General features: G+C 38.7%; 1 protein-coding gene across 2 annotated transcripts; it reads right to left on the bottom strand.

The window, feature by feature from the left end:
- Positions 1 to 40,128: 40,128 nt before the first annotated feature.
- KU70 (ATP-dependent DNA helicase 2 subunit Ku70-like protein) lies at positions 40,129 to 140,238 on the bottom strand. 2 transcript variants are annotated; one of them, XM_010275109.2, is made up of 20 exons: positions 140,080 to 140,238; positions 139,894 to 139,973; positions 139,737 to 139,814; positions 136,011 to 136,127; positions 133,513 to 133,627; positions 122,870 to 122,975; positions 122,679 to 122,796; positions 122,509 to 122,592; positions 122,355 to 122,413; positions 105,750 to 105,883; positions 105,558 to 105,601; positions 97,161 to 97,237; positions 96,879 to 97,026; positions 71,396 to 71,457; positions 53,561 to 53,621; positions 52,005 to 52,097; positions 51,806 to 51,926; positions 41,242 to 41,344; positions 40,710 to 40,887; positions 40,129 to 40,593 (listed from the first exon to the last, which is right to left on the bottom strand). In XM_010275109.2, the coding sequence occupies exons 2-20, from the start codon at positions 139,957 to 139,959 to the stop codon at positions 40,480 to 40,482; spliced, it is 1,878 nt and encodes a 625-aa protein (XP_010273411.1). In that variant the 5' UTR covers positions 139,960 to 139,973; positions 140,080 to 140,238; the 3' UTR covers positions 40,129 to 40,479. The 2 variants fall into 2 exon arrangements, with proteins under 2 accessions (XP_010273411.1, XP_010273409.1); XM_010275107.2 differs by having other exon boundaries at positions 51,806 to 52,097.
- Positions 140,239 to 144,179: the final 3,941 nt, after the last annotated feature.

The raw sequence follows: 144,179 nt of genomic DNA, 5'->3' as shown, positions 1-144,179 counted from the left end.
TCGAGCTCGGGGTACATGTGCCTTATCAGCCACCTGTTGAGCTTGAACCCCTTCCGGTAGGCCTCCCCCAGAACGGCATCAAATTTATCGGATTGAATGTTCCCCGCTACTGCCTTGACCTTCGTCTCCTCTATCGCTTGAGTGAAGATCTCGGTCTTCTCTTGTCCGCCTTGAGGAACTCCACCTCGTGCAGGAGGGCCTCCTTATTCTCCTTAAGGTCATCCGCCTCTGCCCTGAGGGCATCCAGCTTGCCCCTCAACACACCCTTCTCGCACATTAGCTCCGCTTTGAGGGCCTCCATCTCGCCCCTTAGCACGTCATTCTCGCGCGCCAGCTCGTCCTGCTCCACCGTTAGCGCCGTAATGATGCCCCTCTGGGCCATGGCGCCACTCTCCAACCGGTGGATCTGCTCGTGAGCTATTCTCAGATCGGTATGAGTGGCGCGGGAAGACTCCTCGACGGTCAGAGCTCGCTTCAAGTTCATCTCGGACTGAAGAGCGAGGGCGTGCACGGCAGAGTTCGCCTGACAAAGGAAGTAAATGGCCCAGAGGTTGAGCATTTTGGCCCAAACTGAAATTTCCTCGAAGTAAATGGCCCCCTTACTCTTCCGAAGACCGCACTGGGGTACCAAGATATTTCAGCCCTCAACTGGGCTCTCTGAACTGGAGACCGTCATCTCGGCTATACGGATGGGCTCAGCGGAGACCTCGACCGCTACGTCAATAGCCCCGGTGGCCGCCTCGGCCTCAGTTGCTGCCCTCGTAGCGAGCCCAGCCGAGGTCTCGAACTCCCTTGGTGGTATGGACTCCTCCAAGTCAATGATCGGAGCCCTAGGGAGCTCGGGCTCGGAAGTTGGAGCCGGTGGAAGCTTGGGCTCGGGAGTGGGGGCTGGCGGTGACTCGATACAGGCTCTCTTAGCAGCCCGCTTCTTCCTCCCCTTCATATGCTTGAAGAGCTGATCTCCCTTGAGCTTGTCTGCCTCCATGGGACCTGCAATAGAGCTCGGCATTAGTACTCGAGTAAAAGAAAGGAGCGGGCCAAACAACTAAGGTACTAGCTACCTACCCGGGCTCAAGCCAGCCTGGAAGAGCATACCCTCGGTGATATACTCTTTGAAATCACAACCGATCTCAGCCCACGACTGGAATGCTTCCCTGGTCTTCTTGTCGAGTAAGACGCCAAGGTCTTGGATAGCCGCCCTCCAGTGAGTAGGGAAGGGCCACCCCGCAGGGTTCCGGACTACGAAGTAGTCTTGCTTCCAGGTCAGGATCTTGCTAGGAAGCTTGTGCATTAACTTAAAGCTCGGGCGAGGGGACAAGTAGTAAGCCCTTCGATGCTCGGGGAGAACACATGAAACGCTCTTCTTAATGGTGAGGATAGAACAAAGTATGTCCAGGTTAAGGTGGAGGACATACTCGTAGCAAAGGGAGATGGTCCCAACCACGTTACAGACCGAGTTCGGGTGAAGCTAGTCTATCGTAACATTGAAGTGGTTCAAGATCTCCACTATGAGTGGATGGAAGGGAAGACGCAGCCCAGCTAAGAGCTGCTCATGAAAGATTACGATCAAGTCAGGGCCGTGCTCCCATGAGAAGTTACTCGCAGGGATACTGTAGGTGTACTCCCTAGGCAGGTTGTACTACTGAATGAGTTTACGGAGCCTCTCCAGGGTCATAGTGGAAGGCCCGAATCTGTCCGGCATCCGACCCCGGTGAGAGGTTGACGCCAAGTTACCCGAGGCCACCTGCGCCTCGGCAGACTGGACTCCATGAGCCGAGGTACCCACCTCGGGCACCTCAGGCTCATCTAACTAGCTATCAAAGGAAGACATAACAAAACCGAAGAGGAGCCAGGGTGACTCACTGAAAAGAGATGGATCAGACTGGGAAGAACTAACCCGAGCTGGAGGTTTTGGACGCGAGCTCAAAACAACAACTGAAGATTTGTGACGAAGGAAAATGACCAAGACCCCCGCTATTTATAGCCACTATACGCGGGCATCAACGGTTGAGATCGAAACGATCTGACGATCCTTATGAAAACCGGCTGCATGACCTTCGAGGCAAAATCGGTTTAGCGCGTTTTTTGACGTCCATAGAGTATATAACTTGCATGACGTTCGCACATAGACTGTACGCGACCCGAGCTGCGCCTGGCAGAACCGAGCAAAAAACCGGTCCAACCTATGGGCTGGCAGGCAAGAAAGTTTGACTCCGACCCAAATCCACCCGGCAGACTGCGGACTCCCCGCGCTAGGTCAACACCCCTAGCATAGGGAGTGGGGGGCAATTGATGTAGGGTGATTTGGCCCGACCTCATAGCACGGGGACATGTGGACATGACCTGGCATAGGCGACAACTCAGCATGACAGCCTGGCCACAACCCGTCGTAACAAGCTCGCCGAGGTCTAGTTCGCCCCAAGCCTAAAGGCGGAGCTCCCCGAGCTCCTCCTAAGGGGCCCCGAGCTCTCCCTTCCCAAGAAGGGAGCATCTCGGCTTTTGGATAAGTGTCCCTTAGGGAGAAACACCTCGAGGCAGCACCGTCGAGACTCTTGCTCGAACTCGCTTAAGGCTCGCCTCCAGTAAGGGCATCTCGGTGTACCTCGGCACCTCGGTGCAAGGAAAACCTGCCCCAGGTGGTTCGGTGTACAGTAGCTCGGCAGACTACAGGGAGATCTGTCTGACATCCATGCCTGCCTGACATCCGTACCTACCGGATCCGGTGACAGGGCTCGGATCCCTTGCCAGGCGGCGTTCTGCTTGTCGTCTCGAAAAAGCATGGCACTCCTGTCGAGTCCGTACCTTGTAGTAGCAGCCTGTGGCAGTAGCTCGCACATGCCACACCTGCCCTGGCAGTAACGGCTAGGGCAGTGGTGGTTATGCTTGATGTGGCCGAGCTCCGGTATAAAAGGACCCCGACCCTCACGAAGCAAAAGTATTGAATCTAGCACTTTCAACACTCTTAACTCTGTGTCTTCTTTGAGTTTTTCCCTGAGTTCTAACTTAGCCATCGAAGTGTTACCTCTGGGAGAGCTCCCCGGGAACCCTTCACCTTCTTCTTCCTCTCAGGTGCCGTCCATCACAGTTAGGAGCCAACTCTCAGCCAACTAGGAGTGCCCAGATTGTGCTGCATCACAACTGGTTCAATTCATTGTTTTTATGGTTTTTTATATTTATATTATATATTATAAAAAATATATAAATATATAATAAAATTAGAAATATATATAAAATATTATATTATAAATATTAAATAATATAATATATATATATATATAACATACATAAATATACATATAATATATATAAATATATGTATACTGGTTGGTTCCGTTAATAATCAGTTTTTTATATTGGTTAACCAAAATCGAACCAATCAGTTCAATTAATCGAAATTTTCAGTTTGATCTCATCAATTTGGTTCAATTTTTTGGCTTTTCAGTTTTTAATAATGACTCCTATTATCGACACGACAGTTCCATGTCAATAACCTTCTAAATCGATAACACATGATCAGCAACCCAAACACCCCTTTTTTCATTCTAACCATGCTATTTGAGTGAAGGGTAGTTTTGGGTTTTTAATTATTATTATTATTATTATTTGAAGTAATGGGAAATTAGTAATACCTCTGAGCATTGCCATAAACAAACTCTCAGTGTCTCTATTTGCATAGATCTGGTTCACAGTAACACCAGAAGGAAAGAAAGTGGAAAGCCCGAAGTCGGAGGACTCCGTGCCCCTCTGGTCTAAGCTAACTGGTAGGATTGTCGGCCATTTTTGTAGGTGGCTTGGATCCACACAGTCACACAGCGGTCATGGGCCATGGTTGGATATCAAGGCCCAGCGTTGGATTCACATTCACTAGACTTTCTTTTTCTTTTATGATTCCTCTGTTTTAACTTCATGCCCTGCAACTGCATTGCATGAAAATGATTGAAGTTGACGGTTTTCAGCCACGGCTTCGGTGTGTATTCGTATATATATCACAGTTAATAATTGATTGTAACCTATTAAAAACCTTGTGGGTAAATTAGTGAAACTAGGGCTGTCAATTCAAGGATTTGTATCCAGTCCAATGTGAGTCCATTAATAAGCCAATCCAATCCAATGAATATTTTGGGCTGATTCAATTTAATATTTGGACTGTTTAATATGTTCAAATTTATTTTAATTTACATTGATTCTAACTCAAACCTGGTCCATTGACACCTAAATTCTTATCTTCTATCAATGGATCAGATATTGGCTCAATCCTATCCAATCCAATATAAATTCATTACGGATGGACTATGTCCAATCCAATCCAATAAATACTTCAGACCATTAAGTCCAGACTGGTCCAATTCAATATGTCTTATTGGCCCATTCTATCCATCCAAACTGATTTTGGATTGGATGGGGTTTAATGTAAAACCGGTCTATTGACACCCCTAGTTGAAACCTCCCCTAAAGTTTTTGGTTGTTGCTGAAACCTCTCCTGAATTTTGGTAATTGCAATCAACTTTCCTGAACTTTATAACATAGTTGCAAGTAGATCCCCTTTGATAGAATCCTATACAAAGAGCATGGAAATGTCCAAAATACCTATGTAGTTAACTAATTACTGATGATGGCAAAAAACAATGCACCGTCCACTTGACGCCACGTGTTGCCTTGGAAGCCTCGAAACCAGTAGGAACGATAGGTCAGGAATTATTTGCCATCAAGGCAAGTTCATATCTTGTGAAGGAACCTTGGGAGGTTGTTGACACCCGTCCAAGTAGATCGATGAAAGTCCCGGTTCCACCTCGAACACTTCAAGACATCAGATGGCCTAGGCACCAGATTGGTATTCCAGCCGCATAAGTCCAACCTGCCATGTCAATATGAAGGATGCTTTCTAGGTACTCAATGCCTCTGAGAACATCAGAAGCTTGTTAAACACCTGGCGGTAACGGCAGGAGTCTCCCCGCCTCTTAGGGAAATGACGCAACTCATCCGGAGAACGATCCCAAGGGCCCCTAAGAATCCGATCATCAAGCTCCATTATTCTCGAGAATCTCAAAAGTGCCTTGATCACCCCATGTCTCTAGAAAAGGGGGAGACATTCGCCCTCACAAGATACACTCTCAAACAAAAAGCAACAAGCTTACTTTGGTCTCTCTGCTCAAGGTTCTCTCTTAGTTCGTCTAGCCCGACACTAACTTGACTGTCGAAGTCTAGCTCTCTCACATCCTCTCTTTTGCAGGGTTTGTGCCACTCCTCGCTCTTACACCAGGACCTGAGTAGATCGAGCCCCATTAATTACTTTTGACCAAAATGTTTATTTTCCAATTTTTCTATTTACATGAATCACTAGCCCAAACCTTTCACTAAACCATGTTGATAACCCTACTCTTGGATACTCAAGGCCCACATGGGAGGGCTTTAGCTTTGATTGAATTGCTTTCACTAAGCCATGTTGAAGAAGTTATTAAAATCAACTTCATCAGAAATCTCGGTACTCCTCGCTCTCACTAAGCCATGGGAGGGCTTCAGCTTTGTCTAGCATCCTCTCTTTTGCAGGGTTTGTGCCACTCCTCACTCTCACACCAAGACCCAAGTAGATCAAGCCCCATTAATTGGCATTGTCTGTGGGAATGACTGAAAGGCCACCTCTCTCTCTCTCTCTCTCACTACTTTCAGTATCAGTTCTCTTATTGCAATCAGCATGGCTTCACATAACGGGAAGGACTCTTAAGCCAATGCCACTGGAGCAACACCTATAGAACCCTCAATAGTTCTAGCAGGGGTCAACACCCAGCAGTTTCAGGAGTTGATGACCTACATACGGGGTATCAACCTCCGAATGCAAACAAGGGAACAACACATGGCTTCCATGGGACAATTCACTATGTAAACACCAATACAGGACCCTCCTGTTCCTAGAGGTCTTTAAGGAAATGAAATTAAAATCAAAGGACCTAACCCTAACTGGCGAGCCTCAAGTTGGTTTTAGTGGGGATGTTGTGCGTCCTATGGACAAAATAAACTTGTCGGTTTAAATGGGGACTGCGTCAAATTGGCAGAGGCTCAAACATGACTTTTTGATAGTTGACTCACCGTTGCCCTATAATGCCATTGTAGGCCGCTCTTTACTCCATGCTCTCCGAGTTGTGGTATCAACGTACCACCTTGCAATGAAATTCCCGACCAAGCATGGAGTTGGGATAGTCAGAGGTGACAAGATCCAGTCCCATAAATGTTATGTGGTGGCCCCGAAAGGCAAGGGAAAACAATCTTTGGTTGTTGATGTCGATCTCGACCTAGTGGAACAGCACAAGGAAGAGTGTGGTAAACCCACTGAGGAGATAGTCTCGGTTCCTCTCTTTGAGACTAAGCTAGAAAAGAAAGTGCGGGTTGAATCACTCCTTGAGAAACCCCAACACGCCAAACTAGTAAGATTCCCAGCCTTAAACTCTTATGTGTTTTTCTTGGTTGGCCACCGACATGCCCAGGATAGACCCCTCTGTGATAACCCATAAAGTAAATGTGAACCCTTTGGTCAGGCCCGCGAATTAGAGGAAAAGGAACTTCGCCATTGATCGGTGGAGAACCATTGATGAGGAGGTCAAGAAGCTCTTAGACGTTGGCTTCATTGAAGAAGTTGAGTACCCATACTAGATTGCCAATGTGGTACTCGTAAAAAAGGAAAATGAAAAATGGTGTGTGTGCATAGATTATACTGACCTCAATAGAGTATGCCCAAACATTGCTTCCCGCTTCCCCGGATAGACCAGTTTGTAGATACCACATCAGGGTTCGATCTACTAAAATTCATGGATGCCTATTCAAGCTATAACCAGATCCTGATGGACCCCGCCGACCAAGAAAATACCACTTTTGTAATCGAGACCGGCCTGTACTACTATATGGTCATGCTCTTCGGCCTTAAAAATGTTGGGGTGACCTATCAAAGACTTGTTAATAAAATTTTTTTCCGAATTAATAGGAGATAAAGTTGAAGTGTTTGTCGATGACATGGTTGTAAAAAGTCATTTTTCTAACTCTCATTTCCGACCTCACCGACATCTTTAATGTTTTAAGAAAATACCAATTAAAACATAATCCTATCAAGTGTGTTTTCAGTGTCACCTCGGATAAATTCTTAGGCTACATAGTAACCCGTCGTGGCATCAAATCTAACCTAGAAAAAATCCAACAAATTTTAGATATGTCACCACCTTGGTCCATTAAGAAAGTCTAAAGACTTACCGGTCAGATGATCACCCTCAGCCACTTTATGTTAAGGTCAATAGGACATTGCCTTTCCTTTCTTTTAAGTAATCAAACAATCTCAGGACTTCCAATGGATGGAGGTGTGACAATCCACATTCGAAGAACTCAAGCTCTACCTGAGCTCACCACCATTATTGACAAGGCTAGAGCCAAGTGACAAGCTTATCTTGTACTTATCAACCGGCGATGAAGTCGCTAGCTCGGTATTGGTTCGAGTAGTTGACAAGGCACAACAACATGTTTACTATGTAAGAAGAGTACTACATGTGGTCAAGACCCGATACCCTAACATCGAGAAGCTCACTTTTGCACTTCCAGGATCATACCATTATTGTGCTCACTAACCAAACACTTCATCATGTCTTATAGATGCCCAAGGTGTTAGGATGACTAACAAAATGGGTGATTGAATTGAGTGAATACGATATACACTTTGAATCGCGTCCAGTGATCAAAGATCAAGTTTCAACCAACTTCAACTTAGATTGCACGTTCAGTACACTAGTGACCGACAACCTGCCCTTAAAACAAGAAGCATCCACCAGTGTGGCACCGCACAACAAACTCGGAGTAGAACCCTGGATCCTCCACTTAGACGAGTCATCAAATCAGAGGGACAGTGGGGCCAGACTCATTTTTCTTGGGCTGAATGAAGTAAGCCTTGAGTACGCCCTAAGATTCGGATTTTAAGCATGCAACAATAAAGTAGAATATGAAGCCATAATAGTTGGCCTATCCTTGGCCAAAGAAATCGGTGTATGAGATCCATAGGTGTGCAGCGACTCGCAACTTGTCGTCAACCAAGTGAATGGGCACTACGAATCTCAAGAGCCAACAATGATCAAATATTTGACCAAGGTTCATGAGCTCATTAGGAAATTTGATTTGCTTTCCATCCATCACATACCAAGGTCGGAGAATGCACAAGCTGGTGCACTTTCAAAGCTAACCAATGCCGTAGATGATAAAAGGAGAACGATGCGTATTGAAGATTCACCTCAACCTAGTATAGAGACAACAACGGAAGAAGTCATCCTGTACAGGTCGTTGAACCAAGCTGGATAGATCCAATCTTCAAATACCTACAACACAAAGCAGAACCATCGAACAAGAATGTAGCTTGAAAGCTTAGACGAAACTCAGCTTGCTATGTAATAATTGGCAAGTAGCTGTATAGGAAGTCTTTCACCCTCCCGTACTTGCGTTGCCTCCGACCTATAGAAGTAGAATGCATCCTTCATGAGATTCATGGAAGATTGTATGGCGAACACTTGGGGGGCAAGGCCCTAGCCTAGAAAGCCCTCAGACAATGTTACTACTGGCCGACAATGAAAAATGATGCCATCAAGCTCATCTAGAAATGTGATAGATGCCAGTGCCATGCTAACACACCTCGGCAGCCTACCGCTAACCTACAACACCTCACCAATTTATGGTTGTTTGCCCAATAAGGGATAAACATTCTTGGTCCTTTCCCTCTAGCAACTAGGTGCAAGAAGTTACTAGTCGTGGCCGTGGATTACTTCGCCAAATGGATTGAAGCATAGCCACTAACAACTATTACAACTTGGAATGTGCAAGATTTTTTACTAGAGAAACATTGCCTACTGATATGGACTATCTCGCACGTTGATCTCAGATAATGGTAATAGTTCAAAGACATCGGGTTCCAAAACTAGTGTGACGATCTAGGGATCAAACAACAATTCACATCTGTGGTCCATCCCTTGGCAAACGAACTGACCGAGGTGATGATCTAAGCTATCCTGAGAGTTTTGAAAGCTCGACTAGCCCAAAAGAAGGGGTTATGGGTATAGGAGCTCCCTAGCATCCTCTAGACATACCAAACAACCTACAGAACATCCACCAACGAAACCCCTTTTAACCTTACCTATGGAAATGAGGTGGTGATACCAACTGAAATTGAGGTACCAACCCTTAGAATAGAAGCGTATGATGAGGATGGCAATGATGATGAACTATGCACCAACCTCGACCTCGTCGAAAAAATAAGGGGCCAAGCTCAAGTCAAGGCTGCGGTGTACCAACAAAGGGTAACCCGCTATCTTAATGCTCAGGTCAAAAGGTGAGATTTCCAGGTTGGCAACCTTGTACTTCAAAAAGTCATGGTACCTGAAACGAGCTCAGGAAACCTCAGGCCGAACTGGGAAGGTCCATATAGAATAACAAAGGTCATTGACCCCAACACCTATAAGCTCGAAACATTGGAAGGAAGATCGATACCCCATACATGGAATGCCAAGAACTTAAGGAAATACTTCATTTAGAAGTTTTGAGCTCATTGTGTAACAGATGTATGACTCACTTTTAAGAGTTCATCAGTACAAACACTTCGATTTAATTTGTAACTTGAACTCTGATTCAATTCATCTTTGCTCTCTTTGATTCACGTCATCTTGACAATATTTCACTAAGAAAATAGCTTGGTATAACGACTTCGCTAAAATAAGGAAATTGAACACCTCGGTCAAGAGTCTTCACCTTGGGTAATAATTGTTTAAACACTAAACCAATGTTGTTTCAATACCCTAGGTTACCCCATAGCTTGTATATAAACACCTCAGAAAATGTTTTAACACCGCTCCAACACTTAGACGAATTTTTGAATGGAAACATGCATAGGGAAGGAAATACTTGATCACATTAACTAGGAAAGAGTTCAATAGAAAAAAAAAGTGTACTTCGGAATGAAATAAAAGTCGAGCTCGGAGGCTTAGGCTACAACTTGTGAACAAGAAATCCAAGAAAAGAGGCAAAAGAAATCGTTGCTGACTAGGGGCAGATCATCATCATTAGCCCTTGTGCTTCCTCCACCCTCACCGCCTTCACCATCCTCACCACCTTCCACTTCCTCACTACCCTCATCCTCGTCTTCACTACCACTCTCCTCGGTGTCGTCCTCTAGGATAACCTCATCTCCCCCCGAGTCCTGCTCATTATGGATTTCTGTGGCCATTCTAGGGCTGTCAACATTGATCACCAAGGAACTTATGTTGTAATCAGGGGTAAGCAAACTGACGAGCTTACAACATAACTTGAAGCCCTCTCTCATGGCACCGATGGCATATTTGTCCTTCTCTTTTGTAAAGCAGCATGAGGCTAGAAAAGCAGTGACAATGTTTACCACAGTAGCTCGGATGTCCTTAGTATATTTGGTATGATGCTCCTTCAATTGGGTTGACTGCTTAGTTAGATTGATCATTAGTGAGTCCACATTCTTCTCAGACTCGGTCAGTCGCCTAGTGAACTCTGTCTTCTCCGACTCCATAATGGTGACCCGCTCTGACAATTGTGCCATGCTGCATCGGCACCCCTCCAACTGAGCTCGAAGATCCTTCACTTCCCCTCCTAGTAGCTCACATTGATGTTCAGAGTTCACACATTGGTTTATAAGGACCTAAGACAAAGTGTTCGACTGCAAGACAAGTTCGGATAAGGATAAGGGGAAGAAAAGGAGCATAAAGAAGTCTGCCCGAGTTCTTACCAGCCAAACAACTCGATAGAATTTCCTCCGAACACCTGAATGGGCTAGCCAGTGAAGTCCTTGACATCCTCGAGGAGGAGAATGCCCCTACTCATCTTGAATGCCACCCAAGAGTCCATGATCCGGTTTGACATTGTTATTGACCACACCAGGGCAAACAAAGGTGGTGTCGCATCAACAATGGGCAGAACTTCCTCAACCACGTCTACTTGCTCAAGCCTATAGCTCGGACCAACCTGCTCGAAGCTCACTGTGGCCTCTCCGGCACTAGTGTGATCAAATTACATCATCTCAATTTGCTCCTCCTCCTCAAGGACAACTACAGGAGTGGATTTTTGGCCCTCCTACTCGCTGGAAGCTGTTTGAGACAAATCTCCAACATTCCTTTTTCTCGTCTTCTTCTTAGCTTGGTGGAGAACCTCCAATGTGTTCACACCACCCATTTCACCTACACACACATGAATAGATCTTGAAATAAAAAGATGAGCATAACCAAAGAAAGTACCGAAGCATTGGTAGATAACCTACCTTGAGGTCTCAGCCTAGCTCGGATCAATGCCTCCTCAGTCAGGTAGTCATTGACCCATGCTCTCTTCTTAGCCAGAGGGCTCGGATCCTCAACAGCTTTGTTCAACTTCATCTTACAGTCCAGATCGACACATTGTTTTGAATTCTGAGAAACCAAATCAGGTTAAATGATCCACTGGCATCTACGGTAACCTAATGAGGCATTGCATCCATGCATGTATGCACGTGACCCTTCGGAAGTTCCTTGATCACCCCTCATCTCTAGAAAAGGGGGAGACTTTCGCCCTCACAAGGTACACTCTCAAACAAAAAGCAACTAGCTTACTTTGTTCTCTACTCAGGGTTCTCTCTTAGTTCGTCTAGCTCGGCACTAACTTGACTGTCGAAGTTTCCTTGCCTTGGCTCACAACCTAGGCTCTCTGACGTCCTCTCTTTTGCAGGGTTTGTGCCACTCCTCGCTCTTACACCAAGACCCAAATAGATCAAGCCCCATCAATTAATTTTGACAAAAATATTTATTTTCCAATTTTTCTATTTACATGAATCACTAGCCCAAACCTTTCACTAAGCCATGTTGATAACCCTACTCTTCGATACTCAAGGCCCGCATGGGAGGGCTTCAGCTTTGATTGAACTGCTTTCACTAAGCCATGTTGAAGATGTTATTAAAAGCAGCTTCATCAGAAATCTTGGCTGAATGAAAGTATAATTCAGTTTTTTAGGTTTTTACCAAACATAGCTTATATGCTTTCTATGCAAGGCCTACTTTGTATAGTAAAAAGCCAAAATCCTTGCATGAAAACCCTCCTAACTGGCACTCAATGAAAGTGTGCTTTTGCACTTAGGACTCTGGCTGGCCTTTGGGCATGCTTATTTGAAAAATAAGTGCTTATTCTAACAAGTGCTCATGATCATTTTGTGAAAAAGTACTTATTTCAAATAGGGGTGGTATAGGTATTTTCAAAGTGATGTGATGGACCAAGACAAGCAAAGAAGGAAATAAACGCTTATTGAACAAGTATTTAAAATAAGCCTGAATTTTGGGATTCTTGAATAATCACTTATTTTTGAAACACCAATAAGTGCTTATTGGTTAGTCCCAGCCCAAAATAAGTGTTTATTCAAATAAATACTTATTTTTAAGCACTTTCAAACTTGATAACTTTGGTAACTTTTGGCTCTTGGTGCAGTGGGATTCGGTCCAAGTTTCCACTACAACTGGCCAGTTGGCACTTTATGACCTTGGATTACTTTATTTAGGCCATGTTTGGGAATGCTTAAGTTAAAAATAAGTGCTTATTCAAAAAAGTACTTATTTGCATTTGACACCCAACTTTTCAAGTGCTTATTTTAATGCTTATTTTTTAAAATAAACACTTCTTTTATATTGGGTGTTTGGTAATATTTTTATCTAATATGCACTTAAATAAGCTTTTGTGACTATTTTGTCCTTCATTTTCTTTCAAATTTTCAAAATATACCCTTTGAAAGAACTTTTAAAAAAGTACTTTTATGAAAGCACTTTTAAGAAAGTACCCTAACGAAAGCACTTTTATGAAAGGACTTTATAAAAGTACTTTTACAAAAGTACTTTTAAAAAAGTACTTTTGTAAAGTGCTTTCATGAAAGTACTTTTGTATAAGTGCTTTCATAAAAGTGCTTTTATAAATGTACTTTCATAAAATTACTTTCTAAAAAGTGATTTCATAAAGTACTTTTATAAAAGTGCTTTTGTAAAAGTGTTTTCATAAAAGTACTTTTATAAAACTGTTTTCATATAAGTGCTTTCATAAAAGTACTTTTATAAAGTTCAACTAGGGATAATTTTATAAGGTATTTTAAAATTCAACTATGGATAATTTTGGAAGAAAAAAATTAAATAAGTGCTTATTCTATAAGCACTTAAAAAAAGCTGGAAATTTGGGCTTAAAAAATAAGCCCTTATTTTTAAAATAAGCACTTGTTTCGGGCATATTTTCCAAATACCAGTAAGTGCTTAATGACCCAAATAAGCACTTATTTTTAAGCACTCACAAACATGGCCTTAGTAAGCCCTTCTCAATAGAGTAAACAGAACCTGGCTGGCATACTCTGTTTGAATAAGACAGGTTCGATCTTGCCCCTACATTTTTAGAAAGATGCTTAACTTTTGTCAAAATTTGAATTAACTCAACCTGAAACCCAATCCCAAAGAAGTATGAAATGTTCATGAGCCGAGACCCAAGCCTAACCCGTAGATAGGTCTAACGCTGAGTGACCATCTTAATTATTGGGTCATCTTATCTGTAGAGAACTTCCTAATTATAAAACATGATTTATGGAATCTACAACTAAGGCTCAGTTTAGAAAAAGCACAAATACAACTATGTACATTACAAATATATACAAAACAATACAAAATACAAGGTTTTGCACTCTACATTTTTGTATTTGCACTCCTTCCAAACTGAGCCTAAAATCCAAATCAAATGCCTTGTATTCTAGCTCCAGACAACATTTGGATTTTACCATGCCATCCAAATAACTCACTTAGGACTCGATCATTTTTTGGTAAGTTATTTATTTGGGTAAATGCACTTACTCGAGTAAGTGTTTCCTAGGAAAGACTTACCCAGATAAGTGCATTTATCCATGTTCTTTAATTTTCCATGTAAATAATGTAATGACCATTTTATCCATAAAAATCCATTATTAAAAGGGGCATTTTTGTCCCATTCAAGTATTGGAAACTTCCCCTTCGGTGGGAAAGTTATTTATCCACCTAGGAGATGGGTATCACTTACCAGGAAAACAAGGCTCAGTTTGGATGGAGTACAAATACAAATATGTAGAGTGCAAAACCTTGTATTTTGTATTATTTTGTATATATTTGTACTATACATATTTGTATTTGTACTCTTTCCAAACTGAGCCTAAATTTTCCCTAGTCCCCACATAAATCTGAAAAATGAACATAGGTTTCTTATGGGAACCAAAATCCCATTGACCAACTTTCCCCCATCTCAAAATCCAAAAAAAAAACACCCCTTAGAGTTGCTTGATAATTGTAAGGCTGATGAATCTGATAATAGGGTATTTCTATGCCTTAACGATGTAAGATTTGCTTGATACCGAATGGATCACAATATATTAATACATAATTTGCATTCTTTTGTCTGCTTTCATTGATAATACAATTTTTTGCATCTCAAACAATTAATACAAAATGTGTATCACCTTCCTCTCCCCTTATTTCTGTCATATATGGTGAAGGAAGCATCATTTTGTTTTCTGTTTTATTCCTCCAAACAAATAAACAACACCAACAATAATAAGAATAATAGTGATACAAATTCTTCATCCAAATTTCATTTTCTTTTATATAAAGTGGGAGAGTAAGGGGGGTAAACAACATGGTTGATTTTGTTTTTGAAAATAAAAACAACTTCCATGTCAACAAAAGTCATGGTGGTTATTTTTGTTTTCAAAAATAAAACCAACCATGTCGTCCAAAAACCTCTAAATCATTCTTCTTTCCATTTCATTTCTTGGAAACAATAGCAAATTTGCACTCTCATACACCAAACTTTGCTTTGATAAGCCTATTTGCACTCCCATACATTTTCACAAGAGCAAATTTTATTTCCACTACAAACATGTCGTCCAAAACCCCCTAAATCATTCTTCTTTCCATTCCATTTCTTGGAAACAAGAGCAAATTTGCGCTCCCATACATTTGCACTCCCATACACTGAACTTTGCTCTGATCAGCCCATTTGCACTCCCATACATTTTCACAAGAGCAAATTTTATTTCCACTGCAAACAAAAGGGAATCAAGCCTAGTTTTAAACTATACAGTGGAATGAATAGATAATAGTACCTAATAATTGTTCTACTTTAGTCTTTTAGATCATGGATTTTCTACCAAGATTAGTTCAGAAATTACCCATCAGTCTTAATTAGTAAAAATTCTGCAAATGGAGTTCCAAAAATGAAGAATTCAAATAAAAAGGAACATTACTAATATGATTACTCGGGTATAAATCAGTTCAAAACAATGTTTTAAAAACCGACCTAGGACCAGAATCACTTTGGCCACTGGTTTCCAGGTCAGTGGTTTGATTGGACCAATGGATAGCCCATTCCAAATTAAAAAATAATTAAAATAAAATGGCCAAAACCGTTGTTCGGGTTGAACGAGTCGATAGTTCAATCATTTGAATCAACGGATCGCTGACCAAGTCAAAGAATGAGTTAGGGGTGAAATAGAACTGGTTGCTTGAATGGTTTTTGGGCCAAATGGTCTGATTGTCCGGATCAATAACAATTTAAATACACTGGTTCAAAACGTAAAAACCAGTCTCAATACAATTATTAATCTGGATGAAATCATAGAACCAAAACCAGAAGCGATATAATTGATTTGGTCATTTCAGTTTTGTCAAGTAGATCTACCCCATTGAAAGGCTTACTGAAGTGGCTTTTCAGACATTCAATATATATTGATTGCTATTGTTGCTTAGGAAAATTTATCAAGAAAAATTAAATAGTGTCTTATTTTAATACTCTTTCTTCATTTTGTTCTCTTTGTGTAAATTTTTTATTTTATTTAATTAATTATTTTTTGTTTATAATTATAACTAATAGTAAACGCAAATAACATTTGTACCTGCTTAGGACCTAGTGAGTACAACTTTAGAAAAAGAAAAATTAGTCTGAAGGAGTTTTCAACACTTTAGGCCATGTTTGGTTCAATTCTCATTCTTACCCAAGATGAAATTCTAAAATGGACAAGAATGAATAAAAATAGGCAGAATGAGAAAATATTGCTATGAACCAAACACATTTTTCCTAAAAATGATTTCTTTTCAGACTGACAAGTGTCCTATGTTTCTCATTTTCATTCTTCAAAAAAAGAATTGTATCCGTATTCACAAACTGCCACCCTAGGTCTCCAATAGTCAATGTTAACCAATTGGCATAGATGTTTTGTAAAAGTACTTCCGTAAAAGTGCTTTAATAAAAGTACTTGCTAAGAATGTTTTTATAAAAGTACTTTCTTAAAAGTGCTCTTGTAAAGTACTTCCGTAAAAGTGCTTCCATAAAAGAGCTTTTGTAAAATTACTTTCATAGAAGTCCTTTTATAAAAGTGCTTTCCTAAAACTACTTTTCTAAAAGTGCTTCATAAAAGTGTTTTCATAAAAGTACTTTCGTAAAAGTGCTTTTAGAAAAGTACTTCCATAAAAGTGCTTTTATAAAAGTGCTTTTGTAAAAGTACTTCCGTAAAAGTGTTTTTATAAAAGTACTTTTGTAGAAGTGTTTTTATAAAAGTACTTTGTAAAAGTGCTTTAGTAAAGTGCATTTAAAAGTACTTTCACAAAAGTGCTTCCATAAAAGTGCTTTCGTAAAAGTGATTTTGCAAAAGTTCTTTTATAAAAGTACGTTCATAAAAGTTCTTTTATAAAAGTGCTTTAATAATGTACTTTTATAAAAGTGCTTTCATAAAAGTGCTTTTATAAGAGCACTTCTGTAAAAGTGCTTTTTGTGAAAGTACTTCCATAAAAGTGCTTTTTATGAAAAAAGTGCTTCCATAAAAGTACATTCGTAAAATGTGCTTTCATGTAAAAATACATTTATAAAAGTGTTCGTAAAAGTACTTTTGTAAAAGTGCTTTCGCAAAAGTAAACATTTATGGCAACAGTTTTGTAGCCAGAGAATGAAATGAGCAAGATGGGGCATGATTATTTTTCATGATGTAGGCTACTCAATTTTTGTGCTATGGAGCTAATTTTTCATTCTAAAAAGAATGTGGTCCTTGGCAAGAATTTTGTAACCAAACACTCTAATGTTATTCATATTTGCCCAATCTTGCCTAAAATGAGCAAGAATTAAGAGAATGAGGCCTAGAGCAGTGAACCAAACATGGTCATAGCTTTTTGATAGTTTTACAAAATTTTTTTTTACACTTGATGGAGTTTCTATAAGATTTGAGCTGATTAACTCATACAGGGTTTGCAATTTTGTCTAATTAGGAATTCTTAGGGTATGTTTGGTTTATAATCTGAATTGGATTTGGAATCGAAATCTTTTGGAACCGGAACCAGAATTATCCATTCCCATAACCTATTTGGTTTGAAGAGGAATAGGAATGGAAATAGGAATCAGCAAGAATGAGATTTTATTCCCAAAAGAGGGGTAGGTAATGGCCATTCCCTCAAATAAGAGAGTTCCATTCCAACAGATAAAAATTAGATTCTAATTATGCCCAACAAAACAGTTAGAATCGGGATAACCCATTCCGGTTCCAATTCTAGACCCCTATTTCCATGAACCAAATGGGACCTTAGTTTATTTATCGAATGTCAAGATTGCCATGGCCCAGGGATTACAACAAAAAAATATCACATCTCATGAGTTTGTTGCTAATAATGCTCTCAACATATTCCTACACTTTTTAAGATGTTTTGTGTTTGGACAGCATGTGTGGGCCCCACCATGTATGTAATGTGCCAGGCCAGATCTGTTCATAATTAATAAAATCCTGTTTCAACATAATTTGTGTTTCTTATATGGCAAACACGGTGGGTCCAAATCATATGGTAGGCCCCAGTCTTCTTTTGAAGGGCTTGACAACGGGGTAGTTCATCCCCAAATTCCAATCCATAATCCTCTCAATCCAATTCAGGTGCAGGTGGGTTTCGATCCCAAGTCTCAGCTATGACCAGCATATCAACCAGTTGGTTATGACCAGCATATCAACCAGTTGGTTGGTATCTTGTAGACTTAAGAGGTTAATGTGGATGGTGTTTGAATTAATGTCGGTTTTTGAGTGGCATTTTTTGAAAACTGTGCTATATAGGCATGCCAATTTCTCAGAAAATGTTTTTTTGTCAGGTTTTTTATTTGGTACCATTATTGTTGTCATATAGACATTTTTCAAGGCCATGTTAGAATATTATTGTTAGAAACAGTAGAAAAACGAGAAAACACCAAAAATTGCATTTTCTTAAATCATACCTTTCCCGATTTCTAAGGCATAGTTTGTGAAAGCGTTTTTCAAAAAAAAAATGACTAATCAAACATCAAGAGTTTTCTAAAAAAACGGATTTCACATGTGGTGCTGATGTGATGTCGTTTTTTGAAGAAACAACATTGATACCAAACACCTACGTTGTTAATACATAAAGACATGTGGTTGATATGTGTAAAATAAGAGTAAACAGAGGAAGAAGAAGAATTTGTTGTATTATTCATCAATCTCATATGTATATATACAAGTTACAAATTCTATATTAGGAAAGAATATATTAGGAAAGAAGATTAATCAAATTCTTACAAATCTGTCCTACAATCAAGGTAAATCATATCTCCCTAGTATTTACTTCCTATTTTAATTATACAGTCTGTAACATCATCTCCCTAGTATTTACTTCCTATTTTAATTATACAGTCTGTAACACTCCCCCTCAAGCTGGAGCATAGATATTAATCATGCCCAGCTTGTTACAAAGATAATCAACCCTAACCCCATTAAGAACCTTCGTGAAGATATCTCCCAGTTGTTCTCCTGTTTTCACATAACCTGTGGAAATTAAACCTTGCTGAATCTTTTCACGAACGAAATGGCAATCAATCTCGATATGCTTAGTTCGTTCATGAAAAACAGGATTAGATGCAATGTGAAAAGCAGCTTGGTTATCACACCACAACTTGGCTGGTACTGAAGTTTTAAGACCTACTTCAGTCTGAAGCTGATATATCCACATTATTTCACACACAGACTTGGCCATAGCTCTATATTCCGATTCTACACTCAAACGTGAGACAACATTCTGCTTCTTGCTTTTCTATGAAACTAGATTCCCTCCAACAAATACACAATAGCCTGAAGTAGACCTTCGATCTTTCTTGGATCCTACCCAGTCAGCATCTGAAAAACATTCAATTCTAGTATGACCATGATTGCCATACAAAATTCCTTGCCCAGGTGCTCCTTCTAAGTAGGACAAAATTTGTTCTACAGCTGTCCAGTGATTAACTGTTGGAAAGGACATGTACTGACTCACCACACTAACTGAATATGCAATATCTGGATGAGTTACAGTAAGATAATTCAACTTTCCAACCAATCTTCTATATCTCTCAAGATCTTCAAATAATTCACCATCTTTTGTGAGCTGCAAGTTAGGAATCATTGGAGTGCTACATGGCTTAGCTCCCAACTTTCCCGTCTCAGACAACAAGTCAAGTACATATTTCCTTTGAGATAAGAATATTCCCTTCTTGCTTCTTGTTACCTCAACACCCAATAAGTATTTCAACATTCCCAAATCTTTGGTATGAAACTGAGTGTGGAGAAAGGATTTAAGGGATGAAATCCCTGTAGTATCACTCCCTGTAATGACAATATCATCCACATACACAACTAACAAAATGATGCTAGCAGCAAAGTGCTTGAAAAAAACAGAATGATCAGACTTACTTTTCTTCATACCAAAATTCTCAACTGCTTGACTAAACTTTCCAAACCAGGCACGAGGACTCTGCTTCAACCCGTACAGAGACTTATGAAGATAGCAAACTTTCTCACTCCCCCTGAGCAACAAAGCCAAGCGGTTGCTCCATATAAACTTCTTCTTGAAGATCCCCATGAAGAAAAGAATTCTGGATGTCTAACTGATGAAGGGGCCAATTATAAGTAGTTGCCATAGAAATAAACAACCTGACAGAAGTAAGTTTAGCAACAGGAGAAATCAAAATAATCCACTCTATAAGTCTGAGCATATCATTTAGCAACAAGACGGGCTTTCAATCGGGCAATGGAGCTATCAGGATTGACTTTAACTGTAAACACCTATTTACACCCAATAACATTCTTATTTGTAGGTAAATTTACCAAGGTCCAAGTACCATTGTCCTCTAAAGCATTCATCTCCTCAATCATAGCATTACGCCATCTAGGGTGAGAAAGGGCTTCTTTAACAGTCTTAGGAACAGACATAGAATCAAGAGATGCAATAAAAGAACAAGAAGAGGACGACAAATGATTATAAGACACAAATGAAGATACTGGATAAGTACACTTACGCTTACCTTTACGAAGAGCAATAGGAAGATCATCATTAGAGACTAGTTCTGATGACGAAGGAACAAGATCAGTTGAGACTGGATCTACCGACGAAGGAGCTGGTGCAAGACATGGATCCGGAGGGGTTGGTCATCGAGAATAAACCTATATTGTAGGTGGCTTAGGCCTGGCAGGAGCAGATTCAATAGGATGTGATAGTATAGATTAACAAATCATCATCCCCCCCTGACTTGAATGAGGAGTAGATGGAAAGAAAGGTGTATCTTCTAGGAAATTAACATCACCTGACACAAGATATCTGTGAAGAGTAGGACAATAACATCTATACCCTTTTTGAACACGAGAATATCCAAGAAAAACACACTTCAAAGATTTTGGATCTAGTTTGGTAACCTGAGGACGAACATCCCGAACAAAGCATGTACACCCAAATACCCTAGGCTCAATAGGAAACAATGTTTTATTTGGAAACAGAACATGATAAGGAGTCTTACCCTGAAGGACAGAAGAAGGCATACAGTTAATCAAAAAACATGCTGTGGAAACTGCATCAGCCCAGAAAGGTTTAGGAACCTTCATTTGAAATAACAAAGCTCTTCCAGTTTCAAGAAGGTGTCTATTTTTCTGTTTAGCAACCCCATTTTGAGATGGTGTATCTACACAAGAAGTTTGATGAAGAATGCTATGCTGAAGCATGTAAGTTTGAAAGGATTCTAACAAGTACTCCTTAGCATTATCACTTCTCAATATTTGTACAGAAACATTAAATTGAGTTTTAACTTCAGCACAGAAAGCAGAAAAATGAGAAAATACCTCAGAACGATGTTTCATTAAATATAACCATGTCATACGAGAGTAATCATCAACAAAAGTAACAAAATACTTAAACCCAGTTTTGGACTCAACTGGACACGGACCCCAAACATCTGAATGGACTAATTCAAAAGGAGCATTAGCTCATTTATTGACTCTAGGACTCGAACTAAGACAATGGTGTTTAGCAAACTGACAAGATTCACAATTTAATGACGACAAATTCTGAAATTGAGGACAAATTTGCTTTAACACATGGAGAGAGGGGTGGCCCAACCGACAATGTGATTCAAAAGGGGTTACAACTCCAGAACAGGCTATGGATCTTGGAACTTGTGTATCAAGGATGTAGAAACCTCCAGACTCATGTCCCTTACCAATAATCTTCTTCGTCGTAAGATCCTGAAATAAACAATAATCAGGAAAAAATGAGACACAGCAATTAAGGGTACGAGTGAGTTTGCTAATAGAAATTAAATTAAATGATAACTGAGGTAAACTAATAACATATGACAAAGGAAGTGATGGTGTTGGACTAATTGTGCCAGACCCAATAACACAAGATGTTGACCCATCTACTAAAGTAACAGGAGAGGTAGATTTATGTGACTGAAAGGTAGAAAACAAACTTGAATTACCTGTCATATGATCTGTAGCTCCAAAATCAATGACCCATTTTGAAGAGGAGGAAACAAGACATGTATTGGGTTTACCTGACTCGACGATGGCAGTAACAGGAGTAGATTGAGGTTTCAATGATTCTTGGTACTGAGCAAATTTGGCATATTCATCTGCAGATATCATAACAGACTTCTCAGAAGTATCCGTGGTGGATGCAATATGGGCTGACTGAGTTTTCTTATTCTGCAACTTCCTGCAATCCTGCTTCATATGTCCTGGCTTATGACAGTAATGACACACTATCTCTCCTAACTCCTATCCACGAGTATTAGTATTCCTGTCATAGTTACTTGACCTACCACTACCGCTCCTGTATTGTTGTCTCCCTGATTCAGATGTATTATTGCGGCTGACAAGGGCACTACTAGGCTGAACAGGTGGAGAACATTCTGTACGAAGGACCCTACTGAAAGCATCTTGTAGAGAAGAGATCTCTGAACTGGAAAGAATCTGAGATTTAGCAGTCTCAAATTCAGAAGGTAGGCCAACTAAAAAACTCATAACAGCCATCTTTTCTCGCTGAGCTTGTTGAATAGTCACATCAATACTAAACGGAAGCAACATATTAAGTTCTTCATATGTTTTCTTGAAATCCATAAAATAGCTTGTAAGAGATCTATTGCCTTTGTCTGCCCTGTAAAAGGCTTTGCACACATCATAAATGCGGGAAATATTCCCCTTTCCAGAGTACTAGAACTCTAGATAGTTCATTAATTCCTTAACAAATCCAGAGTGAGTGACTAAACCAACCACCTCACATTCAATGGAGTTGCGTATCTGCAAGAACAAACGGGCATCCTCCCTCAACCAAGACTTTCTTGAGTCATCATTAGGAGGATCATCAGTCAAATGGTTATCCATTGCAATACTCAACAAATATAGTTGAACAGTTTTACTCCAAAGCTTATGCTCAGTTATTTTTGACATCACTGGAATAACATCCGACATAACTACTGATTTCTTGTCTGTCATAATCTCAAAATTCAAATAAACAGAATATTTTGAACACCAAAAATCAACAAAGCACACCTGTTGAAAATAGTGGAATGGATATGCACGTAACAAAGCACAAATATGTGCTATATAGGACGAGGCGAGCCAAAAGACAATGACCAAAAAAAAATTTTCCGACGACAGATGTGCCTCCACGTGCCGGCGCGCGTGACTGTGGCAGAATCTTCAAGCGGTGCGTGAGACACACACACACAGGGCTACTGACTGCCGGACTTTACAGAGACTAGATGCTTTGACTGCTCCAAGGAGGTGACCCGAAACACCTAGAAATTTTCCTCTACCTACTGTTTACTTAAAACAAAAGGGCAGGCAGAAACTAGATGCTCTGATACCATGTAAAATAAGAGTAAACAGTGGAAGAAGAAGAATTTGTTGTATTATTCATCAATCTCGTATGTATATATACAAGTTACAAATTCTATGTTAGGAAAGAAGACTAATCAAATTCCTACAATCAAGGTAAATCATATCTCCCTAGTATTTACTTCCTATTTTAGTTATACAGTCTGTAACATCATATCTCCCTAGTATTTACTTCCTATTTCAATTATACAGTCTATAACATCTTCCTATTTTAATTATACAGTCTGTAACAATATGGATTATGGTGGGGGCCTAGATGGGATGGCAATTTTCCCCAATTTCCTGATCTTCATAGAGATTAGGAATGACAATGGAGCAAGCTAAGTTCAAAGTGGGGATTATACTCTCCATCACAATCCACTGGAGGTTGGATTCCCTGTTGGAGACCCAAATCCCCAAATTGAGATGTATTTTCCATAATGAAAACAATCTTATAATAAATAAAGGGAACTAAGTGACTTGTAAAACTCATTTGTTATTTAATTTAGGTCCTAAGGGGTCTTGAATCAGAATCGAAATGGCAATTCTGATTCCAACTGTATGGTTGGGCAGAATCAGAATCTCATGCATTCTCATTCCTGGAGGAATGGTATTCCCCCAAATGTCCCTCCCCCTCCCTTAGGAATGAAATCTCATTCCAGCTGATTCTAATTTCCATTTTGATTCTTGTTTGGATTCCCTGTTTGAGACCCAAATCCCCAAATTGAGATGTATTTTCCATAATGAAAACAAGCTAATAAAAAATAAGGGGGAACAGAATGACTTGTAAAACTCATTTGTTATTTAATTTAGGTCCCAAGGGGTCTGGAATCGGAATTAAAATGGAAATTCTAATTCCAACTGTTTGGTTGGGCAGAATCAGAATCTCATTCTCATTTCTAGTGTTCTAGTGGAATGGCATTCCCCCATATGTCCCTCCCCCTCCCTTAGGAATGAAATCTCATTCCATCTTATTCGACTTTCCATTTTGATTCTTGTCTGAACCAAACAGACTACAGAAATAGATCATTCTGATTCTGAATGTAATTCCAATTCTAACTGTGAACCAAACGGACCCTTGATTGTAAACAAATAAATAGAATAGTAGGGCGCTACATTTTTCTTTTAAGATTTTATGAGATAAATGGTAAATTTGTATAGAAGAAAAATAAATATAAATATATAATAGTAAATTTTGTTTTTGAGATTTCAAGAGAATGACATTTAACAAGACTAAGAATGTATTTTTTTCTAAGAATCACAAAAAAGAATCATAATCCAAATAAATTTTAGCAGAAGTAGTAACAAGTCCAATCTAATTCATTCATTGGGAAGGAAGGTTTTCAAATATACTAGGGTTTAATATTTTAGGCGTTTTAGAAAATATAAGAAAAATTATAATAAACAGAGTAGAAGAAGAAGAAGAAGAAGATGATGATGATGAAAAAGCCTACCCATAACATGAGCAGGCATGGATAAAGTTCCATTTACATATCTAGAGGCTAACATTGTCATGCAATTAAACCTTACACCTTAACTAAGGAACCAAATTAAGCAAACATTTAAACAAATATTTCCACACCTTACAACAACCAGATTTAAGTTTAATGGGAAAAAATGATGAGAAGATAAGTATTTAGCCCTCAAAGTCTAACCCATAACCTATGATCAAGATTCAAAGAAACCGAGGCCAACTTTAGTTAAAAGGCTAGATTAACCTCAAAAACTTTTCAAAGACCCAGACCACCTTGGGACTTAGGAGAGCAAATATGATCCCAATTCAACTCAAATAAACCCCTTTTTATCCTTTCCAAAATTCCACTAAATTTGATAAATTCTATCATTCATTTATTTTTTCAATAGTTGAGTAATGGGCATAATATGATTAACCACTTTCCAACCATGGACTTTTGATTATAATTTATCCAACAAAAAAGATAGAAAAACCTGCATATTCTTTATCCAAAATAAAGGAACACCCAAACATTTTGCATTAACATCAATATTACCAATTTTCAAATGCTTACTCAGAAGTTTTTTACCTTTATGATGAACATTCGGACTAAAATAAAGCCTACAATTACTATAGTTAATTACTTGGCTATACATATTCAAACAACTTAACCACTTCCAAAATATTAGCCACTTCTTCCATGAAGGCCTTAAGAAAAATAAAAACATCATCTGCAAACAGTAAATGAGAAAATAGAAAGAGCATCTCTAAAAATTTTAACACCATGAGTACTTCCCGAAGACTTCTCTTTTTCTAATAATCGAGACAAAACCTTCATACCCAAAATAAAGAGATAAGGAGATAAAGGATCTCCCTAAAACCATAGGAAGGAATGATATGCCCCTCAGCTTAACCATTTACCAACTTTGAATAAGACATAGTAGAAATTCAAAATTAAACAAACTCATACCACTCATTCGAAAAACCCAAGGCTTTGAGGAGAACAATAATAAAATCCCATTCAATACAATCATAAGCTTTCATCATCATATCTATTCACAACTAAACAACCCGAGCCAAATTTACACATTTTCATATAATGCAGAACCCAAGGCTTTGAGTAATAATTACATTATTCATCCATTGTTGCCCTCTGACAAATGCATTTTGATAAGGAGAAACACATCTATCCAAAATCCTTGCTACCAGAATTTTAGACATAATTATATAAACAACATTGTACAAACTAATAGGTTTAAAATCTTTAGTAGAAGCAACATCCTCTTCATTTGGGATAAGAGTAACGAATGTATGATTAAACCTTTTGACAAACTTCTTGTTAACAAAACTATCGAACATAATCTACAAAACCTTGCTTCATATGATCCTAAAATTTTTATAAACAACAAGGATATCATCAGGTCCTAAAGCCTTTAGATTAGCAATACTAAACAAGGCTTGCTTAATTTCCTACTCATTTGGGATACAAATCAGCTCAGCATTTTCCGCCTCAGTTATTAATAAAGTAAAAAGTTTCAGACAACTGATGCAAATTCTGAGTCCCCTCCAACTGATACACTTGATTAAAATAATTAAGAATTTGATTATTAGCAATTACTTCCTAGTCATTTATCCAATGAACCATCATCCGGTTTTAACCAATCAATATGGGTTCTCTTTTCCTTGATTGAGGCAGATCTATGAAAAAAAATTAGTGTTTCTATCACCTTCCTCCAACCAAAGCTGCCTACAATTTTTCCTCCAATACGATTATTGATACTGGCACAATACGAAAACGAAACATGTTGAGAAAAGCTTCAAAGAAAAGAACAAAAGTCGAATTATTAGGAAGAAGAATTATTCACTAAATAATTAAGAGAAAATTCAATATCAAAAACTGTCTTAGCCTTCCCCTAGCTAATCTTTATATAGACATACACCCTTATGGCTCCTATTTCTAATTTGAAAACACTCTATAATAAAATCCTAGTAAAACTCCACAAAAAGAAAGTCTTAATTGAGCAATCATAGTCTAAGAAAATACTCCATAATAGAATCCTACTAAAACCCTTCAAAAGGAAAGTCCTAATTGAATAAAAATTCAAAATTTCGTTATAATGCTAACTTGGTAAAAATGAACTAAGATAGAAACTTTGTGATGGTGCCAACTTGGTAAAAACAAACTAAGATAGAAATTATGTGACGATCCTATATCAGTAAATAATTACTTAGCTGGGTCAATGGTGTCATCTCTACTTCTTATGTGTCTTGGAATGGTCCCAACTTGCATAGAACTTATTGGCCTTCTCTTGTACTACGTCCTCCTCCCGGGTTGGGGAAAATCTGTCATCAAATTCAAATCATCATCTGACTGATCGCCAACATATGGTACCCAGTGTTTGACATTGAAAACATCATGGCTACGTATATGGCTGGGTAGTTTTAGTCTATAAGCATTCTCATTAATGACTTTGACTAGCTCACATGGTCCAACCTTCCTTGGCACCAGCTTTTCACGTTGCCCAACCGGTTGGCATTCCTCTGATAAAATGGCCCAAACATAGTCTCCCGCATCAAATACTACTTTCCTCCTATATATATTAAGATGGGTCTTTGAAAACCAACTATGTAAATGTTTACTCGGTTGGTCTGAATCCCATATTGCATCATCCTCCCTAGGTTAGAGAGAATCCAACCTCGGATTGATATTACCATTTAAGAGGCTACCAACATATGCGGTTGCACTTCCACCGTGCTTCTTTGTTTCTAACCCTTTGATAGATAATTAGTGTTGTAAGCCTCCGATACAAATTGAGAATTCTTCATTGTATATCTTAAGTTTTGAAGTATACTTCTTGCACTTCACGAAACCTGAATATTCTTTTATTGACCCTTTTGAACACTGCAAGAGTGCTTGCCAATAAGGATCTTCATAGACATGCATGTAGACAATGTGATCATAATTCCCAAGATGATAAGTATTATCTCCATCATATTGAAATCCATAATGAATGATGGCATATCCCTCCCTATTAATTGGTTCTTCATCATTGATTGGAAGTTTGTTCCAATCAACAAGTTTCTCTTCAAGAGATATTGTTAAGGAGAATGGCCACACCTTCTTTGGAACCTCCACACCTTTCAGCTCAAACCCCTTGTCAATTAAAGCATATGCAACACTCATTTCCTTTAAGGCACCTGTGAATTCAGTCATGGCAACCTTCCCACACTTAGTACATGTAGTGTGGAAAATATTATTTCTTAACTACTACGGGGATTCATCCCTAGGACTTAGGAATGATAGCTACATCACCAAGGCCTCTCCCACATCCCCATACACCATTTCGTCCTCTAAGGTTTCTTCATCATAAGGGTCAAATACAAGTGTGGTTGAATAATCAATTGCTTCCAATTGGGTTTCACTCTCATCTTCTACAAATATTGCCCCTTTTCTTTTATAACCCCTTGCACATTCAACAGATTTATGGCCTGGTTCATCACACTTAAAACACTTCAATCCAGATTTTGATTAGGCCCACGTCCTTGGTTTTGGTTTAGCTCACGGGACTACAGTTGAGTAGTTGAATTTAGAAGCAGATTGGGATTACTATGTGGGGGTGGTTTGACCACATCAGTTTGGGTTCAGCCTAATTGGTTAGGTCGACTGCTTTGTTTTTCTATGGTTAGAGCATGCTGATGTGCCATAGAAACATCATAGCAGTCAAATAGGTCTAATATGTCCTGAATATTTGGTCTCAACCCAACTATATACCTAGCCACCAATTGGTCTTCAGTTTCAGCTAACTTATTCCGGGCCACTAACAGATGAAACTTCTTTATGTACTCATTTACTGTATCAACTCTTTGCTTTAGATTTTGCAATTCTTAATAAAGTAAACAAATATAATTGTGGAGTAGAAATTTTGACCTCATCTTTAATTAATAAAGTAAACAAATTTTTCCCATGTCTTAATCTTTTTCTTGCCTATTCTCTGTCGCATAACATTCAATTGATGCCACCATACTACTGCTCATCCTCTAAACTGAGTGGTTATTAAGGACACGATCTTGTTTTCCGCAACATCCTTGAATTCAAGGATTTCTTTTACAATGAAGAGTCAATCCATGAATTCTTCTAGAGTCATGCCTCCTTGGAATTTTAGGATCTCAACGTTGATATATTATTTCCATCGTCTCTGGTCACCACCCGCAACTACAACCGATCTAGTTGCTTGCCTTGATGATGAAAGGGAACATGTGGGGATACTTGCGTTGGAGTTGCTGTCCCATCACAGCGATTTCAACTCCTGTGCAAATGCCTCAACTTGTCTTCTTATCTCCGCTATCTCTCCTTGCAATGTGAGCTACTTGTTTCTTCTTAGGAAGCATAATCTGAAGAATGATCAAACATGAGCTCTGATACCAAATGGTGTAGTATGGAAACGAAACGCGTTGAGAAAAGCTTCAAAGAAAAGAGCAGAAGTCGAACTACTAGGAAGAAAAACTCTTCATTGAATAATTAAGAGAAAATTCAATATCAAAAACTCTCTTAGCCTTCCCCTAGATACTCTTTATATAGGCATACACCCTTATGGCTCCTAATCCTAATCTGAAAACACTTCATAATAGAATCGTAGTAAAACTCCTCAAAAAGAAAGTCTTAATTGAGCAATCCTAATCTAAGAAAACACTCCACAATAGAATCCTACTAAAACCCTTCAAAAGGAAAGTCCTAATTGAATATAATTTTGAAATCTCGCTATAATGCTAACTTGGTAAAAACGCTCTAAGATAGAAACTCTGTGATGGCGCCAAATTAGTAAAAATGAACTAAGATAAAAATTTTGTAATGATGCTATATCAGTAAATATTTACAAAGCTAGGTCGATGGCGTCATCTCTACTTCTTATGTGTCTTGGAATGATCCCCAACTTGCATAGAACTTATTGGCCTTTTCCTGTACTGCATCAGATACATCAAAAGAGAGTTCCGTTTAGCTTTTAACATAGACAAAGTCTATCAAGCTAATGCTTCAATCTCCTAAATTTCTTTCTTCGTAGCAGCCAAATGTATATTAATATCTCCAAAAACAATTCCATTTCCATTTAATGTCCTTTTTAAACCTATTGAGTTTAACAATTCAAAAAGAAGCAAGACCAACAGTATTAAAATTCCAAGCATTACTAATTACATCTACCCAAGTGTCCAACACTCAAACTTTAACCACATATTGAAAAAATGGAAAGGTTTAGGTTTATTCTTGGGACAAGGATTTAAATCCACTAAAACCATATGATGATTTGAAACCGAGGCCTGTTAGCGGTGTTCGAAAATATGAATTTGAATCCGAGATTCAGCATAATCGAAACGAATTCGGATATGCAATGATCCAATCGAATTCGGTTAATAGTCAACAACCAAATGACCTTACTAGTTGAACCACTAACCTATTTAACCAGGAAAATGGAATATGATTAATTCATTTTTTTTCTTTGTATTTTAGCCATTTCTATCTTTACTAACAATAATTCTTATTTTTCAAACATTTTTTTGTTTAATACGAAGAATTACATTAATGCGTGTTCAAAATTTTATATTTTTATTTTTTATTATTTAATTTATGAGATAATAAAAATTACTTATTTAACAAGAGGAAATGGAATTCTAATATATTGTTTGAATATTGGTTTTTAATATTGCAGTTAAATCAATTATATATATATATATCATTTATATATAATATATATGTTATTTATATTATATTTTTGTAAACTTCTTATACGATGAAAATAGTTGAAAAAATCATTATATTTTTTGTTTTTCTTTGCTTCAATTATTATATTTTCTTTTCCTTTTAATAATTTATTATTTTTTTAAATCAAATTGGGTCTTATCAGAATTGGATATCCAACATATTGATCGGATTCATATTTGAATCAATATTTATGAGATCCAATCAGATATTTGGATTAAATTGAATTCAAATATACCCTAATTCAAATCCGATCTGATCTATTTGCATCCCTACCAAACCAATTGCCTACAATGACCTAGCTAATCAAATCATTGAACCATTTGACATGGTTAGTGGGGTCATGTGTTGTTAGTGGGTTAGTTGAACCACTAACCCACCACTTGGATGGAAAAACTTTTTTTCTTTTTCAATTGATTTTACATCATGTATTACATTTTCATCATAAATAAAAGTGATTCTTATTTCCGCATTTATTTTTTACATGTGACAATACCAAATGATGATGATAATAATAACAACCAATAACCAAAGGACCTTATTGGTTGAACCATTAACCTATTTAACCAAGAAAATGGACTTTGATTAAGACATTAATTCATTTTTTCTTTGTATTTTAGCCATTTCTATCTTTACTAACGATAATTATCATTTTCTGAAACATATTTTTGTTTAATATGAAGATTATATAACATGAATGTATGTTCAATTTTTTTTTATAAAATTTATAAAAAATTCTATATTTTTATTTTTTATTATTTAACTTATGAGATAATAAAAGTTACTTATTTACCAAGAGGAAATGCAATTCAATATATTGTTTGAACATTGGTTTTTAATATTGTGGTCAAATCAAATATTTATATATATAGCAGATATATTATTTATATATAATATATATGTTATTTATTATTTATTTATAAATATGTTATTTATATTGCATTTTTGTAAACTTTTTATATGATGGAAATAGTCGAAAAAATGCTTATATTTTTTATTTTAACTATTATATTTTTCTTTTCCTTTTAACAATTTATTACTGTTTTAAAAAAACTAAATTGGATTGTATCAGATTCGAATATCTAACATCTTGATCGGATTCAGATTTGAATCAATATTTATGAGATCTAGTTGAACCTTTGGATCAGATCTGATTTGAATATACCCTAATTCAAATCTGATCTGATATGTTTGCATCCCTACCAAACCACTTGCCTACGATGGCCTAGTTAATTAAATTATTGAACCATTTGGCATGGTTAGTCGGGTCATGTGTACATTAATGCTCTTTATTTTTACCTTAATTTTTATCCCATTTTTATCATTAATGAAAATAATTCTCATTAATCACACTTTTTTATATGATGAATATATAATATTATAGAATGTACCCAAAGTTATCGACAAATTTTTATATTTTCTAGAATTTTATGTATTTTATTATTTAATAACAACATCCATTTGGCATGGATAGTTTAACCACTAACCCATCACTTGGATGGAAAAACTATTTTGTTTTTTCGGTTGATTTTAAATCACGTATTCCATTTTCATCATCGATAAAAGTAATTCTTATTTTCACATTTATTTTTGCTTCATATGGTGAATATATAACAATAGAAATGTATCAAAATGCTTTATACAAAGCTTATATTTTTCTTTGAGTTTGTATATATATATATGTATGTATGTATGGTTTCATTTTCAAATTGATTTTAAATTGTACATTTCATTTATATCATTGATAAAATATTATTATTTATCATACTTATTTTTGTTTATATTATTAGTATATAATATTATAGATGTGCCCAAAATTGTTTTATATTTTTTTTATACTATTCTATTTAAAAAATATATTTTTAATTATACATCATGGGTTAACCTATTTGACCTCAAAGGTTGAACCACTAACCCACCCCCTAGATAGGAAGATGATTTAATTTTCCATTGGTTTTAAGTTGTATATTTGATGTCCATCATTAATAAAATTATGTCTATTTTATCATAGTTATTTTTTAATATGACAAATATACAATAATAGAAATGTCTCCATTTTTTTCAATTTTTTTTCTATATTTTTTGTATTTCTTATATTTCTATGTTTGTATTATTTATTTATGACATAATGATATTATCCATTTGATCCAAATGGTTGAAGTACTTACCCACGACCTAGATGGAAAATATGATTTCATTTCTAGGTTTATTTTAAAAATATAAAATTTCATTCTATTAATAATTATTGTGTATGGATTTATAGTGGAATTTAATGATGATAAACAAAAGTATTTTTTATATTTCTTTGTATTATTTATTTATGACATCATGAAATTATCCACTTGACCCAAATGGTTGAACTACTTACCCACCACCTAGATGAAAAATATTATTTTATTTCTATGTTTATTTTAAAAATATAAAATTTTATTCTATTAATAATTATTTTGTATAGATTTATTAGTAGAATTTAATGATGATAAATAAAAAGTATTTTTTATATTTCTAAATTTGTTTTATTAATTTATGACATCATGAAATTATCCATTTGACCCCAATGGTTGAACTACTTACCCACCACATAGATGAAAAATATGATTTCATTTCTATGTTTATTTTAAAAATATAAATTCTATTCTATTAATAATTATTGTGTATGGATTTATTAGTGGAATTTAATGATGATAAACAAAAGTATAAATGTTAGATTCAATGAGAGAGAATGTAATTTATTTAATGACGTAAATGTGAGACTTAATGAGAGGTAATTGAATGTACTTAATGGTATTCTTTTAATTGCATTTTCTACCCTTTCAAAGATGAACTAAATTCAAGAGGGGTATTTTAGTAAAAAAAATCCATAAGCCAATATCTCCTCATTCACACTTTTATAAGTAGTGTGTGTATATATATATAACTGAAAAGAAGGTTAAAAGAATAAAAAAAACAATTTCAGAAATTAAAATTGAGAAATGATTCATTTCTCAATGAGAACAATCGAACGGTTGAACCTTACCTCTCTCCAGTCTCCATCTCCTTTCAACTTTCAAGTTTCAAACCCTAACCTTAACCCTTCGTCGTTGCCAAACACCACCCGAGCGAGCAACCACCATCACTGGCCACCGCCCCTCATCCTCCGTGGCTCTGCCTCTCCTCAGTCCTCTCTCGTCAGTCATCTCTCATCTTCTCCTCTATCTCTCACTCGCTCAGTCCACTCACTGACTCAGCATCGCCGCCACCCAAGCAACCTCCATCATTGGCCACCGCCCCTCATCCTTTGCAGCTCTGCCTCTCCTCAGTCCTCTCTCACCAGTTGTCTCTCATATTCTCCTCTATCTCTCACTCTCTCAGTCCACTCGTAGACTCAGCATCGCCGCTGCCCGAGTAACCACCATCACCGACCACTGCCCCTCATCCTTCGCATCTCCGCCTCTCCTCAGTCATCTCTCATCTTCTCCTCTATCTCTCACTCTCTCAGACCACTCACTAACTCAGCATAGCTGGTCGCCGCCGCCCAAGCAACCACCATCACCAACGGCAGCATCAGTGATAGCGATGGTTGAATTCAAATCGAATCAAATATTCGATTTAATAATCGAAACCGAATTTGAATTGAACTATTTGATATCCATCAGATATCGAATTGAATTCGGATATTATTGTTTATAATCGGTTTCAATTTCAAATATAGCCTGATTCGATTCGAATCCGATCCATTTACAGGCCTATTGAAACCCATCTAAGACCAAAAGCTACGGTCGCAGAGGAAAACATCGGCAACCATTGAGGCAAATTAAGCAAAAACTTTATCCAAACTCCTAGACAGGTTACCAATACCACGAATAAATTTAAACAAGAAATTCCACTACCCCTAGGAAAAATCTATTGTATTATGATGCCTTGCATAATAGAAATAGTAGAATGCATGCTAATTAAAATCTCCTAGAATAATCATCGGATCAAAAATTGATTTAACCAATCATACAACTTGTCCTAAAACTCATTTCTACTATGTATTTGTTCACCATAAATAAAAACAACTATCCAACCAGAAATAATAAATATGTAAAGCTATAACATTTTTATTAGCACAAACAAAAACAACTTGAAAGCCCATGATCCCCACTTACCTGGTCAGATTTACCAAACCAGCTCGTCAAGATTCCTGTTGCTGTTGGAAAGAAGATACCCTTCTATACAGGTCATCATTGGTTTTTTGCCTTGAAGGCTGCAAAGGCGTTCACAACCAACACCAAAGCCAAACCAGTCTCCTTAATCCTTACAGCTTCAAGCCCCCCCTCCTCTCCTTCTCCATTTCCTCTACCTTAGCTTCTTCTCTCCCTCCACCACTCTACTACTACAAATCCCTGCCTCAGCGATCACTATCACCACCACCACCACCCCCTTCGCCACCTCAATTAGACTTCCACCGCTTTCCAACTTACCCTTAACCATCACTGCCACTCCCATGTCTATCTCCTCTCTCATCTCTATCGCTGCCTCTTTCCTACTACAAACCCGACACCATCTCCATCACTCCAGGCCTCCACCACGAAAGCTTCTCGTTCATGCTACTACGACCCACTTGAAGTACAAGTGAATCCTCAACTCCAATCCCAGAAATCAACCAACAACTTCTACTAATCACATCAAAAACAAAGAAACCACCATAGCTCGGCGGGGGACTAAGCTTTGATCCTACATCTTCCGAAACCAGAGTTTTCGAAAACTAATTACCCGAGGCTCTGACTCGAATGCAACAACATTTAACGATGTTGCGGCTGGGTATTGTTGGATCTAGCAGTGGCTCTTGCAAGTAATGGTACCAGCGGAGACCACAAGAGCCCGTTAGTGTCCATGTGGGTGCTTCTATCTGGTGTCTAGTGTTGTAATCATGGTGGTTGTATCTAGGGTGTCCACCTGCTGTTATAGAGATGGAGATGAGGAGACCTGGAGATGGAAACAGAGGTTTTAGGAACAAAGGTAAAAGGGTATTTTAGGAATAGAGGTAAAATGGGTATTTTAGGATTTTTTGAAAAATATATGTCACGTGATGTCATATGTGTCCAAAAGTTAATGGCAAGGGACGTTTTAGACAATTGTCAGAAAACTTGGGGGATACTTTAAGACAATATATAAATGGTAAGGGTATAGTTACTCAATTAACTAAACCATAATGGTAGTTTAAGAAATTTGCCCTTATTAATAATATAAATAATAATGTTAATATTAATATGAATATTTATAACTAAAATATAAATACATGTATTTATTTTGGTTAATTCAGTTTTCAGTTTGGTTCGGTTGATTTCTTTTTTCACAAATCGAACCGAAAATAAAAAACTGAAATTTCTAAAATTGTAAAACCGAGTTCAGTTTGATAACTGAATTTGATCACCCCTAATCATTTTCAGAATTGGAAAAATCCCTCCAACGACTAGAAAATGATCTCTTGCTCTTAAATTCTCTATAAATAAAGGAGTTTAGCTTGATTCAAAAATAATAAGCAAGATATTGAATTAAGGCTGAGAAAAGCAACTTTTGCATTCCTTGTACATAGTGTATTTAGTTTTTTAGAGAGAACAAGTTATCTAGAGTTGTTTAATTGAAAAGATTCTTAAGCTTCAATAGTGTTGGAGGTGAGCAAAGCTGAAAAGCTTTTAAGCTTGTATAGTCTCACCCATCTGTTAGGAACAAGGATTAAAGTATTAGTATTGGGTATCGTATCGGACAACTCGGATACAGATACAGATACAAATACGCTTTAGAAATGCATAGATACAAATGAAAAATATGAAAATGCATGGATACGCTAGGAAAATACATACAAATTCCATAAATACAATAATATCATTAAATTTAAGATCAAAATAATCACAAATAGTATATAAATACATAGGAAATGTATATTTTAATGATATATATGAATAAATATATTATAATGAATATATCAGGATGCATAGATATCATATAATTTTATTTATAATGCCTCAATCAAGAGTCCAAGGCACTAAACATATGCACTTATTATATTTTAATTATTATATAAATTTTTTTTATCTTAATTTTTTAATTCTTTAACATTAACAAAAAGTCTACTAAATATTAAATTCTCAAATACAAATTAAAATATTAATTAATAATTTATAAAAATCTAATTTTAACTTAAAGTATATCAAATATGTTAAAATTTATAATATACATATCATATAAAAAATCATAATTTTTAATTACTAAAATAATTATTCCTTTATTAATATTTTATTTATATAATTTTTCTAACATGAAAAGTAATTTTTTTGAAATAAATGTAGATTAATGGATTTGATAAATTCACTTTAATGTTATATTCTTAAATATTTTATAAACAATATTTTTATTTTTTATAAATAATAAATATGTTGTTATTAATTATTAATATAAAATAAAATATTAATTAATAATTTGTAAAAATATATAATAATTTTAATATGCATATCATTTGTAAATTTATAAATTTTAAGTATTAAAATAATTATTCTATTCTTAATATTTTATTTTTATAATTTTCTTAATATTAAAACTCATCTTTTTATATAAACATGGATTTGATAGATTATTTATTGTATTAGTTTATAAAATACTGTTTTTGAATATTATTCTTTTGAAATTTTAGTTTTTTTGTATTCATTTTGAAATTTTAATTAGAGTTTTTTTTTTTGGTAATAGAGATTGAAAAAAATTGCATATAGAGACAGAAGTTAATAAATTTTATTTATAATCACAAGTATAAACGTGGATTAGTAGTTTAGAATTGCACTCAAGGCTCTGGGCATGCTCTGGTGATCCGAGTTTGAATTGCCATGCTTGTACTTTTTTATATGCTATACAGGCCAATACGGATTTGTATCGCTATGATACATAAGATTCACGGGATACGCTTCTATTCGTAACGTATCCCATACCGCCATAGGCCGATATACTGATACGATACGCCCCATATTGGGCGTGTCGTGTCGATATTTAAATCCTTGGTTAGGAGTCTCTTGGTTGAGCTAAGCATCTTTTGAAAAAACTCTAACAACTGAATTGCTTAAGCTTTGTAATGTTATGTTGCCTGTTTAGAGGCTTCTCTTACTGTAAACCTGATACTGTGCTAGAAAAGAAATATTTATAAGTAGGTAGGTGTTCAAAGTCATTGAACACCATTAAAGTCTTGTTGGCACCTCTGTTAAACCCAACTACAAGGTCTTGCAGGAACCCAAAAGTCTTATTCATTTGGTCTTATTAGCACTCATGTAGTACAATTGGTTCAATGCTTGCAACAAACAATGAAGTCTTGTTCGTTGTAAAGGCTTTGTCGGCTTCCAAGAGGTCAAGTCCTTCAATGTTGAACCTTCATATCTGTATCATGGGAAGAATAAGGCCTATGAAGTCTCAAGCTCAAGGTCGAACTCTCCTCAACACAGGGAGGAAGAAGAGCCAACAAGGTCTCAGACCACGATACCTAGGAGAACAAGTCTTAGCTCAGCAAGACAAAAGGAAGACGAGGCAGGGACATTGAGGTCCCAACACCTTAAGGCCACAATGTTGCCGTTACGTGAGGCCACAAGGTCTCAACTTCAAGATACAACATTTTGGGCCATGAAACCATGTTGTGTCGTTAAGCCATGAGGTTCCTTCGTCTGCCTCATGAGTTGTAAACCCACAGCCAATCAGTGCCCAATAGCCCATTGACCCTTTGTCATTGCAAATTCCTATTTTCATCTTTAATTTTCTGTATAGAGTTTTATCTTTGTTGTTTAGCCCATTTTGTGTTATGGCCTTTGGTGCCAAAGATAAATCTATTTTAGTTGCTACACCTATATAAACTGCTCTAACCACTGTAATTGAGAAGTTTGATTAAATGAAAATTTTTCTTTGGACAAGTCTTGATTTCTTGTTGAGCTTGTTTCGAGCCATAAAGACGCAAAACCATTCTACCTTTCTACTAGAGCAGAGGTTCAAAGTCACCACCTTTAGAGGGTTACAAAACCAAAAGGTTGGCACTGCCACGGTTCCACTGTTCAGTGCTTTTGTTGCTATCAATTGCCTTGTATGATTACTCAATTTGAGGTACCAATTGCACAACCTCTGAATCAAGGTTTTAAATTTTGCAACCTATCCACCCTTATCAGCCGATACGTATCGTTTTGGAAGAGTTCTATACATGAAACATGTATAATTAGATGATTTCGTATTTTTTCATCCATATTGGACCGATACACATCCGTATCAGTCGAATTTAATTTCCCTCTCCTTTATAAATTTAAATTTATTTCATCTCTTCTCTTTCTCTCTCATTAATATCAAATTTAGTTAAGCCTTTAAGTTTGAGACATCATTAAATGTTAATATTAGTTAATTAAATGCTCATTTGAGTTACCTTTAATTACCACATTTGATATGTCATTAAATGTTATTTAAGTCAAATAACTTGTTACAAATCACAAACCGAAGGTAACAAGTTTCAAACCGAAGTCATATGCTTACAATAATAATTAATTAGCCATTATGCCAACCTTAATTTCTTATTAAAACATGTTTTTTTTTATAGTTAAAGTAATCTTTCTTGCATTGGTGGATGTTTCCCAACAAATGCTAAAATTTGATTATTAATATTTATATAATAATAAGATGAATACAAATTATATTTATTTATTAAAAATTAAGGTATATGTTAACTTGTATACATAATAGAAATTATCTAAATCTATATAATAAATATTAATTCATAAATGACTTCAAAAATATTAGCTAATAAATATTAGTATATATACACACACATACATTTTAGTTGTTCAATTAGTTTTCAACGGTTAGTAATTATATCCCAATATTTTACATAAATCATTAAAAAATGGCTTTTATGTTTAAATAAATTAGTTATAATCACATAAAATTCATTTTTGTTGTTGTTCATGTTTTTTTAAAGATTTTTTAGATTTTCTAATGTATCCATGTGTATCTTGATTTTTCATCTGTATCTATGCATTTCCAAAGCGTATCTTAATATATCTCTTAAGATTACCTTTCCAGGACACCTTGCATTTCCAATACTTTGAACCTTGCTCTACATTGCCAAATCTCAACCCTCTATAGATCTATCTCAACATAGAGCCATAGACATTCCTACCCACATTCATATTTTGGACATATTGTATATCTTCCCCAACACACTAATCATATAGCATCGTTGGCCTTACAACTATTTTATGTATTCCTTTTTAACCTAAGTCTAAGCGGCACTCACATATAAGATAGTTAAATAATTAAAATATACTAGCTGCTTTTCATTTGTCTTGAACTCTTTGATTTACAGATCTTCGCAGTTTCATTTCATCAAAATTATCTTAGGTTAGTTATGTGATATATTGGTTGATGTATTATTAGCAAGTTATTGTATGATGTTTAGATGTTCTAACTCATTGTATGATCGTAATGTATTTCTTCATATTAAATTATTAATCATTAATGTATACATTTTTTATTTTTATATTATATTCATTGGTGGGAATTCTAAGGTATCCAAACACATCCATATTCTTTTACTATGTCCATGGTCATCAATACGATACATGATACTAATATTTTGAACCCTAATTTGTATTTGACTCATGCCATGCATTGATGAATTACAACATCGAAATATTATGCCCTATCAGAATTAGGACATTGAAATGACGAGCCATGTATCCAGTAAAGAATTCTATTAACATGAAAAATGGAACTCAAAGATTTCATACTAGATCAGCTTACTGGTCATCAAAGGGTGGTACAACAGTTATAGAGAATCAGAACTCCTTGTCTCTCTCTCTCTCTCTCTCTCTCTCTCTCTCTCTCTCGACCCCTTATCCCTTAACTATGATTACCTTTCATGTTTAACAACATCCTCTGTTGATGGTTCTAAGGGCCTGAAGGCCTAAACCCATTTACAAAGTAAAATATATCGTCTCTTCCTTCTTGGAAACAAGGTTTCTATTGAGTTCACAGGCTTAAATTTTTCGTTCCGCAATGACAAGATGTCAAGATCAAGTAGAAGACTTATTTCCCCAGGTGAGTTAATATTCTGTTGATCAAAGCTTCCTTCTTCCCAGTAACGGGGAGGTTGTGTGCTGTGAGATAGTACTTAAGTTCCACAACTGTCAAATCCTTCAACTGCATACAGAAAATTAAGAATGTAAAAAAAAAAAGGAAAAAGAATAAGCATTATCTTGGATTCGTTATTTTCCAACCAAATTAGAATGGAAAGAACACTAGTTCCTTCATTTTACCTTTCCGTTGTCTGCAAGGTCAGCCCAGTTGTAATTTGCACATTCCTTCACTGCATTTTCAACAATATCTTTTCTCTTTTTAGAGGCCTCACTTACCGATATCTCCATATAGTCTTCATCATAATTCTCACCATAGACAGAAACCTTGAATTCTTCCAGTGCATTGACAATTTTAGGTCTGCATTAGACATGCATGCATCACTACAACATTAGCATAAATATAAGCATTTAGGGGTGGGAATGAAGAGTTCAGATCTGCACCCTACAAGGGGGTGCCCCACAACATCCCACAGAACATCCCCGCCATGTATTGGCAACATCTCCCAATGATGGTACCAGAAATGATGATGTCATCATCGGGAGATGTTCCCAATACACGGCAGAGATGTGCTGTGGGATGTTGTGAGGCACCCCTTGTGGGGTGGGGCACAGATGTGAACTCGGAAATGAAGGAAAAGAACATAAAAAATGTTACAGTAGATTCCTAGTGCAAAATAAGGAGGGCAAAACCCTGCATGCCCATTGAGATTACCTAGCCATGCCTTCTTCATCTGGAAGAGTTTCATCTTTAATATCTGGCATCTCATCCTCATCAAGGGCTAAGGCCTCTAAAACTGCATAGTGTCTCTGCAAAGCTGCAGCAAGATTACATTGTGAACACAAACTCATGTCGTAGAAAACCATAAAGTTATCTGGAGAAACTTAAAAGGCCTGATATGTAGCTGACCCTATATAGTTGGGATGAATATTTTAAAATATGGAGGCACAACACGAGGCATTCCACTACTTTTAAAAGCGCAAAGCGCAAAAAAGGCACAAGGGCCAATTTGCGCCTGAGGCGAGAGGCACAAGGCGAGGCGCGTGCCTTTTTAAAGCAAGGCACAAAAATACAAAAAATGTCAGAAAATTCAAAAAAATGCAAAAATATTAATTAGAAATATATACTTATTTTTTAAAATTAATGGTTTTAAGAAAATTATTATCTAAAATTAAAATACATAAACATAACATGAAAAGCACATTCAAATGAAAATTTAAAAATAAAATCAAGCATATAAAACAGTTTCAAGCATGTAAAGCCCGCAATCTCTTTTTTTTTCTTCAATTGCATTACTTCAAGTAGCTAATGTGATGTAAAACATATTACATTCCTAATTCTACGAATTGTCATTGTGCCACGCCCCTCGAGGCAAGCCCAAACAAGTCCATGTTAGGGTCTTAAATTCTTAATTCTTCCACAAAAATAAAGATTTATAATTTTATTTGCCTTTTAAGAAGATATTTTATTAAGATGAATGAATGTACAATATTAGCAAATAAGGGGTTCTCAGACTTGTTTGGGCTTGCCTCGGGGAGTTTGGTCAGGGATCCGGGGGCAAAGCCCCTAGCCCAACCGCTAGGTTAAAAAAAGCAAAAAAGCATACAATTTTCAAAAGGTGGATGCTTGGGCCAAGGGACATCAGGCGCACACCTAGGCGCACTAGGTGTATGCCTTTTGAAAGTGTTGCGCCTAGGACCTGGGCGAGGTGCCTACCCTAAAATGCGCCTCGCTTGTGCCCCTAGGCACGCCTTTTAAATCACTATGCATACTTGTGCAAGAGGCAAAAGACTCTTTAGCACAAGGAGGCTTAAGTTTTGTGTGGATGTTTTTGTTATGGTCTTATGTAGTTGGGTTCATATATAGTGCTTTATGATTAATTTTTTGGGGTCCAAGGGGCATGTGCCCCTCAATGGGAGTGTGGGGGAAGAGCCCCCACTTAGGGGGGCTGCAGGGGTGAAGCTTTTGACCCCACAAGCCACCAAATCTGTACAATGGCTTTTGACAATACTATAATAAACAAATTTGGAGGGTTTTCAACCTCTAGATTATGTTAATATATAATGGGCAACATAATAAATTGGTTACACCACTTTTTTCTATAGCATTTTATAATAAAATAATAGCTTAAATACTAAAGCATGTCTAAGCCTTCTGTATAAAGTGTTAGACAGTATATGCCCTCAGCTCCAAAAGACCATTGAATACTGACATTTATTAATGACTAAACTCAATTTCTTTATTATTTCATTTGTATCTCAGTGTGTTTCTGTGAATACTCCTAAGGTGTAAATTTTTTAGACTTATGTAAGCTCGAATGTTCTCACCTGATTGATAAACTTAGGGAGTTAATCATGTCAAGGATGAGACTCTTGTACTACCGAACTGGAGGAGCAGTCTGTTTCAATTTCTCGGATTGGACCTAAGGTACGAGTGGGTGTTTGGGAAACACTAAACAGGATCATTCCCAATTTAATCCTAGACCTTGGAGATTGATAGATTAACCTAGAAAGTTGCATTTGATCTCCTGACTTGATCATGATACTGTACTAAGTATCAGATCAGCTTGCTTTTGATATGCCAACCAGTGAGATCCTTCTGGGGTCAAATACCTAGGTGTGTTGGAACAGATTGGGAAGGTACTTGAGTGAATGATCATTGTAATAGGATCAACTACTTCATTAGACAAAGAGAATATCCCGGTTTACACTCTTTGATGAAAACCTAAAACTACCGTAGTGGATTTCAACTGTTCTTGAAATCATTTTGCAAAATTTATTATACTAAACAATATTTTATTTTGATAGTGTTTGAAAACAGTTTTAATATTGGGATCCATTTTGAGCAGAGTGTGACATTACATTTTGAAGCTAAGGAGGAGGTGAGACCCAAGTGAATTGAGACATTAAATGGGCTCGGTTCATAGGCCCATTGTGCTAGGGTGAATTCACTTATTAGACAAGCTGAATTTGGCTTAGGTGTGGGTCCTACTCTTAGTTGGAGTGTGGGCCGAAATATTTAATTAATTTGGGCTAGGATCTTGTGGGTCCTATGCCATATTAACTTCCCTCTCTTACTTGTTTCAATCCTTGTTTAAATAGATTGCCAAAACTGGTCACACTCTTAATTAAAATGGTTTCTAATTGAATTAGGAATTGACTAGTTTGACCAGTCAAGGTCCAAGTTGAATGGGAAAGCCCAATTGTATTGGATGTTTCCTAATTCTCTTGGGAAACAAATTAGGGAAGGATTGTTCGACTCTAAGAGGTTTAAAACCTCTTGGGTCATCTAACCCTGAGAGTCAAAGAGAAACCACTATGTAGAGTTTTGAGAAAGAATTCAGAAAAAGAGAAAGATGCTCTAGTTTGATCTAGCCTTTTACTCCCTCCAACTTAAGTGTGTGTTCAAGTTGTTAACATTGTGGAATTTACAATATCATTAGACCATTATCTGAGGCTTGTAACAGAGGCAATAGTTGCTGCAAATTGCAAAGGTTGGAGATCAATTTTATCTGGCGCGCCATCTTTATCAACTAGATCAAACCGATGAGAGATTACAAGAGAGGTTAGGCGTGAACTATCACTTGGACAAGCTGCACTTGTAGCCTGTCAACAATCAGGTACGATAATTTATTTCTCTTAGTTTTGGGTCTGAGAAAACTTGGTAGAAATTACAGAGGTTGGTCCTAACTTTTTGAGGTTATTCCCGCTTTAGAATAATGAATTGTTAAGATGAATTTCAATATCAGCATGTTCAAACTTTTAAACTGGGAATTTCTGACCTTTCCACCATTCGATGGTGGCATTTCTTCAGTGGTATCAGAGCATTATGGTTTGAATATCTGAGATTTAAACCAGCTTTATCAGACCTGAAAATTAATTAGATAAGTTACAAGTTCTAGAAATCAGTTTAGTTTGTTTCTTGCATTTTTGGGCAAACCAGTTTGTGATGTGAACCAATCACACATTTTTGGCCACCTCACTTTCAGCCATTGTGTTTCATATTTGATGTGAGTTGTGTGCTTACTTACTGCTGTAGATTTCAGACCATAACAGTTTTGATTGTTTGGAGTTTTAACACAACAAACCCTAGGTTATGGCACCTAGAACTAGTCTAATTGTTTGGCCGTTTCTAGGGTTCTTGGGCTGAAATGTCAACAGCCCAGCATCACTATTTTTGGTGATGTTTCTCACTTGAGGGTTTGATGTGGTAAAGCATTGGCCAATTCAGCCATGCATGGAAACCCAATTATTTGATGTTAGTTGAGCCCATGTTTAAGAAAGGTTTTAAATGCTAAAACATACATGTTAATGGATTGGTAGTGTGTTAGCTTTAATGGGTTGGACTTCCAAAGCCATTTTCTCGTCTTTCGTGGTTTAATGTGAATGTCATTCCAACTTGTGTGGTTTGTGAAATTGCCATATGGGCCATAAGTGCTTGGCCCATATTATACTTGAATGTCTCTCTAAGCGGTTCATAGGTGGATGCAAATCATCCTCGTGCATAGTTTTAGATCATTGCATGATCTCCCTTTGTGGGGTCCATTTAGATTCCTCTCCCAAGAGGGATCCCCTAGCCCACATGAACCCACTTGCAAATTTGACTATATGAAAGTCAGTGGGAGCCACTGTTGGTTGATCGAACCTGGCTTTAGGGGCTTATACTGTTAGGACCAGCCCAGAATCAGGCCCAGGACACTTCGGGCCCAAATCAGCACACCCCATGACTCAGGTGCGCAGCACCTCCTTTGAGGTTTGTTTACACGCGCTGTCCACGTCCAGAGATTTGAGCAGAGTTTGTTAGGTTGTTACAGGTCATGATTGGGTCATTACAAGCCACGATCTGCAGTTATAAATATCTGTAGCAATCAATTGAGTGGGCATGAATGAAATAATCCTTAGTCTCTCGTCTCTCTTCTTCTTCTCCTCCTCTCTCTCTCTCGTCCATTTCAGGAGGGTGAGCTCCCTCGAACCAACTCTTCTGCTGTAACACGATCAGCAACTCTATCAGTTGGTATCAGAGCCTAGCTCCCATGCTGACGACCAGATCACCTGCGGCTAAGGAAAGGATTGACCGGATCGAAGGGTAAGTGCGGCAGACCACCAACGAGTTGAGAGACATCAAGGAAACACTCTCAGGATTGGTTGGTCAGTTCGAACGGCTGTCAGCAGCACCCAGAGCTTCAGAGGTCGAGGGATCCAGTAGTAGCAGTGGGAGCCGGCGAGGTGGAGTCTTCCCTGTCAAGGCCGCCAAGATCGACTTCCCACTGTATTCAGGTGATGACCCTGTTCCTTGGATAAACCGGGCTGTGAGGTATTTTCAATTTCATGAGACCCCTGCCGAGCAAAGAGTTCCCATTGCAGCCATTCACATGGATGGCAAAGCAATTATGTGGTACCAATGGTACTGGAAGACCCATCCTCAAACCACCTGGTTGGACCTCACTGAGGCTCTACGTGTGAGGTTCGGACCCTCTGGCTATGAGAACTTCAATAAGTCCCTTCTAGAGTGAGACAAATGGGTATGGTAAGAGAATACCAAAACGAGTTCGAGCGGTTGACCACGAGAGTTCATGGCTGGCCGGAGGCTGCTCTGGTGGGTTGTTTCATAGGGGGATTGAGGGATGATATCAGAATTGAAGTAAATACCATGCAACCCGCTACGCTGGTTGCGGCTGTTGGTTTAACCAAATTACAAGAAGAAAGGCTGGATCGGCTCAAGAAACTGGGAAGGTTTACAGGTCCTCAAGCAGGCCCAATACAAAGGAACCCCTACCTGAAGACTGAGCGCAACCCGGGCCCATTACTTCCAACCCCTACTAATCCGGTGATCACTGTTGCCAAGCCCATTCTGCCTGCCCAGAAAACCGGTTCATTGACCTTACCTTACCGGAAGCTATCGTGGACAGAGATGCAGGCCCGAAGAGAAAAAGGGTTGTGCTATAATTGTGACAAAAACTTCGTTGCAGGGCACAAATGTAAGGCCCAACATGTCTAACTTCTGCAAGAAGTTGATGAAGAAGATGACCCTGACCCCCCCCCCCCCCCGAAGACACCAAGACACCAAGGTTCAGCAGATGGAGGTCCCCCGAACAATGTGGATTCACGACCAGATCTTAGGGAGGAAGGTAGCCATCTTGATTGATAGTGGGAGTTCTTTAAATTTTATAACCTCCGGGTTAGCCTGACAACTGGGACTGATGATTGAGGCAGTTCCGATGTTTGCAATCAATGTGGCCAATGGCCAGCGAATGTCCTGTGACAGGAAATGCAAGTCAGTCGAACTCAAGGTTCAAGGGTATACCTTCAGGGTAGACTTGCACCCCTTAGAATTTTCCGGAGCGGACGTGGTCCTAGGAATACAATGGTTGCAGCTTTTGGGCCTTGTGGTTTCTAACTGGGCTGAGCTGACCATGCAATTTTCGCAAGAGGGTCGCACTTATACCTTGAAAGAGGTTAAAAATCAGCCCATAACAGCAGAAGATTTGGATGCTATATTCAAACAATGCCAGTATGGTGCCACTCCACTACTAACGAGTATGGGATCAATGCCACTTGGGCCAACGGCTGTTTCTTCTGAAACTAAGAGCCTCAGTCCTAAACAAACACAGCAGCTTCAACTATTGCTCCAAACCTATGTTGACATCTTCCAGGAGCCCACTACCCTTCCCGCCCTAAGAGCCCATGATCATAAGATTCCCATACAACCAAGGGCCCCACCCGCTAACATCAAACCCTACCGTTATCCCCATTACCAGCGGGCGGAGGTGGAAAGGATGGTTAAGGAGTTACTGGACAAGGGCTTTATCCGACCCAGTAGCAGCCCATTTTCATCCCCCATCATTTTGGTAAAAAAGAAGGACGGAAGCTGGAGGTTGTGTTGATTACAGAGCTTTGAACAATATCACTGTCAAAGATCGGTATCCAATCCCTCATATTGAAAAGCTATTTGATGAGTTGGGTAAGGCCAAATATTTCTCTAAGCTGGATCTGCGATCGGGTTACCACCAGATCCAAGTACATCCGGATGACATACATAAGACCGCATTCCGGACCCCGGATGGGCATTTAGAATTCCTAGTGATGCCCTTTGGTTTAACTAATGCACCATCGACATTTCAAAGACTCGTGAATGAGATTTTTAAGCCTTATCTACGGGTATTTGTGCTTGTATTCTTTGATGATATACTTGTTTGCAGCCCAAATTGGGCTGCTCACTTGGACCATTTGCAGTGCACATTAAGCTTACTACGCCGCCACCAGCTATTTGCGAAGCCTTCTATCCTTTGGGCAGACCCAGATTAACTACTTGGGGCACATCATCTCCGATGGCCAGGTGCATACAGATCCAGAGAAAATAGCTTGCATGGTCGCATGGGCTAGGCCCAACTCCCCACGGGCCCTTCGGGGGTTCCTTGGGCTTACTGGGTACTACCGCCGATTCATTAGAAATTATGGAGTCCTGGCGGCACCACTTACTAGCCTACTAAAGAAGCATGCATTTGAGTAGAATCAGAAAGCTGATGAAGCCTTCCGGTTACTCAAGAAGGCTGTGACCACACCTCCAACATTGGCTCTCCCCGATTTCAAATTAGAATTTGTGGTTGAAGTGGATGCCTCGGGCAAAGGGATAGGCGCAATCTTGATGCAACAGGGCCGACCATTGGCCTTCTACTGCAAGGCCCTCTCTCCTCAGGCCCAAGCCAAGTCCATGTATGAGAAAGAACTCATGGCTATCGCGCTATCAGTTCAGAAGTGGAGAGCATACCTCCTAGGCCGAAGATTCATTGTGCACACGGACCACCGCAGAATCAAACACCTGCTGGAACAGAGAATTCTGGGCCCCGACCAGCAAAAGTGGGCCTACAAGTTATTGGGGTACGACTTTAGCATTGAGTACAAACCGAGACCTTCTAATGCTGTCGCTAATGCACTCTCACGAGTGGAAGACCTTCACATCACTGGGGTGTCACGGCCAACTTATACCTTGAGGGACCAGTTAAAGCAGGAAGCCCACGATGACACTCACCTAGCCCAGATTCGGGCCCAAGTTCTTAAGGAACCAGCTCTCACTGATGGGTACACTGTGAAGGGCAATGTTTTCCTTTACAGAGGGAGAATGGTGATTTCTAACAGATCCAACCATCACCAGGAGCTACTGCGACTCTTTCATGACTCAGCCCAGGGGGGACATTCAGGGGCTCTTCGTACCTATAAATGTTTGGGCTCGCACTATTATTGGAAGGGCATGAAGCGCATGGTGCAGGAGTATGTAGCAAGATGTGCTACTTGCCAACAGCAAAAGTATAACACGCAGGCACCGGCAGGATTGTTGCAGCCCCAACCCATACCAGAAAGAGTTTGGGAAGAAGTCGCTATGGACTTCATAACCGGACTTCTCACCTCTCAAGGGAAGTCAGTGGTGCTGGTGGTTGTAGACAAGTTGAGTAAATACACACACTTCATTTCCCTCTCCAAACCTTATTCAGCATCCACTGTAGCTCAAGCTTACATTCGGGAGGTGGCCAGACTCCACGGGACTCCCCTCTCCATCTTGATAGACCAGGATCCCATCTTTATGAGTTCCTTTTGGCAAGTTTACTTCACCGCTCAAGGGGTGCACTTACTTCACTCGACCAGTTATCATCCACAGACGGACGGGCAGTCGGAGGTAGTCAACCAATATTTGGAAACCTATTTGTGGTGTTTTGTGGGAGATGAGACCAAGCAGTGGGCTCAATGGCCGAGTTCTGGTATAACACCACATTCCAAGTATTGGCAGGAACCACTCCTTTCAAAGTACTCTATGGGTGTGACCCTCCATCTATCCTACCATATGAAAAGGGGACATCATCAGTTGCTGAAGTTGAGAACCAGCTTTCAGCAAGGGACCAGATACTCAAGACCCTCAAGTTCCATCTTCAGCAGGCCCAGCAATGTATGAAGATAGCTTATGAGAGGAAGCACCGGGAATTGGAGTTTTCAGTCGGGGATTGGGTATATTTGAAACTCCAACCATACAGGCAGGTGTCCCTGGCGAGAAGGTCGGCTCAGAAATTATCCCCCTGGTACTTTGGGCCATTTCAGGTGGTTGAATGCATTGGGGCTGTTGCCTACCGTCTCAACCTTCCTACAGAGTGCCAGCTGCACCCCACATTCCATGTTAGCCTCCTGAAGCCTTGCCTATCTTCCTCTGATGTTACCAGTCCCACACTTCTGCCGTTCACGGAGGCTGGAGAAGTAGTGTTTCAACCACAGCATATTAAGGACATCCACTGGGTGAAGAAGGGCAGCAAGGTTCACAAACAAGTCTTGGTTGTTTGGAAAGGACTGCCACAGGAGGATGCTACTTCGGAAGATTTTGACCAGCTACAGAAGCAATTTCCCACCACCCACCTTGAGGACAAGGTCATTCTTGATGGGGAAGGGGATGTTAGGACCGGCCCAGAAGCAGGCCCAGTTATGGGGAGCAAGGCCCAGGACACTTTGGGCCCAAATCAGCACACCCCACGGCTCAGGCGCGCAGCACCTCCTCTGAGGTTTGTTTACACGCGCCGTCCACATCCAGAGATTTGAGCAGAGTTTGTTGGGTTGTTATAGGTCATGATTGGGTTGTCACAAGCCACGATCTGCAGTTATAAATATCTGTAGCAATCAATTGAGTGGGCATGAATGAAATAATCCTTAGTCTCTCTCGTCTCTCTCGTCTCTCTTCCTCTTCTCCTTCTCTCTCTCTCTCGTCCATTTCAGGAGGGTGAGCTCCCTCGAACCAGCTCTTCTGCTGTAACACAACCAGCAACTCTATCAGATACATTGTTCCTTCTTGCAACCATATACAATTTCATTTATTGTTCATCATTGTCAACAATTCCTGCAGAGGGACATCACCTTTGCCAGTCTCATTGACAGTCTCCTCTACCCCTTATGAGGTCTCTATTTGTGCTTTAACCAGGCAAGTCAGAAACTCACTCAACATTCTAGCAATTTCCTGTCATACTTAACCCTTTCTCCCTCCAGGAAAACACACTATCTGCTTCCTGCCCTCTGCCACATACCTTCTTTCTGCTTCTATTCTACTCTTCTTCCAATTTTCTTGCTTACCATTAGAACCTGCTGCAATCACAAAGTCCCTACTCCCTAGGCCATTCAACCACTTCTATCCCTACCATCAACATCATAGCCACCTTACTTCCCTAATCTTCAAGCTCAACTGCCCTTTGATTGTCAGTTCATTGAACAAAAATCTTTGGCTTCAACCTTCAATACTCTCTTCCACCGTGCTACCTTCACAAACCTGCTCTCCATCTTCTTGGTTTCAACCTTATTATTATATTGTAACTTAGTATTTTAGTTTAATATTCATTCACTCATTTGAACTGTGACCTGGGAACAGTTTGAATGGTTCACTGGTTTAATTGTTTGGGTCAATGGGTTTTGACCAAATTCAACAGTTTTTTTTTTTTTTAAATTACTGAGTTTGGGGTAAAAAAGATCTAGAATCCTAGCCAGGTGAGAGGTTGACAAGTCCTAGCTGAGTCAGTAATGGGTTGAAAACATTGGGGAAAACTGCTCTGATACCAATTGATGTAGGATAAATTTGCTATAATAACGAAGGCACCATTAAGGCATTAAGTTAACCCATAAATGACTAGGAGGGTAAGAATTGACTAAGAAGGGTTTAGAGATGATTTTAAGATTAAAGAAAATAATCAATAAGGGTCAAAGGATTTGAGCTAAATTACTGGGAACTGAAAATTCTCTATGGGACAATAAAAAGAAAATAGAAATTCAAAAACTACGTACAAAATAGAATTTATTAATGGAGCTTCAGTGGGGTTTTAGAATGAACTTTGGTAGGACCAAAGGTCATAGGAATTATGGAAGCAACCCAAGGGCATTTGTGAATGGTTTGGCATCAAAAGATGAAAACTATTGTTGAACGTATTTTGTATCTCAATGTAAACTAGAGGGAAAAATCATGGGGCAACCCAATATTAGAATAGACTATCTATATCCATGTGCTTTAAGATGGACATCGATCAAAAAGTCATTTTACAGATGATTTAAACTTATGATCACAATAATTAAGTATGACCTACCACTAATTTTGTCATCCGCAAGTTATTAAAAATGAAAGCAATATCAGAATGATGACCAATGGTACTTAGATGTAGGAATTCCATCTAACACAAGAATAAGATTCAATTTTCATACAAATTATTTTGATGTTATTACGCTTAAGTATTGCAAGAGTTATGAAACAGAGTTTGTTAACTTACAAGGATTTGCAAACTGATAAACAGAAAAATCTTTCAAATCCAAACGCTTCAATAGAGCAGTAGCTTTTTGTATTTGATCATCTGTTGCTCGAGGTGCCACAGAATCCACATTCATATGAACCTGCGTATAATTGTGAATTTCATAAGCAAAGCTCAACATCAGTAAGAAATTAACACTACCCAAAATAATTTCTCTTACCTCTTCAATCTTCCTGATGTCATCAGAATACGGAAGATATATCATGTGCATTCCAGGTGGCTCAACTTGACCACTTGAATTAGATATCTCATCCTATGCAATTAATTAAGATCAGCAAATTTCAACAGAAAGTTAACATGAACTTTAAAAGGGAACACTTAAATGTTTGACATTAACTATCAATTAGAATCTACGATCTGTGGACATGGATACAAAAGACATTTCAACAGTCATGAGGTGTTGGACATGGCAAGCCCCCAAAACTAGAAATTTGTACATGGTTATTACATAAATATATACACACGAATAGACAAAAACCAAGAAACAATCACTCTCGATTTGAGTCTTGTATGTGACAAGAAAGAAAGAGAAATAGAAGTAATAGAGGAAGAGAGAAGAGAGAAATCTGTTTGTGAGAATGAATGAGTTAGCCTTGATCAGCCCATGTACTTGTTAATTGTTATTTAAACTTTATCTTAAATAAAGAGAAAACTACTACTCCTGATTAAAAATAGAAAAAGACAAATATAAGACTCTCAACTCTCTACACATCTCTACAGTCTACACTCCTCAAGTGCAGCATAGACATCTATCATGCTCAAGTTATTGAAAACATGATCCATCCTCTTCATGATCACACATTCACACACTTTGAAAATCAGCTAGCTGGTCCTCAGTCTTAACATATGGAAGAAAGATTTCGTTCAAGTCCATCTCCCTAATTAAGTGTCAATCTACCTTCACATGTATAGTATGATCATGTTGGACAGGATTGTAAGCAATGATAATGGCAACCTTGCTATATCACAGTATAGTCTCATTGGTTCATTTATGATAATGTCCAGGTCTTTTATCAACAATTCAGCCATATCAATTCTGAAATACTATTATCCATAGATCTAAATTCAGTTTTGACACAATCTAGCCACCACATTCTATTTTTTGCTCTAAATACATCTATTTATAAAAAAGAATGAATATATGTACAATGCCAAATGTATCCCTGGCTGCCCAAATATAAGAAATTACTATATCAGCAACAAAAGAAAAGGACTAAGCAGTATCTATAACATCATTAAATAAATAAAAAACACTACTGTAAACTGATATCCCAACAGAAACGAAATAATTGAATGATCAGTTAACAGACAGCGAGATATAAAACTTTAACAAGATAATGTGAGAAGCACAAAGAAATAACAAGCAATCTGCATTAAAAACCCTGATATGAATCTAATTCTTTTGACACCAAGGGACAAATATACAAGATTCATGGGATCTGTAAACTATTGTCCCACTCTACTTTAATTGAGGCAAGAAGCCACGATATGTCAGTTCTACGCATTAACTTCAAATTTAAACCAACAATGCTAGTACATTGGTGGTTACCATATTGCTATACCAATATAACATGACAGTATATCAAATGACATCTTCAGATGCCAGCACACTGAAAACAAACTTTCACTTATCAAAATGTTTATCCAGAGAAGATGCATATCATCATAACAAGTCACTAAGCGTACAACTTAATGGCATTCAAAACAAAACATTACCTGTGCAATAAGGGCAACCATTTGAGGATGACTTGAACTGCCATAAAATGCAACTGCAAACCTGAAAAAGTTTCTTAAATAAACTAACAGAGCATATGGCAGTCCTATTATACATGTGGAATAATGAAAATGAAAACTAAGAAATACATATTTGTTGAGAATGGAGTAAGAATGAACTCATGAAGAGGTATTTTGGTCATTTCATGTATATATGAATCTCTGATATTTAAGTTATGAAGTGGGACACACATCCCAAGATAACATTACTACACAAACTCAGTTTTTCTTCTTCTCTTCTTCATTTTTCATCTACTGTTTAATGTTTTTCCATTTTCTTTATCTTTCCAATATCAGCAACTTCGTATCAGAGAACTGATATCAATCAAGGAAGTCAGACACAGTAATCAAAAGAAAGGGGTTTGATCAAGGCCACCTCAATTTAGAGGCATTCACAAATGCAGGCAACCTCGTCTGCATAGTTGTCAAGGCAACGCCTAGGCAACAAGGCGCCCTTTGAGGCTCGCCTCACCTAATCGCCTAACAGTTTTCTACTTCCTACTATAAAATACTTTTTTATTCACTCTTTTTTGAGATTATAATTATAAAATAAACATTATTAAACTAAAATAATCATTGTGTGTTTATATACTAATTTCTTTTTATTATTTTCTTATTAATTAGGGTTTAATCAACACAAACATTGCTAAATGCTGTATTGAATCCTCAAAGACTTAAAAACCTGAACCAATAAGGAAGAACAAAAAATTTTATCTAATCAGCACATTTTCCTCTTCCATATATTCTTCTTCTACTACGACTACTACTACTACCAATACTTTTTATTTTCTTCTTTTCCTATAACAAAAATAAGGGTTCAGCCCCTATATTTTTTTAATTCTATTTTCCTTCTTCCTTTTCTTCTCATGAATATGTTGATTTTCTATACTTTAATATAAAATTTATACTTTTCTTATGAAAATCATGAATAATTATTAAAGAAATATGGTTATGGTACCTAGGGAACTACCCTAGGATCTATGTTTTTAACATAAAAAATCCATCGTCTAGGCGACGCCTAGGCACCCGTCTAGGCAACTAGGCGACCCCCAGTCGCCTAGCCTCGCCTTGGCACCTTGAAAACTATGCTCGTCTCATGGAGATCTAAGAGGAGGGTGTCACCAAATTTGCAACACCCTCCTCTTCTAATTTAGGTTTTGACTGCAATTTGGGCTTTTGGAAAGGCAAAAAGGACATTGAGCTTCCTTATGTTCTTAGTTTTCTCCATCTTCTTGAATAAGTGTTCCTCAATCCTACTAGACAGGATGGTCGGATTTGGACTCCTTCATCCTCTACTCTAGTTCTTTTTCTTGTACTTCCTTCTCCCAAACCATATTTCAGCTTCCCTCACCTTCTCTCTCATTAAAGAAGTTTGGTGTAATCCTATTCTCCCATTAAAGACGTTTGGTGTAATCCCTACCATTTTTCTTCAAAAAAGAAGACCCAATTGATGTTTATCCCCATCTTGGTGTGTCTTATGCAAAACCAACAGTGGAAATTGATAATAACTTGCCATTTTGTTGCACAAATATGGGATGGATGCAGGCAGGATCTTCTGATAAACACTACAAGCCTTTTTGCTCTTACAACATTTGGGTGACCAAAGGAAAGAAGCAAACAGATGATGCAACAGAGGAGGAGAAAAACAGTCCTCCTCTTACAACATGAGGAGGAGAAAAACAGTCCCTGAGAAGTTGTGTCTCTAGCATAACAGATGATGCGACAAACAACAATCATATGAGGTTGACGAGGGGCAAAAACAAACTGACTAACAACCTGAACAACATGTGAAATATCAGGCCGAGTCATAGTGAGATAGATCAAAGATCCAACAAGCTAACGATACAAAGTAGCATCAGGAAGAACTAGGTCTTCAGATTTAGACAACTTGACGTTCAGCTCCAGAGGGGTACCAACGTGTTTCTCATCAGTAATTCCAGCTAGTTTGACGAGATCAAAGGCATATTTCTGCTAACAAATGAAATACCCCCGACTATTACATGGACTTCTAAACCCAAGAAATAAGTAAGAGGGCCCAAGTCCTTCATGTGAAAGGAGTTATGAAGTAAGGACTTCAACTCACAAATGCCATCATAATCATCCTAGTTAAAAGCATGTCATCAACATACAGCAATAGAAAAGTAATACCCTAGGCCTTCTCCTAACAAAGAGAGAGTAATCAGAGGAACTCTAGCTATACCCAACTGCAACAATAACATCTCGAAAACTCTCAAACCAAGCCCGAGGTGCTGCTTCAGACCATATAGGGATTTCTTTAGGCGACGGACACATGAAGAATCACTGCAATATCCAGGTGGAGGCTTCATGTAGACTGTCTCCTTTAATTGACCATGAAGAAAAGCATTCTTCACATTTAATTGGTAGATAGTCTAGGAATGAAGAGAGAGTAATCAGAGGAAATCTATCTATACCCAACTGCAACAATAACATCTCGAAAACTCTCAAACCAAGCCCGAGGTGCTGCTTCAAACCATATAGGGATTTCTTTAGGCGACAGACACGTGAAGAGTCACTGCAATATCCAGGTGGAGGCTTCATGTAGACTGTCTCCTTCAATTGACCATGAAGAAAAGCATTCTTCATGTTTAATTGGTAGATAGTCTAGGAATGAACAACAGATAAGGCTAGAAGAACACGAAGTGTGGTGATCTTAGCAACAGGGGAAAAGTTTCTTCATAATCAATCCCATATTCCTGATTGTATCCTTGGGCAACTAGTCGAGCCTTATATCTATCAAGGGAACCATCTGATTTTAGTTTGATCGTGTAGACCCAACGACTCCCAATAATAGAAGCATTTGGAGGAACAGGCACAAGATCCCAAGTATCATTCTCATGGAGGGCTTGAATCTTAGCATCCATGGATTCTTTCCAATGAGGACTTCTAATGGTTTGCTAATAAGAACTAGGAATATTTGCAAAAGAAAGTACAGTAGAAAATGAGATATGGCTTTAAGGAAAACCATAGCGATCAGGAGGTTGAGAAATACGAGTAGAACAATGAAGAGGAATAGGAGAACTACCATCTAAAACAGAAGGATCTTAGAGGGAAATGTCACTTACAAGAGGTCCAAGAGGAGGATGCTCTAGACTGGGTGGAAAGGGGGTTGTAGGCACAGGATCTGGGACACATGGTCGCTTGCGAGTGAAGATGAGAAGATCTTTCTCAGTAGAGGAAGTATGAGTATTATATGAATCAAAGTCCTACAAAACAGAGATAGGAGTAGACAATCTAACAATTCCAACAAAGAAGGAAATATGTTCAAGAAACACAACATTCCGTGAAATCCGAATACAACGAATAGCAGGATCACAACACAAGAATCCTTTGTGGTCAGGACTATATCCTGCAAAGGCACACATAGCAAACTGAGTAGTTAATTTAGAACGTTTACAAATAGGAAGATGTACAAAACAAAGACAACCAAAAACATGAAGAGTGGAGAAGTCTGGGGGACGACAAACAAGTTTTTGGAAGGGATAAGTGTTGCCAAGAACAAAAGAAGGAAGATAGTTGATCAAATACACATCTGTACTAGCTGCTCCTACACAAAACGAAGTCGGAGCGTGAGATTCCTATAGTAATGTCTGCACAACACTAAGGATGTGTCCATTCTTTCGTTTAGCTACACCATTCTATTGAGGAATGTCTGGACAGCTGCGCAGAGATTGAATTCCATAACTCCTCAAGTAGACCTAAAAGTCTATGCCTCTATATTCTCCCCCTGAATCTGAACGGAGGATACTCACATTACACTTAAAGCGAGTTGGCACCATAGTATGAATAATTTAAATGTCGCAAAGACCTCTGATTTGTGTCGTAGAAAATAAATCCAAGTGTATCTAGTACAATCATCTATAAACAATACAAAGTATTTGTGTCCCAATCGTGAAGTAATAGAAGCAGACCAAACATCATTATGTATTATCTCAAAAGGTGCAGTGGCATTCTTAGAAGTGTGAAGAAAAGGTAAAACATAACTTTTACTCAAGCAACAAGCAGTGCAAGAAAGATCAAAAGTATGAATAGGAGGAATTTTATTCTTAATTAAACCAAAACCAAACAAAAACTTCAATTTTTGAGAATATGGATGACCTAATCGTTTGTGCCATAAATCCCAAACATTATTTCTATGACTCAACAGAGAATCAGATATAGGTAAACTAAGATAAGTCGAGGATGCTCCTAATTGAGACTTCTCGAACTCCAATGCTAACAAATAGCCCAACCTACACCCCTTCCCTTTCACCTTCCCAGTGTACCGGTCCTATATCAAGCAACCATCATGAGAAAAGGTAAGAACATTTCCTTCATCAACAAGTTGGCCAACAAAAATCAGATTAGTAGTAAGGTTGGGCACTAAGAGGGTTTTTGAAAGAAGGAAGGACATAGTGGATTACAATTTAAGTGATAAGTCATTACTAGCAATAATGTCTAACTTTTCACCATTGGCAGTAACAATGAGTTTATGGTGAGTTTTAGTAGATGGATTTGGTTGATTGAGATAAGCTCTTGTCATATGATTGGTGGCACTTGAATCTATAATTCAAGCATGTGAAGGAGAAGAATAATATCCAGAGAACTTACTAAACAAGCCAATAGGCCCTTAGTGGACGCAATGTTAGTTGCATGCCCATCTGTTACTTGATAGGCCCAAGGTTGAGTCTTTTTCTAAGAATCCTTAGTTGGTCGAACTGGACAATCTAGAATAATGTGACCATGTTGCTTGCAATAGGTGCACACATTCTTCTTATAGTGAGAGGCAATATGTCCAAAACCCTTACACTCATAACACTGGGTTTTGGAGAAGTCCTTGGAGGTTGACTTCTTACCTCCACGAGCAACAAAATCTGTTTCAGCCCTAATTTCAATCATCTTTCCATCAAATCTAGCTGCAGTGAGAAGCCTAGTATCTTCCCTTAATAACTCCCCCAAAACAGAATCCAGATCTGGAAGTGTTCCTCTGCTCAGAATATTGAACCTTATTATCTCATATTCAGGTCTAAGCCTCATCAAGAACTGATTTACTTTCCTCTTCTCAAAATGTTTCTGAAGGTATTTCACACATTCTACTGAGTCTGAGGTATCAATATGGACAAGTTCATATTCAGCCCACAAATCAAGAAAACCTGAATAGTATTCTTGTATCCTTCTATCTCCTTGACAGTAGGCAAATATCTCTGATTCTATTTGAAACTGTTTAGACATATTGGACTGTTTATAAACTTTCTCCAAATATGAATACATTTCATAGACTGCTTTCATTCTCCTCATAGGTACAACAATATGAGAATCAATTGAGCTGAGAATCCAGGAAACAATCTTGTCGTTACCTAGTTTCCATTGTTGTAAGGCTTTGGCCTCGGTCACAATTGGTTTAGTGACAATCCCATTTAGGTGTCCTTCCAAACCTTTCCCTTCAACATAAAAATCAAAGTGGAATTTCCACATCCCATAATTTTGTCCATTCAGTTTCACAGGAATAATATCCACTCTATCTAAAGCTATTACAGCATAAAACAGCAAAAAAAAAAAAAAAAAAAGGTTTGGCAATAGTCCAAATACTAGTCCGAACAGCAATCCACTTCTACCCAAGAGAAAAAAAAGGAGGAACCAGTACTACAGCAATCCAGAGAAGGGTCCAAACAGCTTGAGCAAACAAAAAAGGTGTTGACAGTCCAAAAAAGGTAAGTTTCAGGACTGTCGAACCAAAGAAGGGACCAAAAACCCTTCAAAAAGGAGATGGAAAAGAGATCCAAGTGACTGGAGGGAAAGAGGGGCCTAGGGCGACACCAGATCTAGAGTTATAGGCTGATTGGATCAGCCGAAAGAGAGAAAAGTGTGAAAAAAACAACCAGTCAGGCGTCTTTTTTAGAAAAAAGGAGGGTTTTTGTGCTGATCGAAACAGCCCTCAAGAAGATCCAGATCAGAATCCGAACAATACTGATGGAAGCATTGAAAAACACTCTTCAATCTTGTGTAGAAACCAAAATTCCCAGGCTGATACAGATGACCTACTCTGATACCATGTGAGCAGAACTGAGAACAAAAGAGTAGATTCAGGGGTGTCAAGAATAGTCGACCATGTGAGCAGAACTGAGAACAAAAGAGAGTAGATTCAGGGGTGTCAAGAATAGTCGACCTCCACCTCAAAGAGCCCCTTTTATATTAAAAGATATGTACAATAACAAGAATGCCCTTATACGGCTGAAAGATAAAAAGAACAAATAAAACAATAAGAGTACTATACAACAAGGACTATACTAATAATATACATTAAGGTATATCTCCACATGATCTAAGTATGAGAAACCTATGAAGTTATATTTTAATAACAAAGCTGCCATCGACATAACTAATAATCCCATGGAGCATGATTTCATCAGCCATACAGAGGTTGACAAATATTTCATTTGGACTCTCTCTTCTTCTTCCTTTTCTTCCATCACTTCTCTCTCTTCAATCTCCTTTTCTCCTGTTTCTTTTCTTTTAATTCAGATTACTGCAGGTGTGATTTACAACTGTTATCTTGACCTGCTAGTCATGAGAAGCTTAGTATTATGTTACCACCATGATCTCTCACACCTCCCATCCCAAATGGCCCCAGATTTCCAAGGCAATAGCCATCAAAGTTGAATTTAACCATCCCTGTTTCTGAAGGAGGAGGATTCTCAGCTTCATGCAGAGCATCACAAGGAGGAGAGGAAGCCGTTGGAGATGGGAGAGTTTGTGGAGGTAGGCCTTTGGAGAAAAGCTTTGAAGATTGAAACTAAGGAGCTGCTATTTGAGGAGCTGAGATTAAATGGTCAGCTGAGCTTGAAAATCAGGGAAGCAAAGAGAGGGATGGTGCTGTTAGAAGGTTTGGGGGTAATTGAAGGGTTCAAGGAGTTTGTAGAAGGTGCAAGTAACAAAGGCAAACAAAATTGTTGGAAAGAGTTTCTCTCAGAAACTGGAAGAAGGTTTGTTGTAGAATGTAAGAGAAACCTTAAAGGTTATTTTATTTCTTTGACAGAATTTTTTGGCAAGGGAAGAAAGCAGATGGTCTGCCTACCAGAAGGAAGGAAGAGTCGGGACTGGAAGGCAGTTCATGGGGTCTTATGTGAACTGCTGCAACGCTTGGGTTCTAAAAGAGAAGTAACAGTAAAAAGGAAGATAAGCACTTCTACTAGTCTGGTGAGCAATAATAAGCAAGAGACTCTTTTAGTGACAGCTGGGGCAGGCAAATACAGAATGGGAGTAAACATACAGAGAGGAGATTGGGAAAGTAAGCTGATAGTTAAAGCTTCAGCTCATATACTAGACAGGAGGAAAGTTGCAGATCTGTTAACAACAAGTTTAAAGCTGAAGAGTACGTTTATTTTAACACCCTTTGAGAAGGACAAGGCTGTGCTGGATCTGCTTGAGAATAGAGTAGAAGTTGAGGCATTAAATATCCAAGCTGATCTTGGAAATATCACAGTATCAAGATGGTGTCCGGGATCAAACTCCAAAGATTTCTTTGTTGAAGATGGAGTGCTGGTGCGTCTCTTAGGCCTTCCCTTTAACTTGTGGAAGCAGGAAGTTGCTGAAGCCATTGCTTTGATGTGTGGAGGATCTTTAGGAGGTGCCTTTTGGGGAGACCTTTGTTCAGCTTCCATTTTATTGAATGGTGTAAAACCTGAGGAGATTCCTCGGAAGATAGAGGTGCTAGTTGAAGGGCTTTGTTACTCAGTGTGGCTAGCTTCATCCATTGAATCGGTGCTCTGGAAAGAGGCTCGTAGGGAGGGAGATGAGAAGGTTGAAGAAGAACTGCGTGGCAAGAAGGGAATGGTTGATTCTGTAAAGAGACTGGGCCGAATGGGCCCTAACATCCTCTCTTGTAATATCTTTTATTTTATTGTTGATGGGCCACACTTAATGGGCCTGTTATTTATTCTTGTTTTATTCTCTTATGTAACTGCCAAGCTGGCCACCCACTTAAGAGCATTCTTGTCATCATCTAATTTTTAGATCTTAATAAAATAGGGTTAGAGGAGAATGGAGATTAATTTCGACTCCTTCTCTTTTCGCCATCTTCTTCTCTTGTATAGCTGTTCAGACCAGTTCTTTACTTCTTCTAATCCCTAAATTTGTTCTTGATATTTGAGGACTGATTTACATCTTGGTATCAGAGCGGGTTTAGTTCTTCTTTCTTTTTCTTCGTTCCCATACACTCTAAAATCAAGGGAGTGTATGGAGAGAGAGGTTCTCTATAGTATAGAGGATCACTTGCCTAGTTGGTAGAGGGTTTGGAGAGTTTAGATCTGGCTGGATTTTGCCGAGAAGCGGTGCTGTTCTGCTGCTGCCCGAAACCCTAGCCGACTAGAGATTTTCGAGGTTACCAGAAAAGGTGAAGCTTGGGTGTGGTGCTCTGTGCTTGGAAGGTGTCTCGTGACTGTAAAAGGAGGGCGGTTCAGGTTTGGAAGAATTTGGGTTGGTCTGGTAGGTGTGGCTGCATCTTCTCTCTTCCTCCCAATAGCTGGACGAAGCAAAACCCTAGTTTTTCAAGCACCCGATTTCTGTTTTGACTTCAAGTAAGTTTATATAGACAAAATTTCTGGTTCTTTGATTTTCGTTTGATTAATGGAGACATACGGAAGTGAGTTCAAGCAGGTGCCGGTTTCTGGCTTTGGCTCAGTAGATTCCGTTTTGACTGGTGTAACCACAATCAAGCCAGATGGGACAAATTATCTTGCTTGGGCACAGTCTATAAGAATCTATGTCTGTAGTAGAGGAAAACTCGGGTATCTCACAGGCAGTAAGGTGAAACCCGAAGAGACAGACCCTGAATTTGAAAAATGGATGCAAGAGAACTATACTGTCATAGGATGGTTGGTCAACTCTATGCAACCTCATATAAGCCAGCACTATCTCTAGATGTCGGCTAAGGAGATACGGGACAGTGTTACTGAGACCTTTTCACAGAAATTGAATGTAGCCAGAGCTTAAAAGTTGAAAAGTGATGTGAAGAACCTGAGACAGGGGGAGAAGAGTGTAGCAATCTACTACTCTATACTGAAATCCCTATGGCAGGAAATTGATGTTATGGAGACAGTGGTATGGGAGAGTAAGAAGGATGCTGAAATGTATAGAAAGCTGGTGGAGAGAAATAGGGTGTTTGAATTTCTCACTGGACTCAACCTTGAGTTTGACATCATTAGACAAAATATCTTGGCTAGAGATGAGGTTACTCTTTCACAGGCATATGTTATTCTTTCACAGGCATATGCAGGAATGAAGCCAAAGGGACCTACTGAGAAAAGAGAACAGATGTGAATATTGCAAGAAACCGAGGCATACAAAGGACACCTGCTAGAAGCTTCATCCTGAGCTTCTCCCTGATAGGTTTAAGAATAACAACAACTCTAAGAAGGGCAGTCAGGCAGGAAAACCAAAGACTGCTACAATACCTAAAGGGGGAAGGAGAGTGAAGAGAAATCAACCATTGAGCAGTTGGCTGCAATGAAGCTGGATTTTGAAAAGTATGGGAGGCTCCTAAATCACTTGGAAGCCACGGTTTCTTCAGCTCACCCTTCCAACAACACATCATCTTCATCGACTTTTGCTCACTCAGGTATTCGTGCTTCTGCAAATCATGCTTCAGTTTCAGGTAATCATAAAATCCCTTGGATTATTGATTCCGGTGCATTAGACCATATGACCAGCCTGTCTAATCTTTTTTGCTCATATCACCTTCTCTCTGGAAAAGAGAAAATATCCCTTGCCGATGGGTCCCTTGCCCCCATCTCTGGTAAAGGTGTTATAAAGACCTCTAACACCCTTTTCTTATCCCCTGTCCTTCATGTCCCTAAACTTAACACAAACCTTTTATCTGTTAGTAGCTTAACAAAATCCATGAATTCCAGCATAACCTTCTTTCCCACTCATTGTGTTTTTCAGGACCTGCAGTCTCAGAGGATGATTGGGAGTGGCCATGAGGCGAACGGAATATACTTGTTGGACACATCGGATCAAGCTTTGGGACCACCTCATGGAGTTGCCTTAGAGTCAGTTGTGTCAGAGTCTGTTAACAAAATTTTATTATGTCACTTTCGGTTTGGTCACTTGTCTTTTTCTGCTTTGAGTCATTTGTTCCCAGATATGTTTAGAGTGTCTTTATCGAGTCTTCATTGTGAGTCATGTGAACTGGCAAAGCATTGTAGACATTCCTATTCAATTAACAATAAAAGATCTCTTTCTCCTTTCCATATTGTTCACTCTGATGTGTGGGGGCCATATCATATGCCAACCATGGGGGGTTACAGGTACTTTATCCTTTTTATTGATGATTATTCGTGTTACACTTGGATTTATCTCATGAAATCTAGGGATGAAGTACAGCTATTGTGAAAAAATTTCATGAACTCATCCTCGCCCAGTTTAATACTCCTATCAAAATATTCCGTTCTGACAATGCTAAGGAGTATTTTGAGAGAACCCTCTCCACCTATCTTGAAGCTTTTGGGGTTATTCATCAAAGTTCTTGTTCCTACACTCCACAACAAACAGGGTGGCGGAAAGAAAGAACAGACATGTGGTTGAGGTTGCCAGATCCCTCTTATTTGCATCCCATGTTCCTATAAAATTTTGGGGAGATGTTGTTCTTACTGCTACTTTTCTGATCAATCGTATGCCCTCCCGGGTCCTTGGCTTTAAAACCCCTTTTAGTCTTCTCTTCCCGGATGGGATATCTTTTCTCTTCCTCTCTGTGTTTTTGGGTGCACTTGCTATGTGCATATTCATAGTCATCAAAGGCACAAGTTTGAACCTAAGGCTCATAAATGTGTTTTTCTAGGATATGCTTCCACACAGAAGGGTTATTGTTGTTTTGATCCAGTTTGTGGCACCCGCTTTGTATCTCGGGATGTCACCTTTGCCGAGTTGACTCCCTTCTTTAGCATTCCTCCTAAGGGGGAGAAATCTGACGAGCCCTTTGCTATGTCTCTAGTCGTTCCTCTTCCCATTCCTTGTAAGTCCGATCATGGGGTGTCCACTTCTCCCACTGGACCTACCTCTGATATTCCTTGTGAGTCCGATATTCTTGCTCCTCCTCCTGCTCCTGCTCTCCAAAGGTGGTACCAAAGGCAGAGATTCAAGCATGTGCAAGTTGTTTCCCCTCCTTCAGAAGAGCATCTCGCCACTCCCATCATTCCTGAGGTAACAAGTCAGCCCTCTACTGACCCATCTCTGACTGTCCCAGACCTTGACCTTCCTACTGCTCTCCGCAATGGCAAGCGGAAGTGTACAACCCATTGTATCTCCAAACACTTGTCTTACAGCCTTCTCTCCCCTTCCTACTACTCCTTTCTTGCCTCTATTTCTTCCCATGTGATACCCAGGTCTATACCGGAAGCATTATCTCAAGCTGAATGGAGGGATGCTATGATGGCCGAACTAGATGCATTGCATAAGAAATACCTGGGATATTGTTGACTTGCCGGAAGGGAAGGAACCAGTGGGTTGTAAATGGGTGTTTACCATTAAATATCACTCTGATGGCTCGGTTGAGAGGTTTAAGGCTCGGTTGGTTGCTAAGGGCTACACTCAAATGTATGGCATTAACTATCTTGAGACATTTGCTCCTGTAGCTAACATGACCTCAGTCAGGGTTTTACTATCTCTAGTTGCTACCTTGACTACCCCTACACCAGTTTGATGTTAAAAATGCCTTCTTGAATGGAGACCTGCATGAAGAAGTCTATATGTCTCTACCTCCAGGAGTGTATGGGAAGGAAATGAAAGGTAAGGTGTGTAAACTACACAAATCTATTTATGGTCTCAAACAGTCTCCTCGGGCTTGGTTTGAGAGATTGTGGGCTGCTCTTGTCTCCTTTGGCTACACTCAAACTCAATCTGATCATACACTGTTCTTAAAGAGAAATTACTCTCTGGTGACCTTCTTGATTGTTTATGTTGATGATATTGTGGTCACGGGTAATGAAACTGAAGAGGTTAGTAAACTAAAATGATTTCTCAACTCTGAATTTGAAATCAAGGATTTGGGAGATCTTCGGTATTTCTTGGGCATTGAAGTTGCTCGATCTAAGGATGGTATCTTCAACTCTTAGTGTAAATATGTCCTTGATCTTCTTGCTAAAAATGGTAAACTTGGAGCTAAACCCATCTCCACTCCGATTGATCCTTCATAAGCTTTCTGCTATAGATGGTGAGCTTTTGTCTGATAAGGGAGTGTTTCAGAGACTGCTTGGGAAGTTGTTATACCTTTGCATGACTCGGCCAGATAGTTCCTATGCAGTAAGTGTTATTAGTCAATTTATGCATTCTCCTAGAGATATACTCATTTAGCTGCTGCAGAAAGGGTTCTGTGCTACTTGAAAGGTACCCCAGGGAAAGGTATTCTATTTGCTAAACATGGTCACATGAAGCTGGAAGCTTTTACTGATGTCGATTGGGCAGGATGTATTGATGATAGAAGATCCACCTCTGGTTATTGTGCTCTGGTTGCTAGGAATATTGTGTCATGGAGGAGTAAGAAACAATTGTAGTTGCTAGATCCTCAACTGAAGCAGAATACAGGGCAATGGCACATGGTGTGTCAGAATTACTGTGGCTACATTCCCTTCTAGAAGAATTGGGAGTGGACTACAAGAAACCAATGATGCTCTATTGTGACAACCAAGCTGCTATCAACATTACACATAATCCTGTTCAACATGACAGAACTAAGCACATTGAGGTTGATAGGCATTTTATAAGGGAAAGAGTTTCCTCAGGAGACAGAAGGAAAGGGGAAAGTAGTGGTAGGTGGCAAGGGGTTTAAAAAGAAGCGGAATGAAGATTCTTAGTTGGAATGTGAGGGGAATTGGGAGTGCAAGGAAGAGGGCGACAATAAAAGAGGTAATAAGACGGTCTGACCCAGACATTGTGCTGCTACAAGAGTCTAAGAGAATGGAGTTTAATGATAAATGGGCAAGGAGTGTATGAAAAGCCAGAGGAATTAGCTGGGTGGCTGCTCCCTCGTGGGGTGCTTCCGGGGGGATTGTAACAATGTGGAAGAGGGAAGTGGTGGAAGGTCTGGAGGAGTTGATCGAAAAGTACTCGGTTTCTATGAAGTTTAAGCAGCAAGAGGATGACTATACATGGGTGCTCACAAATGTTTACGGACCGAATGACTATAGAGAGAGAGAGGAGTTATGGGAGGAATTGGCTGATGTTAGAGGGTTGTGGGATGGGCCTTGGTGCATGGGTGGGGATTTCAATGTGATCAGATTCTCGGAGGAGTCCAATAAGGTTAACCAGAGGGTGACAAAAAGCATGAGGAAGTTTAACAGTTTTGTGGATGCCTTTGAGCTTAAAGAGATTCCCCTAGCCCATAAGACATTTACATGGTCAAATCTCAATCTAGACCCATTTGCTCTAAACTGGATAGATTCCTGTTCTCTTTGGATTGGGAAGAACATTGGGGAACCTTGGCTTCTAGAGCTCTCCCAAGGCTGACCTCAGATCCCTGAACCATAGTATTATGCAAGGTGGAAAGAAGGTGTGGAGGTCCTACCCCCTTTAGATTTGAAAAAATGTGGTTACTTCATCCAGGGTTTACTAACAAAGTGAGGGAGTGGTGGCATGACAGTAACCCACTGGTGGAATGGGAGGGGATGAGATTCCATAAGAAACTACAATTCTTGAAAGCAAGAATCAAGGAGTAGAACTTGATGGAGTTTGGGAGGATAGAAGAAAGAAAGGGAGATCTAATGGATAAGATTGAAAGCCTTGACTCTAAAGAAGAAAGGGGAGAATTTGGAGAGGAAAACAATGATCTCAGGAGAGATTTGAGAAGACAGCTAGAGGATTGTCTGCACAAGGAGGAAATTAGTTGGAGGCAAAAATCTCGGTGTAAGTGGTTGCAAGAGGGAGATAGAAACACTAGGTATTTCCATTCTTTAGCAGATGGCAGGAGAAGAAAGAACTTTATCTCCAAATTGGTAGTAGATGGAGTTGAGTTAGTACAACAAGAGGAGATTTCCAGGGCCGGTGTGGAGCACTTCAAATCTATTCTAAGAAGGCATGTGAGTAGAAGGGTGTGGGTAGAAGGTTTGGACTGGCCAGATGTAGGGGTGGAGAACAGGAGAAGGTTGGAAAGAAGCTTTACTCTAGAAGATATCAAGGAGGTTGTGTTTTCTACGGATAGAACAAAAGCTCCAAGGCCGGATGGGTTCACAATCGCTTTTTATCAGGACTGTTGGGATATCTTGAAAGATGATCTCTTGCGGGTGTTTGAGGAGTTTTTCAGGAGAGGAATTGTCAATTCGGGTGCGAACTCTACATTTATAGCCTTAATTCCAAACAAGAAAGATACATCCCACCCGAGGAATTTTAGGCCAATTAGCTTGGTTAATAGCTTGTATAAGATCATTGCAAAAGTGTTGTCTTTGAGGTTGAAGAAGGTACTGCCCGATATCATTGCACACTATCAAGGAGCCTTTGTGAGTGGAAGACAAATTACTGATCAGATTTTAATTGCTAAAGAGAGTGTGGAGAACTTTAAGAGGGATAAGAAGAAGGGAGTGGTCTATAAGTTGGACTTGGAAAAGGCTTATGACTTGGTGGGCTGGGATTTCTTGAGGGAAAGTATTGACTAAATTTGGGTTTGGGGCTAGATGGTGAAAGTGGATCATGGGTTGTGTCAGGAGTTGTCATTATTCAGTGCTAGTGAATGGGACAGTGGTAGATTTCTTTCCAGCCAGTAAGGGTATAAGACAAGGAGACCCCTTGTCTCCTTTCTTGTTCATTCTAATTGCGGAGGTATTGGGGAAACCGATTCACATAGCAGATTCTAGGGGGCTCATTAGAGGCTGGAGAGTTGGGAGGGTGGAAACCCGCCTCACTCACTTACAGTTTGCTGATGACAAGATTCTATTTTGTGAAGGTGGTAATGTGAGTTTTATCAGGAACTTGAAGTTGGTGATACAAGTGTTTGAGCAAATGTCTAACTTGAAGGTTAACCTTGGGAAAAGTTGTGTAGTGGGGATAAACTTGGAGGAGGGAGAGATCAGGGAGAGTGCTGAAGTGTTGGGGTGTGAAGTTTCGGGGTGGCCTTTGAACTACTTGGGGTTGCCATTAGGTGATAATCCCATGAGAGAGAGCTTTTGGAACCCAATGGTGGAAAGGTTTGAAAAAAGACCGGTATCCTGAAAAAAGAACTACCTCTCTCTCGGTGAGAGAATTACACTAATTAAGGCCACGCTTGCTAACTTACCCAACTTTTTCCTGTCGGTGTTTAAAATCCCAGTGAAGGTTGCTAACAGATTAGGAAGCTAATGAGAGATTTCCTATGGGAGCCAGGAGAGGAGAAGAGGGATCACAGAGTTAGCTGGGAGATAGTATGTAGGAGTAAGTCTTGTTGTAGAGTGGGGCTTGGGAGTATCAAGAGAAGGAATATGACTCTGTTGGGGAAGTGGTTGTGGAGGTTCCCCATGGAGAAGGAGAAGTTATGGGCTAGAATAGTGGCAAGTATACATGGGCTGGAGCACAATGGATGGGATGCTGGAATCAGAGCTAGGACCACAAGCAATTCTCCTTGGAAAGCCATTCATGACCTGACCAAATTTCTCCCCTAATATCAGGTATAACTTGAATTCCGATAACTCCATAAAATTTTGGGAACAAACCTGGGTGGGGAGCACCCCTTTAAAGGATTAGTTTCCTTCTTTGTATGCTCTTTCTGATTTGAAAAATGAGCCGATCTCGTCTTTCACCACCCCGTCCTCTTCAACTTCTGGGATTGGGTGGAACTTGGGTCTAAGAAGGGATTTGAGGGACTCAGACCTCGACAGTATTTCGAGCCTTATTGCACTTCTTGATAACGTTGTCTTAGACCCCACTAGGGTGGATTCTAGAATTTGGACACCTACCCCCAATGGCATCTTCTCTTGTGCTTCGTTCTTCAAAGTCTTAAGTTAGTTCACCAGTCCTACCTTCCCCCCTTTCCCTGTTGGTGAGGTTTGGTGCAGAGCAATACCTCCTAGGGTTGGTAGTCTTTGTTGGGAAGCCTATCTGGAAAGAATCAACACTGGTGATCTACTCCAAAAGAAGAGACCCAATACTTGCTTGTCACCTCAGTGGTGTGTTCTATGTAAAGCGGATGGGGAGACTGGTTTTCACCTACTGGTGTCTTGCCACTTTGCGAGCTCAATTTGGGATTGGGCTTCCTCCATATTTGGATGCAGCTGGAATCCCCCATCAGACTTGCAGGGCCTTTTCTCTCCTACCTTTTTCAGGTGGCGAATAAAAAGGGGAAGGATAATGTGGAGAGGACTAAGGGCTGCAGTATGTTGGACATTGTGGGAAGAAAGAAACTCCAGGATATTCTCAGAAACCCAGAGAGGAGCAGCAAATCTGAGGGCTATCATACATATTAGGGCGGTACAATGGCTGAAATCTTTGGAACTATTCCCAGATTACATTGTGGATGACATGTTGAGGAAGTGGGGTGAAATTGCAAATTGCACACAGACCAAGTCAGTAATGAATGTGGCTTGGACTCCCCCACCTAGTGGATTCTTGAAATTAAACTTTGATGGTTGTAATAGAGGAAATCCGGAACAATCTGGAATTGGAGGTATTTTTAGGGACGAAAATGGGGTCATCTCTGCCATGTTATCAGGCCCAATTGGAGTGGGTGACTCCCTTAGAGCTGAGATCTTTGCAGTTATGGAAGGAGTCCGGAAAGCTAAGGAGTTGAACATCAAGAAACTCATAATGGAAGGGGATTCAGAGGTGGTGATAGGGTGGCTGACTAAAGATCAAAATGGTTTATGGAAGTACAACAATGAGAGGAGGAAATTCATGTGGCTGGTGCGGGAGATGGAAGTTAAGCCATGTTGGGTTAAAAGATCGGCTAATTCCCTAGATGACGGTTTAGCTAAACAAGGGGTAGAAAGGGATTCACTGTTTTGGGCGAAGCTGTAACTTTAGTGTCTTCTTTTCTCTTTTTCTTCTTTTTTTCCTTTCATGAGGCTCTTTGTGGCTCTTGGGAGATAAGTGTGTGTGTCTTCCTCCTGTAAATTTTCTACTGATGATTTAATGAAAGTGTTATTGATCAAAAAAAATAAATATTTCATTTGTAAAGGTGTTGTTAGTGGTGAAATCTACTAGCCATTTGTAAAGTTTGGTGATCAAGTGGCTGATTGTCTTACAAATGGAATTCCTTAGTCAAAGCTGGAAGATAACCTCTGCAAGCTAGGCGTGTATGATATCTATGCTCAGCTAGTAGAGAGGGAATGTTGAGAATGAGAAAGGACAATATTGACTTTGCACTTGGGTAGATCATTAGGAGCCTATTAAAGAGCCTTGTAATTTGATCTGTCAATATACAGGTCAATCATTAGGCGTATAAGAAACAAGAAAGATTGTCAACCCCATTCTCTCATATTGCTGTTTTCAAATTTTCTCACCTTATTCTTCTCTTCTGTTCTCTTTATCTTATGTAAATTGACATCAAAACTTTACAAATCCTTGAATGATGGCAAACCAAAGGATAGTTATAATTAATTGTGACAATTCGTATGAATAACTGAGATGCTTTAATCATGGTTAATCCACATGGATATCACCAGTTAATTGGAAAATTAGCATTATTATCACAATAGAATCGATGATTTTAATGTATATATAAACCATTAAATAAGATGCAGTAATGGTGTAAATTAAATTAAAGAAGCATATCTAAGAGTATTCAAGAAATAAGATCCAAAAAATACTGTCACATCTATTACTAACCGCTGAAGCCGTAACATTGATCTGTGCAAAGCAATGAAAATGCGGGTACTTCCAATTATTTCCTGGTAAGCAACAAAAGAGGGAATTGGTCATGGTTTATGCTTATAAAAGCTTTGTGAGAAACCAAATCTTTATTTAATTGAGTTTGCAGTCTCCAAGATGCAACTCAGTCTCGAAAGGCACATTGATAGCTTTATATGCTTAGTGAAGGTCTTTTCCTAGGGACAGAACTAAGATGCAACATAACCAGTGTCAGATGGAGGATCTAGATGGTATTCACTACTTTACATGGGACAAAGCAATATTGCACTCCTATCGTTGCTAATGTTCACCATAGATGTGACAATACATTTTGATTGGAAAGATACATTATTATTGTTAAGAGTCGGCTGTAGAGGGGTAGTTCGGTCCTTTTGCTTTATGTTAAGAGTGTGGGGTGTAATATCTGTTATAGTCTGGTTTAAGTGTTGTGTCCCAAACTTAAATAGGGGCACAACTGTCTTTTTGCTCTTAATTAGAAACTTATATATAAAATCTGACCGACTAGAGAGAAACTGTCTTCTCTAGTTCGAACCAGCCTTTATTCTCTTCTCTATACTCTATACTAAAACTGGAACAGATCTGAACTTTATCATGGTATCAGAGCTACTGTAAGAAGTTTAGATCTACCCAGAATTTTTCATCACCATTTACCCTAGGTTTTTGCAGAATTCTCATCAACCACTTGGAGGTTAGCAGAAGAGCTGAAAAGGAGTGATCATTTTCTTCTATTGGAGGTTTTGATGCCTCCGGTTGGTGGTGCAGTGGTTGTTTTTGGTGGTTGGTAGGAAGCTCTCTAATCAATGGATAAAAGAAAGCTGTTTCAGATGTAGTGGACAGACGAGTGCAGGTCTGATTTTTGTGGCTCAAATAGGTGGGTCACATGGGTGTTACAGTGTGAAATGAGTATTGATTAGTTTCAGACCTAGTACTATGTGTGTGGGGTGTATTCGAGTGTTTTGTGATGTTGAAAGTGAAGAATAGCAGTGACTATTATTGCTGAAAACTGTGACAGTAGATGTTTTCAGCAATAACCAGCCATTAGTGTGCAGTGTGGTGACTAGTAAGTGAGGTGGTGTGACATACTAGTGAGTGAATTTTTTTTATCGCATCAGCTATGGTAGATAGCAGTGAAAACAAATCTAGTGTTATGAACCCCCCCCTCCCGATTACCTAAATGTGCACATGACATCTATTAAACTGAATGGTAGGAATGGAATTATGTGCCTTGGGCTAAATCTGTAAAAGTTTTCCTTAGAGCTAAGAAGAAGGTGAAACATGTGAAAGAAGAAAAAACCCTCTGTTGATTCTTAGGGATATAGTGAATAGGAACAAGAAGATGCACAAATTGTGACATGGTAATGGAATAGTATGGAACCCAAGGTTAGTGTGAATTTTATGTTCTTAGATACAACCAAGGAGATTTGTAACCATGCAAAGCAACTTTACTTTGGACAAGACAATACTACTAGAGTATACCAACTTTACCAAGAGCATTTTAATCTGCAGCAAGGTAATCAAAGTCTTGAGGAGTACTATGCTAGTATGAGGAATCTTCACAATAAGTTGGATGTGTATCATCCCCTTACTTCTGATGTCAAGACTCGACAACAACAGAGAGCACCTTGATGTAACCAGATTTTTAGTAGGGTTGAAGTCTGAATATAAACCAATGAGAAAATAGATACTAGGTGGGTCTGCCCTTCCCTCTCTTGAAGAGGTGTTTGCCTGTCTTCGGAGGGTTTCTGTTGGACCTACAGAGAACTCTACCATATCTGATAGGTCTGCTTTTGAAATGACACGAGGAGGAGGTCATGGAGGTAGAGGAAAAGCTTGGGGAGTTCAGCCAGGTCATGGCGGTAATTGTCTTTTCGCAAATTCCCCATTAACCTTATGTCTGTTAGTAAATTGACCAAATCTCTTAATTGCTCTATCACCTTTTGTCCTTCTTGTGTTTTTCAGGATCTCAAGACAGGGATGAAGATTGGTGAAAGGCATGAAGCTGGTGGACTGTATTATCTTGATGGTGGTGGTTCGTCAACAGTTCTTCAATCATTTCTTTCTCCTCTTCAGTGGCACTTAAGTTACTTGTTCCATCCTTGAGTTGTCTTTCTACTATGAATTGTTAGTCGTGTCAGTATGGAAAACACCATCATGTTCCCCGTTAGTCCTAAGATTGACAGTCATATGCCAAGTCCTTTTTCTTTGTTCCATTCAGACATTTGGGGTCCAAATAAAATAGTGTCATAGTACTCTGTAATTTTTGTTAAAGACTATTCAAGGATGACATGGCTTTATCTTATGAAATAAAGGAGTGAATTGTTTTCTATTTTCCAAAATTTTTATGGTGAAATTTGCAATCAATTTGGTGAAGGGATCCTATATTTCGTTATATTTATATTTATTATGTTTATATTTATATATATTATATTATTTATATTTATTATATTTATATATATAATATAATAAAGAAAAAATAAAATTAAAAATATTAAAAATAATATAATATTATATATATTATATATTAAATATTAAATTTAACAAATAAATAATTAAATTAATAATTATACATATAAAAATACTTTGTTCTGATAATGGCCAAGAATACTTTTATACACCGTTTCAAGAATATTTGGAACATGGTATTATCCATCAAACCCCATGTACTTACACTCCTCAGCAAAATGGAGTGGTTGAGAGAAAGAACCGCCATCTTTTGGAGACTACTCAGTCCCTTTTGCACCATATGAATGTACCCAAACGTTTTTGGAGTGATCTAGTACTTACATCTTGCTTCCTTATTAATCGGATGCCCATGTCTATCTTTGAAGGTCATCCTCCTTTCTTTGTTTTGTTTCCTACCTTGTCTCATTTTCCTCTTACTCCTAGGGTTTTTGGGTGTGTGTGTTTTGTCCATAAGATTGGCCTAGAATGTAGACAAATTAGATGCACGATCTACTATGTGTGTCTTTGTTGGCTATTTTAGCACTCAGAAAGGGTATAAGTGTTATAAACTATAAGGAAGATGAGCCGAATGGCCCATAGCCCATGGTTGTGTTTTATTTTTTGTTTATGTTTTGTTCTGTTAATGGGCCTTTTCTTATGGGCCTATTAGCATCAGTTTCTCTTGTTTTAATTAGCTAGCCACCCCACTAAGGGCTTACTTGTAATTTTTTGTTAATTAGTGATTAACCATTTTAAGTAAAAGGATTAGGAAAAGGAGAGAGAGTACGAACAACTTTCTAAACGCCTTGTATTTCTAAACACCTTTCTTATGGCCTTATTTCCCCTTCATATTATTCTTTTCTTTCCTTTGTTTCTTCTCACCCTATACCTAGGTCTATATCAGAAGCACTCCCAATTCCAAAATGGAGGGATGCTATGAAAACCGAGATAGAGGCACTGCACAAGAATGACACATGGGAAGTGGTTGATTTGCCTGAAGGGAAGGAGGAGCTAGTGGGCTGTAAGTGGGTGTATACCATCAAAAATCATGTCGATGGTTCCATTGAGAGGTACAAAGCCCGGTTGATTGCAAAAGGCTATACACAGAAGCATGGGATTTCAATACAATCAGATTTGCACTCAAAGGGGGAGATTCCTCCATTCCTTGGTGCATCGGAGGGGACTTCAATACAATCAGATTTGCGTCGGAGAAAAACGGGCAAGCCAGAAGAGATAGAGGAATGAGAAGCTTTGCAAGTTTTGTTCAGAGGTGGAGTTTAATGGATTTGCCTTTGGCAGGTGCTAACTTTACTTGGACAAACAACCAAGCTGCACCTACTCTAGTAAAGTTGGATCGTTTCCTTACCTCACCTAATTGGGATGACACCTTTCCAAATCTAACTTAGTCAGCCCTCCCTAGACCCTTGTCAAACCATATCTCACTTCTCCTAGACAGTGGAGGGCTGTTACCTCCGCGGGGCCCTTTCAGATTCGTGCATATGTGGTTAAAGGAAGATGGCTTCATGAACATGATTCAGGGGTGGTGGGAGAACATGAGCTTCTTTGGCTCAGCTAGCCATGTGTTCCATCTGAAACTGAAGGATCTGAAACAGAAAATTTAAGTGTGGAATAAAGAAGTTTTTAAAGGAGTTGAGGCCAAAAAAGCCGACTATCTCCAGCAAATTGTTGATTTGGATTTAGAGGAGAGAGGCCCCTTGAGTGAAGAAAATAGGAAAAAGAGATCCCAAGCTAATCTGATTTTTGACAAACTTTCAGTGCAAGAGGAGGTTAAGCAGAGGCAGCGGTCTAGGAATCTTTGGTTGAAAGAAGGTGACAACAACACTAATTTCTTCCACAAAATGGCTAATTCTAGAAGGCGCATAAACAGTATTAAATCCCTAAAAGTAAATGGGGAGGTCTTGGAAGGGGATAGCAGAATTAAAAATGCCGTTGTGGATTTCTATTCGAATCTGTATAAAGAAAGATGGAAAAAGAGGTCTAGGCGGGATGGATTGGATATTAACAGAATATCAGAAGAAGAGGCTGCTGATTTAGAAAAACCATTTACAGAGGAAGAAATCAGGGAGGCTATCTTTCAAATGGAAGGGGACGAAGCCCCAGGCCCGGATGGTTTTACTTTGAAGTTCTATAAGCTGGGTTGGCAGTTCATTAAGCAAGATCTGCTGAAGGTCTTTGCAGAATTTCATGCAAACGCTTCTCTGGAAAGATGTCTCAACTCAACTTTTATCACCTTGGTTCCTAAGAAGGAAGAGGCCTTGGAATTGAAAGATCATAGACCCATCAGCCTCTTAGGAAGTGTTTATAAAATACTAGCAAAAGTCTTAGCTTCAAGGCTGAAGAGAGTGATGGGTAAGATCATCTCACCCTCCCAAGGTGCTTTTGTAGAAGGGAGACAGATTCTTGATGGGTCCTTATCGCTAATGAGTTGATTGACTCACGTAGAAGGGAGAGTAAAGGGGGGCTGATTCTCAAGGTGGATATTGAAAAGGCTTTTGACCATGTCAGTAGGAATTTCCTGGACTATATGCTTGCAAGAGTGAATTTCAGTTCTAAGTGGCGGAACTGGATAAAGGTCTGTGTAACCCCTCCCACTTTCGCGGTTCTCCTCCTCGATGGTGTTTCCTGTGGTAGGTTAAAAAGCTCAAGGGTTCTAAGGCAAGGAGACCCTTTGTCTCCCTTCCTTTTCAATATAATTATGGAAACCTTAAGTAAGCTCACTCGTAGGGTAACAGAAAGTGGTATCACTCATGGCTTTAAAGTCAGTGAAAGAGGAACTCAGCTCTCTCTTCTTCAATTCGCTGATGATACTATCTTCTTCTGTGACTACTCTTCTGATCAGCTGGCCTATTTAGGTTATATTCTCAGATGGTTTGAAGCAGTCTCAGGCCTCAAAATTGACTTGCCTAAAAGTGAACTGTTGAAGACAGAAGAAGGTCTCCCTGATCCCAATATGGCTAGTATCTTGGGCTGTAAATCTGGAAAGCTGCCCACAACATACCTTGGTCTTCTCTTGGGAGCCAAATGCAGCTCTAAGAACATCTGAGACCCGGTTATTGACAGATTTGACAGAAAATTGGCAATGTGGAAATCTAAGTATCTTTCAAAGGGAGGTAAGCTCACTCTAATTAAGAGTGTCTTATCTACACTCCCAATCTATCATCTTTCCTTGTTTCAGATTCCTGCTAGTGTTGCAAGGCTTCTAGAGAAGAAAATGAGACTCTTTTTATGGGCTGGGTGGAAGAACAATCCCAAATTTAACTTGGTTAGATGGAAATCTGTGTGCAAATCAAGGAGGACTGGTGGTTTAGGAATTAGAAATATTAAAACTGTTAACAAGGCTTTCCTTGGTAAGTGGTGCTGGAGATTCAGTAAAGAGGGGAGCAGCCTTCGGAGGAGAATTATTGCAGATAATTATGGGCTCACAAATGTAGGGCAGGACTCGGGCCCTGGCTTTCTCCCAATGGGTTGTGCTTTGTGGAGCAATGTTGTCTCTATTTCCCCAGATTTCCTAAAGGAAATTAAATGCAAAGTTGGCAAGGGCGACCTCCTTAAATTCTGGTATGATAACTGGTGTGGGGACACTGCTCTAAAAGAAAGTTTCCCCTCTCTTTTTGACATTGCACAAGATAAAGATGTTGTAGTGGAAGACTGCTTTGATTTGAGGAATGGTGAACTTGTTTGGAGCCCTATCTTCAAAAGGAATCTTAATGATTGGGAAATAGGTCCACTAACAGATCTTTTAATCCTCAATCACAGCTTCAAGCCCAACCCGCAGGCAGATGATGAAAGATTTTGGGCTTGGGAGACTTCCGGCATTTTCTCCTTTATGTCTTTCTACAACAACCTCATGGCCAATGAAGATGGAGACTTCCCTTGGACTATAATCTGCAAATCCCATGCTCCTTCAAAAGTAGCCTTCTTGGTTTGGACTGCAGCACTTGATAAGTGCCTAACCACAGATCGACTACTCAGAAGGGGGATGCAGCTTCCTAATATCTACTGTCCCTTCTGCAGTGAAGCTCCTGAATCTTCCAGCCACATTTTTACGCACTGCAACTTCTCTCAGCAGCTCTGGGATATGGTTCTCTCCTATTTTGGTGTCTCCACTTGCCCTCCTGCTTCTGTTGTACAGCTTCTTCAGGGGTGGACCTTAGAGGGCATGAATGTAAGAGTCAAGCTGCTTTGGAATTTTTTTTCTATCTGCTGTCCTTTGGGCCCTTTGGAAGGAAAGGAACAGCCGAATTTTTGAAAACCTTTCCAATGACATAGTTTCAGTCAAAAACAAAGTCACAGGTTTTTTATGTTCCCGGTTAAGTGTATAAAGAGCTTTTACTGGAGTTCAGCTTTTTTCTTTTTTTTTTTTGCAAGCTGGACCATTTTTTATCTGATTTCTTATATCTTTTTGTAAATTCCCATTGTACAGGTCCTCATTGTACATGCCTACATGGGCTGATGTATCTGGTTTCTCTTCGCAATACAATAATTCTTCAAAAAAAAAAGAGATGTATGGGATTAACTACCACGAGACTTTTTCCCCTGTTGCGACGATAAACTTTGTGAGGGTTTTACTATTCTTGGCAGCTCATTCAGATTGGCCCCTCTATCAGCTAGATGTGAAAAATGCCTTCTTGAATGGAGAGTTACATGAGGAGGTTTATATGTCTCTCCCACTAGGGATATATGACCCAGATATGCAGGGTAAGGTCTGCAAGCTGAAGAAGTCTCTCTATGGGCTCAAACAGTCACCTAGAGCCTGGTTTGAGAGGTTTAGGGCTACTCTTGTTAAGTTTGGTAGTTTGTTTACACACAGACTCAACCTAATCATACCCTCTTTGTGAAGAGGAGAGGTTCATCAGTGGTATATCTTAAAGTCTATGTGGATGACATTGTAGTGACTAGCACTGATGTGACAAGGATTGATAACCTTAAAACCTTCCTCAATGCAAAGTTTGAGATCAAAGATCTGGGGGAATTGAGGTATTTCTTAGGTATTGAAGTGGCTCAATCTAAAGATGGCATCTTCATATCCCAACGCAAGTATGTGCTTGACTTGCTCATTGAAACAGGTAAAGTGGGAGCAAGACCGGTTGCTACCCCCATTGATACGAGTCACAAGCTTTCTGCTTCTGATGGAGAACTACTGAAGGATAGCGGAGTGTTTAAAAGGTTGCTTGGGAAACTACTATATCTATGTATGACTCACCCTGACATTGCATATGTTGTTAGTTGCATTAGCTAGTTCATGCATGCCCCTAGAGATACACATATGGCAGCAGCAGAGAAGATTTTATGTTACTTGAAGAGTACTCCAGGGAAAGATATTCTTTTTACTAAGCATGGCCACATGAAACTAGAAGCCTGTAATGATGATGACTGGGCAGGTAACATTGATGATAGGAGGTCAATTTCGGGGTACTATAGTATGGTTGCAGGTAATATTGTTTCTTGGAGGAGCAAGAAACAATCAGTGGTTGCTACATCTTCAGCTGAGACAGAGTACAGAGTTATGGCTCGTGGAGTTTCCGAGTTGCTTTGGCTCCGGTCCCTTATGGAGGAATTGGGCGTTGAGTATGACAGGCCACTGATGCTCTATTGTGACAATTAGGCCGCCACTAACATTGCCCACAATCCTATACAACATGATAGAATGAAGCATATTGAGGTTGATAGGCATTTCATCAGAGAAAGAGTGGCTTTTGGGGAAGTTTGTCTACCTTTCATTGCATCTGAAGGACAGTAAGCTAATATTCTTACCAAAGGAGTCTCCAAGGCGAAGCTACAACATGATACAAGCAAGATGGGCATGATTGACATCTATGCTCAACTTGAGGGAGGGTGTAGAAAAAGGTAGAATGGCCCATAACCCATAGTTGTGTTCTATTTTTTGTTTATGTTTAGTTTTGTTAATGGGCCTTTTCTTATGAACCTGTTAGCATTAGTTTCTCTTGTTTTAAATAGCTAGTCGTCCCACTAAGGGCTTACTTGTAATTTTCTATTAATTAGTGATTAACCATTTTAATTAAAAGGATTAGGAAAAGGAGAGAGAGTACGAACAACTAATCCCTTTCATCCCTTTCTCTTCCTCTTCTTCTCCTCTTGTTGTCTTATTTGCTTCTTTATCTTTTAATCAGATTTTTTATCTTCTTTATTTGGGACTGTTTTTCTTCTTAACCCCAGTTCCCAATGTTCTTTTGTGTGTCATTATGTTACATTCTTTGAGTCAATTCCGTTTTTCTCTAGGTCGGATGCCTCTTTTCTTTCTCTACCTCCACTTCCAATTCCCTTTGAGGACCCCATTCCTCTTATTCCAATTGTGACCAAGTCCTCGCCTCCGATGCAGTTTCTTGTTGAATGACCACCCATCCAGCAAGTGTATACCCATCAACATGTACCAACTCCTCCAGCTTCTTCACCATTGACAAATCTGGCAGTCGTTCCCACACTAGCTCCACCCCTATATTTGACTTTGATCTTTCCATTGCCTTGCGGAAAGGTAAGCACAGTGGCACTCTTCATCTTATTTCTAATTATATTTCTATATCCCCCCTTTCTACCTCCCATCGACAGTTTGTTTCTATGTTGTCTTTTGTTTCTGTTCCTAAGGATGTCCAAGAATAAGAACTCTCAACTCTGGCTCATAACCATACGTGGGATCTCACCACCCTCACTCCTAGCAAGCATGTTGTAGGTTGTAAGTGGATATTACTATCAAGTATTTACCAAATGGTAGTGTAGAGTGGTTGAAAGATCGATTGGTTGCAAAAGGTTATTCCCAATTGTATGGCATCCACTACATAGAGAACTCTCTTGTTGCTAAGATTAGTTCAGTCCATGTTTTGATATTTCTAGTTTCTATGTATGATTGGCCCTTGTTTCAATTCGACATCAAGAATGCCTATTTACATGAAAACCTTCTTGAGGAGGTCTATATGGAGCAACCACCAGGATTTGTTGCTTAGGGGGAGGATGGTAAGGTGTGCAAACTTAAGAAGGCCATTTATGGATTTAAACAATCTCCTCGTGCGTGGTTTAGTAGATTCAGTGAAGTGGTGGAAAATTTTGGCATGAAACAATGTCAAGTTTATTATTCAGTATTTAGCTATGATTCAGGTGTTGGGAAGGTTTTATTGGTGGTATATGTAGATGACATTGTTATTAACGGCAATGAAAGGTTGGGGATTGATTACTTCTAGACAAAGGATCTTGGTAAATTAAAATATTTCTTGATCTGTTAGAGGAGACAGGATTGTTAGATGTAAACTAGTTGAAACACCTATGGAACAAATGTTTGAGCAGTGATCCAAAGACCCTAGAAGGTACAGGAGGTTAGTGGGTAAGTTGTATTATGATTCGGCCTGCCCTTGAGTTTTGTTAGTCTAATAACAGCCAAGAAGAGAGAAGAAGAAAGAAGAAAGAAAGAGAGAGAGAAAGGAGAAGAAAAGAAGATAAGAAAAGTCTGGTTCGAATGAGAGAAAAATTACCTCTCCCATTCGGCCAGATGTGTTTTATATTACTAACATACTGGAAAAGACACATGTGTCCCTACTTAAGTGAGGGACACTAGTTCTAACACATCAGCAACCTCAACATAAGTATAGAGACAGAAATACCCCTACATACTCGACACTAACACTCCCCCTCAAACTGGTGAGTATATATCATATAATCCCAGCTTGTTACATATGTAGTCCACTCTTCCCTGACTCAACCTTTTAGTAAATAAGTCTGCCCACCGGTTCCCTGTGTTAACATATGCAGTGTCTATCACTCCACTCAGCACCTTCTCTCTCACAAAGTGACAGTCAACCTCTATGTGCTTGGTTCTTTAATGAAACACCGGATTAGAAGAAATATGAACTGCAGCCTAATTGTCATAGTAGAGCTTCATTGGAGTGTTAATATTGAAACCTATCTCCTGTAGAAGATTCCTTAGCCACACTAATTCACAAGTAGTATGTGCATTAGCTCTATATTCTGCCTCCGCACTGCTTCTCGCCACAACTGTCTGCTTCTTACTTTTCCATGTCACCAGATTACCCTCAAGAAAAGTGCAATAGCCTGTCGTAGATCTCCTATCAGACATAGAACCAGCCCAATCAACATCAGTATATCTTTCTATTTCAAGTTTTCCACCACTTTTGTATATCAAACCACGACCAGGAGCCCCCTTTAAATACCTCACAATTCTTAGAACCTCATTCCAATGACGAACCAAAGGTTTCTGCATGAACTGACTTACCACACTAACCGCAAATGAAATATCTGGCCGAGTAATGGTTAGGTAGTTTAGTTTACCTACAAGTCTCGATATCTGCCAGGGTCTTCAAACACTTCACCCATATCACTTTGTTTCCATAGGTGTTTTAGCTGGTTTAGCACCTAACAAACCTGTTTCTTCCAGCAAATCAAGCACATATTTCCTCTGACACAAATTAATGCCATGCTTAGACCTGGCTACTTCTATCCCCAAGAAATATTTCAATTTACCAAGGTCCTTTGAAAATGTTCCTACAAAAAAGTCTTCAACCTGTCAATGCCCATTTTATCATTCCCGGTAATAACAATATCATCTACATACACCACCAATAGAATTTTTCCTGCCTGAGAGTCATAACTGAAGACTGAATGATCAACTTGGCACTGTCTCATACCAAACTTCTTTACCACCTCACTGAACCTACCAAACCATGCTCGAGGAGACTGTTTATGCCCATAAATAGCCTTCTTTAGCCTAAATACCTTACCATCCTCCCCCCGAGCAACAAACCCCAGTGGTTGCGCCATATAGACCTCATCGAGTAAATCACCATGCAAGAAAGCATTCTTGATATCAAGCTGATAAAGGGGCCAATCATACATAGCAGCAAGAGAGATCACAACACGAACCGAACCTATCTTAGCAACTGGGGAGAAGGTCTCTATGTAGTCAATACCATAGGTTTGGGAGTACCCTTTTGCAACCAGTTTAGCTTTCAGTCGCTCTACACTAACATCAAATAAGTACTTAACAGTATAAACCCACTTACAACCGACAGCCTACTTCCCAGGAGGAAAGAGTGGTGAGGTCCCAAGTATGATTATGAGTTAGAGCTGAGAGTTCTTCTTCCATTGCACGGCGCCATCCTGGAGAGGCAAGGGCTTCCTACACATCCTTAGGGACAACAATTGAGGATAACAAAGAGATAAACTGGCGATGGAAAGCGGTAAGGTGAGTGAGTGAAACATAATTAGAAATAGGATGAAGGGTACAAGTGCGGTTACCTTTCCGCTAGGCAATGGGAAGATCAAGATTAGATACTGGGGTTGGGGTTGGTGTGGGGACAACTGCCAGATCTGTCAACGTTGATGGAGATGGAGAAGGAGCAGCCGGTACATGTTGGCAATGTGTATACACTTGACGGATAAGTGGCCATTCAACAGGTGGTGGCAGTGGAGACAAGGACTTGGTCACAGTTGGAACAAGAGGAACAAAATCCGCAACTGGAAGAGGAAGAGGAGGAGGTGATGAGGAGGAAGAAACATCACCGGACCCCAAGAAAAACGGAGTAGACCTAAAGAAGGTAACATCAGCACACACAAAGGAACGTCGAGAACTAGGATGATAATACTTACACCCTTTCTGGGTCCGAGAATAGCCAAGGAAGATGCACTTAATAGATTGTGCATCTAACTTGTCCTTCCCAGGGCCCAGATTATGAACAAAGCAGACACACCCAAAAACCCGAGGAGAAAGAGGAAACGGAGACAAGGTAGAAAACAAGGTAGTGAATGGGGAATGACCATCAAGGATAGACGTGGGCATCCGATTAATCAAGAAGTAAGAAGTAAGCACTAGATCACTCCAAAAGGATTTGGGAACATTCATGTGATGCATGAGAAATCGAGCTGTTTCCAAAAAATGATGATTCTCTCTCAACCACCCCATTTTGTTGTGGGGTGTAGGTACATGAGGTCTGATGTATAATGCCATGTTGGTCCAAGTATTCTTGAAATGAGGAAGAGAAATATTCACGGCCATTATCGGAACGAAAGATTTTAATGTGAACATCAAATTGGTTGCGAATCTCAGCATAAAATTTTTCGAAAATGGTAAACAATTCACTCATTTCTTTCATTAAATAGAACCACTTCATCCTTGAATAATCATCAACAAAAATGACAAAATATCTATATCCATTGTATGACATCACTTTATAAGGACCCCAAACATCTGAATGAACCAAAGAAAAAGGACTTAACACATGATTATCAATCCTAGGACTAAAGGGAACACGATGTTTCCCCAACTGACACGACTCACAATCGAAAACAGAAAGTTAACTCAACAAAGAAACCAAAGACTTCAAAACTTTCGGCGAAGGATGACTAGATCGATAGTGCCACTGGAGAGGAGAGAGAGATGACTGGAGAGTTGTTGATGTTCTTCCAACCACCGTCAAGATAATACAATCCACCAGCTTCATGCCCTCCACCAATCCTCATCCCTGTCTTGAGTTCCTGAAAAACACACGAAGAAGGGTAAAACGTAATAGAGCAATTGAGTGACTTGGTCAACTTACTAACAGACATAAGATTAAACAGAAATTTAGGGACATACAAAACTGAGAATAAAAGTAAGGGGGTCATGTTAACATTGCCAACACCACAAATGGAGGATGTGGAGCCATTAACAAGGGTAACAGATTGTGATGTTGAGCAATGAGAGAGGGAAGAAAACACACCTGGAGTTCTAGTCATGTGATCGGAGGCTCCAGAGTCAATAATCCAGGGATTGAGTGTGGATGCCAGACAAGCCATACCTGAGTGTGTGAAAGTAGTCGTGTTCTGTTGAGATGTGGCCTGGACAAACCTCTCATACTCATCACAGGGGACACTCATCATCTCCTTCCTGGGAACATCTGTGGATGTAGGAAGCATCTGATCAGTTGAACGACTCACCTGTCTGAAACTGATATCACTAGTCATGGCATGATTGGCCCAAGTTGAGGGTGGACCATGCAAGTCATAGCAATAATTAACGATATGTCCATCCATACCACATTGAGTACACCTCCTCGGACCCGAACTACGTCCCCTGCCACAGACTCCCCCTGAATCTCTACCTCCAGTACGACCACCACCACGGTTATATGTAGGACCACCACCACCACTCCGGCCATATACCGGACCACTGCTACCACTACAACCAAACTGAGCTCCCCGAGCTCCACTTCTAACACCACAGCCCCTCGATACTGCAAAGGTTGATCTATCAGAAACATTAGAGCTCTCAATAGATCCAATGGAAATCCTCCGAAGTCGAGCAAACACCTCTTATAAGGAAGGGAGAGCTGACCCTCCTAGTATCTGAGCCCACACTGGTTCATACTCAGATTTCAGCCCCACCAAAAATCGAGTCACATCAAGTTGTTCTCTTTGTTGTTGTTGAATTTTGACATCAGAAGTGAGGGAGTGATAAACATTCAACTCATTACAAATGTTTCTCATACTAGCATAGTACTCCTCAAGACTCTGATTGCCCTGTTGCAAATTAAAGTATTCCTAATACAGCTGATATACTCTAGTTGTATTCTCATGGACAAAATAGAACTTCTTATCATGGTCCCACACATCTTTGGCAGCATCAAGAAACATGAAATTTACACTAATCTTGGGTTCCACACTGTTCCATAACCACGTGATAATCTATGCATCCTCTTGTTCCCAGTCATCATACTCATGAGAATCAGTGGAGGGTTTTTCTTCCCTTATGTGTTTCACCTTCTTCTTTGCCTTAAGAAAAACTTCTACAGATTTAGCCCAAGGTACATAATTATCTCCATTCAGTTTAATGGAGGTCATTTGAACATTCAGGTAGTCAGTAAGGAAAATCACATTAGACTTGCTATCACTGCTGTCTCCCATTGCTGAATTCTGTTATTGCTGAATTCGGCACACTGCGCACTAGACCACACCACACACTGATCACACTGGTTTCAGCACTTGTTATTTTTGAAGATTGCACTCTTTACACCACAAACCCTACCCCACAACTACCTGAAATCTCACCACACTATAAGAGGACCACTCCCCCTTCGAATCACACTGAAAACAGCATAAACCCTAGCACACTACAGTCTGAAATCCCACCATATGATCTGAAACATACTTATTATTTGATTCACAACAAAAAAAAAATGCATAGAAATCTCTTACCTCATCACCCGAAAATCAAACCACACAAAAATCAGACCACACAAGACACCCACTGCACCACACGAATCAGCCCTCTTCTCTTCATCGATTAGGGGAGGGCTGCTTAGAAACCACAGCAACCGACTACGAACAGCACAACTGGAGGCACAGAAACCTCCAAGGGAAGAGAGCGACCACTCCTTTTCAGCCCTTTCCCTTATCTCCAACCGATGGCAAAGAAACCAAGAGAAAACCCTAGACTGGGTGCGCGAAAAACAGAAATCTGGGCAGATCCGAGTTGCTTAGTTAAGCTCTGATACCATATTATGATTCGGCCTGCCCTTGAGTTCTATTAGTCAGATAACAGCCAAGAAGAGAGAAGAAGAAAGAAGAAAGAAAGAGAGAGAGAAGAGAAGAAAAGTCTGGTTCGAATGAGAGAAAAATTACCTCTCCCATTTAGCCAGATGTGTTTTATATTACTAACATACTGGAAAAGATACATGTACCCCTACTTAAGTGAGGGACACTAGTTCTAACATAATATTATGCATCAGCAACCTCAACATAAGTATAAAGACAGAAATACCCCTACATACTCGACACTAACAAGTTGAACTACCTAACCATTACTCGGCCAGATATCTCATTTGCAGTTAGTGTGGCGAGCCAATTTATGCAGAACCCTTGAGTTCCACATTGAGATGTTGTTCTAAGAATTGTAAGGTACTTGAAGGGAGCTCCATGTTTTGCCTTGTTATATAAGATTGGAGGAAGTCTTGAGTTAGAATGATACATAGATGCTGATTGGGCCGGTTCAATATCTGATAGGAGGTCCACTACAGGGTATTATACCTTTCTTGGGGGCAATTTGGTGACATAGAAGAGCAAGAAGCAAACAATGGTGGAAAGAAGTAGTGCAGAAGCTAAATATAGAGCCATGGCACACAACATGTGAACTAGTATTATTGAGGAACCTCTTGCATGAGAGAACAAAACATATAGAAGTTGATTGTCACTTTGTGAGAGAGAAGGTGCTCAATGGAGTGATAAGTACTACATATGTAAACACAAAAAGTTAGTGGGCAGATTTGTTCACCAAAGGGTTGAATCGGGGAAGAGTGGATTATATATGTAACAAGTTGGAACTATATGACATATACACACCAGCTTGAGGGGAGAGTCAGCTGTTTGGGGTAGTTTGGTCCTTTTGCCTTATGTTAAGAGTGTGATGTGTAATACCTATTATAGTCTGGTTTAAGTGTAGCTTTATAAATAAAATCTGGCCGACTAGAAAGAAATTGTCTTCTCTAGTTCAAACCAGCCTTTCTTCTCTTCTCTTCTTTCTCTCCTCTCTCTCTCTCTCTCTCTTTCTTCTGTTACTCTATAACTAATACAGATCTGAACTTTATCAACTATTAAACTTAAACTTAGTTTTTTAGATGTCACATCAGTGTGAGACAAAGGATCTAGATTATCTTCATTACTTTTACATGGGACAAAGTAATATTGTTCTCCCAACTTTGTTAATGCTCTCGATAGATGTCACATCAGTGTGAGACAGGATCTAATATGCACTTTTCTAATTCTTTTGAATTATATTGACTTGGTAAGTGAATCATATAAAAGTCAAATTATCTAATCACCAATTTCTGGCTGGTTCATTTAAGAAAATATTTCCAAAAGGTTATGATGGTTTTAATGACATATCAAAAAATATCATTAATATTGTGAACCATGGTAGTGTTCAACTGGACTACGAGCAGTGTTGACTAGGATCTCATCAATACAAGTCTCTTTTGGACTAGGAGCAATTGCTTCAATAGAAGGAGAAGCTTTTGAGAGATGAGGATTGAATGAAGAAGTTGGAAGAAACGAAGTAGAAGCAAAGACAAAAGGATTACCCTTCGAGGAAGCCTCTTACACCCCACTAGTCTCCCCCTAAAGATAGTTCCAAGAGAATTCAAAAATGGACTGTGATTACAAAAGGTGGCATCTTTGGTGATGAGCTTCCTCCTAGAAATAGGATTAAAACACTTGTACACAAAATACACCCTAGATAGCCTTAGGATCCAACTTGGTTCTTTTAGGATCCTTAACATGTATAAAATAGTCGCAGTCAAAGACCTTTGGAGGTAAGGAAAACAAAGGTGGATCTGGACAAAGACACGAAAGAAGGTTCTCATATCCAACACCCTAAATGGCATTCTATGTAAACATAGTTCAAACAAGAGAGAAACTGAAATGAAATGGTATGTTCAACATATCACACACCCAAAGAGATATCTTATATATGCTTTTTTGTACAAAGCTGTGAAAGGACAATTATGTTCCTCTCTTACAAGAAAGAATGAAAAGAATGTATTGTACATATGATACAACATAAAAATGTGCTCCCAAAAGCTTGTGAAGAGATCAACAAACTGATGCTGAGGGACAAACACCACTTTGTCAACTAGAAAATAGTTGTGAGCACGTAAATTAGAAGATACGTGTTGAAGAGAGATACGTCCAACAAAAAAAAACGATTTCTAATAGTAGAAATCACTGATTGTAGATTTAGTTGAATTTCTTGTGAAAGGAAAACGGGAGGAAGATAAAGATTTCAGTAGTAGAGAAGAAAAGAGAGGGAGAAAAGAGTAGGAAGTCAACCAGGATTCTTGAATTAACCCTAGCCGCCAACCCCTCATTATATTTATACTTAACTTAAAGGATGAGATATTACAAGGATGCCCTTAGTAGGGCGGCTACTAATGTAGCTGAACAGTCACAACTTAAAAGCATAAACTAATGGGCCTAAAGCCCAACAACTTCCTAACTAAATAGCTTAAAATAAGAATAAAAAACTAGGCCCAACTCAACACTCCCCCTCAAGTTGGGAGTAAATGTTGCACATTCCCAACTTGCGAAGATCATGCTCCAGCTTGTTCTTTGCAACACCTTTTGGGAGAACATCCGCGAGCTGCAAATCAGAAGCAATGTATGGAAGACAAGCTTCTCCAGAAGTTACACTTTCTCTGATAAAATGTCTATCCACTTCAACATGCTTAGTTCGGTCATGCTGGACTAGGTTATGGGCAATGTTAATTGCTGCCTGGTTATCACAGTATAACATCATAGGTTCTTCTGCCTGTACACCAATTTCTTCTAATAGGGAACGAATCCAAAGAAGTTCTGAAACTCCATGTGCCATGGCCCTGTATTCTGCTTCAGCACTTGATCTTGCCACCACTGTTTGTTTCTTACTCTTCCACGAGACAAGGTTACCCCCAACAAGGGTGCACACTCCTGAAGTTGATCTTCTGTCATCAAGGCATCCTGCCCAATCTGCATTTGTAAAAGCCTCTAGTTTCAACTGTCCATGATCAGTAAACAATATGCCTCTGCCCGGGTGTCCCTTCAGATACGCAAGAATCTGGTCAACTGCCTCCCAATGCTGGACTCGTGGAGCATGCATGTATTGACTTACTACACTTACTGCATAGGAAATGTTTGGTCTTGTCATACACAAGTATAGCAGCCGACCCACAAGTCTCTGATATCTCCCAATGTCCTTTACTGGTTCACCTTCTAATGCATTGATTCTATAGTTCTAAAGAATAGGGGTATTGATTGCCTTCGTTCCAAGCTTCCCCGTCTCTTGAAGAAGATCCAAGACATACTTCCTTTGAGAGATAAAAACTCCATGTTTTGATCTTGCAACTTCAATGCCTAGGAAGTATCTCAGTTCTCCAAGATCCTTAATTTCAAATTCTTTATGTAGATTACTTTTCAGACAATCAATCTCAATTAGGTCATTCCCCGTGACAACAATATCATCCACATAAACAATTTGGACTGACACCAAAGATCCCCCGCGCTTCACAAACAATGTATGATCGGATTGAGTCTGAGTGTATCCAAAAGCAATCAAGGCCTTTCTGAATCTGTCACACCATGCTCTAGGAGATTGTTTCAAGCCATAAAGTGACTTCTTAAGCCTGCATACCTTTCCCTTTTCAGTATGACTGTAAAATCCAACAGGAAGATTCATATACACTTCCTCTTGCAGATCCCCATTTAGGAAAGCATTCTTCACATCAAGTTGAAACAAGGGCCAAGAGTGGCAGCAAAATAAAGAAATATCCGAACAGAGGTCATCTTTGCAACCAGTGCAAAGGTCTCTAAGTAATCAACACCATAGGTCTATGTGTACCCTTTTGCAACAAGTCTTGCCTTGTACCTTTCTATACTTCCATCTGCCTTATATTTTACCGTGTAAACCCATCTGCATCCAACTGTCTCCTTGCCTTCTGGTAGATCCACAATGTCCCATGTCTGATTCTTAATCAAATCTGCCATCTCTTCCTGCATAGTTGTCTTCCACTCAGGTTTGGAGAGAGCCTCACTAACACCATTGCGTATAGACACTGAGTCAAGGGAGGAAAGAAAACACGGTAGGAAGGAGAAAGTCCAATGTAGGATACGTACTGTGAAATACAATGAGCAATACACTTTCTCTTCCCTTTTCAAAGAGTAATAGAAAGATCAAGGTTATCTGTAACAAGGTTAGTAGAATCAATGGGAATTAAAACAGTAGCGGGACCAAGAGGAATACCTGAATCCATGTCAGTCGAATCTGGAGTCTCCAAGGAATCGACAGGAAGTGATGTGAGTTTTGCTGCAGTGGAATCAACCTCCTTATGAAGTCTCTGTCATAAGTAATGCTGAGAAGCAGGACGCAAAGGAGGTGGTAAGGTAGGTGACACAGGATGGTCAAGCACAGGAGTAGACACAGGGACTGGAACTGGGAGAGGAATAGACTGCTGACTCACTTCCCCAAAACACTACCCCCGAGAAGGATTCTTTGAAAAGAAGTATGTGAATTCAAAAAAAGTGACATACATGGTAACAAACCGGCTCCCAGAGACTGGATCATAGTAGCAGTACCCTTTCTGACTTTCTGCATATCCAAGGAAGACACACTTCTTTGCCTTGGGATCAAGCTTTGAGCAATGAGGACCAAGGACATGTGCAAAGCAGACACACCCAAACACCCTGAGAGGAATATGAAACATCTCCCCCTTAGGAAAAAGGAGACTAAATGGGGTGTTGAATCCAAGTATACGAGAGGGCACCCTGTTAATCATATATACTGTTGTGAGAACTGCATCACCCCAAAACCGAACTGGAACTGTAGATGTGCTCATCATGCTTCTTGCAATCTCAACAATGTGTCTGTTCTTCCTTTCTGCAACACCATTCTGCTATGGACTGTAGGGACAACTGCTCTAATGGACAACACCATATTCTAACAAATATGAAGCAAGGTGTTTTTCAAAATATTCCCTGGCATTGTCTGATCTGAACACCTTTATTCTTGTTCCAAACTGTATTAACACCATCTGATCAAAATTGCCTCACCAAGGATAGTACTTCATTGTGGGATCTCATCAGGTAAATCCAAGAGTATCGTGAAAAATCATCCACAAATAAGAGAAAATATCGATAGCCTCCCATAGAAGGAACAAGGTAAGGTCCCCACACATCCGAATGAATAACATCAAAAGAAGAAGAACACTTTTTATTACTAGGTTTAAATGAATGTCTACAATGCTTTCCAAGTTGACAACCTTCACACTCCAAACTTGACAAACTAACAGACTCAAAAAGTTTTGGAAACAAAAGACTCAAAGAAGAAAAAGGTAAATGGCCCAAACGATTATGCCAAAGCATAATTTGACCCACAGACCCTGACTCACTATCCCTGCTGACATGATGACTCTGATGAGGAGGAAGAACATCCGGGAGGTAGATCCCATTCACTTCACGACCACTCCCAATCGTCCTCTTTGAATCCAGATCCTGGAAAATACAATGACTAGGAGAAAAAATTACTGAGCAGTTCAGGTTCTTAATCAAACTACTAACAGATAACAAATTAGTGCTCAATCTAGGAACATGAAGGACTGAGGGTAGAGAAATAGAATCACTTATCTTGACAGATCCCTTCCCAGAAATAGGAATATGGGATTCATCAGCTATGGAGACCCTATCTCTGCCAGAACAAAGCTGGTAAGAAGAAAAAATAGTAGAGCTATGGATCATGTGCTCTGAGGCTCCAAAATCTATAATCCAAGGAGGTCCCTCCTTACCTGAAGTAGAAACATAATTTGCAGTGACGTGTGAACTACCTGTGTGAGCAAAGGCAGTAGAGTGGACTCCACCAGTGCCACTTGTACCTTGTTGTCCACTTGCTGCTGAACTGGAACTGGCTTTATCCCACTGGTTCAAAAATTGCCCATACCTCTCAAGTTCGACCCTTATTGCAGCAGCTACAACAAGCTCCAGAGCAGTTGTAGTAGGAGGGGCCAGAATGTCACCAGTAACTACCATGTTTGCACTTCCCTTCTTATTTTGTAGTCCAGTCGGCACAAGATGTGGATGAACCTTCCAGCAAGTATCTCTCGTGTGTTTAGGCTTCTTACAATAGTCACAAATCAAATCTCTTTTATCTTCCTTCTTGATTTCACTTGCCACCCCGATCTCCACTTTGCTTAGGTTTCACAGTACTCACCATGGCAGACTGATCAGAAACAGGATTTTTCATCATATCTCTCCTGCTCTCCTCCCCTGACACAAAGGCATATGCTTGGGAGAGGGTAACACTGTCCCTGGAAAGAAGATGTTGTCTTGCAATATCATATTCAGGATTAAGGCCAACAAGAAATTCAAACACCCTATACTTCTCTAGATGTTTCTGATAGGTAGTTGCATCCTTAGTGGTTTCCCAAGCAAATGTCTCTAAATGGTCAATCTCCTGCCACAAGGTTTTAAGGGCTGAAAAATAGGCTGCAACAGGTCTATCTCCCTGCCTTGTAGAAATAATCTAATTTCTCAACTGATAAACCCTAGCAACATTCTCCCTCTGTGAATAGGTTTCTACAACCCCATCCCATATTTCCTTAGTTGTCTTTGCCCATAAAAAATTTTTACCTATATGGGGCAACATAGAATTACACAACCAAGTCATCACCATATAATTCTCCTGTACCCACCAGGAGTTGCTCGTTTCGGGTTTCACTTCCTCACCAGTGATATACCCTAATTTCCCACGAGCACCAATGGTCATCTTTGTAGATTGTGACCATTCTAAGTAATTTGTACCACCCAACCTAACTGTAGTGATGGTCCCAGTCCCGAAAAGGTCTCTAGCACCTCCTCACACTAGTCTCATTTCACTACCGGGCTTATTTTCAACTCCGTAACCCTCCATGCTTCTCAAAAAATGTTAAGAAAATAACTGAAATATGTAACAAGATCAAACGAAACACTTCTGGAACCAACAACACCTTTCTGGTGTCCTAGGCTATCTTCCCACAAAAGATTCCTTTTCTATAGGATGGGAGAAGAGAGAGAAAAGGCAGTTGCTCTCTCTAGAAGCCTCCAAATCAGGTAGGACTTGAACCGCCCCTTACAGAAAACTCCAAGGAACCCTAAAAAATTAGGGTGCCACTTCCTAGGTCAAAATTGAAGAGTCCAACAAAAACAGGACTCTTCCCCTTTCTCCAATTTTTCCTGATTTTGATGAAAAACCCTAGACTAGCTACAGGGCACACAGATCCACCAAAAAATCCAAAAACTGGGCTTACCTGAGAACTTTGATCAACCTCTTAAATCACCATGCAGTCGGTCGATCTAGGGCTGCATGAGGAAACAACTCAAGGAACCTTCAGCCTGCTCTGATACCAAGTAGAAATCACCGATTGTAGATTTAGTTGAATTTCTTGTGAAAGGAAAAGGGGAGGAAGATAAAGATTTCAGTAGTAGAGAAGAAAAGAGAGGGAGAAAAGAGTAGAAAGTCAACCAGGATTCTTGAATTAACCCTAGCCACCAACCCCTCATTATATTTATACTTAACTTAAAGGATGAGATATTACAAGGATGTCCTTAGTAGTGCGGCTACTAATGTAGCTGAACAGTCACAACTTAAAAACATAAACTAATGGGCCTAAAGCCCAACAACTTCCTAACTAAATAGCTTAAAATAAGAATAAAAAACAACTAGGCCCAACTCAACACTAATAAAGTGGCAACAACCTCTATATGCTTGGTTCTCTCATAAAAACAAGGTTGGACTTTAGAGGCAATCTTGATGGCACTGACATTGTTTGCACAAAGAGGAATTGGAGATGACAATGGAAAACCAAGGTCATCAAGGAGAGAGCCTTGAGCCATATTATCTCTGTACAAATGAAGGACATAGCACTATACGCAACCTCTGTAGAAGATTTCGAGAGAGCTTACTAATTCTTATATTTCCAAGATATGAAGGAATCTCTAAGAAAAATACACCAACCAGTAGTAGAACGTCCAGTGTTTGGACATCCTGCCCAATGGCCCCAATCAATAACTGCATAGGCCGATAGGCTAAGAGATGTGGATGTAGGAAAGAATAAGCATGTGATAGGGTTCCACAAACATATTTGATAATACAAAGAACTATAATCATTTGAGGTTGTTGAGGGGAAGAGATAAATTGTCTAACCACTTATACAGCACAGGAAATATCTGGGCATGTCATGCGAGGTAGATAAGAGTATAAGACTACCACCAAGCTGTTGGTAAAAAGTGGCATCAACAAATTTCCACATCATCCTTAGAGAGCTTTAAATTCATCTCAAGAAGAGTATCAACATGTTTGTCATCACTCTAATTAGTAGATTTCACAAGGTCAAGGGCATATTTGTGTTGATTAACAAAATACTCACAAAATGAATGAGTAACTTCCAACCCCAAGAAATAGGTAAGATAACCAAGATTCTTCATTTTAAATGGCTGATTGAGAAGCTGTTTCAAAGAAGAAATACCATCACTATCATCATCGATGATAAGGATGTCATCTACATACAGAAGCAACAAAGTAATTCATTGGGTTCTTCTCAAATAAATAGGTAATAATTAGAAGAACTGTAGATGAATCCAGCCTCTATGATCACTATGCGAAATTTCTCAAACCATGCCCTGGCGATTGTTTAAGACCATACAAGGACTTCTTCAAATGGCATACCATGGGAGAACCATCATAGTATCCCAGAGGGGGCTTCATATAGATTGTCTCCTTAAAGTCCCCATGTAAGAAGGCATTCTTGACATCTATCTAACGGATGTCTCAATGTATGGATGCAAAGATGGCCAAAAGAAGGCGAACTGTAGTCATCTTAGCGACGGGCATTATATTTGTACCCTAGTGACACCAAACGAGCATTATATTTGTCAAGGCTCCCATTAGAATTAAGTTTCACATAATACACCTATCTTCTACCAATAAAAGAGGCAACTGGGGAGCAAGAACCATATCCCATGTCATTATCAACAAGGACTTGGAGCTCAGTATCCATGGCTTCCTTCCAATGCAAAACTGCCATAACCTAGTAGTGAGATCTAGAAATATATGTAGTGGACAAAACAATTAAAAAAGATCTATAGCTTAAACAAAACCCATAGCAATCAAGAAAGACAGAGAAATATAAGAATGGCATAATGGGGGATTAGAGGATGGTGGAGGATCAATGATAGGTGTAGGTGTACTTACAAAGTGAGGAGGAAGGGAGGAACTGGTGTCTGTAGATGATGAACCTGTGTTTGGTGATGAAGGGGGTAGAGCTATAGGTGCTAAAACGGCTAGCCTCTTCCTGAGGAAGACACAAAGCAATTTTGGAAGGAGTTGCATTCGAAGAACCTATGGAGTCAAAGGAATGTAGCACAAAAACTGAAGTAGCAAGAAGTTTAACAATGTGAGCGAAGAGAGAAATATTTTCAAGGAAAATAATATTGTGAGACACAAATTCGATGAGAACTAGGATCATAACAAAGAAAACCCCTACGGTCCAGGCTATATCCAACAAAGACACACAATGTTGACTGTGGAGTGAGTTTTGTACGCTCATGAGGTGGAAGATGAACAAAGCACACACAACCAAAAACATGAAGTATAGAGAAGTCAAGTGAACGATGGAATAAGCTCTAAAAGGGAGAAGCATTGCACAAAACAAAAGAAGGAAGGTTGATAAGGTACACAACAGTGCTAGCCACCTCCACCCAAAAGGAAGGAGCATGTGAATCAGGAAGCAAGGTGCATACAATTCTTAAAATCTATATATTCTTGCGCTCTAACACTATGTTCTGTTGTAGAGTGCCAAGACAAGATCTCTGTGATTGAATTCCAATGTCTCTCAAGAGTTTCAAAGTCTCCATCGAAGTATTCACCCCCCCCCCAAGTCTGAACTGAAAACCCCAATACTAGTATCAAACTGATTTCTAATCTTAGCCAAGAAGGACATAGTCTTATCCATTTTAACTAAGTTTATTAAAAGGAGCAGCTACCTATAGGTTTTCAATTGCATAGATTTACTAAAGAGTTAAGAACAAATGGAATCAAGGTTCTTAGATATCAAGCACATTCTTTAGCACAATCAAGGTTCAAAGTATCAATATGATATTCCACATATCAGGGATACCATATTATATCTTTAGGTGCCATATACACCTATTTTGGAACCCTTTTTTATTAAATGATATATATACATAGTCTTAAAACTGAATTGATAAAAAAAACTAAAAAAGGCATGTGGTTCAAAGTGTCAATACACCTCTACCGATACACAAAGGTGTATCGATACTTTGAATCATGAACATAATTAGTAATAGAATGTATTGTAGAAGAATAAAGAGCAGACCACAAAGAATGTTTTTCAAGCCACTAATTACTTAGCATGGACTACTACATTGAACTTCAATGCCTGCAACTTGTATAAAACTTACCCACCTTATCACTAGGAAAAAGAAATGTTGATGGCTTCAAGTTATAATAATCTTTTAAGCAACTCAATGGCTTGAATCCCAGAAGACGAAGATGTCCCGTAGAAACTCTTTTTACTTCTAATAGCTCCTCCACAGAAAATTTAATGTTCTTACTGAAATAAAGTGAGAAAAAAATAGACAAATGAGTTGAAGAAACATGCCTACACTCAATAAGAAAAAAAACATATTAAGCACTATATAGAGCATTGTATTTAAAAAATAGAAGAAAAATGGAAACAAAACATACTTCTTATATGGATGAAAACGTTTAGTGTGTCCTTGGAGTAAAGCACCAGTGTCCGCACAGATAAAAGAGTTTTGAATCTGCAAAATATCAACAAATATAACAAAAAACATGTACTTAAACATCCAAAACCAACATTAAATAGGATTAGTAGTCAACCAAATTGTTAGAAGTCAAGAAAAGATGGAAAAGTTATTTTGTAAGTTACTAAATGAAGGACACATAGTAGGTACTAGTGGGGGTGGGGGTGATTTGTAACTTCAATATTACTAAAGTTAATAATCACCTTTGTAAAATAGGGGCTTTTGAAGCAAAGAAGGCATTGATTGAGATAAAGAAAGGAAAGGTGCAAGGACCTGATTGTATCCTAATAGAAGTTGGAAATATATGGGAGAAGTAAGCTTGTTATGACTAATTAAACTATTTAATAACAAAAATATAACAAAGAAAAATGCCAAAAGAATGGAAAAAGAGCAATATGTTTCCTATATTTAAAAACAAAGACAGTATATAGAGTTTTAATAACTATAATGGGATTAAACTTAGAAACCATAATATTAAACTTTGGGAGAGATTAGTTCAGTAGATATTACAACATAAAATAAATATATCAAAAACCCAATTTGGTTTTTTGCCAGGGAGTTCAACCACACCGTTCTATTTAGACAATTAATAAAAAAGTTTAAAAAGAAGAGAAATCTTCATATAGTATTCATTGATTTAAAGAAAAAAATAATATGACAAAGCTCCTACAAAAATACTATGGCCGATTTTAGAAGAAAAAGAGGAATGCGAAATAGGTATATAGACTTTAAAGGCATATATGACAATGTAACAAACAATGCTAAACACCTTTAGGAAAGGCATTCGTGTTTCTAGTTACAGTGACTTCAGCAAGGCTCAGCCCTGGCCCTTATTTATTTGCTCTCATCATCATCATCATCTTTCATGCCTTATCACAACTATATGGGGTCAGCTACATTAATCCTATTTCACCAATTCGTTCTATTTAAATCCATATCCACTGTTAAATTATTAGTGCTAAAATCATTTTTACTATTACCCATGTCCTTTTTGGTCTACCCCTATCCCTTTTAACCCCTTCAACTTGTAACAAGTCGCTTCTTCTAACTAGTGTTGATTTATTTGCTCTAGTCATGGAGAAATTGGCAAGAAGCATATTCATAAAGAGGCACCATGGTGAATACTATTCCCCAATGATATAGTATTAATTGATGAATCCAAAGAGGGATTAACGCAAAATTAGAGATCGACTCAGGCTGCTGAGTCATAGTTTGGCCGGTCGTTTCATAAATTCCAACCCAGATGTGGAGAAGATTGAAGAGTGGGCCACTACTGAGTGGAAACCTGAGAAACCTTTTCACATAAGGAAGCTAAATGCTGGTTTCATTTTGTTCATCTTCAAAAGTGAGGAGGCAAGCAACACCCTGATGAGTGAACAGAATAAGTTTCGAGAACCTGATCTCAGAATCAGATGGAATCCTTTAGTCGGAGCAATCAGGAATATGGGTCCACTGAATATGGTGGATTATTGTTTACGGGATACCCTTGCATGCGTGGAGCTTCCAAACTTTTAAGATAATGGGAGGCGCATGTGGAAGATTCAGATTCGTTGATCCTAGAACAATATCATGTAGAAACCTTTCTGTTGCTTGTATCTTAATTAAAGTTGAAGAGATCCACCTTGTTCCTACTTCCCTATCCCTCCGTTTCACCAGTGAATCTTTTTTTACTTGAACTGGTCGTAGAAGGATCTTACCCAACAAGATGGACCAAAAATATGGAATTGTGGAGAGAAGAGACCCAGAAGATCAGATTGGGTTTTGGAAATAATGGAGGGGAAGACGAATAGTCAGACCAAAGGGGATGGTCGTGAGGTTGAAGGTGGGTATTTTAGGAAGCAAAAATATTTATGGTTTGGTTGGGGTCTTTACCTTGGGCCGCATCATGGACAGAGAAAGTAGAGTTCCAAAGAGAAATAAAAGTGGCAGGGCCCATTCAAACTTAGATGGTGAGGTGAATCCGTTGGGACACGTGAAAGTAGAAAGAGACGAAAGGAAAGAAAAAAGTTGGAATTTCAAAAGACGAAGAGACAGCACAAGCAGGAAAAGATGGTGAAGGTTCGATTGTGGACCAAGTTACGAAGACAAAGTTCATCAATAATGTGGGAGAGTTCTCTACAAAGCATCGTTTCAAATTAAGGGTTTCGAACAAGAGAAAGTTCAAGCGGTCTCGAAGTTTTAGGTGCACATTTCAGTTTCGAAACTCTAGTAAGAGGCTTTGGAGTCTGAGAGCTGAGATTTCTCATGAAGTGTTTCAGAAGAGTGATCAATGTGGACGATTCGTTGAACCTCTTAATCTAAGAGAACACTGCAATGAAAGGAAAAAAGGAGAAGACAAGTCCTAATCAGCAAGCAGGTAAGTTTATCTCTTTTGGTAACTTCGTTGTCGAGCTCTCTTCCTTTTTGTCACCGACATGGAATCAGGAGGAGGAGGTTCAAGTGGTTATTTGTTCAGAAGGTTCAGAAGGCTAGAAGGAAGGGAGGTTGTTTCTGGGGAAGTAGCTAAGGAGTTAGTGAGGTGGGAAGGGAAGGACAAGGAAGGAATGTTAGGTAGGGCTGGCTGTGGCGGGGACGACACTAAGAGTGCAACTACTGAACACGGCGATGGTTACAACAGAGGCTTTGGACAAGAACAACAAAACTGACTCATCTCTGGACTGTGAGGATTATCAGAAGTTTGAGATTTCAGCTGGTAGGATTGGAGTACATCTAGGGCAGAGAAGAGTTGTGAACAAGGAAGGTGTCGTAGGACCTATAGAAGGAGCGAAAAAAGCTGGAGAGACAAGCAAGTGTCACCTTGTCCGTGTGTCTAAGGTTTTCTCGAGGCTAAAAGACGGTTTGATTGGGGCAGGTCCTTCCAATAAACATAAGTGTATTGAAGGAAGTGATTAAAAGGCTTAGATGCAAAGAAAAAGGGTGATGAAAGGAGGGGGAAGAGATTCAAATTGTCGTAGGGGAGATAAAGTCGACCCTGACAAAAGAAGGATCGAAGGTTAGACCAGGGTCAGGGGATAAGAAAGAAGAGGGAGGTCAAGCTGGTGCATACTTTGTCTCAACAAGCTGACAAGGAGGGGGAGAAAGTGGAGACTAAAACCTTGGTGGACAGGGAGGTTAGAATTGGAAAGAGTTTAGGGATATTATTTTGGGGAGGCAAAGAGTTCGCTAGAAGAGCTTTTGAAAAATTTGAAATGAGAAAAAGGGAAGAGAAACTGAAGAAGATGTTGCAAGAGAAAGAAGAAAAAGTTCAGGATGAGGAAGACAACAGGCAGGACGAGTCGTTTGATCCTGAAGACTAGCCAATGTATCAAGGTGGGGGGGAATTATCTTGTGTCATTGTAAGCCTGTTGTTGGTAGTGCGTTTGGGTGTTAACTTAACACCCTTGTTAGTGCAGTAATCTGCTTTTTATTTTATCAATAAATTTTTCTTTTATTCTTCAAAAAAAAAGATTTAGGCTTCAAAATAAGTAGGATTACAACAAAATATACGCAATGTAAGAATAATAAAAAATAGGATTGTAAATCAAGGTACACTTATTAGAGACCAAGAGGTATCTCATTGTGACTGCACCTATTAACTTGGGTGTACCTAGGGAATAGATATTTTTAAATGAAAACCATGAATTCTAATGTAATTCCCTAGGTTCCAGAGCAACCACCAACCATCTTTCATTAATAATTATCTATAATCTTCATAAAATGACTAAACTTCACATGAAAACATCGAAACTCAACAAATCCACAAGAAGAAAAGAAGAAATAAAAGAAAGTTCAGAAAATACTTTCTTCTTTAAAGATTTTGCAATTGCATCAAGATTACTTTCTCTTCAGCAAGCCAAAAAAAGTGTTTAAGAGTATTTGTTCACCCTCCAAAACCTAAGGAATTAGCTGGTTCTTGAGTGACTATCAGCCTTTATCTATCGATTTGAAGGTTCAGCAACAATATCAGGAGCACCTAGACATTGCTCGATTCTTATCTGATTTAAGAACTAATATGAGCCACTTCATGGTCAAATTTTAGGGAATAGTGATCTCCACTCACTTTCTGAGGTGTTTTCTCATGTTAGGAGGTGGTAAAGGACAACGTGGTAGAAGTGGGAATGCAAGAGATGCAAGTTGTGGATCAAGGAGTAGACGTGGTATTCCTCAGGTAGTAGGTTTGGGACATGGTCATAGAGAAGTAGGAAGTTCTCGTTGGTAGAAGTGGTAGTGGACGTGGATCCCCACATGTGTATGCTTACTATAGGCTCAAAGGACATAAAATGAACTTTTGCTACAACTTGAATGAATCACCATCTACATGGGCTAATCATGAACCAGTTGGTGAGAACCCATCCAGTAGTCATGTCACCCCTACAAATGATCTTGGTGTGGAAGGTAAAAGAAAAGGTGTCTATTACTCAATAGTATAAGAAACTTCGTCAATTTTCCTCTTTAAGTAACACAAACACCCTTGCCAAAATAAGTATAACTTGTGTTCCTTCTCATTCCAAATCCAATTCTTCAGTTACAGATTCTATATCTAGATATCTTTGCTTATGTATCTTTCCTTCCACTTCATAGACTATTACCCTAGCCAATCAACAACATCTTTGATAAGTATTGGGAATGTATCTCTTATATCTAGGTGTATTTTCTCATAGTTTTATTCCTAAGTTCCCATTTAGCCATATGCCTGCAAGTGAATTGATTAAAAGTCTTGATTGCTCTAGCTCATTCTATCCTTCCTTTTGTGTTTTTCAGGATCTTAAAACAGGGAGGATGATTGTTGAACGGCATGCAACAAGAGGAATTGTACTATCTTGATGGTGTTGGTTCGTAGAAGGCTTTACAGTCCACATATAAAATTGTGAGCATTTAGTTCATAGAAGGTGTTGGTTCGTTGAAGCAGTTAGTCCCATTGTTAACAATGTTGGATTGTGAGTCATATTAATTAAGCAAACATCATAGAGTGTCCTTTATTCCAACAGTGGATAATAGAGACAGTAGGTCTTTTGTTCTTGTTTATTCAGATGCCTAGAGTCAAAAACGTGTCACTTCTTATAATGGGTAGTATTTATAACCTTTTTTTGATAAATGGTAGTATTTATAACTTTCACTAATAATTATTCAAGGCAATATCAATTTATACAATGAAAGAATGTTCTGAGTTATTTTCTATAGTTCTGCCCTTTAATGCTGAAATTCAAAATTAATTTAAAGTCTTAATTAAAGTGTTTAGATTTGACAACGCTCAATATTACATTCATAAATAATTTCAACCTTATTTTCATAGTCATGGAAGAATCCATTAATTTTCTTGCTCATACACACCACAACAAATCGGTGTGGCCTAAAGGAAGAATCATCTCCTTAACACCACAAAGGCCTTATTGGTTCAATTGTCTCTCCCTAAACTTTTTTGAATGATGTAGTTCCTACCTCATGTTTTTTGATCATTTGTATGCCATCCTCCACTCTTTGTCAGAAATCTCCTTTTTCCATTTTGTTTCTTTCATTTTCTCCTTTTAGGATTCCTCCTCGGGTTTAGTTTTTTTTTTCTGTGCACAAATTTGTTAATAAATCAGGTAAGATTGATGCAAGGCCTCTAAAATGCATTTATCTTGACTATTCTCAAACTCAAAAAGGTAATAAATGCTACAGTCCTACTTTACATAAATCTTCCATTTACCTACATATTACTTTCCTTGAGATAGTACCATTCTTTTCAGGGACAGAGTCCCCTTCTGATGTTCCTTTATGCTGTTATTGTAGAGAAACTAAGGGTTAATCTTGTTTATTATCCTTGGGGAGTATTGGTGTACCATATGTCTTATGTACTTGATCATTTTTCTACATGCTCTTATAGTCTTTATTTGTAATGACAGAACTGCATTTTTCATCATCTATGCCTTATCCCAACTATATGGGGTCAGCTACAGAACTGTCTTTTTTACATTCATTAGTATATATATTTCATTCTCTGAGAGAGATCATCACTTAGACACACCTGTACAAACCCTAGCACCTGTTCGACTTGTTCATTGCATGCTATCAGAGCAGGTTTCTAAATTGAGAATGAGGAAAGATTGGAATCCCCACTGAATAGCTATCAGTCAAGGTGTACCAAAGGAGTTTTCAGAACCATTTTTTCCGAGATTTTGTAGATTGAAGCACTTTTTCTGTTCGTTCTTTCAGCACCCCTATGCTCTGAAACCGTGGTTCAGGTTTCACTTGTATGGTCTTTTCTTCTCCTTCATGAGGCTTAATACACCCAGGATCATAAAGTCTGAATCATCTATGCCTCTTCTTTCTATCAGTGTTTTCAAAGGTGTGGGAGACATATGCCTGGAAGTGTACCTCAAGGTGAGGCACTTTCAAAAACACCCTGAGGGGCATGCCAGAGGTGCTGATACCCCTGAGGTGTATGAGTTAAGCCCATAGGCACATGCCTCATGCGCCTTTTGCATGAGGCATGCTAGAGGCATACGCATCATGCACTTCATGCACGCCTCATACAAAAAAGGTTTAAAGAAAGAAAAATAAAAGGAAAGAAAGGAGAGGAAGGGAAGGGAAAGAAAGAGAAGAAAAAAATGACAAAAGAAAGAAACGGAAAGGAAAGGTGTACACTTCATTCGACAAGACCCCCTCTATCAACTAGTGTTATGCATCTTCATTTTTCTTAATTCATAGCATCTTTCATAAAAAAAAAAGGCATCCTCTTTCCTCTTCTTCCTCCTCCTCATCCCCCTCATCTTAAGGAGGCTTAAACCTCCTTGTGCTCAGGAGGTTTATGCCTCTTACATTCTGAACTACACCTCACCCATCAAGCAAAATGCCTCCCGTCATGCATCCGCAATTTAAAACATTGCTTTCTATTGGGACTTAATTGCCTTTTTCCCTAGTTTCTTCTACTGTTATAATTGGAGGCATCACTTTACTCTTGAGACCTGATAAGTGACTGAAACGACACCTGAAAAGGGAGACATTTTGCCAAACAGATTTGATGGAAGCAACTATGCACATATGATAAGGGCTATAGTTTGGACTTGAGCTTGGCCCAGCCAAGGTTCTGCCATTCTGGGCCTGAAACATAAGCCCGGGCCCAGGCCGAGCTGCGCCTGATTCCAGGTCTAGGTCTTTTATGTATAAAATACTACATATGCATAATATTTTATATTATATGACATATAATAGGCCCACAAAATTTATTTTATATATTATGTAATATTACATATTGTATAAAATATATATTGTAAGTATCCGATTATAATGTTTATATATAAAATATTACAATGTAATATAAAATAACATATTTACATATATAAAATACATACAATTAACGCGGGTTGGGCCTGGCTTAGACTGTGCTTGAAGTATTAGGCCCAGGCCCAGGCCCGGGCTGGGCCCGAACCAAAAACCTAGGCCCAAGCCCAGAATTTCCAGGCTGGGCTGAAAATGATCACCATACTCCGCGTTCCAATGCTAAAGATCCGCAGTAATGGAAGATTGAGAATGCTAAACTAGCATCCTGGATACTAAGCACTATGGATACAGACATTTCTATACCTATGACAGGATTGAGGACAGCAGAAGAGATGTTTCAATATCTCGATAAAGTGTATCAACAATCAAACGTATCAAGGCAGTATCAAATTGAAACTGGCATTTTCTTATACAACCAGGAGGAGCAAAGAATTGAAGAATACCATATGGGCTTTGTCAACCAGTGGACAGAATATGAACTAGTGCATCTGGGTCATAACCAATCTGCTCATTAAGTTTATAGAGAAACACTTAGATAACAGGAAGGTCATGCATTTTCTTATGCATCTTAGACCTGAATTTTAAGTGATCAGGTCAAATATTCTCAATAGAGGTAGTGTTCCACATCCTGCCTAGGTGACTAGGTGACTTGGCGCCCCACTATTGCCCAGAATCACCTAGACGGCTTGACAACTGTGATGTAAACAGAGTAAATCTTAGCCCTAGTAACCCCACTTTCTAGCTAGTCAATTGGACAAGATGAGATCCATCCTGGCAATCAAGGAGAAAGATGTGCATATCCAACATTCTAACACCCAAATTTCTCTTAATACATTTGCCTATACTTTGTGACCCCTTGTATAGGAAGCCCAACCAACAGTGTTACTAGAGTAGCCTACCCAAACCAAACTAGCATATAATATGGTAGTAATATAATTTTGTTTCTTGGTTGAAAACAGTAATCAAGCATCTGATCTGACCATTAAATGTATATATTTGTGTTTTACTTTTTGTCTTTCTCTTTTTTTTTTTTGTTTTTGATAGGACGGGGGAAGAGATAGGCCAATAGTTTCACCTCCAAAGGGACATTGGTAATAGAATCAAGCCATGTTATAGCCCCTGCAAAAGCAAATAAATAAATTAATTGAGATAATAGATATGAATGAAATGATTTAGACAGAAAAACATGATTACATGGCCTTCTATGAGAAAAACATACACATACAAACAAAATAAAGAAAAGAAGAAAAAATGGAGATATATCTACCTGGAAGAGTTGGACGAATCAAAGCAAAGGTATTCAGTTCAATAGATATGCTATCAGCAACTGAAAATGTGATTCTTCTAACTTTTCGTTTCTTGAACATTCGCTTTCTCAACTGATCCTTCATATCATCCAATCTGAAATTAGAAATAACAAAATTAAAACATGGATGATATGAAGAAACACCCCTTTTACTTCTCTCTCTCGGAACGATAGCTGATTGAAACCCTAGAGAGCTTTGATCTTTCTAGGGTAATATGGTACCAGAGCTCATTAAGAACAGATTGTTGAAGGCTTTTTAAATGGTAGATTGAGACTATTTGGACTGTTCAACGTCACAGTTTCAGTCAAGAATGAACTCACGTTGGGTTCAGGCAAGGAGACATTAGAAAGGGATTAAACCTTGACTTTTTCAACTTGTTTTTGGCATAAGATTAGCATCCTTGAATTTTTTTATTATTTTATTTTTGGACTGCATCTAACCCATCAATTGAGCCATACAAGGTGTCCAAACTCTCTGACATTCAGGGATACAGTTTGAATGGTCCACCATTGATCTTACCTGTTTTTCTTGGATAATTAACATAAGTTTTATAACAGAAAACAGCAGAGAGTACAATAGGAAAGAGGGAGGGGAAATCTCTTAACCATAGTTTTCAAGGCACCAAGGCGAACCTAGGCAACAGGAGAGCGCTTAGTCGCCTGATCGCCTAGGCAGGCACCTAGGCGTCACTTAATGTCTAAAAGAAAAATAATATAAAAATGGGATGAACCCCAGAAGGGCAGAGCCCCTATCTTTCTTCCACAAAAGAAACTGACCCCTAGTTTTTGTTCCAGAAGAAGAAGAAGAAGAGAGGAGGAGGAGGAGGAAAGAAGAAGGGGTGGAGCCCGGTTTTTGTTCCAAAAAAAAAAAGAAAAAGTAGAGGCGGAACCCCTGTTTCTTGTTCCAGCAGCAGCAGCAGAAGAGGAGGAGGAAAGAAGAAGGGGCGGAGACCCTGTTTTTGTTCCAAAACAAGAAAAAGAAGAAGGGGCTCTCTGCTTTTTGTTACAGAAGAAGAAGGGGCAGAGCCCCTTTTTTTGTTAGAAGAAGAACAACAAAAAGCATACCTTCTGTGATCGATTTGCCTTTCTTCTTCAAAGACATATAGCCATAGTTTTCAAGGCGACAAGGCCTTGTCGCCTAGGCGATGGATTTTTTCAAGTAAAAATCACATATCCTAGGGTAGTTCCCTAGGTTCCACAACTAACTTTCTTTAATAACTATCCATAATTTTCATAAGAAAATTATAAACTTCATGTTTAATTCCAGAAAATCAACATATTTATGAGAAGAAAAAGAAGGGAAAGAAAATTCAAAAAATATAGGGGCTGAACCCCTATTTTTGTTATAGGAAAAGAAGAAAAGAAAAGGTGGAAGAAGAAAATGTCGAAGAAGAAATGTGTTGATTAGACAAAATTTCAAGTTCTTCCCTTACTTATTGGTTCAGATTTTGAAGTCATTGAAGGTTCAATACAGAAGTTAGCAATGTTTGTGTTGATTAAACCCTAACAAATAAGAAAATAATAAAAAGAAATTAGTTTATAAACAAAAAAATGAATATTTTTCTTTAATAATGTCTATTTTATAATTATAATCTCAAAAAAAATAACAATATAAAAGTATTTTATTACACAGTATGCAAAACTGCTTAGCGACTGGGTGAGGCGAGCCTCCAATGGCGCCTTATCGCCTAGGCGCCGCCTTGACAACAATACATACAACTTGGAACTTGACAAGGATATCTCTTGAACTCGTCTTTGAATATCATATCTATATCTTTCAAAATTCATCTTCGAATATTTTATCTATCATAAACCTTAAAACGATAAGAAATTAATAAAAAATTTATTATAATTTGAAAGAAATAAAAATAATGATTCAGTGCATCATGTCTATATTTATATTATAGACTTAAAATATAAAAAAATATTAAATATTAAAAAATTACAACATATTATAGATATATCATATGGCATTTAGGCGAGGCGAGACCCAAAAAGTGCCTACACGCCTAGGTGGGCGCCTAGGCATCGCCTTGACAACTATGCTCTCAACCCTCCCCAAGATTCATATTCATGTTACAACATTGCTCAAAAAATATTGACTATTCCCACCCCTTGCTTGGCAAGTGAGTCTGCAAATGAATTTGCACTTCTCTTAATCCACTAAAACTTGACTTCCATTTTCCTGGGTCAACTGCTTAAATTTCTTTTTCCCATTTAAGAATTTCCAAAACCCAATCTCTTCCCTTTGCACCCATCCAATGACCAACATCAAATATTCAGCTGTTATGCTCTTTTTACCCCTTCCAAGACAGCCAAGATTTCAGCTCTTAATGAATCCCCACTACCAATAGGACCAGAATACAAAGCTAATTTTTCCTTCCTCATCCCTGAATACCCCTATGCCTAAAGAGCCCAGGTTTCCTTCACTGCTACCATCGAAATTCAGTTTATCATATCCCACATTCGGAGGGAACCAAACTGGACTGCTAACTACTTCAATAGAAGCTGAAAATGCCACTTCTTTTCCAGTTCTTAATGATATCTCCTTCTGGAAACCCCTGAAAGAGCTTTATTGTCTTGACCCAATGAATCACCCTACCATTTACTGTTTCAATGATGACATCTTTACTTCTTTCTTTTTCAGAGAAAATTCTTTGATTTCTTTCCTCCGAAACTGTCCAACAAATAGCTGCTCTTACACATCTCCACAGGATTATACCTTTCCTCTTTGATCCTCTAACAGAAATGGAAGTGAACAAAGTTTGCACATTTGGTAGGGGTGGAGGGTGGGGTCCAACTGCAATCAAATAGAGAGAGAAACCAACTCCAGATCTCAAAAACAAAAGGGCATGAGATTAGTAAGTCACAACAGCTTTCACCACTATCCTTACATAGGATGCACCAATGCGGGGACAAACACCAATTAGGCCTTTTTATTTGAAGTAAAACACAAGTGTTACACCTTTCTAAGAAAGCTTCCCAACAAAAGGCACATATTCTTGGAGGAATTGGTTTACCCCAAACTTCCAAAACTGCAAAAGGTTGCCTAATGATAGAGGAAGGTTAAATTAACTCTCTAAAGAAGGAAGAACAAGAAAAGACACCCAAGGGAGAAGGGATCCATATGCTACTATCCCTTCTAGAGGGATCAAGAACCACCCCACCCAAGACTTTAAGCAAATCCGAAACACTATCCAGTTCAGAACCTCTAAGCGCCCTCCTAAACCCAAGATCCAATCCAAAGCAGAGTTCAAGTTAGTATGTGCTAAAAAGGTGGAAACAGGTTCATTTTTAAACCTAGAGAGGGAATACAAAGAAGGGAATTGCTCTTTCAAATATATGTTTCCCACCCAAAATTTCACAAGATTTCCGGAACAAAGATCATACCTGATGAGAGGAACGAAGGACAAAAGAATGGCATGAATAGATTTCCAAGGAGAAGCTCTTGTGACCCTAGTTGATACTCCCACATCCCATCTTTAGTCACTTGCCCGTTAATACTTAAAATTACTTTATCCCACAACTTGTCCCTTTCCACTATCATTCTCCATAACCATTTACCCAATAAAGCCACATTCTTCTTTTGAAGGTTACCCAATCCTAACCCACCATCACTCTTGGTTTTTGTCACAACCTCCCACCTAACTCTATGGTCCATTTTCTCTTCCCCAGGTTCCCATAACAAATCCCTCATTAATTTCTCCAAATCCATACACACTCCCTCAGGAATCTTAAAGACCGACAAGAAATAAAAAGGCAAATTAGCCAACGTTGATTTAATTAGTGTTATCCAGCCACCCAGGGAGGTAATTCTTTTTCCACGAGGCTAATCTCTTTGTGAATTTATCGACCACCAGGTTCCAAAAACTCCTTTCACTCTGATTGTCCCCTAGAAGTAGACCCAAATACAATGGCCATTGGACAATCACAAAACCCAATAATTGTGCCCTTTCTTCTACCTCTCTATCACTCAAGTTGATGCCAACAACACAACTCTTATCGAAGTTGACTTTGAGGTTTGTCATTTGTTCAAACACATTAACCACCAATTTCAAGTTACTAACCCACCTAATCTCGTCCCCTCCATAGAACAATATGGTATCATCAACAAACTATAGATGGGTAACTGGAACCCTATCCCTTCCTACTCCCCATCCTCTTACCAAGCTCCTAGAGTCTACCCTTTTTATTAGCCTCCCCAAAACTTCAGTAATCAAGGTAAATAGGAAGGGAGAAAGGGAGTCCCCTTGCCTAATAACTCTAGTTGCCGAAAAGTAGTCCACCACCCTATCATTTTAAGTTGGGCTCCTACAGTTCAATCACCCATATAGGGTCATTGATTCCACATTGGCTGATCTGAGCCAAACTACCCATCTAGACATCAAGAAGTCTGTTTTTTTTTTTTTTTTGAAAATACTCAGTTTTGTGCTAGAAGAAAAACAATCCTTTAGAGTGTGGGACTGTTTAGGATAGATGTAGAAATCAAAAGGAATCAAAAACTGCAGAGAAGATTGCTTCTATTGAGTAGAAGATGAAGAGGGAGATGGCAGCAAAGAGGGTTAGAGTATGAGAGGTTCGAACTTCACTCTCCCTCAACACTATTTCATTAAGTTAGTTTTGAATAATTACAAGGGGGGGCCTTTGTTGGGCAAGAAATTACAAGAACATAACATAGAAGAGGATGGGCCCAGAATAAGGCCCATTACAGAAAGGAACATAAACAGTAAAAAAGAATAACAACCTATGGGCCATTCGGCCCATCTTCTCTACACTCCCCCTCAAGCTGAGCATAGATGTCGATCATGCCAAGCTTGCCAGTGTCATGCTGAAGCTTTGCCTTGGGAATGCCCTTGGTGAGAAAATCTGCTAACTGTCCTTTAGATGTGATGAATGGAAGACACACTTCACCCGAAGAGACCATTTCTCAAATAAAGTGTCTATCAACTTCAATATGCTTAGTTCTATCATGTTGCACTGGGTTGTGGGCAATGTTGATGGTGGCCTGATTATCACAGTACAACATCATTGGCTTGTCATGCTCAACCCCAAGTTCCTCCATCAATGATTTTAGCCATAACAGTTCAGAAACTCCATGTGCCATGGCCCTGTATTCTACTTCTACTGAAGATCGAGCAACAACCGATTGTTTCTTGCTTCTCCAAGAAACAACATTACCAGCCACCAAGCTGCAATACCCAAAAGTATATCAATAAACAAGATAAAATATTTGTAGCCCCCCAAAGAGGGTAAGTGGTAAGACCCCCACACATCAGAGTGCACAATATTAAAAGGAAAAAATCTTTTATTGCTCAAAAGATAATTGTTTCTACAGTGCTTTGATAACTCACAAGATTCACAATGAAGACTAGACACCCTAATTCCCTTGAACAGTTCAGGGAATAGATGACTTAAAGCAAGAAAAGACAGATGACCCAAACAACGATGACACAACATAATTCGACTAGTAGACTCTGAAGAAACAGACCCAAAAGCAACATTCCCAGGCTGATCAGGGCATTGTCCCGAAGTATCAAGCAAGTATATTCCATTTGCCTCATGGCTACTCCCAATCACCTTCTGAGACTCCAGATCCTGAAAAACACAGTAGGAAGGAAAGAATGTTACACAACAATTTAATGACTTGGTTAAACTACTTACAGATAACTGTAAAAATTTGAGAGAAAAAATGAATTGATTGTATTGTCATGGAAGGAGCATATACACAGCTTTATATAGAATTACAAAGCTAACTTACAAGGTGATAAAATAGGAAACTAACTTTTCCTAAAAAACTAATTTCTATATCAGTGGGATTCTCCAATTAAAATCCCATGATTCTAGGATATCCCATGATTCTAGGAAATTAAGTTTCCTAAACTGATGGACCTAAATTATGGAGAATCAATCAGAGAGTCAATCTTCTACTTTCCAAACTCACGGCATATGCTATCTCTAGCCTTGTGTGGGCAAGATATATAAGTTTTCCTACTAATCTTTGGTACATTCCCTATTCACGGCTAGATCTTCATTTGCTTCTCCCAATTTGTGATTTGGCTCAATCGGTGTGGAGGATGGTTTGCATGCTAACCATAGAAAATACTTCAATCTCCCAAGTTCTTTTATTTCAAATTCTCTGACTAGGCATCTTCTCAAGGCTTCCTTCTCCTTTTCATCATTTCCTGTCACAATTATGTCATCAACATATACCAGAAGAGCCGTGACTCCCCCTGCATCCGAATGCTTTATAAAGAGTGTATGATCTCCCTGACTTTGTTTGTATCTGATGGCAAGCATAACTTTAGTAAATCTTCCAAACCACGCCCTAGGTGATTGCTTGAGACCATATAGTGCTTTCTTCAACCTACAAACTTTATTTCCTTTTAGATTTCCTTTGAAGCCCGGAGGAATATCCATGTATATCTCCTCCTCTAAATTACCGTGAAGAAAAGCATTCTTTACATCAAATTGCTCCAAGTACCAGTCGAAGTTAGCTGCTAGTGACAACAAAATTCTTACCGTATTCATCTTAGCCACTGAAGCGAATGTCTCCTGATAGTCAACACCATAGGTTTGTCTATATCCCTTTGCCACGAGTCTTGCCTTGTATCTTTCTAGAGAGTCGTCTGACTTGTACTTTACTGTGAAAACCCACTTGCAGCCCACGGGTTTCTTTCCTGGTGGTAGGTCAACAATTTCCCATGTTTGATTCTTATCTAGAGCCTAAATCTCTTCTCTCATAGCATATTTCCATTTCTCATCAGATAATGCCTCAGATAAAGTATTAGGAATATGAATGGTGTTTAGGCTAACTAGGAAACTCCTATGTGATGGTGAGAATTTTTTAAAGGACACAAAATTTGCTAAGGGATGTTTAGTGCATTCTCTTGTGCCTTTCCTAAGGGCAATAGGAAGATCTTGGTCAAATGCTAATTCAGAAGAAATTTCTGGAACTATATTTACCTCATTTTCAGGATTAGGAGTTGAATCTTGAACCTGCACAAGATTAGGATCCTGGTTTCTTCTTCTTGAATATACCTGCAATCTCATAGAGTCACAAAGTTCATCATTCTCTGTCATGGGTCTGGTATGAATGGGTGAAGAAGTTGGTTTGGTTTGAGGTGGTTTGATAGGTGCAGATACGGATTGAACTGGTATAGATGCTGAGTTTGGGTGTTGAGAAACTGTAGGTAGACCATGAGGGAACAACTCTCTGTCCTTATCTTCAATGAATGACAAGGACTCCCCTTGAAGATAAGGTTGAGTGAAATATGGTGTTTTTTCTTCAAAAGTGACATCAATAGAGACAAAGAATTTTTTAGTAGGTGGGTGGTAACACTTATAACCCTTTTGGGTGGACGATAACCCACAAAAATACACTTGACAGCTCTTGGATCTAACTTCCCTCTATTATGGGTATGAACATGGACACAGTGCATCCAAAGATTCTTGGGGTGAGATTATTTGTTGTACGTAGATCGGGATAAAATTGAGAAAGTGTTTCCATTGGTGTTTTAAATCCCAACACCCTCGAAGGTAATCGATTTATAATGTATGCGGCTGTAAGCACAGCTTCCCCCCAATAGGTTTTTGGAACATGCTGGTGGAAAAGTAAGGCTCGGGTTGCAGCTAGTAGATGACCATTCTTCCTTTCTGCTACTCTGTTTTGTTGTGGAGTATTAATGCAGGAGGATTCATGGATAATCCCTTCTTTTTGAAAATATGGGGACAAAGTTTGGTTGAAATAGTCCCGTGCATTATCCGATCTAAATCTTTTGATTCTGACCCCAAATTGATTTTAGATCATGTTATGGAAATTTGGGAGTACACTACTTACATCTGATTTAGATTTAAAAAGAAAAATCCAAGAGACCCTAGTGCAATCATCAATAAAAGAGACGAACCATCGTGAGCCAGACACATTTGGAACTGTGGAGGGTCCCCATATATCACTATGGATCAAAAAGAATGGGACTGAACTTCTCTTGTTACTGATTGGAAAGGGCACATGCTTGTGTTTTGCAAATTCACACACATCACAATGAAAATATTCAACACTCAATCCTTTAAACAAGGAGGGAAACATAGTTTTCAGAATTCCAAAAGATGGATGTCCTAGTCTAAAGTGATGAAGCCAAATGGTGTCTTTGTTGGATGATGAAAGGAATGACAAAGATAACTTATCCTGGACAATATTTGATTTGCATGATTCTTCAAGATAGTAGAGTCCATTCTTCTCCTTAGCAAGTCCAATCCTCTTCCCCGAATCCTGGTCCTAAAATATACAGTAAGAATGATAGAAAAGCACATTACAGTTCAGGTCATGGGTGAGTTTTTGGATGGATATCAGGTTAGTGGACAATTTTGGAACATGAAGGACACTTTTTAGTGTAAGTGATGGATTAATATGGATATCCCCAAGGCCAGCTACGGTAGTAAGGGAACCGTCTGCAATGACTATTTTTCGATTGCTTGGGCAGGGAGTATAAGTGCTAAAATGTAGTAAGGAGTGAGTCATGTGATCTGTGATTCCTGAGTCAATAACCCATAAATCCCTAATAGGTTCATCTGAGACATTTAGTCCGTGAGGAATAGAAAACTTACCTGAGATTGCAAGAGAGCCTGTACCACTAGGTTTCTCCAACGATCCCAGAAGCCCCCTTAACTTTTCGATCTCCTCCTTATTGAACTTGGTCTTGTCTGGAGGCTTTTCTTGGCTCGGCTGATTCGTGGTGAACTTAGCTTGACTTCGACTCTTCTGTTGTCCTCCTCGGTAGCCCCATTCCCTATTCGATGGTTTACCATTCAGCTTCCAACACTTCTCTTTGGTGTGCCTTGGTTTCTTGCAATAGGTACACCAAAGAAACTCCTTGTTGTCCCGTGCAGAGGACAAATCTGTCTTCATTCCTTCCAGTATTTTCGGTTGTTCCATCCTTGTAGTCATGGCTGAACCTTCTAGTACTTGGGGTTCAAACATAACCCCCCTACAGATTTCTTCAGCACGAATCAGAGAAATAGTCTCATTTAGAGATGGTACCTCTTCTTTGCCGAGAATCTGAACCCTAACTTGATCAAATTCTGCGTTGAGTCCTGCAAGAAAGTCATAAACGCGATCTTTTTCGATAAAACTCTTTAGGATTGCTGCATCCGCTGCACATTTAGTCTCAATGCACCGATAATGATCGAGTTCTTGCCACAGGTTCTGCAGTAAATTTGCATACTCGGTAACTGTCTTGCTGCCTTGTTTAGTTGCTCCAATATTGACTTTGATTTCGTACACTTGTGCTGCATCACGTGCTTTTGAATATGTTTGTCGGACGGCATCCCAGATCTCTTTAGCCGTGGATAAAAACATACACGTGTCGCTGATTTCAGGGTTCATTGAATTCCATAACCATGACATGATCATGGAGTCAACTTCGTCCCATGCATCAAATCTTGGATCTCCTTCCTTCGGTCCCGTCCCTAAGAGATGGCTAAGCTTTCCTTTTCCCTTTAAATATGTTCGAACAAACTGAGACCACTTCAAATAATTTTTCCCGTTCAACCTATATGCTGCCTGAATGTTTTGCAGGTCGCCAGATGCTTGATGTGAGGAAACTTCTTCTGATTGTGCAGTGGTATTTGATACGGTGGCTTCTGACATATTGGGCGGGTTTCAAGAAAGAGAGAAAAACAGACAATGAAGGTCTGAAAAACTTAGTAAGGGTTGGAGATGAAGGCCTAAAGAATCTTTCAGCCAATGTAAAAAAAAAGGTAACTGTAATGCTCCACCAAACTGAAGAGTGGATCGAAACCACTCAAAATCAAAACGGATCCAAACCAAACCAAAGGGATTCAATAAATCTGCTCTAGGCAACACCGGATCTAAGATTTCAGACTGATCTGATGTCTCTACAAAGAGATCCAAGAAAAAGGATGAATCCGATGGCGCAGCAGTCCAGAAGAAGCAAGAATATAGAGTTCAGATCTGTACCCGATCTCGAAGAAGAATCAAGGACACTCAAGAACCTCCCAAATACTGTTAGAGTGTTCTTGAACCAGCAGCAGAGATGACCAAAGAGATACTATGTGTAGAATTACAGAGCTAACTTACAGGGTGATAAAATAGGAAACTAACTTTTCCTAAAAAACTAATTTCTATATCAGTGGGATTCTCCAATTAATATCCCATGATTCTAGGATATCCCATGATTCTAGGAAATTAAATTTCCTAAACTGATGGACCTAAAATTATGGAGAATCAATCAGAGAGTCAATCTTCTACTTTCCAACAATAACAAATTTGTATTTAGTCTAGGTACATGAAGGGTAGAAGATAGGAGCAAGGAATTTGTAGCCTTAACGGTTCCCTTGCCAGAAATAGAGGCAAGAGTAGGAAATTAAATTTCCTAAACTGATGGACCTAAAATTATGGAGAATCAATCAGAGAGTCAATCTTCTACTTTCCAACAATAACAAATTTGTATTTAGTCTAGGTACATGAAGGGTAGAAGATAGGAGCAAGGAATTTGTAGCCTTGACGGTTCCCTTGCCAGAAATAGAGGCAAGAGAACCATAGGCTAAGGTGATTTTATCACGTCTAGGAAGTAAATCAAATGAAACGAACAAAGTAGAAAGGTTGGTCATATGATCAGAAGCACCTGAGTCGATAGTCCAATGGATCTTAAGATTACCTGAAGTGGTTGCATGATTAGCAAAAGCCCTTATACCTGAATGAGCAAATGCAGAAGGAGCTGAATTTCCTGAAGGGTTGGAAGAAGTTACACCCTCGAGATGACTGATCATCTTCCCAAACTTTTCATACTCTGCTTTCATGGCAGCCAACTGTGCACAAGCAGACCCAACTTCAGTATCTGGACCAGCAGCCACATTTGCACTCCTTGTCCTTCTACTATCATGTTTTTTCTGAAACCGAATAGGAACAAGATCGGGATGTAATTTCCAGCACTTGTCTTTGGTGTGCTTTGGCTTCTTGCAGTATTCACATACAACCTCTTTCTTTCCAGAGCCACTAGGAGCCCCCACAACTCCTTTGGGTTTAACCCCCATATTCGCAAAGTGATCACTAATACCAACCCCTTGAACCTGGGCCATCCTTCTGCTTTTTTCACTACTCACCAAAGCATACGCTTGTGACAATAAGACACTTTCCTTGGATAAAATATTATGTTTTGTGATGTCATATTCTGGGTTTAGTCCGGTTAAGAACTCAAACACCCTGTTTCTTTCAACTAGTTTCATGTAGGTCTCTGCATCATTGGTGGTGTCCCAAGTTACAGCTTCTATTAGATCAATTTCTTGCCACAGAGACTTTAGGGTTGAGAAGTATACAGCAAGGGATTTCTCCCCCTGCCTTAAATTTTTCACATCACTTCTCAATTTATAGGCTCTAGCCACATTTAGTTTTTGGGAATAGGTTTCTGCAACACTATCCTAGATTTCCTTTGCTGAATTCATCCATAGATAGTGTTGGCTAATCTGTGGCTGCACTGAGTTCACAAGCCACCCAATAACAATGTAATTCTCTTGCATCCACTTCTCATAGGATGGATCATCCTCAAAGGGAGACTTCTTACTCCCGGAGATAAACCCCCACTTTCCTCTACTACATATATAAATCTTTACCGATTGTGACCATGCCAGATAGTTGGTTCCATCCAGCTTAACTGTGGTCACAGTCAATAAAGAATCAACTGGAGTTCCCTGAACTTGTCCAAATTCAGCAACATTCTTACTCTCAATCTCTGAAGAGTCCATCATGTAACACTTCAAATAGGGATTCAGTCAACTTCTACTAGTGTACTGAATGAGGATGAGCTAGGACTGTGTTAAATCAGCCTCAAAACACAGCAATACACAAGGCCAAACCAAACCCGAAAGCAGTGAGAACCAAGCTTGGCAGCAGCACCTTGTTGTCTACACGAGACACTAAATGGCTTGGTTCGGCCTTCAAGAAGTAATCAACAGACCTCCAAGCACTGTGCACCCAATTGAAGTACCTTTTCTAATCAAGGATTCTAGGTACTCACCAACAACTGCCCTAAAAAGAGCAAAAAACAGTCCGTAGTGATTAAGGGGCCTTTTTACGAACACTGTGTGGGCAGCAGAGAAGACCCCACTGTCAACAAGTGAGAAACACCTCAGGAGCAGTCCGTACAGGTCCAAAAAACAACCAAACAGAAGCAAGAACTCACACCACTGAATCCAAAGAGGTTTCAGCAGCTTGACAGTCCAAAAAAGGGAGAAAACCAACCCAGAAATCTCTAGGTTAAACCAGATTAACCACAGTCAAACAGCTGTACAGTTTCAAGAGAACTTCGAACACTTCAACAGTCCCCAAAACAGAAATATAACTCAGGAATAACTGAATGCAACTTACAATCTCATCAATCTCTGATTTGAGCTCCAAATCAGAAACCGAACAATCCTTTTCTCTGATTCTTCCTGGTCACCAAACCACTCTCCAAGAGATTAGAGTCTTGAGCACCCTCCAATGACCTCCAAGAATCAGGCGAACAAGCTGAAGCTTCCAGCCCTAAAACACCCTTATGCAGTCGGCTGGACTACACCCACATGAGAGCCAAGCCAAGTTCAGGCCTGCTCTGATACCAAGAAGAAAAACAGTCCTTGAGAGTGTGGGACTGTTTAGGAGAGATGTAGAAATCAAAAGGAATCAAAAACTGCAGAGAAGATTGCTTCTATTGAGTAGAAGATGAAGAGGGAGATGGCAGCAAAGAGGGTTAGAGTATGAGAGGTTCGAACTTCACTCTCCCTCTAACACCCTAACACTATTTCATTAAGTTAGTTTTGAATAATTACAAGGGAGGGCCCTTGGTTGGGCAAGAAATTACAAGAACATAACATAAAAGAGGATGGGCCCAGAATAAGGCCCATTACAGAAAGGAACATAAACAGTAAGAAAGAATAACAGCCTATGGGCCATTCGGCCCATCTTCTCTACAATGCTCTCAGAATACACTAGGTGTTTGATAAAATTTCTAAGGTAGGGTTCATCTTTTGAAGCTTAACTGAATGGAATTGTTGAGGTAGGGGCCATCTTTTGAAGCCTAAGCGAATGGAGTTGCTGAGATAGGGGTCTACAACAAAATAGAGTTGCTGGAAGGAAAAACCATCATATTGTTGAAGTAGCCATAAGCATTTTATTTGCCTCACATGTTCCTATCAAATTTTGGGGGGATGCTATTATTACAGCAACTTATCTTATCAATTGTATGCCATCCAAAGTCTTGGGTTTCAAGTCTCCATTTAATCTATTGTTTCCGAACAGACCTTTTTTCCCTTCCTCTTCGTGTCTTTGGTTGCACTTGCTATGTTCACATCCCCAATTAACAAAGACACAAATTTGAACCAAAGGCCAGCAAATGTATATTCCTTGGTGAATGCCTCCACATAGAAGGTTTATTGTTATTATGATCCAATTAGTGGCACTCGCTTTGTTTCCATGGACGTCACTTTTGTAGAGTTCATTCCCTTTTATGGTCATTCTCCTAAGGGGGAGGAGTTCATATGAGTTACTTGATCTTCCTCTTCCTAATTCTATTGAGTCCAATGGTTAACCTCTTGTTGAATCACCTCCTTCTATGTCCGCTTCCCCTATTGAGTCATCTCCTAGTTCTCCCATTCCAGTTCCTCCACCACTACCTCCACATCCTCCCTCATCTACTGGATACCGACTGACCAACACCTTTAGAATCCTAGGAGGTAAGTCCAACGGAGCCAGGTATCCTTGTTCCTGTTGATTCCCCAACTCTCATTCCAGTTGCAGATGATCTTGACATTCCTATTACCCAAAGAAAAGGGATTAGGTCATGCACTATCAAACACCTTGTTTCCTTACTCCCATTTCAATTGTTTGATGTTGATAGTATTCCCATACCCAAAAGTGTGGCAGAGGCTTTGACTTACCCTGAATGGACAAATGCTATGAAGGAGGAAATTAAAGCCCTCCATAAGAATAATACTTGGGAATTGGTGGATCTTCCAAAAGGGAAAGAACCAATGGAGTGTAAATGAATGTTCATAGTAAAACACAAGGTAGATGGGACAGTAGAAAGGTACAAAGCAAGGTTGGTACCAAAGGGGTACACTCAACTCTATGGTGATTATGATGGAACATTGTTCTAGTGGCAAAGATGAATTCGATTCAGGTTCTTCTATCATTGGCTGCAAATCTTGATTGGGAGTTGCACTAACATGATGTAAAAAATGCTTTCTTAAATGATGATCTAGAAGATGAGGTGTATATGGTTCAGTCACTAGGGTTTTGCGTAAAATGAAATGAAAATAAGGTGTGCAAGTTGAGAAAGTCTTTGTATGGCTTAAAACAATCTCCCAAAGCATGGTTTAGTAGGTTTCATATGGCAGTTCAGCAAGTAGGATTCAAACAATGATAGTCTAATCAGACTCTTTGTTAAGAGATGTCAGGAACAGGTTGCAGTGTTGATAGTGTATGTGGATTATAGGGAACTAGGTCTTTGAGATACAAAAGTTAAAGTTCTTACCCTCCCAATTTAAGGTGAAAGATCTAGGACCCCTAAAGTATTTTCCTAGGATTAAGGTTGCCTGCTCACAAAAGAGTATTTTCATCTCTCAGAGGAAGTGCATCCTGGATCTTTTACAAGACACAGGAAAACTAGGTGCAAGCCAAATCGATACCCCTATGGATGTTCATCATAAACTGGGTGATTGTGATGGTGAACCTCTGAAGGATGTGAAACAGTTTCAAAGGTTAGTGAGAAGATTGCTATATTTCTCTATGACACGCCTGGCATTGCTTATGCTATTGGGATTCTAAGCTAGTTCATGCATTCACTTAAGGATCAACGCTTGGAGGTTGCTGAGAGGATCCTTAGGTATTTAAAGAAATATCTAGAAATTGATATGCTATTCCGAAAACACAACCATTTGAAGGTGGAAGCTTATATAGATGTTGATTGGGCAGGTGTTGTACTTGAGAAAAGATCCACAAGTGAATATTGTACTTTTATGGGTGGAAACCTGGTGATAGAGAAGTAAAAACAGAGTGGTTGCATGGTGCTTTGGTCAAAGAATCTGCAAGAAGAGCTTGAGTTCAATGTTGGCAGCCCCATATCTCTCTATTGCAATAACAAAGTAGCTATAAAAATTGCAACTAATCCTGTTCTTCATATGGGACAAAGCACATTGAGGTCTTCCTTATTTGTGGCACAATGAACTTGTAGCAAGTTGGGCATGATTGACATATACAGCCCAACTTGAGGGGGAGTATTTCCAGCCTATTATCAGAGTAACAATGCTGTCAGGGTGTTCTTTTCTTGAAGCTTTATATTCTTTCTTAATAGTGTGGGCCGCCAAGGGCAGAACTGCAATTGTATTTCCTTTTATTTTATCACCCTAGTATAAATAAATAACAGGGCATCGCCAGCCCAGATTTTGGCACTCCAAGACATTCTTTCTCTTCTCCTCTCTTCCCTATCTCTTCCCTTCTTCCCTCCACTGTACAACTAGATCTTGAATGAAAACAGACTTCATCTCTAGCAAACTGGGTCTAATATGATATATACACTCCAGCTTGACAAGGAGTTTTGAGAGGATAGCTTCTATTGGCTCTTCTATATATATTTGGACAGCAGGATAGTTCACGCATTTCCTTTTATTGAATAATAAGGACACTCTAATCCACATATTATCATAAACAGGGGCAGATTTGTAACTACAATAATCATTCACTTAATATAAAGCACAGCCATGAGTTCACTGTTTTAACAGAGATTAATCTCTCTAATTCTCTCCTAAGCAGGTCAGCAGCATTGTTCTCTCATCTAGGGCTTGCTTTCTCTTGGTTTTTCCACTTCTTCTTTCTCTAATCCTTTCTCTCTTATTTTCTTTGGGTCATCTCACTGTTCTGACCATATTTTATCTCACTGTTCACCTGATCGGATTCCTCCACCTCCAAATATGATTATCAAACTCAATTTTGATGGATGCAACAGGGGGAATTCCAGTCCTTTAGGAGTAGGGGGATTGTTTAGAGACTGTGGAGGCAAGACACTTGCTTTGTTTTCTGGTCTAATAGGAACAGGTGACTCTACTTAGGCTGACATCTTACATGTCCTACATAGATTAAAACTAGCTAAGTCATTGAACTATAAAGACGTTATAGTAGAAGGAGATTCACAAGTAATTATAGGGTGGCTAAAGGATAATGAAGCAGGGTCATGGAAATACAGGTATGTGATGAGGGAATTTACCAAGCTTGCATTAGATCTCAATGCAATAAACAGGTGGGTTCATAGGTCAGCTAATTCTTTTGCAGATGGACTTGCAAATCAAGGGGTTAATAGAAGAGAACCTAATTGAGGTTTGATACTCAAAAGGTAAAGGCTCAGTTGTATATACTTTATTGAGGTTCTAGCTTTTGTAATTAGGATGCCTAAATTCTGAGCTGTACATACTTCTATATTTTCAGAATGAAATAAAATTAACAGTTACTGAACAAGAAAACAATATATCATGAAACCTAAAATTTGTTAACATATTCAACTTATAGAGGAAAATGCTCACTTTTCTCCTGCTACAGGCATGAATTGAGTAAGGTTGTCACCATCCAATCCAAGCAAATCCTGAAAGGAGAAATTTTAAATCTGTATTCACAATAGATTTACACTCATAAGTTACTCAAAACTTCAAGATAAAGACTAAGAGGGCATGCACATACAGCATAAAAGAGTGCCACGTTGAACTCCTCATCCGACCTATTTAAAGGGAGAAGTTCAATAGAGATGCCAAGATCTTGTGCATCCTAAAGAACAATTGCAATGGTGATTACTTCAACAATGACAGAAGTGTGTAACACATACAATTTATATATAAATATATGTGCGGTACCTTTGCACGCTGTAATGTAGTTCGTGTCATATCTATTTTTGCTGCACCACTGACACTTCCAAAAGGATCATCTTCATTCGTAAACAATAGTATACGTTTATCCACAGTTTTTGCAGATCTGGAATGATTATACTTGAATCACACAAGGGTCTTACAAAGTAAAGAGGAAAAAACTGATGAAATAATATTACCCTTTGCGTAGCAATCCTTGGGCGACCCAAATGGCATTATAGAGGGAGTTCTCACGGTTCCCGGGAATGATTTGATACTGACTACCAATTTCCCCCATGAATTGCTCTATCACATGCATGAAGGTCCAATAGTTAGATGAAAAATTCACTTCAATAAATCTTATTATTCCAGTATGGAATTCATTGAGCATAAATGCAGAATCATTTTTCCAATTAACATCCAGAACATCAAATCATAATGCAGCACAACATTTGCAAAAGAAGGGACTACATGTGAATCACTTCAAAATAGCCATAGACCTTTCAAATTAGGTTATAGTGATTCCAATAGAAATAAAATAAAAGCAAGTCAAGAAATAAAAGCAAGAGAAAGAAAGAGAAATTACATTTAAGCCACTCATTAGCATAAAATGATAAAACATAGGAAAATGACAGATTCCCTTAAGTAAATGCCTCAGACAACACTCCCCCTCAAGCTAGGAATAAATATTATGAATGCCTAGCTTGATAAGATTCTCTTCTAACTTTTATTGAGCTAGCCCCTTAAACAATTGAGATATTGAACTCTTGATGATAAGTTGATATGTATTGTTTTTATTTCTTAAGTGAACTGATAATATTTTAATGGGCCTTGGACCCTACTTATGCTTTTTATTTTGTTTTACTCACGCTCTGTCCCAGCCAACTGAAGGAGGGCAGTATGCTTTTTTCATGTGTACTAAGAAGTTAATACAAATATTAGTGGGCTCTGACCCTATGACCCACATTCTAGTTGTTCTCTTCCATTCTTTCTCTCTTTTCTCACTTCTCTTCTTCTTCGTTGCCGCAACTATTTTTTTCCTTCTGCATTCATTGAATTAACTTTGTAAATTCATTGTGTGTATCACTTGAAAAGGTTGCTGTAGCAGTCTTAGGTTTAGTACGAAACCTGCTCAAAAAAATAGAAAAGAATAAGAGAACAGAGGAAGAGAAGAAAAAATGAGAGAAAGAGAGAACAGAATGAATGAGTTATGTTGCTCCCTTTACCTTTTATATGTGACTCAATAAAAGGTACAATGACAAAAATACCCCTATCAACTATGACAGAGAAAATAATAAAACAGCAGCCTGGAACAATAAAAATAAAGATGGGATTGCATACAACTGCACATAAAATACCAACTAAGGGTCCTTTGTTATATCTCTACACTCCCCCTCAAGTTGGGAGTAGACATTAAGCATTCCCAACTTGCGCAAACCTGTCTCCGTCCTGACTTTAGTGACTGCTTTGGTGAAGAGATCAGCAAGTTGCATATCAGAGGCAATATATGGAAAGCATACTTCTTGAGAAGAAACTCTCTCCCTAATAAAGTGTCGATCCACCTTAATATGTTTTGTCTTGCCATGCTGTCTTGATTGTAACAATACAGCATTAAGGGCTTCTCATATTCAATTAAAAGTTCTTCAGCATGGATCTATATTTTACTTCAGCACTTGAACCGGCAACTACATTTTGTTTCTTTCTCTATCATGAAGCCAGATTTCCTCCAACAAAGGCACAATATCTAGAGGTAGAACTCCTATCATACTACACTTCCAGCCCAATCTGCATCAATGTACACCTCAATCTTCATATGACCATTATTTTTAAAGAGTATTCCACAACCTAGACACCTTTTTTGATAGGCTAGAATCCTCTCAACAGCCAACAAATAAGTGGTTCTAGAAGAATGCATGTAATAACTAACAGCATAGGAAATGTTAGGGCGAGTTAGACAAAGATACAGAAGTTTCCCTACAAGCCATTGATACATGGTCATGTCATCAAGAGGCTCACCCCCTTGTGCACTTATCTTATGATTCAATTTAATGGAAGTATATGTAGGTTTAACTCTCAATTTCCTTATTTCCTCTAAAAGGTCAAGAACATATTTCCTTTGGGAAATGAAAATACCACGTTTAGATTTAACCACCTCAATCCCCAAAAAGAATACCAAAGATGACCTAAGTGTTTCACCTCAAATTCCTTATTAAGTAACTATCTTAGGGAGAATTAATCTCATCAACATCATTGCCTGTTACCATAATGTCATCCACATACACAGTAAAAAGAGTCAAAGAGGAACCACTTCTCCAGAGCCAATCTAAACCTGTCAAACCAGGCCTTTGGAGATTGCTTTAAACCATACAATGCTTTCTTTAGTCTACAAACTTTCTTGCCTGCAACTGTATCACAAAAACCAAGAGGTAATTTCATATAAACCTCTTCTTGTAAATCACCATTTAGGAAGGGATTCTTGATATCCATTTGGAACATAGGCCATGAAAAATTTGCAACAAGGGGCAACAGAACTCTAATAGCATTCATCTTGACAACTGGTGCAGAAGTGTTCATCTTGACAACAGAACTCTAACCAATACCATAGGCTTGTGTGTAACCCTTTGCAGCAAGTCAGACTTTATAGCTTTCAACTAATTCATCTAAATTATGTTTCGCAATAAACACCCATCTACATCCAATGGGTTTCTTTCCTTCAGGTTGATTAACCAATTCCCAAGTCTCATTTTTAACAAATGCATTCACTTCCTCCATTGCATCCTTCCACTTAGGCACAAATAGAGCTTCCTACATAGTTTTAGGAATGGATATAGCAGAAATGGACGCCAAATAGGATTTATACGATGGTGAAAGATGGTCATAAAAAAGAAACTGAGATAAGCAATGGGCAGTGGAGGTAGTGCATCTTTGTTTCCCCCTATGAGTACCAAAATCAACTTGCCTCCACTGCCTACAAAAAACTCTCTCCTTGCATTTCTGACAAGGATCCGCACTACATAATTCCCTTTCAAGAACAAGAATAGGCAAGGGGGGACTTCAGGAACAAAAACACCCCTCTCACCTCTCTCCCCATGAGATGAAACCTCTAGATAATAAGGGGCATCCCCAAAAAAGGCGACATCCATAGACACAAACCAAGAGCCAAAAATCGGATCATAATAGCAATATCCCTTTTGATTTTGTATATACCGAGAAATATGCATTTGGTAGCTTTAGGATCAAATTTAGAACGATGAAGCCTCAAAATTTAAACAAAACAAGTGCATCCAAAGACTTTAAGAGGGATGGTAAACAAGTCTTTCTTAGGATACAATAAAGTTAAAGGTGCTTTCGTACCAAGAACACAAGAAGCGACTTGGTTAATGAGATACACAGTTGTATAAATTGCATCCCCCTCAAAAACGTATAGGGACATTTAAATTTAACATAATGCTTCTTGCAACTTCAATGATGTGTCTATTCTTTCTCTCAACTACCCCATTCTACTGAGGGGTATGAGGACAGGTGCTCTACTGAATAACCCTATTCAAAGATTTAATGAAATACTCCTTGGCATTATCAAACCTGAAAACTTTGATTCTAACTTCAAACTGCATGAGAACCATTTGGTGGAAGTCACAGGTCAAAATAGGAACCTCATCACGAGAATGCATAAGATAAGTCCAAGAGAAATGGGAACAATCATCAACATAACAAGAAATTCTTGTATCCCCCCATAGCAATGATATTATATGGTCTTCAAACATCAATATGCACAATTTCAAAAGGAACAATGCTTCTTTTATTACTCAAAGTATAGATTGATCTACAATGTTTTGCTGGCTCACAACTCTCACACTTTAGACTGAACACTTGGACTAATACAAACAAAGCAGGAAAATGACTCCTTAGAGAACCAAAAGACAAATGACTTGACCAATTATACCAAAGCATAATCTAACTCACAAGTTGAGAGACAAACAAAGCAGGAAAATGACTCCTTTCCAACTCCTTTATTTCTTCAAGGTGGGTGCTCAAGCAAGTAGATTCCATTCGCCTCATGCCCAATCCTAATCACCTTCTTTGTCACCAAATCCTAAAACCACAATGATCAGGGGAAAAGGTCATTGAATAGTTTTGATTTTTAGTAATGCTATTAATAGAAAGTAGATTAATACTAAGTTTGCGCACATGTAAAACTGATGATAAAGGGCATCGGACACTCTAATGTTTATTGCCAGAGATGGGAACAAGAGAGCCATCAGCAATAAAGAGTTTGTCTCTACCAAAGGACAAATGATAGGAGGGAAATAATGAGGCTAGACTGGTCAAATGGTTAGAGGCACCTAAATCTACAATCCAAACAAGATCAGTGTTACCTAGAGTTGAGGCATGATAGGCAATAGCTCTTGTACCTAAGTGTGAAAAGGCTGAAGTGGAAGTGGGAGGACCCGAGGTAAACTGAGATGGTCCTATAATGCTAGCTTCATTCTCCAATTGTGTCAAAACTCAAAACAGCCTTGACCGCAGCCAAGGCATCTAAAGAAGTGGGTCTAGCTCCAGTAGAAGAGGAGACATCTGTAGTAGTGGCTACAATTGCATCTCCATTCTTATTCTTAATTCTTGAAGGCACCAAATGAGAATGAAGCTTCCAGCAAGTGTCTTTAGTACGACCTTCAAACTCCAGAAGCTTTTATAGGTCCTCCACTTGTTGTCGATCTCTAAAACAATCAGAAAGCCACCCAGAAAACACTAAGTGCGACCTTCAAACTGAGGTTTAACCCCTAAACCCCAATCGAACAAGTATCTCTGAACCTTCCTAGTTACTGGGCAAAAACAGAGTTCAGAAAAATGCTAGAACAGTGCACCAATCTCCATTGACCCCCAAGAATCAGGCAAAAAAGGTCTGAAACTCCAGCCCTAATAGAATCTCATGCAGCAGCTGGGTTAAGCATATATGAGACCTAAACCTAAAAATAAAAAAGAAAAGAGAAAAAGAGAAAAGAAAAGAGAACAGAGGAAGAGAAGAAAAAATAGAGAAAGAGAGAGCAGAATGAATGAGTTCTGCTGGTCCCCTCATTGCCTTTTCTATGTGACTCAATAAAAGAAGGTACAATGACAAAAATACCCCTGTTGACTATGACAGAAAATAATGAAACAGCAGCCTGGAACTATAAAAATAAAGATGGGGCTACATATAACTACATATAAAAAACATATAAAATACCAACTAAGGGTCCTTTGCTATATCTCTGCAGTAACACAAGTAGGCATCAAAGGAAGGCTCTTCCTTTTACTTTTTTTTGCATGTTAGACCCATGTAACCCTAGGATTAACAAGGTATATGGGTGATTGAGGGGATTAGAAGTTTTCTTTGTGATTGCATGCCTTTATGAGATTTTTGGAGAGGATCGAAGTCTACCTCTGCTGCCCAAAAATTGGATAAAGCCTGAAGTTTTCTACTCAAGTTGGGTTGAACCTGTTAGAGATCTTTCGGGATTGGCAAGTGGGAACAAGACATAAACGTGGTTAAGGAATATCTGGAGTGCCTAAATCAGCCCCTTGTTCTCGTTTCTCCTAGTGGTGCCAAGGTTAGGTAACCTTGAAAAACATATTATGTTTTCAATATACCATTAAAGACGTGTATATCATTCTTCTTCATCATCTGAATTGTTCTTGATTTATCTAGAGTGATGGAATATTGGAATCCACTGGTAGTAATCAGAAGAATGGGTTGGAACTTGGTAACTTGTTGCAAAGTGTTGGGGAGACCCACATCAAAAATGTTATTACAACTATAAAGCTGGATGGATTAAATACATGGAATGGTCTCAATCATGGAAGATTGGACTAGGTGGAAGATGAAAACTGGGGTATATTTAAGAAGTTAAAGAACCAACTGCTTCAGATCCTCAGCACCTTAAGTGGATACAGAAAAACTATATGGTGATACCGTGGTTAATAAACTCTATGGCCTATGAAATCACATATCAGTAGAAACTTTATATGGAAGAATTGAAGAAGACTGCAAAGGAATGAAGAGACTTATTCTAAGCCATTAGATATTGCCAAACCCTACTAAGTGAGGATGCAAGTTGTTAGAATCGGCAGCCCAGAGGGTATTTTAGTCTTTATGTTCCGTTATTAATAGTTGCTTTGTCTCTTTTATCTCAGTTTAAGTTATGTGGCCCATACTTAATCAAGAACATAAGAGTCTTTGTACATTAAAGTCCAAAACATATAAATAAGAAGGTGGTCGGCTGGGAGAGTGTGATTTTCCCTTCAATCTTAGAGTTGATAGTCGAGTTTTGAGTCCTTTTTCCTTGGTTCATTCAGATGTTTGCGGTCCAAATAAAACTGTATCATATAACAGTTACAAGTACTTTGTAATTTGGTTGATGGTCATTCAAGGATGACATTGGCTTTATCTTATAAAAGAAGTGAATTACTTTCAATTTTCCAAAAGTTTCATGCTAAAATTCACACTCAATTTGGTTTTCACATTAAAATTCTTCATTCCGATAATGGCAAAGAGTATTTGTCTACACCTCTTCAGCAATATTTGGAACAATACGGTGTAATTCGTCAAACTTCTTGTACATACACACCACAATAGAATGGAGTAGTTGAACAAAAGAACCACCATTTACTTGAAACTGCTAAATCCATAATGCACAATACGAATGTTCCCAAACGGTTTTGGAGTGATGTTGTACTTACATCTTGTTTTCTCATTAATCAAATGCCCATTTCTATACTTGAAGATCATTCTCCTTTGTCAATTTTGTTTCCTACTCTATCTTCTTTTCCTCTTACTCCTAGAGTTTTTGGTTGTGTATGTTTCATTCATAATCTGGGCCTGTGATGGATAAGTTGGATGCACATGCTACAAAATGTATCTTTCTTGGCTATTCTAGAACCTAGAAAGGGTATAAATGCTATGATCCCAATTCCTAACGTTCATTTGTTTGTCCAAAATGTCACTTTCTTTGAATCGGCTCCTTTCTTTACTAGTCTTGATGTTCCTCCCTCACCTCCTTGTTTCCTCTTCTAGTTCCAATTGAGGACCCCATTCCTACAATTCCAGTTGTGTCCAAACTTCATCTCCTCCAATGCAGGTTACTACTGAACAACCACTAATTATGAAAGTGTATACTCACAGACGAGCAACAGGTCCTCCTCCAGTCCCTTCTCCGTCAACGAATCATGCAATTGTTTCTCCTCCTTCTAACCTTGATCTCCCCATTGCATTATACAAAGGTAAACATAATTGAACTTCTCATCCCATTTCCAATTATGTTTCTATTTCTCACCATTTTGCTTCCAATGCCAATTTGTTTCCCTTTTATCCTTTGTTTTTATCCCTAAGAATGTCTAGGAAGTTATTACCTCCCCAAGGAGGCGTCAAGTAATGAAAGAGGAATTATCTGCATTTGCACATAATCACACATGGGCACTTACCACTCTCCCTCCTAGTAAGCATGTTGTAGGATGTAAGTGGGTGTACACTATCAAGTACTTACCAGATGGCAAGATAGAAAGGTTGAAGGCTCATTTGGTTGCTAAAGGTTACTCACAATTGTATATAGTAGACTCTACAGAAACTCTCTCCTGTTGCCAAAATCGAGTACATTATCAAGTACTTATTGGGCCCTATTTCAGCTTGACATCAAGAATGCCTTCTTACATGGTGATCTTCTTGAGGAGATTTATATGGAGCAACCAATAGAACCATATTCCTTTATAGTACACCAATAAGTTGATCAACATTGACCTAATCAATGTAATCCTACCCCCAAAGACAAATAGCTTTTCTTCTAAGAGGCCAACCTTCTAGTCAATCTCTCAATCATTGAGTTCCAAAATTTAGCATTCCTCGAATTATTGCCCAAAGGGAGCCCCAAATAGGTCATAGGCCATTGACACACTAAACAACCTAGGACTTCAGCACATTTGAGATCTCTCTTTGTTCCATATTCACCCCATAGGCCACAAGAGCTCTTATCAAGATAGACCTTTAAATTTGACATTTTCTCAAAACGTTGGACCACCGTTTTCAAATTCTGGATCCACCTAACATCACCTCCTTCACAGAAAATAATAGTATCATTTGCACATTTTTTTAAGTAAAAAGAAAATTCATTAAAAGAAAAAGCACTTACAACCTAGATAGGTGTTGAGAGAACACCTCAACATAAAGCTAAGGAACAACAATTTCCTATGAGACTTTCACCCAAATCCCAACCCAACACCCCTCCAAAAATTTTACAAGAACAAACCACCCCAAAAGAAACATAAAGACAAAACCCAAAATTGCAACAACCGCAAGAGCACACAAGCTAAGCCCATGAACCAAAAGCAGAAAACACTTCACTCTTCATCAATGATGCCAGTCTCCTCTCCTTTGCCTTCCTCCCATTTCCCCCCCCCCCCAACTACAGTCTTCTTATTGCTTTCCTGCCTTCTATTCTGTTCAAATTGTTCGACTGCCTTCCTCACCACCACTTCTCATGGTCTCACCATAGAGGTCTGGCATTTTAATTCAACCGTCCAAGCTCGATTTACCCACCCATGAAAATCTGTGCTCTCCAAATAAAAAAACCATGAAAAAACACTATTTGTTGGGCCATTTTCTTTCAAATTATTAGTGATTTTGATTCGAGCTATTCCATTATTAACTAACCTAGTCCTGCACTTCCCATGCTCACAGTTTTTGTGTACAACAGGAACCAAATGAACATGCTAGAAGTGAACAAGACAAACTACGAGACGTACAATGAGAACCATCCTATTCATAATTGGACCACTGGTGCAGGGAGGGATATGGTTCCACTCAATGTCACCAAGGCATACTACTTCACCAGTGGCAAAGGATTCTGCTACGGCAATAATATCTTTGACATTGCTAAGGTGAAGCAGTTTTGGGGGAAAGAGTTTGAGGTTAAAGACCTAGGATAGATAAGAACTTAGAGATTGAAGTGGCAAGATCAAAGCATGGGTTCTTTGTTTCTCAATGCAAGTATGTGCTTGATTTGCTTAAGATGATAGGACAGCTTGGTATTATGCCTGTGGATACTCCTATTGATCCAAACCATAGGCTTTCTGCTACAGGTGGACAACCTACTTAGGAAAGGGGGAGATTTCAGGGTTAAGTTGGCTAACTATTGTTTATTGTATCTATGTATGACTTGGATAAATATTTCTTATGTTGTCAGTTTTATCAGTCAATATATTCATTCTCCCAGCAATATTTGTTTAGCTATAGCAGAAAGAAATCTTGCTTACCTTAAGGCAAGATCACATGGTCGTAGCATTCTTTTCTCTAACCATGATCACATGAGGATTGAAGGGTTTACTGATGCAAATTGGGCTGGTTGCATGGATGACAAAAGGTCAACTTCAAGTTATTGTACTCTTGTTGAAAGCAATTTGATATCTTGCAGTAAGAAATCGTATGTTATGACATGGTCTAATGCAGTAATGCTGAAGCGAAGTACCAGGCTATGACACATGGTATCTCAAAGATGTTATGGGTTCAATCTTTGGCTAGAGGAGCTTGGGATTGATTATGAAAAACCTTCAATTTGTACTGTGATAATGAAGCCACTATTTTTTTTTTTTTTGAAGAGTCAAAGGAAAATTTTATTAAAAGGAAAAAGAAATACAGCAGCAGGAAGATGATAAGATATCACCCGAAAGGAGAGAACAACTAACTGACCCAACAAACAAACGACATTACCCGTTTAACAACACCTGAAAAAACAAACACGCAATTACACACCAAAGACTCGAACTAAACCGGACTTCAGCTAAAAACCTGGCAGACAGGCTCAATCTTCATCCACAATTTCATCCTCACCAAAGCCACTATTAATGTTGCCCACAATCCAGTACAACATGACAAAACCAAGCATATTGAAGCTGCCCGATATTTTATCAGGAAATGTGACTTTCTAGAGATGTTTCTTCCTTATGCTAAGACAAACAAGCAAAAGGTAGATGTGTTCACCAAGAGGCTCAACAAGGAAAAGTTTGATCAGTGCATTAGCAAGTTGGGCATGATTAATCTATATGCCCAGCTTAAAAGGGAGTGTTGAGAGATCAAACTCTTGATGGGCTGTTGTTATGTATTGTGTTGATTTATTAAGTGGGCTATTAGTATGTTAATGGGCCTTGTGCCCTATTGTGTTTTTTATTTTTCTTTGTTCGCATTCTGTCCCTGCCAACCTAAGGACATAATGGTCTTTTCTTGTGTATTAAGAAGTTAACACAAATATTAGTGGGTTCCCACCCTAGGACCCACAATCTGGTTGTTTTTTTCAATTCTCTCTCTACTCTCACTTCCCTTCTTCTTCCTTCTTCATTGCTGCAACTTTTCTCATTCTTCTGCACTTTTTGAATTAAGTTTGGCGGATTTATTGTGTGTTAAATCACAAGTGACCAGTCTCTTCAAATTCTCATGCAATTCTCTTGTCCTAAAACTAGATGATCTTCACCCTAGAACTCTCTTGGTTGCTCTAATACCAACTTGGATAGAAAACCAAAATTAATATTGTAGGTTAAAGGGAAAAACCAAAGAAATATATTAATAAGATATTAGAAGATAGAGATAAAAGATGAGAGACAAAGACAAATATGAGGACTACCAAAAAGATCTTAGGCAGCAGCCTTTTTTCTCTATTTATATGTGATATTAAGTTGCAAGGAAAAAAAACATAAATACCCCTGGGTGGCAGAATATAAAATATTAATAAAAGCAAATAGAAACCTGATATAGTCAATACCAAAGATAAACAACACAACAATCAAATAATGATCTCAACACCAATCATTCCATGAGACTTACCCTCTATATGACTGAACTCTTTTATAAGCCTTGCTGTTGGCTTATCAAGACATTCTCGTTCTGCAACATTAAATACAAAAACACCATTTAAATCCTGCATGTTTTTCTTCTCTCTCTGCAAAAGCATAAAAAGTGCAAGAATTAATCCCACGAGTATAGAAAAATAATGCTCAATGGATGAGTCTAATTCAAAAAACAAGCTATACCCAATGGTTAAGATTCCAGAGCAACGTAATGACAGAGAAATGTCTACAAGGATATTTTGAATTGTATATGCGAAAAGAAGCCAGAGAAGATTATACAATAAAATTGTCTAAACAAAAAATAACATTCAGATTCCACTGTACTCTAGAAAATCGAATGTTAAATTCCACAATAAAAAGCACTTGTTATTTTGTCGAAGTTCAACAATGAAGATGTAAAAGATGAATAGAAAGAGAAGAGAAAAGACATGTGACTAAAGTTGCTCAAGGCTTACTGCTCCAGATGCATATTCCAACTTATTTCTAGGGAGATGCACATGAAATGATTATATACCTCATAAACAAACTTCCTTCTAGGACTCTTCATCTTCAATCTCCTCATCAACTCCTCTTCCCTAATGATCCAGTCCTCTGTATTCCTCTCAATGTCATCTATTAAATGTGTTTTTCTTGGTTATTCTTCAATCCAGGAGGGCTATAAAATCTACGGTCCTCATTCTAGTAGAAGATATGTTTCCAAGGATGCCATCTTCCTTGAATCCACCACTTTCTTTTAGGCGTCTTGTCCTTCTCTTCAAGGGGAGAATATTAATGAAGATCGGACTCCTTTTTGTTTACCTATTCCAACTCCTGCATCTTATCCATCTCCTTCCCCTAATTGTAATGATAATATTCCTATCCAACTCCTTCCCCTCCTATGTATCAACCTCAGTCTTGGCAGTAGTGCTTCATCAGACAAGGGAAGAGGGTTGCTCCTGAAACTGTATGTCCACCACAATCCGATATCATGGACTCAAGTAATCCTGAACTTGTGACCCTTGATGATTCTAAGCCTCATGTTCCTGAAACCAATGTCTTGAATTCTGGTCTTGATCTTCCTATTGCTATTCGGAAGGGAAAAAGAAAATGTACTATCCAATTAATAATTATGTTTCTTATGATGCCCTCTCACCATCCTACTTTTCCTATACCACTGTTATTTCTTCTATGTCCATTCCTCGCAATGTCACAAAGCCAATGCACTCGCCCTAGTGGAAGGATGTTATGAACTAGGAAATGGAGGCTCTCATAAAGAAGAAGACTTGGGAAACAATTCCTCTTCCCAAGGACAAAGTTCCTATGGAATGCAAGTGGGTGTACAACTATTGTACACTATAAAACACAGGGTTGATGGTTCAATTGAGAGATATAAAGCTCGGGTAGTGGCGAAAGGATATACTCAAACTTATGGCATTGATTATCAAGAGACATTTGCTCCTATGGCTAATGTCAAATTATGGAGTAATATGTAACCAAGCTGCGCATGATTGAAATCTATGCTCAGCTTGAGGGGAAGCGTTGAGCTATCAGTTTGGGCTCTTTTTGGGTTTATTTATGTTTCTTTTATTTAGTAGATATTCATTGTATTGGACCGTAGGAGTAGTGGACCTAAATGTTTTATTTTCTTTCTTTTTTATTGCCACCCTATAAGGGATATTTCTACAATTTACTCTCATTAACATTAAGTTAATAAAATAGATTAAAGGGAGTTGGGGATTGAACAAATCAATTGATCACCCAAGCCCTTTTTCTTCCTCTCTTCTTGCATTTGTTCCACACTTCCACTCTTTTTCTTCCTCTTTTCTACTCTTAAACTTATCTTTTTTACTCTTCTTTGGACTTGTTTTACTAATACAAGAAATGATATATAAACACAACAAATATATATGCATATAAAGGGACTTCCTAGCATTCTTTCAAGTAATTATTATGAATTTGTCTACAGAAATAGATTTAACTATGTTTCTCTTCTAATGCATGCTTAAGAGAATAGACTTGACAAGATTAAAGTTATGTATGTCTCTAAATCAGATTGGCTATCTTAGAGATTCATTTCTTCTTGGTCATTTTATATGACTATGACATAATCATTTCTTCACTTCTTTTTGTCTTCACTATTCAGGAACTTCACCATGACTCTCTATAAATGCAAATTTAAAAAATGTAGCACAAGTGAGTCAATAGATTGCCAATCTTGAAGAATCCCTATCTGGTTGACAGCCTCAATCATGCACTTCATGCCTTACACTTTTGAATGGGAGAGATTATCTAAAGCAGAGTTCCAAGTGAGCATCTGTGCGTATAGTCGAATGTCGCAAGCTAAATTTCTAAGAAGGTGTATAGTAAAGATACATTTCTCAAAGATCATTGATCAGATGACAACCAAGCTCTTGGTTGGCTCTTGGTTGCATTTAAATAATCTTAAACAAATAAGTGGTGAAAGTTTTATCATTGAAGAAAGTAATGACATCTTACAGTGTTGAAGAAGCATATTGCAACTTCATCATAAGATCTATTAATGATGAGAGTCTTCAATGACTGGGAAATACAACTGACAACAGTGTGAAAATAACTTTCTTCTTCCTGATTTTCCTGCAAATGATTCAATTTAGTTAGATGAGGTTGGCAGCCTATAAAAAGCAAGATTTTATTCATTTTCAATGTTCTCCAAACTGCACCAGTTGATTGATTCAACAAAACCAGATAAATGTAACAAAGCTTGAAAGAAACTGAGATGAAAATTGTAGTATTCGTGTGTGTGAATTATATACATTTAAGTTAACCCACTTGGCCAACTTGTACTGGCACGTCAACTTAGTTATTACCAACTAACAATTCGAATATTTTAGAATACCCCCCCCCCTCAAGTTGGGGATAGAGTGACACCCAACTTGCATACAAGAAATTGAAATTGGTCAGCCCCTAGGGCTTTAGTAAATATATCAACCGGCTGAGACTTAGTGAAAAGGTGACATAGCTGGATGTCTTTTTTTCTGGATGTGTTCCCCAACAAAATGGCAGTCAATGTCAATGTGCTTCGTCCACTCATTAAAGACAAGATTTCTTACAATGTGGATAGTTGTCTGACCATCGCGATGAAGTTGAATAGGTTGCTACAAGGAAAGACCAAGGTCACGAAGAATGCACTTGAGCCATACTAATTCACTTGTAGCCATGGCCAAGGCATGGTACTCGGTTTTTGCTGAAGATCGAGAAACAGTGACTTGTTTCTTTGTTTTCCATGATAGGAGAGAGGTAAGCATGGTGACATATCCTATAGTTGATCTTCGTGTAAGAGGCCATGTGGCCCAATCAGAATAATAGTAACCTGTAAGAGTGCAATCAGCAGATGAAGCAAAAAAAAAAAAAAATCCCTTGAGCTGGAGCTGCTTTGATGTAGCATACAACACGAAGAGCAGCTTTCAGTGATAATGTCCATGGCATACTTATATTGACGCACAAAAATTCCAAAATTGGACCGTACGACCTCAAGGCCAACAAAATAGTGGAGGGGCCCAAAATCTTTGAGATGAAAGCAGCCATGAAGATATGTCTTCAGATCAGAAATGTGGGCAACATCATTCCCAGTGATAATTTGATCATCAATGTACACAAGGACAGCCACAAATGAATCCGAAAGGTTGGAGGTAAGCAATGAGTACGTAATCCACCCACCCAACCCCAACCCCAAACCCGCCTCAACTATATTGTATAACACATACACACACACACATATATATAAAGCTATATGTTAATATATGCTATATTATATTATAATATTACATATTATATAATATAAAATAGTTTTAGGCAAGTTTAAAAATATAAAAAAATAAATTATGAATGATCGAAGCAGCGTGGGGCATATTCGAGGATCCTCATTCCCCATTGAGGTTTGGGTGAGGAGGGGGCACGACATTTGAGTTTCAAGTCGGGGACGGGGTAGGCAAAACCCAACCCCACCCCATTGCCATTCCTACATGAAGTTTATGAACTCTTTTTAGATGCAATTGATGTCAATTAAGTAAATGGTCATGGTGACAACTCAAAAATGTTTTTTGTTGGCTATTTTTGTATCTATCAATACAAATATTTTTTATAGTTGTCTATGTATAGAGATATTTTTTCATGGCTATTTATATATAGAAGTACAAAGATGCATTTCAATGGTTGTTTACATTTAGCAACACAAATAGTTGATTATGCATAGAAGTTAAATATATCAGTTATCAATGGATTGCCACCAAGAAGTGGGTAATGGTCAACACTTGATTATTTTCAGATTTCTCAAAAAATTATTTTAGAGAATCTTGAATGTTGATTGAAACAATTGATAGAAACACATCCCTATATATATATTGGACCGTATGACCTCAAGCCCAATAAAATAGTGGAGGGGCCCAAAATGTTTGAGATGGAAGTAGTCATGTATCTCTTCAGATCAGCAATGTGGGCAGTATCATTCCCAAAATCTAACTGATGTAGTTCCCATCCCTTTATAGCAGCAAGGGCGAGAAGGCACCATAGAGTTACAATTTTGGCCACAGGAGCATATGTATCGTGATAATCATGGCCCTCAATCTGTGTATAACCTTTAGCCACTAGTCTTGCCTTATAGCGCTCAATGGTTCCATCATCGTGAAGCTTCAATTTATACACCCAATTTGATCCTATTGGTTTTTTTCCAAGATGTAGATCCACAATGGACCATGTTTAGTTGCGCTCCAATGCAGCAATCTCGGTTTCCATGGCCTCACATCAATTGGGGTCACGTGCATCCTACGAGTAAGTGGTAAGTTCAGATGGTAAGGGGGCTGTAGCAATAGTGTTAGAGAGAGAGATGGGTAAACTATAATCATAATCACGAAAAGGGGTCAATAAAGGGGTCCTCAAACTAGGGTAAAGGGATGACCACATTCTTGTGAGATGGGACAAGTGAAGACTATGACGTGGTGTTAGCAAACGGAAATGTTGTTTCATAAAAGGAAACATCTCAAGAAGTAAAAATTTGGTGGGATAGCCTACAAAATTACATTTCGAGGCCCTTGGTGCAAATTTGTCCTTTGAAAGATGATGCTCTTGAGCATAACACAAACATCCAAAGGTCCGTAAATGGGTGTAAGAAGGGGTTTTACCAAAAAACAACTCATAAGGGGATTTGCCTTGTAATTGTATTGCAGACAAGTAATTGATAATATAGGCTGTGGTGAGAACACATTCATCCCAAAATACTAAAGAGAGTGAAGCCTAAAAACGCAAGGCACATGCAACTTCTAGTAAGTGGCGGTGCTTCCTCTCAACAACACCATTTTGCTAAGGGGAGTCTACACATGATGTTTGATGGACAATGCCATTGTCCATTAAGTATTGTTGCATTGGGCCCGAGAGAAATTCTTTACCATTATCAAAACGAACAACCCGAACAATAGTGCAAAATTGATTTTTCACCATGTTACAAAAGGAAATCAAGAAATTGTATGTATTGGACTTATTTTTCATAAGGAACACCCATGTACAATGGTTGTAGTCATCAACTATGGTCAAAAAAAATCTAGCACCTGAGTGTGTACGTGCATAGTAGGCACCCCAGATGTCACAATGGATGAGACCAAATAGAGCTAAAGCTCGAGAGGAGCTCATAGGAAATAGAGTTCGGGTGTGTTTGGCCTTTTCACATATATTATAGGCTTTATTTGGTGAAGCTAAGCTACCATTAGAGAGGATTGACATTTGGCGAGACAAAGCATGCCCCAGTTTATTGTGCCAAATAGAGTAAGCAGTTTGTATTGATTGGACTATAAACTAGATAAGTAAAGAGCATGTAACAATTTGCTTTATATAATAGTAAGGACCCTTGTTTCGGCAAACCAAATTCCAGTCAAAGAAAAAGGATCTGACGTGATACATTCATGTTTTTATCAAGATCTAAGAATTCATCATAACTCTTGATATATGCATACTTCTATAAATAAATTTGTAGATGATTGACGACTAAGTTAACATTATCTCACAATTCTTGAATTCAGACAAGCTTTAGAATGTATTTCTCTACGCTTTGTATTATAAAAGTAGAATTCGTCACATCTGGTCTGCATACCCAGCAGCAGAAATGACACTGGTTGTATATAGTTCCTTGTGGATTTCCAATGAACTCTACGAGTAGCAGTTAAAATGGTTTTATCTTGGTAGAGACGAACTTACCAATTTACCCGCAGGGCTGAACATTTTCGGCGAAGCATCTATGAGATACACGACGAGTTCTTTGGTAGCTACTCTTTCCTGAAGCATAACTCCTTACTTTTTATGATAAAAATGAAAAAAAAAATACATGAAAAACAAAGTGGGGATAAGACAAAACCTGAAAAAAATCATCTTCAAGCTCCTCTTCGTCGTCCCCAAATACGCCTTCCGGGTCCAAATCCATGATGAAAAAATTGCCTGAAAAAAATGGGAGACCAGCAAGTTGTAACATTTTTTGAACATTAGTAGTCATAGAAATCAAAGATGAAGAAAACCCAGATTCAGAACTCTGAGTAAGAGAGACCTGAAGTGAAAAATCAGAGTAAAATGATCCCTGATGCTGAGTTTGGTTCTTTCACCCGCTCTGTAACCTCTGTTTAGACTTCGGAGAATGAACTAGAAAATTCCAAATTTTTGGCTTCCGAGAGAAGACGAAGTAGTTGTTTGGGCGGCATATAGTGGGCAACTTAGCGGAAAAAAAGGTCATTTACTTTGAACACCCCTTATAGTTTCACGCAATTATTAAAACACCCCCTATGGTTTTCCTATTACTAAAACACCCCTATATTTGTTCACGTAATTATTAAAACACCCCTTATAGTTTTAAATCGCAATGCTCATTATTTGTTCATTCTAAGGTTACGCTTTATTTGAAGAAAAATGCAGGGAAAGGAAGGAAAAGGTAGGAAACCTTTACAAACCTTGTATAGGTTCTCTTGTCTTTCCCTTCCTTTTTCTACCTTTTCCTTCAACCCAAACATAGTCTAAGGGAATTGCAATATGACTTCTCTATCCTAAACGTCCCTTCATCCATTTTAAATTATGAAAAAAGCACAAAACAAAATATCAATTTTAATCCTATTTAAAATCTAACACAATGAGTCTTTGGCCCTGTTTGATGATTAAGTGGTTGTTAAAAGAAGTAACTTTCCCTAGTCCGCACATTAATATGAAAAAGGAACATGGGATTCTTGGTCAATGAGAACCAACTCTCCCCCCCCCCCCCTCAAAATCCAAAAAAAAAATGCCCTGAAGAAGAAAAGCAAATGTTCCACCTTATTTTAGTCTAAGAATATATCAAATTTGGTATATATGCAAACTTAAGAAGGACATTTAATGCATTTGCAACACCCAAAAAGTAATTTGGTAGATTTGCAAATTTTAGAAAGTGATTTGGTAAAAGAAGAATTATAAAACCCTCAAGTCACTCTTTTTCATGCTGAGTTATTGAGCCATTGTGTTTTAAGTATTTAAAATGCATTGTATAAATTCTTGTACATTTATTAGTGAAAGGAATTTGGACAACAGAGTGTGTTTTGTTGTCTTTAAATTAATTGATAATTACTTGTTGCTCAAAGGGTTCATTGTGGGGCCAATCACATTGAAAAAAATCTATTAATACTCTTTGTTTTGTTTGTTTGCATTGAATTGCCTTTTGATTTTTTTATGATATGTGCCAATAAGATAGAATTTAAATTTGGTGTTAACACAAATATGCAAACTTAGCTAAGTGACCAATCATGTATGTAGTTATGTATATAGAACACTAGCATGTTCACTTGTGATTGGTCAGTTAACCAGGTTCACACTTGTATTCATAGCAGATCCGGTGCATGGAAAATGTGCACTTGCAATTTTGTTATATTGCTTTCTTACAAAAATTACAATAATTAAATTTCTTTAATTATTGGTGTTGCTGCCAAAGATGGGTCAAGGGCAACAAGGGAATTTTGTTGGTGTTGCCGATGGGTCTAACATGTAAATAGGAAAAGAGTACACATTAGAGGCCCTAGGTGTTATCTCAGGGATGGAGACTTCGACGGTCAAGTTAGCCAAGTGCCAAAGAGGGGTCGGACCAGGCTTGATACGAGGGCTCAAAGCTTAGTCCTTAATTGTCAAGGATAATTTTCTTGGGATTCTGAATGCAAGAGAGTAAGTGTAAGTGTCTTTACCTTGAGATGAGCACCCCTTTTATAGCCGACCTTGCCTTGGTGTGGTTGGAGGCAGTTGGCGATGTGCAGCCAGGATTTAATCTGGTCGATGCCATGTGGCGCAATCCGAGGCATGCCAAGTATACCTACATCAATTGGTGTGTAACTTTCATTCTTTTATTAGATTGTTGTTTATAGAAATGTTGTTATATTACTTTCTTACAAGAATTACTTCTTTTTAACTAACATATTGGCTTCATTTTGTAGAGAATGGCCACGCATGTTATAAAGCTAGTCATACATTGTGATGGAGAATTTAGAAGGACTATAAGGAAGCAAGTAGAGTACATGGGGGAAGTGTTTATGTTTAAATGTTTGGACCCCCTACACATTAGCCTGTGAACTATTGATAAATTTGGCAAATATATCTGCCATTATTCCAAGTTTTTCCATACTCCATTTGTATTACAAGATACCGGGTAGGTAGACTTTGGATGGTATGGAAAAAATTGAAGGTGATGGGCACATTATGCAAATGATGATTCACTATAAAGAGGAAGACACTATCACTTTGTATGCTCTATGGCATGCACTTGAGTCCATTTTCCATCATGAATGTGAATAGTGAATTTGATGATGCAATTGATATTCTTCATCAACCTTTTCCTTCTATAGCTCATAATGATGAACAAGAAGGTGTATCCATGCTAGTACTTCATGTGCTGGTGTTAGCAATACAAATCTAAATGAGAGGTTTGATGCAAGCATGGGTGAGGAGGATGTTGAGATAGACTTTGAATATGAGATTAGTGAGGATGAAATTGAGGCTCCAAGACAAGAGAATGGATATGACACTGAAATGGCGGACAAGGAGATGGAAGAAGAAATAAGAAATTCTTGCTTTGTCTAGTGGATTTGCAATAGAGAACATTGATGCTGATTTAGATAATCGGCATGAAGCGCTCTCAAACAACCAAGATTCCTTGCTTATCTCTATATGGGTTCCACCTCAAAGGATTTAGAGTTTATTTGCTTTTTTATTTTTGGGGTCATGCTACCTTCGACTTGTGTAAAACCTCTTTGTTCTTATAAAAAAAAAAAAAAAGATAAGCATGCCTTATAAGATCATGAAACCAATTCAAAGCCAAAGAGTATTTATTCTTCTAATGATGATGGGTTAATAACTAAGGTGCTAAGATTTGATAGCCAATCTCATAAGTTGGCTATTGGAATGATATTTGCTAATAGATAGATAGATAGAGAGAGAGAGAGAGAGAGGCTTTTAAGGACTATTATGTCTATAATGGGTATAATATTGTCAAGTCGAAGAACGAGACTAGGAGAGTTATTGTCGTGTGCACAACAAATGGTTGTCCTTGGAGGTGTCATGCATCCCGATTACAAGGTGGGGCAACATTTATGATCAAAACAATGGTTGATTAGCATTTGTTTCAACAAGTGTGGGGAAACAAGCAAGCTATAAATACGTGGATAGCAAAAGAGTTACAACACCCAACAATAAAGGCAAGCTATTTTTAGGAGCTTTCAAGCTCCAAAGAAAGCATTAATGTGTAATGGAGAAGGTCTATTGTATCGTGCAATGCAAAAAGGCAATGAAAGAAATCAATGGCTCTCATAAGGAGTAGTATGCTAGGCTGGCAATTATTCTTTGGTTGTATAGAAGTACAACTAGGGATGGCCATGAGCCGAGCCTTTCATGAGCTTTAAGCTCGCCTCAGCTCGGTTTAAACTGAACTTCAAGCCGAATTTGAGCTTGATATATAGGCTCATTTGCTAATCGAGCTGAGCTCGAGCCCAGTGAAGTTCGGCTCATGAGGCTCGCGAGCCTAGTATTAAATAAATAATTTTTATTATATATATCCATACATACATATATATATATATAATAAATAATTGTATTATATATAATAATATTTTTATTTTTATGTATAATAGTAAATAATTTTTATAATTCTTAATTTTTTGTCTAAAAATAAAAAATAATAATTTTACACATATAATTTTTATTTTTCAAAAAAACTTGGCTTATAGTTGAGCTTGAACTTGCGAGCTATGAATCGAGTCGAGCTCAAGATCAAGTCTCTATCTCGAATCGAGCTTGAGCTCGATACTATTCCTGCGAGCCGAGCTCAAATAGTCAAGTATTCGGCTCAGCTTGACTCGAATCCACCCCTAAGTACAACCCTAGAAGCATTGCACGACTTCAGACAGAGATGCCTCACTCAGATGCCACATATACCTATTTTAAGAGGATGTTTATTTGCTTCAAAGGGGTGAACAATGGGATAATTCCAGCATGTCAAAGGTACATAATGTTAGGTGGTTGCCATTTGAAGAGCCCATTTGGAGGCCAATTGTTAACTGCTAAGGGTGTCAATGGACTGTTTTGGATGGATTGAATGGACTAACAAGACATATTGGATTAGACCAATCCAATCCAAAATATTTATTA

The sequence above is a fragment of the Nelumbo nucifera genome, chromosome 3 (genome assembly GCF_055504915.1).
Source record: "Nelumbo nucifera cultivar China Antique chromosome 3, China Antique-T2T, whole genome shotgun sequence".
NCBI classification, from domain to species: domain Eukaryota; kingdom Viridiplantae; phylum Streptophyta; class Magnoliopsida; order Proteales; family Nelumbonaceae; genus Nelumbo; species Nelumbo nucifera.
This window is presented reverse-complemented; position numbering and strand designations above follow the sequence as displayed.

Coding starts and splice junctions, on each gene's coding strand:
- KU70 (XM_010275107.2), bottom strand. CDS start 139,959: ATGGATTTGGACCCGGAAGGCGTATTTGGGGACGACGAAGAGGAGCTT. Junction 122,976..133,512: donor AGAGTTCAGTCATATAGAGG/GTAAGTCTCATG, acceptor TGCATGTGATAG/AGCAATTCATGGGGGAAATT. Junction 53,622..71,395: donor TCAATGTTACGGCTTCAGCG/GTTAGTAATAGA, acceptor AAACTTTTTCAG/GTTTGCAGTTGCATTTTATG.